The sequence below is a fragment of the Molossus molossus genome, unplaced genomic scaffold, assembly GCF_014108415.1.
Source record: "Molossus molossus isolate mMolMol1 unplaced genomic scaffold, mMolMol1.p scaffold_m16_p_5, whole genome shotgun sequence".
Lineage (NCBI taxonomy): Eukaryota > Metazoa > Chordata > Mammalia > Chiroptera > Molossidae > Molossus > Molossus molossus.
In genome coordinates, this window is record NW_023425388.1 from 7,567,103 (window position 1) to 7,710,276 (window position 143,174).

The following is a 143,174-nucleotide window of genomic DNA, read 5'->3' on the forward strand; positions in this document are numbered from 1 at the left end:
TGGAACATTATGTACCCGTGAAAAGGAATGAAGACAGTCTCTGTGGACTGATAGGGGGTGGTCTCTATTACACTGTTAAGTGAAAAAGTGCAAAACTGTGCACAGATTTTGCTACATACATAGGTATACTCACACATATACACATACATATACAAATTTAAGACACAAACATGGGGATATATTAATTATACATAGACAATTTGTTTACTTTTAACAGAAAGAGAAATCCGAAACTAAAGAAAATCATAATGGGGATGGGAGCAGTGGGAAATGAGAACGAAGAGGAAGGCACAGGGAAGAGTCTCTGAGCGTAATTTTTCAGCTGAGGTTTCTGCTTCAGGTAAGCTCTGATTTTATGACTCTGCCTGTCTTTCTAGTTTCAGGGTGGTGGTTTGCCCAGTGACCGCAATTCTTGTGTGTGTTCTTACTTGTAGCAGAATTTGGGGGTTACGTGCTGTAAGCCAATGTAAGAGTTGTTTACCTTTAATTGGCAGTTTTCAGACCACCAACTATTGTGTGAGATATACTTGTTTGTGAAACCATCATATTGGTTTTTGTTGTTGGTTTTTTGTTGCCTTTAAAATGTTTGCTTTCACTATATGGTTACAGTTTCTTTGCTTTGTTAAAGGTCATATATTAACTAAGGCATAAGCATATTGAAAAATACTATTTTAATAAATGAAACAACAAAATATGGAGAGAATTTTTACAGCATAAAAGGGCTAACTACCTTAATATATATAAAGAGCCTTATAAATCAATAAAGATGGCCAATGATAGAAATAAACATGGGCAAGGGATATGCAAAGACAGTTCATAGAAAAGAAACACAAAGACTCTCAGTTTAAAGGGATCCTCTAATCCACCCATTGCAAGAGCAATAGTGAAGTAAACACCTGCCCTGAAACCAAGGTTCATCTCGCACAACGGCAGCGATCCACACATCTGCCAGCATGTTGTGTTGGACGGAGGGTGGGGAATCAGTCCTTCTCACCACGCTAATCTGAGTCCTCTGAGAAGCAGAGAGCAGAGCAGGATTAAAGGCACAGGGAGTCCCTCCTCTTAGGGAAAGTGCCTCTGTGAGAGGTGGGGAGAGCTGCCAGACCCGCTGCGAGTCTGACCTAACGTGCAGGAAAGAGGGAAAAAGCTTGGGTGGACCAGGCCACCATGCAGTCTCACTAGGGTTCCGCAAGGTCACTGGGGCACCCTGGAGTCTGTCTGCAGGCCCAGACCTGTCTGGTACCCCTCTGTGCTGGCAGATTCCCTCCTTCACCACGTTCTACTCAGGCTCCCCGGAGCTCTTTCTCAATGAGGTCTAACTTTGGGCTACAGTGTTTCTCTCTGCATTGTCCAGTTTCAGCAAGAATTCTGCTAAGTCCGTTCAACTAGAGCCCCCCATGTTTGATATCCGATCACCTTCCATCTCTGATTGGGTTCTCATCCTCCATCCCCCACCCTCAGATGCTGTCCGATCACCCCAGCCTACCTTCAGCAAGGATCCCGGTAGGTCGGTTTAGCCAGGATCCCCCGACTCCTGATGTTTCCTTTCGGAAGTGTTCCATTCACTGGCCTCACCTTGGCTATAATTCCCACTTTCCCACGCTGTACTCAGAGTTAGTCCAATCCTCCCTCCACTGCAGAGGTCCCCACGGTGATCGCCATGGCCCACCTTGAGTAAAGTCTGCCCCACCATCATCAGCAAGTGTCATGAATACTTCGATCGTTAACAGTGCTCAGTCATGAGCTCAGAGCAGCCCATGGAAGCATGGCCGCAAGGGAACATACTATAACTTTCCGAACGAGCAGCGGTGCCTCTGGGCGATGAACTCCCTGCCGCTGGACGAGAAGCGCATTCTCACGGCTGGTTACCGCGCTTGGACATTGCTGGTGGGAGGGTGAGTAGGACCCGAGCAATGACCTTAAAATCTGAAGTAGAAATTCTTTCTAATGTAGAAATATATACTAAGCCAAACTATCAATTAATTGTGAGGGGGAAGGAACATATTTTATTTTATTTTAATTTTTTTTCCCTTGATATTACAGAGGGAGAAGCATCGATGAGACAGAACATCGATTGGCCGCCTCCTGCACGCTCCCGCTGGGGATCGGGCCCACAACCTGGGCATGTGTCCTGACTGGGAATCGAACTGGCGACCTCTTGGTGCAGGGGTCGATGCTCAACCACTGAGCCACACAGGCCAGACGGAATGAACATATTTTAAGCATGAACAATCTAAAAATTTTACTTCTCCTTCTACCCTTTTCTCGGGATGTTACTAGAGGATGTGCTCCAGCAAAACAAGGGAGGAAACTGAGAAAGTGGAAGATTTGTGTCCTCGAAATAGGGGCTGCAACTCCGGAGAGGGAGGCGAGGGTCATCCCCAGGATGATGGTGGAGTGGATGCCATGTGATAGCTGTGCCAGCCGTGAGGGCAACCTGGCTGCCTGCAGGGTAACAGAGATCACCCCACATCACTACACCAATATGAATCGTGTCCTTTTTAAAAGGGGAAATTTGGACACAGATAGACACAGAGAGGGAGATGATGCAAAGACACAGGGAAAAGATAAGCACCTCCCAGCCAAGGACAGAGGCTGGAGCAGATTCTCCCTCCGGCCTCAGAAGGAACCAACCCTTCCACACCTCGATCTTGGACACCCAGCTCCAGACAGGGAGAGAACAGCCCGGTCTGTGCACTGGGCTGTGGCGGCCCCAGCGCAGGAGGGCACGAGGCTGGGACAGTTCCGGTGCAGGACTGTCTGGGCCCTCATGGGGAAGGGTGCCACACAGACCTGCGATGAGGAGGCATGGGCTGGAAAGAAAAACCACACACCTGCTTTAATCCGTGAGGATTAAAATGGAAGAAAACCTGTGTGTCATGTTCCCCGGACCTGGAAGGACCATGACATGTATTCAAAGGGTGTGAAATAGAAACGAAGGCTTGTTTCACCTGCTGTTAAAAGAGAATTCAACATGGGGACACATCCTCCTTCCACATCCTCCCCAGGGAGCGCAGGTGGCACCCTCAGCTCCCGGACGCTGCAGCCTGTGCCTGAGGTCAGAGACGTGCCTTCTCTCCTGGGGGCAGACTGGCTGCCGGGCCAGCCTCGGCGAGGAAGGGACCCGGCGGGCTAGCTCTGCTTCCTTTGCACGCTGCTACTTACAGCTCATTCTCAAAGTAGATCTTGGCGTACTTGTTCTTGCTCCCGCCGCTGAGCAGCCAGTAGGCATAGGTGTTCGGGGGACAGTGGTCATACTTGTGCCTTTTGGGGGCTGGGGCTGTAATGAACAAGAACATAACAGGTCACGTGAGGGTTTACCAGATGAGCCCACTGCTTGACCATGAACGCAGCTGTCCTGCCCCAGGACTTCACACCCGCACGGTCCAAGGTCATGAGTGGGGAAGGGGTCAACCATTTTCATTAGGAGCTTCAGCAATTTCCCTAAAGACACGAAGCTACTTCAATCCGCTTTTGTCTTGAAATAACAAATGTATAAAAGGGGGGGGGGTGTTTTAAGAGTTGGGAATCACTGCCCATGGCTGGCCATCGAACTGACATCCTCGTCACGTGATGGGGAGATTCAGAAACCAAGTCAACGAGCCCTTCTGGAATGCCTGCTGTCCGACAGTACGTCCTCCTCGGCATCAGCATCATCCACGTAAAATGGCCAGAACCCACTGCCCGGCCCCGAGCCAAGCTGCATGTATCCGTCTGCTGGGGCCCATGGTACTGACCTCTGAGGACGGGCTTCTCGCCGATGCTCCGAATGTTGTAGACAGCGGTAGCCAGGGGGCCGTCCGGAATGAGCTCTGCCACCAGGTACCCGAAGTACCAGGCGCACGTGGAGGCAGAGATGAAGAGTGCTGCTCTCAGGATGCCTGGGGGCCGACAAGATGGGACCTGGAGGCCAGGGCAGGCACCCTCGGGCAGCCCAGCCCCGGCTCTGCCCCCCCGCCATTCCTGCAGGCTGCTCTGGAGAGAACCTACTCCCAGGAGGCGGGGCAGGTAATGAACCTCGATACCATGACCACTGAGTTGGCTTTGCTGGGACCAGCGTTTGAAGTAGACAGAAGCAGATAACACAAAGAAGACAGGAATGTTTTCAACGCCACACTTCTACGTGTGCTGCTGGCTTGGGTCTTAGAACTTCCTCGAATGCTAATGTCCATCATCAGTTTATCGAGCGGCCTTGTGAGCCGCCACGCCAGACCTGGGCCCATGTTCCCCGTCTCGGTGGATGGATGGGGTTAGGCGTCAGCTCTCCATTCACCGGTCCTGCCCCAGCCCAGCTGGACTCCGTCGGCCAGTTCCGCCAGCTGTTCTAGTGAATTATGGAGTCTAAAGGGGTAGAGGACACTTCCAAGTGCACTGCTGGTCGGCGGTGAGCGGGCAGCCCCAGGCTTGTGGCTGGCGGCTGAAGAGAGGGCAGCTGGTGGGGCCTCCCTCTTACGCTGCAGGGTCGACACTAACTGCGGGTGGTCAGGGTCAGAACTGACCTGAATTGTGGGACACTCGGTCGCCATCAGAGGGTTGGTGTCTCTCCCCGCAGCACCCTGAGCAGGGACAGGTGCGTGGTTCTCCCAGACCCTGTTTTCCCAGTTCACAGTCACTGACAAAGAGGCAGGACTCCAACCCTCCAGCGCACAACCCCAGGCTTCCTCCTCTCCGGGCTGTGAAACACACAGACCCGTGTCCGGCACTCTGGCCGAGCTCCGCCCTGGACCTCAGCCCCCGTCGTTCCCTGCACCTGCAGGTCTCCCTGTCCCGCAAGCGCCGCTGTCTGCGTCCCCTCCACCGCTGTGTGTGCCGCTGTCTGCGTCCCCTCCACCGCTGTGTGTGCAGCTGTCTGCGGTCCCCTCCACCGCTGTGTGTGCAGCTGTCTGCGTCCCCTCCACCGCTGTGTGTGCAGCTGTCTGCGTCCCCTCCACCGCTGTGAGTGCAGCTGTCTGCGTCCCCTCCACCGCTGTGAGTGCAGCTGTCTGCGTCCCCTCCACCGCTGTGTGTGCAGCTGTCTGCGGTCCCCTCCACCGCTGTGTGTGCAGCTGTCTGCGTCCCCTCCACCGCTGTGTGTGCAGCTGTCTGCGGTCCCCTCCACCGCTGTGAGTGCAGCTGTCTGCGTCCCCTCCACCGCTGTGAGTGCAGCTGTCTGCGTCCCCTCCACCGCTGTGAGTGCAGCTGTCTGCGTCCCCTCCACCGCTGTGTGTGCAGCTGTCTGCGTCCCCTCCACCGCTGTGTGTGCAGCTGTCTGCGGTCCCCTCCACCGCTGTGTGTGCAGCTGTCTGCGTCCCCTCCACCGCTGTGTGTGCAGCTGTCTGCGTCCCCTCCACCGCTGTGTGTGCAGCTGTCTGCGGTCCCCTCCACCGCTGTGTGTGCAGCTGTCTGCGGTCCCCTCCACCGCTGTGTGTGCAGCTGTCTGCGGTCCCCTCCACCGCTGTGTGTGCAGCTGTCTGCGGTCCCCTCCACCGCTGTGTGTGCAGCTGTCTGCGGTCCCCTCCACCGCTGTGTGTGCTGAGTCTGTGGTACTCGTGCGGCTCGTTAACTTGGGTAGCGACACTCATGGAACGGGGCGCTTCTATTTCCCCTTGACGATCTGGTCTTTTTCCGAGTGCACGATTCAGCATCGATCATTCTCTCTCTTCCAAACCACACAGTGCCCGGGGTTGTTAGGACGTCATGCAGGCAGGGCTTCCTGGTGCGAACTACCCGGGCAGCATGGCCACTGTCGCTTCTAGGATGCAAGGAGCATCTCAACGCTGGGGAAGCAGCCACAGAAGACCAAGGAGAGCCCCGGGTATGGAGGACCTTCTCCTGCCATACAGCTCTGCAGGAGCCGGTCCCTCTGCCTGAGGGCCCTCGCCCACACAGACCCCCAGTGCCCTCCTCCTCTTCAAGGCCCCCGCAGTGTGCCAGGCAGCCCCACCTCGGAGGCCTGCACAGGCACCTCATGGCAGCCTTCGCACGCCTCTGTGGCACGACACCCCCTCCAGGACCGTGTGCACACCCCTAGGACAGTGCGTGGGCCGCTAATGTTCCAGAAAGCGCTACGGGTGCACCCCGGGGGTCCGAGAGGGGCAGCCTCCGGACGCCGAGTCAGCATCAACCGCGCTAGGTTCAGCGAACACAACAGTCCACTGTGTCCCGTGAGAGTCAGGTCACAGCTGGGCTATTTCCTCCACGTGTCACATTTGAGGAATTGGCACACCAGAGCCTGTCATGGATCTTCTCGTCGCTGCGTCACACGGGATCTTTGAGCAGAGCTGCTGTTTGGCTTGGAGAAGACTGAAAAGGAACACGATGCTACCTTTCAAGAGCGTATAGGACAGCCACACGGAAGGAACACACGGCTCTGCCACCAGCTGAACGAGGACAAATACATGGAAGTGACAGGGGAGGAAAGAAATGCATAAGGAGCCCGCGGACCCTCACGGTGGAACCGCAGACCAGCTGGCCTGCCGGCCGGGTGATGAACCCCCGTCTCTGCGTACTTCTCAGGGCTCCTGGGGAGGCTGCAAGGTATCTGTGGGCTGGGCAAGGGGTGCCACTGAGGACCTTCCGGCTGGGGACAGCCTGGTATCCTGTGGTGGCCGGGAGAAGCTGAGACCTGGAGCCAGAGCCACCCGGGTGGGGGGCAGGCCCGGCATCAAGGATGGGGCGCTGGCTGGTGGTGAGCCATGCACGGCTCTGACACAAGCTACAGACGCCTCCAGGAGGCCGCAGGCCGAGGAGCCACGTGGCGAGGGACAAGGAGCAGGCAGGCAGTCCCGGAGAGCCTGTCTGAGGGCTGGCCAGCAGCCCCAGCTCAGCTCCTGCAGGCGATTGCAAAGCAGGCAGGACGCTGGGCGGCAGAGGAGAACCCAGCGCCCGGTGGGCACAGGTAAAGATTCATCTCGGGAAAGGCGGAAGTCCAGGACTCAGATAAGATGGCCCCAGATGGGCCTGCCCGGGGGGAGCAGCCTCAGAAGTGGGGCAGGGGGGATGAAGTACACAAAGTCCAGGAACCTTCTGTGATTCTCCAATCTTGATCCGATCTTTCCTCGTACTGTGATAAGGTCACCGTCGGTTCCCAGATGCGTCCCCCACGTGCGTCCACCTCAGAGCAAAGGCCACTTCTGAGCACCGGCAGGAAGTCAGTGCACTTCCTCCTTGAGACGCTCAATTAGTACGCAAGCGTGCATGTGCGCAGGCCCGTGTGGGCTTGCGTGTGTGTGCACCTGTGCGCCTGTGTCCCACCCTCATCCCACCTGCAGGTTCTCAGGGGTCTCAGGCTGGCCCTGGACACTAACACTGGAGAAGAAAGCAATCCTCAAACCAACTCCAGTAGGGGGCTGTCAGGATGCCTACAGCCATCTGTCCAGGGGCCGTGCCAAGAGCCCTTCTGAAGGTCCTGGCACTGGTGGGCAGGAATGGGACAGGTGGAACGAGGAAGCTGGCGCTGCAGCGTGGCCGACACACCCTGGATGCCCTCACCCCAGAGGTGGCCACACCTGTACCTCTTGTCTTGGAAGGGCTAGGAGGGCTGAGGGGTAATGAACCATATTTGGGACTCAGCTGCTTTGTGAACATTGTTGTCACAATCCCCTCATCACCGCTCCCCTCCTTTTTTTGTTACGCCTCACCTGAAGATATTTTTAAATTGATTTTTAGATAAAGAGTAAGGGAGGGAGAGAGAGACAGAGAGAGAAACATCAATGTGAGAGAGACACACTGACTGGTTGCCTCCTGCATGACCCCTACTGGGGCCGGGGATCAAACCTGCAGCCCAGTAGGTGCCCTTGACCGGAAATCAAACCCAAGACTCCTTGGGCCATCACTGTAACTGGCCAGGTTTGTCGTCACTGTCCTATTGATGGAGGCTTTGTGGCAGAAGGGCTGGGAAATGTCACACCCGAACACCACAGCAGGTCTACAAGGGAACCCACCTACAATGCTCACACAAACACCCTACTCTTAAGAAAGGAGGATGACTGTGTGTCAGGGGAAGGGCGCTGGCTGCTTGACTTCACCCATTGAAGCAGAACGTCTTCCCCGAGCGCTGTCTACCTGGGCTAGACCGGGTGCTTCACTGAAATGCTGCTCCCAGGAACTTTGCCAAACCTCAGCTCATAAAAACAAAGGCGACACGGCTCTGGATGTCTGCAGGTGATATCCTCCCAACCTCACACACCCAGACGATACAAACTGGGTGCTGCAGCCGCGCTCTCGTGGAGGAACGTCGCAGTTCATGAACACATCCTAAGGCTGGGGTAAGAGTTGTGGGTGGGAAAGCAATCTGACAACATTCAGCATTTCCTACTAAGCAACCAGCAACATGACATTATATGTATGTAATACAGAAATAATGAAAAATTCTTCCGATATAGTTATGAAATTTACATATCTATCTCTACCCGTGTAGCCTACAATCCAACAAGTTACCAAAAACGGTTCATAAATAAATGGCTTTGTAGCAAACATGGCTATTTCACACGATCAATTTAAAAAAATCCTAAAATTTGGCTTTCCTGCACTTTGGGAGTGCAGCAGAAAGGCGGTGTTGAGAACTTTCTGAACTGTGCCCACATGGCCAGACCACACGGCTGGAAGTCTAACAAACACCTCAAGGCTAATGACCCGATATCCAGTCAGGGAAATGACCTCTACAGAGGCCAAGAGAACTTTCCACTCTCGAACAGCATACGCTGCCTTGGTTCAGGAGGAATTGGACTCCTTGGAGTACAGAAAGAAAACAGCGAAATCAATCAGGAAGGGCAGGTGTGGCTGAGGACCGTCACACCTGACCTCCAGAACACCTGCAGCCACACGCAGGCGTGGGACAAAGGACAGAGGCCACAGTCTGAAAGATAGGCTTTGAGAGAGAAAATAACTGATGGAATAATTGCGTCTTTCCTTCCTCTTTCCCTTCCCCCCAACATCCCTCTGTCTCCAGGACTTTGATAAGTGAAAAGTGAAAGCAGCCCTACAAAAAGACGGGGGAACAGTCAGAGCAGGACAGTGGGCATTCCGCTTCTCTGTCCCCTCACTGGAGGGGGAGCTAATGACTCCCGACTCAGCCGAGGAGCCCTCAGGTGAGGTCTAACCCGCAGTTGGCAGCCCCCTGCTGGAGGTCCGGGCCCCCCTGCAGGCACCTCTCTCCTTGGAGGTACCCACCCCACCCCAGCTCCTGGAGCGCCCTGCCCGTGCTCACCCAAATCACACTCACGGATGCCCTGCCATGAATCCCAGCTGGGCGAGTGGGGCAGGCGCGGGGACCCCAGGAAACGCTGCAGGGCTACCTGCTCCGAACCCCCAGCCTAGTCGCCTCCGCTGGACTGGCTGCCGGCTTTCCTGTTCCCAGCTGGGAGAGGAGACCCGGCCACGCGCCAGCCCCATCCTCGGGCTCAGCTGGTTGGTCGCTGAAGTTGCGAGGGGGCCCCGGTTCCCCGTTTCCTCCTTTGGCTGTGGGGGTCGCACTCACCTGTACCCTTCACTTGCATCTTCCAGGTGCTGCTCCCGCCCTCCTGGCCTTAGGCAGCAGTGACGGGGACTTCCTACCAGCGCGGGGCGGAGGACTAGGCAACACGCCCTAGGGCAGGCGCCGGAGGTCGGGCCAAAGGCAGACTGCGGCCCGGCAGGTGCGGACGACCCGACCCGGGAAGGGCGCCGGCTGCGGGCGGGGGCGCTGGGGCGCCGGGCGAGCCCACTGGCTCCCGTCCGCAGCCCCTGAGGACCCCGCTCTTCGCCCAGGGACTGGGGCTTTGTCCTGAAGGGAGGACACACCCTTTCCTCACCGGTTAGTCGCCCCAGGCCCCAACTTAATGTCTCCCCAGGGGAAATGCCTGCAAAGATAAGCAAGACTTGAGCCTTCTGGCCCTGGGCTCTTTGCTTCGCCCTGATCAGCCTTCTGCCCCCTGCTTTGTCACAGGCGGGGCACTGCCTACTGCTTCCTTCTTCAGAGTGTGTGTGTGTGGGGGGGGGGGGAGCCGGGTGCTGGGGAGGTCGGTGGTGAGAGAGCCGCGGGCCCCAAGCTCAGTGCCCGCTCTGCAGGTCCTCTTGTTCACACGGAGGCCAGGGGGTGCCAGGGTGGGGGCAGGCAGGTGTTTGAAGAAGGCATTGCTGTTCTTCAATTTTGGGGACTACTTTGAGAAGGGTAGGTATTAATTCTTTGAATTTTGGGTAAAAATCACCCTCGAAGCCCTCTGGTCCGGGGCTTCTGTTTGTTGGTAGGTTTTTGATCACTGCCTCAGTTTCATTGCTTGTAATCAGTCTGATGAGATTTTCTTCCTGGCCAGTCTCAGAAGGTTGTACGTTTCCGGAAATTTTCCATTTCTTCTCTGTTGTCCAGTGTGTCGGCGTATCATCGTCCGCGGTGTTCTTTGATGATCCTCTGTATTTCTGCGGTGGCGGTTGACATCTCTCCGCTTTCATTTCCGATTTCCTTCATTTGGGCTCCCTTTTCCCTGACGTCTGGCTCGAGGTCTGTCAGTTGTGTTTATCCCGTCGAAGAACCAGCTCTTAGTTTCATCGATCTTTTCTGTTCCTCTTTTAGTCTCTATTTTATTTATTTTCCACTCTGACCTTTGTTATTTCCTTTCTTCTACTGACTTTGCTGATTGGTTCCTCTATTACTAGTTCCTTCAGGTGTAAAGTTAGATGTTTGAGATTTTCTTTTTTCTCAAGGTAGGCCTGTAAGGCTGTGACCGTCCCTCTTAGAAAGGTTTTTGCTGCATCCCATCCATTAATTTTGGAAAGTTGTGTTTTCATTTTCACTCGTCCCAAGGTATTTTGATTTCTCGTTTGATTTCCTCTTTGATCCATTGGTTGTTTAGTAGCATATTGTTTAGTCTCCACCTACTTGTGTTTTACCCCCAATAAATGAAGTTCAAGAACCAATAAAACTAATGTATGGTAACAGCGGATAGAACAGTAGTTTCCTCTGAGCGTAGTGGGCGGAAAGGTGTTCAGTGGGAAGGAGTATGGTAAAACCTACTGGTGTGATGAGAAGTTCTTTATCTTTACCTGGGCACAAACATTGTATGCAAGACATTATAGAGCTATATACATCTAGGATTTGTGTATTTTATTGCATATAAATTATACCTCAATAAAGTATGTTATCAACAAGAGAAAGCACTAAATACATAAAAGTGGTAGAGCAGAACAGGTGTGTGAGCCCTCGCAAGTCCCTGGGCCCCAGAAGCACACTCACAGCTCAGTCCAGCCAGTGCAGCTGCTCAGACCAGGTGCCATGCCAGCCCCGGAGTGGCCTCCAAAGCCTGCTCCCAGCTGGGCCTGGCTGCCCGTTCTAGGCTGTCAGCATTCCTCAGCAGACGTGGAGGGGACAGCTGTGGTCCCATCTCAACCTGGATGAACTTCCCCACTAACTCATACCCTTTGTTCAAGGTGCCCCCACCAAGCCTCTCCTCCTCTCTGCCACCCTCTCCCACTGTCTCCACGGGCCTCTGGTCATCCCAAACTCTCCAGCAACCTATCAGTGTCCAGAGCCATGGCAGGGGTGGGGTTGGGTCATACGTAGCTAGCTGCCTAGGTCAGTCAAAGGTAGACAACACACACACACACACACACACACACACACACACACACACACACACACACAGACCTAGAGTGGTTTTTACTGTTTTGTAATGCCTGTGCACTTATATCTTCATTTGTCTTTCCTTAGTTTCACATATTAAATTGAACATACTTATGTTTTCATTTTCATGTTAAGATTATCGGCCTTAATTTTTTTCTTTCTTTTATAACTTCCCACAGGACTTTGCATTCAGGGACCATTCAACTTATACCACAGACCAGTAGTCCTCAAAGTGTGGTCTGGGACCCGGGGAGTCCATGAGACCCTTTGGGGAGTTGGCGAGTTCAAAACTGATCACTATGATAGCAAAACAAATACGATGGCATCGGTTGCCTTTCCCCTCACCCTCTCAGGACTGTGCAAGGGACTCTTCCGCCGTGTACCGAGAAGTCTGCACGGCTCAGTGAAACACGTCTGCAGATGACAGATTTATAAAGGTACAAAGTCATGCCAGGGCCAAAGACCCAATCAACGTGCTGGATAGACCAATAAATTTTTACACAGCAGTTAGAAAAGTCCTTTTGTTTTGTTTTTTTCTATTCTACAGTGCAACTAATCTTAAAAGAAACTACTACTTGGTGCGTTTTAGTATAACATCAAAAAAGAAGATCCATAGCTAAGTGAAAGGGTGTTAAGATGCTTCTTACTGCCCCAGCTATGGACGCTGTGAGGCCAGGTTTTTGCCAACAGGCTGAATGCGAGAGGAACAGGAGCTACGAGAATCCAGCTGCCTTCTGTGAGGGATATTAGTGAGATCTGCAAGGACGTAACACAATGCCATTCTTTTCGTAAGGTGTTTTGTTCTGGAAAATAAAATTATTTTTCATAAACATATGGTAACGTGCAAAGGGATACTTTATTGTTTTGAATAAATAAATAAATCCTTTAAAAATGTCTTGCTTTTCATTCTGAGTGCATGACCTATGTAAACAGAAGCTCTTCTGGGTCCTCGGTCACTTTGTGTAGCGGGGTCCGGAGGTGGGAACGTTCGGGGACCACTGCTCCAGGTTGTCGGACTGAAACGCTGAGCAGATTCTCAGAGACAGAAGGGTCAGGTCACTTGAATTTAGTGTGAGGCAGAGCTGGGTTTCAATCACTGTTCCGTCGCATTAAGGAATTTCGAGCAACCGATTGAATGCCCTCGCACCTCGTGATTTTGCGTTTTAATCTGTGCAATGAGAAGAAGAATATAATTCCAGAATCGCTGAGGTTCCGTGAGCTCGTGTGTGGCATGCACGGACAGACAGCCGCAGCTGGGAGGCACTCAGACATGTCATCGTCACTGGGGCTGCACTTTGTCCTGTGGGCGTGGAGGCGCACCTGTGCAGAACCTGGCCCGCTGAACAGCTACCAGGAAAGCAGAGGCTCTCCACGCCCTTGGCCGCAACCTGGAACGGCCACAGTGCGGTGGAAGGGCTGGCCCTCTGGAGCCCGTCCAACCTTGGGGGAGAAAGTGTTCCTCTTTGGAGGGGCCAGAATGCCAGACAGAGCAACTCTGTGGAAGGTACAGGTCTTAGTTCAAGTCAGTTCAATGAGCCAAACACTTATTAGGCACCTGTTAGATGCCAGGTATGATTAGATGCCAGGCACCATTTAAACCAGCCTCAGGCTCCTCCCCTTTCCCTCCCTCTTGCTCCAGGGCAGCCTCCTGTGTTGCCCTGTTGAAGCCCCAGGACTTGGGCAGCTCACTTTCCGGTGCAAAGTTAGGGAAAGTGAAGCAGCAACACATTCCTGGGGAAGACCGACCTGCAGACGGGAGCATGACCCACGGAAAACCCTTGGCAATCGAGAGGGCTGTGCAGTGACCCCTGCAGGCTCATGTGCCTGGGGTCATGTGGAGATGCACTGGTGATGCTGGGGCCTGGCACCACGATGCCAGGGGTGATGACAAGCAGGACACGAGGCTGCCCTGGAGCAAGGTGAGGGCAGGAAAGGGGAGAAGCCTGAGGCCATGGAAGCCACTTTCTGGGTAAAAATTTTTTTTTTAATTTTTTTTCTTTATTGATTTTAGAGAGAGACAAAGGGAGAGGGAGAGAGACAGAAACATCAATGAGAGAGAACATCGATTGGCCACCTCCTGCATGCTCCCCACTGGGGATCGGGCCCACAGCCTGGGCATGTGCTCTGAACAGGAATTGAACCGGCGACCTCAGTGCATAGGTCGATGCTCGACCACTGAGCCACACCTGCCAGGCCTCTGGGTAAACACTTTCAACACTCTTCCTAAATCATGACTCGGTCAGCAGCTTCCTTGTCTGAAATAGGTTGGGGGGAGGAGGAGGAGGAGGAGGAGGAGGAGGAGGAGGAGGAGACCACCAGGGAACCTATGAACTTTTGGCAGAAGGCCCCGAGGAGTCTAGAAATTTCTGAATCTGAACAGAGCCAGAAGAAAGGTGAACTGAGAGTGTGGACTGGTTAGTGCTCGGCCCCTCTTTCAGCTGCCATTCTGGGCTGCTCCCTTTGTCTCCGGCTGCCACCAAGACGGGCCAGACGGTAACACCCACGTGGAGGTTCCATGTGACTGTCCACCTGTTCGAGCATGAGCAGCCCCTGCTCTTGGGAAGGGCCGGCGGGTGCGTGTCCAGAGCGGAGCGTCTACATTTCTGAAAACGGTCTTGCTTACTCTGTTCGTCAAGCTGCTCCTTGCAGACTTTTCTCCGACAGTCTCCCGAAGGTGCCGATGTGTGTGTGCAGATAATCCACGGTGACTTGGGATTTTCTCTAGAAAGGTGTTTCCTGCAAAAACCTAAAGCTGGGGCATCTCCTTAGCTGCAGAAATCCACCTTGAAACGAACACGAGGTTTTCAGGAGAGTCCACATTTTGGACTGTTTTGGGCCTTTGTGATCATGACGGGGAGGTTTGTACCTGTCCGATAGCCTGGGAACTGGCGCCAGACAAACTGCTCAGCCGTTACCTCGCTTACCCAACCTAGACTCCCACCCTCTTTCAGGAACTGTTTGCCCCGAACTCATAGATCAACTCCTGTCCCATTCTCCTGTCCTAGTCCAGGAACTGTTTGCTCCGGGACAATAGACTCACATTCCAGGGGCCCCCATGCGTAGCCCCTCAGGACCTAACCCCAACAACAAGCTCCCGCTGCCATAGGCGCAGATATAAAAATCACAAACCCCGGCATCGGGCGCGGCTTCTCGGACTCGACCCCCGGAGTCTGTGAACCCGCCCGGAGTGTACCCAGTAAAGCCTGATTTCTGCTTATTCGGCTGTTTGGCTCTTCGGTTTCTTCCCACCTCCCACCGGCGGCGCCTGGCTACCTTACAGTACCCCACTGTTCAAATGATTTCTTACAGGCTTTCTGCACCCTCAGTGCTCGGGGCCAGCACAGGGGGACAGGAGAAGCCGAAGCAGAATTCACGCTTCACACGCAATGGGCCCTTGTGTGGGGGGTGGCTCATTTGTGGAAAGGAAAGGCACCCCATTTTCCTAACCTGAGTAACACAGACATAAGAGAAGAGCTCCAAGGGAGGTTGGAGCAATTGCTGTCCAAGGGAGGGTCCATCTGAAGGCTGAAAGAGGTTTTGGCCACCACAGGTGTTGGCATTAGAATGTACGGGTCCTCTCGGCAGGTCCGGGGCGCAGGATGCTCAGCGCTCTCTCGAGCAGTGTGGGCTCCTGTGCTCAACGCCGGGTCCCTGGTCACCCCCTCTTATGTAGTGAGGCAGCTGAAGGGCGCACAGGGTTCATTAGTAGCCTGTGGCCACTCAGCTAGAACCGGGGTCCCCTAAGTCCCAGACCCTGTAACCGGTGTCCTAGATTCCTGGAGTGCCATGTCCCTTTTCACGAAGGTGTGTGCACACTGACCTCACCCAGGTGTTCAAGGGGCAAAGGGAGAGCTCACCCCACACCTCACTGCCCTTCTGTGATCTGATGCTTTGCATCAGGCTTGGAGTGCATGATGTATGAGACACAAAACTCGCCACTAAACCCAAGGCCCAGATTCATGACCTCTACTGCTGATTTTCGCTCTTTAGGAAACAATATTTGCTGGCCGCAGCGGCTGAAATGTTTAGAAGGAAGAGCATGGAAATTGGATCAGACTGACCAGATCTCCTAGTCCTGTGGTCTGGGGGCCGGTGGGGGCCACAGTGCCCACCTCAGAGGTGAGGCTAGAGGGAAGGTACAGAGAACAATGCAGGAGAGGCACCCACCCCACAGACGGTCGCTATTGCTACCTTAATGGGGTAGCAATAAACAATCAAGGGAGAAACTAGATGAATTTGTTTTGACTCAGAAAAAGTTATGAAGAGGATTACCAAAGGACACCATGTGACACCTGTCCTAGAATATTCCAAAGAGTAAAACATGTCCTAAAGGTAAGTCCTTCGGGGAAAAAAACAAAACCAAAAATCTCAACAGCATATGTCATAGTCCAAAAATGCTACATGGAAAATATTCCTGAAACTCGGTGACGCGTACGCTGGGCTGAGTGGCAGTGTCTGCAGCCCCGCTCTGTGTAGGACTGCCTCCTTTACTGTCACCCCGTCACGCATCAAGCCAAGGGCATCCTTCCCGGACCCCCACGTGGAGCCCACTCCCCGCGCCTTCCTTTCTGTGCTCCTGTAAAGTTCTGGAAAAGATGGCAGCCCTCTTCCCCGCCTCCAGACATGTCCCCTGCCTGCAGGGGTCCCAGGCCAGCTCCTCAGGACAGCAGGTTCAAGCTTGGAAACCATCGTTTGAACACATTTCCCTTGGAGGAGACACAAAGCACCAAGGAAGTCCCCCAATTTCATGCACCCAATCCCCTCACTAACACAGAAGTCACCTGGGGCCCCGCACCACCCTCCACACCACCCTCCACTCCTACCTGTCCCCCTGTGTCACACTTCTGAGGGTGGCAATCCACGGCCCCTGCGCTGACTGGTTGACCTTGGCAGCACCTCGCTGGCCCCCCACCTGCTGCCAGGACTCCTTTCCACCTGCTTGTGGGGAACCTTTCTAAAACCTCCAGGGGAAAGCATGAGGATCTGACCCCCGAGTGCTCACCCCTTCCTCGGGGCAGCTTCTGGAACCTTCTGCCAGGGGCGGTGCCCCTTGTCACCGTGGGGGGTGGGGTGGTGGTCAGGGGCACAGGTGGCGGTCAGCGGGGAGGTCCTGGATCAGGGCGTGCTGCTGGGCCCAGGCCCAGGCCCAGTCGGTCCCGAGGGGGTTCAGGCCTCCCACCGGCGAGGGGTCCAGGGGCGTCTGGCTGTCGGTCCTCACATACATCCTGTGGACACCCAGCCTCGCAACAACAGCCTCGCTGGTGAGCCCAGGGCTCCTCCCCTCGAACCCCAGGCCAGTCCCCTCCGACCGCTGGGGTCTGGGCCTCCTGCCTGCGGGACGGCGGCCCTGCGTCCAACTGACCCTGCCGGGCCCCAGGTACGACTCTGACCGCGACCCCAACCCGACCCGACCCCACTCACCCTGTCGCCGCAGCCTCTGGTCTCTGCGCGCCAGTAGCAGCCGGTGCCTCCGCGCCAGCGCCATCCCTCCGGCCGCGCACGCGTGGCGGGGTCTACACCGCCTCCTTGTGGTCCGGGCGGCACGTGGCGTCCACACGCCCTGCACCCCGGTGGATCCTGTGAAGCCAGGGCCTTGCATGGCCTGCCCCGCGTCGCAGACCCCCGATGTGGCTGTTGGGTCCATCACCGCCCTTCCAGCCAACGACCCCCCATGTGTCCAGTGCGCTCCATCCCGCCTTTACTGGTCCCCCATGTCTCCTTGGGCCCATCAGCCCTGCCTGCTGCCTAGATCCACGCGAGGCACAAGGAGCCCAGAGGCCTGCCCCGCGGCCTGCCCCAGATCCCTCAGGCTGCCTTAGGCCTTCCAGGGTTATGGTTGCTGCAGCCGCACAACCAAAGGGCAGTCCTGTGAATCCCCCGGGAGTTCCCGGGGCCCAGACGTAGGTGTGCAAAGGCCGGGCGTGTACCGACCCACTTCCGAGGTGGTGTGTGAGCGCTCCCCCAGGAGGCCCCAGGCAGTGCCGTGCAGGGGTCCCATCTCCCCATCCAGGGGGTTTCTTCAGCTCCGGGCTCAGCTTCCTCGCCAAGCCCAGTATTTCCATGCACTTGTCGGAGTGGGGTTAATGATTTCTCTGCTGACTGGCTTCGGCTTCTGCAAGTCAGGAGCTGTGTCCATTTTTCTCAGTGAGCACTCAGGAATTCATTGCGTCCAGTGAATGGCTACTACAGCGCAGAGCTGGTAAATGGTCCAGGATTTTCTTAGTTCAACTCCCTCAAGCACTGCCTCTTCTTCTTTTAAAAAAGTTATTGCTTTTTAAAATTACATTTATTGGAGTGACATTGGTCAACAAGATCCTATAGGCTTCAGGTGTACATTTCTATGATACATTATCTATATATTGCATTGTGTGCCCACCACCAAAGTCAAATCATCTTCTGTCACCGTATATTTGGCCCATTTTACTCTTTCTTACCCCCCACCCCCTTCCCTCCGGTAACCACCATACTGTTGTCTGTGTCTATGAGCTTCAGTTTTATGTCCTACATATGAGTGAAATCATGTGGTTCCTTGCTTTTCTGACTTATTTTGCTGAGTATAATATTCTTAAGGTCCATCCGTGATGTTGCAAATGGCAGTAGCTCATCTTTTCTATGGCTGAGTAGTATATGGACCACGTGTTCTTTATCCAGTCCTCTGCTGGAAAACACTGGTTGTCCCCAGGTCTTGGCCACCATGAAAGTGGCTGCAATGGGGCATTTTTTTCTGCGACTGCAGTTGTATTAGTCAGCTAGAGCTGCTGTAACACATGCCACAGACCAGTGGCTTAAACTATAGATGTTTATTTTCTCTGGTTCTGGAGGCTGAAAGTCCAAGATCAAGGTGCCTACAAGTCAGGTATTTGGTGACGTCTGTCTTCCTCACTGGCAGAGAGCTGCCATCTTACTGTGTGCTCACATGACCTCTCCGTGTGCCAGACAGAGCTCACTCTGGTGTCTCTTCCTCTTACAAGGGTGCTGATCTCATCTAGACCTTATCTGGGTCTAATGATCCCATCTCCAGATAGATTCGCACTGTGGAGGGTAGGGCTTGCACATATGAATCTGGGGCGGGGTGGGGGGACAAGCATTCAGTCTGTAACAGCAGTGCTCATCTTCCAAACCTAGGGTCGCAAGACCTTCAGGCGTTGGAAGGAGGCTTCTTGGGGGAAGTCTGCTCTCCAAATTCTTAATCTGCAGATGAGGAAACTGAGAATCCCGGGTTAAGTGACTTGTCCATGGCAACTTTCCACACCCATATGTTATGTATAAATCTCATCTCTTTGGAGGCCTGATCTTCAAGGGCCTCAAACTGGATTCAGCTGGGAGTAATAATAAACTGGTATTTTTGGAACAACATTTATTATATAAAACGATGCTTTTGGCTCCTACCAGTAACTGTAATTTGAGTTCAGGCAAAGAGGATCAGGAAAAGGGGGTTGATGCCTAAAAATGAGTAAAGGAAACCTCAATTAAAATAGAAGTTGGAGGGCCTGTACGGGAAGCTCTCATGCTCTGCCATTCGTCCTCAATTGCCCCAAATAGGAAAAGGCAAACCTTGCATCACCAACAGGAAGATGTTTTCTATTTTATTACCCTAGCAGGGGGAAGGCAGATTTTCTCCTAGTCTGGCAACAGCCCAGCCAATGAGAGACTGTCACAACTCAGCCAATGAAAAACGGAACACTCAGTTTCCTCCAATGGACTCTGTTTATAATAGCCCCTCCCAACTCCCTCTTTCCTCTATAAAAAGAACAGGCTTCTCCTTTGTTCCCCAGACTTGCTTATGATTTTGCCATTAGACTGAATGTCCAGAATTACAATTCTTTGCTGGTAAAATAACTTTTTTTTTAGGTCAACAATGCCATACCTTCCAATGATCCTGATCATCAATGTTGACAGCTAAGGTGTGTTTGATCACACAGGCTTTGGCTGGAAAAAGTGGTTTTCTGAGAGAGATAAAAACACTAAACTCATTCTTACAGTTTGTTCTTGGTCTCATGGTGCAGAACAGGAGTCAGGACACCTGACTAGGAATGCAAAGCAGAAACTCCTTAGTCACACTGCCTTCCCACACGCACGTCAACAGACTGGCTTATTTTGTTCTTTTAATGAAGACCTCTCTTTCAGATATGAGTCAAGAGCCGCTTTTCCTTTTTAAAGTGAAACAGTGCTGGCCTGGCCGGTTTTGCTCAGTGGTTAGAGTGTCGGCCTGCGGTCCAGAGAGACCCGGGTTCGGTTCCTGCTAAGGGCATGTACCTCGGTTGCAGTTTGTCCCCGGCCCTGGTTGGGTTGTGCGTGTGGCAGTCACTCAATGCGCCCCTTTCACGTCGATGTTTTTTTTTCTCTTTCTTCCTCCTGCTCTATTTGAACAAAAAATGTAAAAATGTCCTCAGGTGAGGATAAAAAAAAAAAAAAAGTGAAACAGTGCTGAATGGAGTGGAAAATAAATACACACACATCTTTTTAGAGATTATAAGAAAAATTTTTAAAAACTTGTTTAATAAAAACGTCTGCCCTTCTTTTGTTTGTTTGCCTTCTTTCCAAAGAGAGAAACAAGTTTTCACTGACTTGAGTCCGCCTGTTTGTCCAATATCTTAACAATACAGGTGCATGAACAAATATTTAGTTCAGACCTGTTCCTTCAATGTCTTCCTTGTATAGTCACAATCCAGGGAGGATAGAATTTATGCTCATTTTACAAACGAGGCAGTCGAGGATCTGAGAAGTGTGGTGAAGCACACGGCTGGCAGCAAGCAGGATGAGGACACCTCAATGGGACCTCTTCTTTGTGCTCTTCTAAGGGGCATGTATCACACTGTGTTACAATGACCTGCACCCGTTACGTCCCTCACCCCCGAGCACGTGCATTGCTGGTGGGCAAGAACTCTCTAAGACTTGTTTACCCAGCAACAAAAATGATACTTGGCATATAGCAAATTGTCAATGCATTTTGAATAAAGGAATGAATGAGAGAGTGAATGAATGAATGAATGAATGAATGAACGAACAAACTCTATGGAAAGCAATGGAAGAAAACGAAGACTTTATTTGATTTGAATGGACAAATTCTAGGTTCTAATCCTAGCTCTGCCATTTTTTTTTTGGCCAGGCCACTAATTCTCCTGGTCCTTCCCACCTGTACCATCACACGGTGGTGGTGGTTGTTATTAACCATCCACCTCCACAACTTCCATAAAGGCACAACGGAAGCTCCCCTGCAGTCCCTGTGGTGTTTGAGCCAATAATGACCAATGTCATGTGGAATGAGGCTACTGAAAGGGGAGAGGAGAGAACCCCGGCTAGCAATACCTTACACCAGGGTGGAGTCAGACCCCCCGCCCCCGACGGAGGCCCTCAGTCCCCCTCCCCGCAGTCCTGTAGGCTGCTCAACATCTCACTGACAGTGTTAGCAAAAGTGTGTTCTGTGCAATTATGAGCGATGTAAAAAGTCCCCAAATAAAAGCCCTCTTCCTCGGTACATGACTTTCATGGTGACATTGGAAGATTCCAATGTCATTGTCTAGGAGGGACCCTCGGAACCAATCTTTTTAGAACTCCAGGCAATTCTGACGTGTAGACAGAATTAGATCCTGCTGAGTTAGTCTGTGGGGTTTTCAGCCTGGGCACTGTGGATATTTTGGGCCTGGTACTTCTTTGCTGTGAGGGTGCTCCTGCACATGGGAGGGTGCTTAGCAGCATTCCTGCCCTCTGTCCACTAGAAGGCCAATGGCACCTCCCCAGTGGTGACACCAAAACTTATGTCTCTGGGAGGCACAGACGCCCCAGCTGAGAACCACTGAGTTTGACAGTGAAGGATGGGAGGAGAGGAGCTCTTGTGGTATTTGATACGCAGTGGGTAGTCCCGGGACCTGCACCACCTGGGAGCTGGCTAGAACTGCGACCCCCACCGCACCCCTAGCGGGGTCCTCGTTTTCACCAGATGCCTGGCGATTCGCAAGCACGTGGAAGTTCGAGAGCACGGCCAGGCCCCTGTGTTTCCTCCCCTGGCAACCGTTATTCACAGAGTTGGTTGATTAAAATAGCACTTTATCATCTGCATCCAGACTATACGAGATCAGACCGCAGCTGTCAAGGTGGGAAGCACCTGGAAGGTCAGCTGCCCCCCCCAGACAAGGGCCTGGTTCCTGCAGTGGAGCTCATCAGGGCGAGCAGGTGAGAGGCACCTGAGGTGGGGACCACCGAATGACTGCCATACCCAGGAGACTGGGTGAGAGAGTCTGCTGCTGTCACAGAGACGAGCTATCCCTCCCATCCCTCCCTGTGAACGTCTAGAAAATGACCGTGGTGCCGGCCAGAGCTTCCTGGTGTATGAGCAAGGGGCTGTCCTGTGGTGGGGCAAGGGCGAGCAGGAAGCATGGGCAGGACTCCACGGCCCGGCCCAAGCCAGCAGGCAGAGCATGGTGGGCACACCCATGGGCGGGCTGGCAGGGAATGCAGAGCACACCTGTCAATTGGCACGCCACTCTGTCTCCTGGGAGAACTAGTCCTGGAGTTCCCTGTGACCTCCCCTGACATCTGTGCAGGCTGGCTGGAGCACAGAGCTCCAGGTTAACTTTCAAGGGTAGGGGAGGCCACAAAAGGGCAGCCTGTGTAGGGGGCATAGAGGAAATGAGCCATGGTGATGGGAAGGGCCATGCGACATTTATCAAACTAGCACCTCCCCTCTTCATCACTCTCTCTCTACCCCCTGCCTTTTGCCCCTCCTCCCTGGCACTGAGCGCTCCCTGGCATTGTTTCAGACATTTTCTTGTTAACTTATTGTCTGGAGGGGAACCCCCTCTCTGAGAGACTACATGTTCCATGAGGACAGTGTCTTTGGTTCACAGCTGAGTCCCCAGGGCCTCAGGCAGGACCTGGGTCATGGCCAGCACTCTCAGTATTTGTTCAGTGACTGAATAAATGAATGAGCAAATAGGTAAGCACCAGAATTATTTTAGTGACAGCTGGAGGGACCACACCTCCCCGTTCCTGTCCTTTCTGATGACTGATTTACTGCGTATTTACCTGCTTTTTATAATGCTACTTGGAATTTCTTTCCCCAGCCAAGGATTTCACTCTTCCTGGGGATAGCTCTGTTGGTTGGATTCATCTTTTCTCTTTCGAAGACATTAAAAAAATGCTTTTATTAGTATCTCCTATTTCTTCTAAGTGTTTGTCTTTTCATATTCATTCATTCATGCATGCATGCATGCATGCATATTTTCAGTGAAAGAATATCCATTGAGTAACTATCTGTCAGGCCACACGCTAAATGCTGGGACAGAGTCCTGCCAGTGTGGCTCACTGGTTGAGCATTGACCCATGCCCCAAGAGGTCACCGGTTCAATTCCTGGTCAGGACACATGCCTGGGTTGTGGGCCCAGTGCGGGGCATGCAGGAGGCGGCCAATCGATGTTCTCTCTCATCGATGTTGCTCTCTCTCCCTCTCCCTTCCTCTCTCTAAAATCAATAAAGGAAAGAAAGAAAATAAGTGCCGGGACAGAAAGGTAAGCAAAGGCACAGCCTAGGTCACACAACCAGAGCTCTCACGGTAAGGTGGGTGTTAGCGCCCCCATCCTGTGGGAAAGGGAATGCCAGAGGCTCCCTCCTGTCCGACCACAGGGCTGCTCCGTGGAGGCACAGCAGGCCTGAGCCTCAGCACGCTGAGTTCGTTTGGAAGGGCTCGAGAAACACAGGCCTTTTTGATGATGGAGGCAAAGCTGACCCTGCAGAAACCACTCAGGCCACTGTATGTATAACCCAGGCCCTGGCCTTCTTCCTCCTGGAGGTTAGGTAAATTCAAAGCACCTCGCTGCCAGGCAGTGGAGGGGCGGGGCGGGGGAGTGGGCGGGGCGGGGGAGTGGGCGGGGCGGGGCGGGGAGGCATGCGCTGTTCCTCCGGAGGACCGCTGCAGCTCTCCCAGACTGAGACCACTGTGGTCCTACCAAGTGCACGGTGCAGAGCAGGTCAATACGCACACGTAGACGTTTTCAATGTCAGGCGTTTGGAAATGTTTTAGTGAGACTGACAGAAAGCTTAGGCAAATATAGACAAGCAACCATTCATTCACTGATCCAGAAAAAAGCTACCCTCAGCTCTGTATCTGCAGGTACCACATACTGCAATTCAACTACCTGCGGATCAAAAATAGTCCAAAAGAATTCCAGGAAGCTGGTCCCTAAACAGTTCAATGGGCAACTTTGTACGTAGCATTTACATTGTATTAGGTACTGTAAGTAACCTAGAGAAGATTTAAAGTATAAGGAGGGTGTGCTTGTATGCAAACACGAGTCCATCTCATGTAAGGGAGTTCCCTGGGTTTTGGTACCCAAGGCGGGTTCTGGAATCAATGCCCTGCGGATACCGGATACCAGGGGGAGGAGCGCAGTATCTTATCCCCAAACCAGACACAGCGTGGGATTCTGGTGGAACAATGGTGACAACGCCCACTGCCTGCTTCCTAGCAGGTGATGACAGCCAGGCGGGGATCCAGGCTGAGCTGATCAGCATCATCGGGGGATACTCAGTTTTCATCCCATCTCAGGAGGACTCGGAGGGCTTCCAGGGGGAGGTGAGGCCAGGCGGGGTTCCGAAGAATGAGTGGCATTAACCAGGTAGGGCTTTATGAAGGTGGGGATGGGGGACCGGGTGTAACATAGATTTTGCTACTTAACAGGGCCGACGGATCAGCAGCATCCCTGGGGGCTGGTCTGAAAGGCCCTGCCCCAGACCTATGGAATCAGAATGCCATTTTAACAAGATCTGGGGGTGATTTGTGTGTGTGTTAGACCAGAAGAAGCTGACCTGGGGAATTCTGAGAGAGAGAGAGAGAGAGAGAGAGAGAGAGAGTAAACCACTGCCCTAGGTCCACCTCCCTTTCTCCTGAGTGAAGCCAGCAAGACTGAGCTGCAGGCTCCTGCCACTCACCGTCAGTGTTCGGTCTTTTCCCCTCTGTGGCAGAGATCTCTGTATTCCAGGGGACTGAAGGCAATCAATAAACAAGATATTGACTCAGAGACACGCAGCAGAGGCATGCTCTCCTGTCGGCGTTTGGTGCTCTGGGCAGTGGGTACGAATTTGCACTTGAACCCTCCCTCCTCACGCACGCAGAATTCAGCTCTCCAATAAGAACGCTGATGCTTACGTCAGAGCGAACTTGAAACCCCAAGTGAGCAAGAGGCCAAGGAAACGAGGCACAGTTCACGAAACACGTGATGCACAGAAAAAAAAATACAAAAAGTTACCAACAAGCAGATGCCTCTAAAACGAGCAAGCATGAGACAGATCGTATCACTGTGAGGCGACCAATCTCATCCACTGCTGAGGGCAGTGTGAATTCGGACATCATCACAGGAGAAGAATCCAAGGTCATGGGCCCCACACACCCTCGTTTCCTGTAAGCCAGGATGCTGTCGGCCCCAGCCATCAGTGAAATTGTCAAAGATCAATGAAAAGTGGGAGTGCGGAGACAGCTTCTGAGCATTTCCTCCCCGGGACACGATCCAGTCCCTCAAAACACGGATGGCTGTGTAGTGGGGTTCTGGGATTCGGCTCTGCCTCACCTCTAAGCTGGGACAAATGGCCATCCTTTCTGCTCAGAACTGGCTCCATTTGGGACTGGGTGCTGGATGGAACCAGCTTTCTCCATGCGTCAGACTCAAGCCCTCTGCTGGGCAGGCAGGCTGGGCAGGCAGGCTGGGCAGGCAGGCTGGGCAGGCAGACTGGGCAGGCTGGGCAGGCAGGCTGGGCAGGCAGACTGGGCAGGCAGACTGGGCAGGCAGGCTGGGCAGGTAGACTGGGCAGGCAGGGGCAGGCAGGCTGGGCAGGCAGGCTGGGCAGGCAGACTGGGCAGGCTCAGCCAGCCCAGAGCAGCTGGCGCAGCTGGTGTGAGTTTGAGTGTTTGGAGTTTGTTGCATACCAGTTATTAGATAAATCTTTGGCCAGTCCTGACTCCAGGTGCGGTGCTGGGATGCAGGACCCAGAGACTGGAGGGCAGGTGCATCCGGCAGAGGTGCGTGTGGGTCAGGTCGGCGGGCCTTGAGTGCCTGAATTCGGATTTTCTCTGCAGTGAGCCCCCGTGCAGGGTGGGAGGGGTACAACCCGAAGAGAAGGTGGGTTCCGGGTGGCAGGGGCAGACAAATGAGAAAAGCAACTTAGAGTCTAGGAGACAGATCTTTAGACAGCCCTCGTGAGGGGAGAGATCTGCGCCCCTGGAGGTAGAATGGACAGGATTAAGGAGCAGGTCGGTGTGGGGAGATGGGGGGAGGGGATATGAGGGACTCAGGCTCCCTGCCCAGGCAGGGGGCGCTGCCATCCATCCCCACAGAGAGCGAAACCTGGCAGGATGACGAGGCTTCACATTGGATTTTTAACAGAATTCTTTATAAAAATGGAGATATATGGCAGGGTAGGTTTCCAGCTCGCTAGTATGTGCTATGGAAAATGAGACAATTATTAGTACGTGAGAACACAGGAATAAACCCTGTGCGCTGTGTACTTACAACAGTGAGCTACTTTGGCCTCACCTGTATTTAGGAAACACAGATTTTTAAAAAAAGATATTTAAAGTCACCTGTAATTCTGTTAGGGGTGACTGCTTCGATTTCTTGGAGTATTCCTTCCAGGCTTTGTTCTCCGGTCTGTGTGGTATGTAGGTGTGTAGGCGGGTGTGGGTGTGTATTTAAAACTGTTGACTTCACTGCACAGTTCACATTATTTTTTCCTCTTAATATAACATAATCATTTCCTGATCTGTAAATTATTAAACTATGTTTCACACGGTGATGTGGGTGCTAACCCATGGATGGATGGAGGATAATGACTCTGTGTTGCTCCTGTTGAACAGTTAGACCACGTGTTTATTTCACCTTGAATGAGTATGTTTAACACATTTTTAAGTTTCAGTAAAAGAGCTTTAAAACATTTAAATAAGCACACTGCGACATTCCTCCAGGAGGCAGCAGCACGAGGTCGCGAGAGCATGCAGGGGCAACCGAAGCCAGAGCCTAGCGTGACCCCGAAGGAATGTCGCGGTCACTGCGTCCCGTGGGGACCACAGCAGAGAGCACGCGCAATGGGAGCCTCTGGCCCAGGAGTCAGGGAGGCTCTGCAGGCTGAGAAGAACGTGCGGCAGCAGCTGAGGGAGGTCAAGGCGGGAGGGAGGCAAGGACGCAGCAGTCACAGGGTGGCAGCAGTGGCCCTCAGAAGGCAGCGGACATCACTCCGGGTCGCTAACGGGGGCTCCCGCAGTGAGAAAGCCTTGCTCCCCTGGCAGCGGGAAGGGCAGGGAAGGGCCTGGCTGCCGCAGCGCTCAGGGCCCAGCGGAGCAAGGGCTGAGAAAAGGGGCGTCGCGCGCTCCGAATTCCCAGCGCCCTCGTGTGGCAGCAGGGACGGGCGTGGGGTGCTGGGCAGCCCTGCCCACCGGAGCCTCCTGCAGCTGGTCCACGATGCCGGGGTGGTGAGAGACTGCAGAAAGGATCTCAAGCAGAACTGGTGAGCAAATGTTATCTTTTAAAAACTGTGGAAAAGATTAGTAAAACCTGCCATGGAATGAAGAACATCCACCAGAAAAAGGTCTTCAGAGAGCAAATGAAAAACATGCATTTAATCAGAAATTAAATTAAAACAGAACAAAACAACAACTTATTGGATCCATTTTTGTTTTGTTTTGTTTTTAAGAGGCCCATGATGAAGAAATGCAAAAATTGGGGAAAGATGGCAAAATAACAGGAGATGAAATCCAAGGTGACCGACCTCAAGAGAGATGGGAGAAAAAGACAAAGCCACCTGAAGACGCCCTAGAAAACATAGCCGGGGTGAGACCACCGCTGGGGACACAGTAGACAGAAATGAGGCAGGTGAAAAAAAATGTATGAAAATAAATAGGCTTAAAATACTATAAAGTGATTGACATAGAAGATAAGCAAAGTAGATCTAACGTATGTATAATTCAAGTCCACATAAAAAGGGGGAGGGGCTAAAGCAATGGATCGGAAGAAATATTGAACTTTCCTGTGCCAGGAAATTTGATCCCAAATGGTTTGCATGAGTCCTAGACTCCTGGGGCTTTAATGATAAGAAGAGTATCTTTGTGCAGCTAGGAAAAAAAAAGGTCAAGTCACTTAAAATAAGAGGGGTGACATAGCACTTATTTCGGTTCCCCCCAAAGCAATGATGCCATACCCACAGATGCCAAAGAAAGGAAATGGGGAACAAGGTTTTATACCCAGCCCAGTCTTCTTCATGTATAAAGGCTACACAGAGTTTTAACAAGCAGGGACTCCGAAACTTTTACTTCTGTCTGTCCTTTCTGAGGAAAGTCCTGGAAGAAAACTTTATCCAACTCAGAGACAGTTGGGGAAACTGGCAAAAATGTAATGCTGAACAGCCAAGGTTAAAGATATTTTTAGTAGCAATGTGTCCCTGATAGGGCTATTCCGAGGATAAAATGTCATAATATATCCAATATGCATGGCTAGAATTTTCTGTTCAGTAAATGTTAACTTCCGTCCTTATGTATTTGTTGCAAATATTTTCTCCAAAATTTCCCCTTGGAGCATTTTGACAGTAGCAGACACCATTCTTAATTTTAAAAAGTAATTTTCCTTTCAATTTCCAATGTTAAACCTTACAAAGACAGCAGCACAATGGTTGGGGTCATGGGTCTGGTAATCAGACAAGGTGGTTTTTGAATCTGGATTCTGCCACCCACAGGGGGACCTGGAGACTTAAAGGCATCTCTGTGACTCAGTTTTCTTCCCTGCGGGACAGCCAGGTAGACAGGCCAGGGCTGGAGATGCTTGTTGTGGATTACCTCCAAGATTTACTAGACATCTGGCCAGGAGACTGGACAGCTTTGGCTAGTTGCTGGGATGTAGCTTAATCACACACACACACACACACACACACACACACACACACACACACACACACACACACGCGATAAAAGCTCTCACACACGACAAAAGCTGCCTAAGAAAGCTACACAGAGTGAAAACAATAGAAGCGCAAACTTCGCGCCCCGAAGTTTTGCAACAGCACCACCTAGTGACAGACACGCAAAATCACACCTACAATGCCACCCACAGCTCGCAGAGGGCAAAAGATAACAAACCAACATAGAAAACCAGTGAAAACTCAAATCAGATGACCTCCTGTGTTATTAGAAAGCCCACATGCTATTCTGTTTCTCCTGTAACTGTTGCTTCACCTAATGCTTTGAAATGTCTTTTTCTTTTCTTGTCTGGGTATCGTCAAACAATGTCCAGTCATGGAAAGAAATGTATTTTTCGAGGATTAGTGTAGCAGTTAGATCACAGCCCATGGATGATGCCCTTCTCCATGAATCAAGTATTTCTGACTCACTCGACTTGGTGCGCACCCTTCTAGAGACGAGCCCACTCGGTGGGATCCTTCCGCTTCTGGAAGGTGAGTCAGCACCCCGTGAGAGTATTGGCGCACCCTGAGATTTGCTCCTGGTGGTGGAGGAAGCTGGGTGCACTAAGGAAAAACACTTTTCTGGCTGTTTCCCTGGGCATTCAACTAGGAACTGGTTTCTTGTCTGTAGAATTTGGAGAACACCATCTCCTTGCAGGGCGGTGGTGGGAAGGGCAGGCACAGGTGTCCCGTCCAGCCACATTCAGTCTCCGGGATGAATACCTTGCCCCATCCTCGGACCACTTACTGTGCTTACTGGATCTTTTCTTTCTTTAAAATAATTTTTTTTCTTTATTGATTTTAGAGAGAGGAAGGGAGAGAGGGAGAGAGATAAAAACATCGATGAGAGAGAACATCGATTGGCCGCCTCCTGCATGCCCCTCACTAGGGATCGGGCCCACAACCTGGGCATGTGCCCTGATTGGGAGTTGGACCGGCAACCCCTTGGTGCAGGAGTCGACGCTCAACCCCTGAACCACACCGGCCCGGCTGGGGGTCTTTCCTTCGAGTGCTTTCTCTCTAGTCCCAGGATGGTTTTCACACCCTAGCGAACTTATTCTTCTCCACTTGCAGTACTTTGCATCTCAGTGATAGAGCTTAGACCCTCCCTCCATTCAATTTCATCTTCGATCCTTTCCAGGAACCTACCTCAAGTAGTGATGGTAAGGGGACCGCGACGCATCACTGACTGTCACTTCAGAAGCGTGACTTGAACTAAGTATTAAAAAAAATCCAAACCCAGCAAGTTGGAAGCATTATTTATTCAAACAAACCAACTCTTTTCTTTTTTCTTTTCAATGGTTTACTCTTAAATGGGTAGAACATACAAGTACAAAAATACGGTCATTATAGAAAACCCCAGTTCTGACGAGCACAACCATAGGGACAGTGTCTTCCGAGATGGAGTGAGTACCTCTCTACTCCAGCCCCTGGCCCTGTGCAATTCTAAACCAACGCAGGGCAATAAAAAACAGGACAACGTTCCCAAAGGGAGATATAAACTAATCTTAAGCATTTTAAAAAATACAAGTTACACTTAAAAATTGTGTATGAAAAGCTGTTCGTCTGAGATAACACAATGCATTTCGTTTGCTAAGTGCGGCTTCTGGTGTCTGGGAACACGAGGTCTGCAGCTCTTCGGCCAGCACAGAGACTCCATTAATGTGGCAGAAACGTCCCCCTTCTTAAGAAAAAGCGAGCGGCTGCTTTAAATGGCTGAACACAGGGATTTTTAAACTTGAAGTATATTTAACTGTGCAATGAACAGAAATAGGAGGAAATACACCATTTTAGCTGACAAACATTCAGCTTTTATTACATGACCAAAATCTCATTTATTCTCTCAGCTCTCATAGGTACTAATTCCACCACTGATAAGAACATTGCGTCTACAACTGGAGAAGTGAGGGGGAAAATCCCAAGTTGGTAACACGAGCAACAGAGCACACAAAGCTGTGTAAGAAATTGGAGTTAAGGAAGTTTATTCTGGGCGACTTTCATTATAGAATAGTAGATCCTCAATTAACTTGGGCCATTTTTTCTTGATCTCAAAAAGATAATCCTTTAGCAGTGGTTCTCAACCTTCCTAATGCCGTGACCATTTAACACAGTTCCTCATGTTGTGGTGACCCCCAACCATAAAATTATTTTTGTTGCTACTTGATCATTGTAATTTTGCTACTGTTATGTCTTAGGCGACCCCCAGAGGGGTCGCGACCCACAGGTTGAGAACCGCTGCTTTAATGTTTTCTCAACGGTCACTCAGAAGTATTCACTTCAAAAACGCCAGGCCCGTGTGAAGTTTCCCTCCTACAGATACAGGGAAGCAGCTGAGACTGTCGCTCTATCAACAACGTTTCAACCACCCGACCACAGACAGCACCCAGGAAAGCAAGCTCCCGGGGGAGAAGCTCGCCTTCTCGTGCTATTCTGATCTGTGCCTCCATCCTGCATAAAAATACGCCTGTTCCAACTGACAGGAAGACAATTCCATGGGAAAACACCAGTGAGGAGGAGGTCAGGTGTCGAAGGTACTCGAGGGTTCAAGCCCCCTTTTAGTGATACCATTACGATGACAGTGGGGCTCAACGGGCTCCGAATCGAGTTGACAAATCTGGAGTTTGTGATTATATCCTCAAACATCTGTATTGGCAAAATATTCTACCAGATTGATCTGCGTGGCACACCCCTCTGTGGAACCTATGATTTAGACTTTGCCCAGCGGGTCCTCCATGAATAATTGTCCACCCGCAAAGAGAACCAACCGCCTGTTTGTCGTCAGCCAGCGCAGAGAGAGCGCATGGCCAGCCAGCCCGCGGACATCGGAGGTCGGGGGTCCTGGACTCACTCTCGCCCGGGGCTAGATCTGAGTTTATCAGGAACCTTGACGTGCCTCCTGGCCCAGTCCACACCTAACTGGCACTCTTTAAGGGCAAGGGTGCTGTGAAACCCCACAGTTCGATGTAGTTGAGAAATACTGGCCATCTGCATGTAATATCTAACTATACGAAACCCCTGGTGAGAAAAGAGTGTATTGACTGGTTGAAGTGGGCGTTTTCACAAGACCCATACAGAACTGGGCAAGAATAGGTTTACAGTTGTGAGTATGCAAAAGAGTTTATTCTGGTGTTATCATTTATTGATTATTGTATTATTTCCCATACAAACAACTGTACACCTGCTTTTGCCCCACCCTGGATTCAATTCCAGTAACTATGGGAAATGGAGGTTTTGGCAGACACACTGATGTCACCACCAGGCTGACGGCCATGCCAGGCTGTCTTCCCCTGCCCAGGACGGTGATCCCACAGGGCCCTGCCCAAGGCCAAAAGCATGGTCTGCACCCACAAGAGGTGCCTGAGAGCCTCCCGAAGCCCAGGACTCGGAGCAGCCCGGGCGAGCCGCAGGCCTGCGCGGACCCTCGGGGATGCTCTGCCTGGCGGGGCAGGGACAGGCAGCCCCCTTTTCTCACCTGCTCGTGCTGACACTGGGCACATGACCCCGCTGGAATACTTCCTACGTCTGGGGTTTGCGGCTGGGTAAAAGAATTCAGATCTCCAATTGATTCAGCAACTTCAAGGGGAAAAGAAATCTGTGGATTCCTGGAATTAAAGCTATTTCTTCAAAAGATCACGTTCTGCTTATTTTGTTACAGACTTTTATTTTTTTAATTTTCCTTCCCCGCTCTCAAAATGTGTTTTCCCATTTGCTGTTTAATTGGTCAACAGTCCTAAGTTCGAATATGAAATCCTTAAGACCCACCAGAAATGTACACGGTAACTTCTGTTGTGTGCGGTTTTTTGGTCACTAAATATCTGGTGTCTTTTTTGGCAAAACTGTAGTTTTACATTTTATGGTGTTGTTTTTCCTAAAAAAAGGAAAACAAACCTCTTAGTGGCAAGTTTTCATTCTCCACAGTTCTGTAATCAATTCTAATAACCTTGTACAAGAGAAAACATTGGGGTCCCACCCAATTACCTGGTTCCCGCTCATAAAGACCAGGTCTGGGAGATTAGATGACTGTTGCTGAAGACGCAGGCTGTGGGGCAGTGATCATTCCCCGTGACATCCAGGGGCCCGAGGCCAGAGCCCAGGACAGAACCACGCTCGGCAGCTCAACACGTGGGGACCCGGAAGGGGAAATGAACAAATGTTCTTTCTCCCTGGGAACCTATTAAATAATGAAATGCCCTTCCTCACCTCTTACATAAGCGGATATAATTCCCCAATCACAGCTGCTTTGCAAAATCTATGACCCAAAGCTCTGCTGCGTGAATGGTGCGTCGCCGGGAACTACTTCCAAAATTTTGAACCGCTCCACCCCACTTTTATCTCCGACCCAAACCCCTGCATTTCCCGACAAATCAGGTAAAACCCTTCCACGGTAGGGAGCGGGCTGGGCTCAGGAAACCTCAGCTACCACACACCAGGCTCGCTCGTTAGTGCTGCGTCCTTGTTTGAAGGTCAGAAGAAACGCAAACTAGTGCCCGGGAGATGCCAGACGACCCACCGGCTTCCAGATTCCCGAGGAAACCAAGGGGCTCAGTCCCCATCCCATTTCTTGCTATTTTTCATAGTTTCAGTTGCTGAAGACACAGGACTTCATTTCAGGCTTCCAAACATCTTATCGGGATTACAAAGCATTGCTCAATAAAAAATAAAAACAAAGTTTTGTTCATGCAGAAGCATCCATTGCCCATCAGAGGTACACCAAGGCTTTGGGGACAACCTAGTGCTGAGCTGTGGTTCTCAGGAAAGAACCATCTTCCAGCATTTTTCACAGTGTGTTACCCGGTAAGAATGACACCCTCAAATGGCTGCGGCTTCTTGTCCTGTTCAAAGCAAGCCCCCCTGAAGGTCCCCAAGCTAAGTCTCAATGCACGTAACCGGGGGAGGCGGGAGTCACGGGGTTTAACTCCAGTGGCCAGACATGCCAAGAAAATGCCCCGCATTCAACTGTCTCTTTCATCCTTGTTGCTAAAGTAGGCTTTTGTAATTTAAATGTTCCCATTGGAATAGGTAGAGAAATTTGATACGAAACACAGAGAATTATAGCAAACTCCATCCAAGCACCCTAGCTTGAAATCTAACGTGTTATTATCACGTGTGCTGGGAACAGTGCTAATGGGCTGCAGCGGAAATACTCCGGGCTCAGAAACTTAACCAGGGAAAAGGAACAGAGGAACACCTCCATGAAGAAATAAGCGAAACTAACCAGGTCACACCTGCCATTCTCCTTTATTTCAGGGGTTCCGATTTTTCGCAGCATGGGGAAGGCACCGTCTGGGGGTGCTGTCTTCGCTTCCATGCAAAGTGGCCCACAAAACAGCAGCCAGTGAGAAAGCCAATAAGAAGAGGACTAGACTTCCAGAGATTTTTAACTCAACTATATCTTAAATTATTACCTCTCAACTAGCAGACGCGATAACGAGCACCTGATAACAGAACTCCGTCCCACCACCCTGTCCCAAGAGGGGCTCATTCTTGTCATGCTTGAACTGTATCTAGAATAACAGCAAGCTCGTGTTCTGCACCAGTGCCTGAGAGCTGGAGAGTCTGCGAGGACACCGTGCCATGTGTAAGTGACCTCGCCTCTCTTTGGCATATATTTCTACGTGTGGAGGCGACCCTGGGAGCCAGGGAGCAGAGCAGATGGCCGGAACAGCCACAGGTCGCCTACCTGGAACACAGACAACACTCCGGCCGGAGGAGACCCTCCACGGTTAGCCCTTCCAGTGGAATTTTATTACACATCCAGCTCATCCCAATAGCAGAGTGAACAGTGAACTTGGCACACAAACAAGAGAGAAGGGACGCTGGCTCTGAACCCTTCTCCCAATTACATCAGATCACATAAGGCTGAGTATACGGAGTCACAGGTTTTTGCTTTTCTTTGGCAAAGGCCTCGAAGGATAGCGAGAGGGGATTTCCCCAAATAAAGATAACCCTGCACACCCGAAGGGGCACCAAAGGGAAGCAGCACATGGGTCACCTGCTCAGCCGACCTGTTGACGCTGATTCAGGTGGGTGTGCTTGAGTCGAGGGGGCTCTGCACATGGAAACACTTGGTTTCAAAGCACAGGAATAGCTGGAAGTTCCTTTCGAGCCTCCGCATGTCTTCGTCTTCCTTCCCGAGCGCTGGTCAGACGTGCGGGAACTTGGCCACTTTTCCCCACTTCTCAAAAGGGCAACAGTTAACCTACCTTCATAGAAGATGTGGAGAAAGGAAGAACTAAGCTAGTGACATGGAATTTGTTTTTCTCGTTGGAACGCTGCTGAGTGATTTTAAGTGAGACAAGCCTATGAGCTAAAGCCCAGCGCAATGAGTTGTTCCGGACGCGCCTGCGGTTCAGCCCCGGTCCATGCGGCCTGTTGGAAGGATTCTTTCAGGAGAGGACAACGGCTGGAACCAGCCTCCTGCACCCCCACCCGGGCTAGGACCCAGGGCAGAGTCTCAACAGAGGTAGTTTTTGTTTGTTTGTTTACCTTTATACCAACAATACTATGGAAGCGTCGAGTACAAAAGAGCAGGCTTCCTCCTCACTCGGCGTGATGGCAAAGGCCTTCCATCTTCAGAAGAGGCTGGTGAGGACCACTGGGTGATGACCTCCATTCAGCGCACAGAAAGACCCAAAGAGGGGGCTGCAGCTGTCTCTGACTCAGAAGGGGCGGAAGGTGCTACCGTCAGGCCCCAGGCTGCTTCTCCTGCCATCGCATCACGAGCCTTCACGGACCTCTCGGACCCTGGTCAGCGCCTGTGCAAAAGACCCTACGTGCAATGAGCACAGAAAGCTTGCCAGCGGCCGGGCAGGGTGATCACGCCACGCACCCACTTCTCCAGGGGCGCGAGTGGGGCACGCTGGCCCCGGCTCGCTTTTCCTTCCGAGGCCGCTCAGGACGGGTTGCAACACCAGCCACGTGGAGCCTGAAGCCCAATGCACTGTTTTGGTTTAGAATGAGGTGTTTTTTATTATCATTGCTCTTGGAAGGAGGAAGCTAAGAAATCAAGAATCAAAGTACAGTGAATGTGGAAGGCATCCGGAAGCAGAAGAGATTTAAGACTGACGGACAGAGGAGGAGCCCAGGCCTGGCAAGCCCTGCGTGGCCCGCAGCACCTCCTTCTCGAGAGCTGAGCCCAGCGGCGGGCCCGGCCCCGCGCTTCACTTCCAGCGGTGCCGCACGAGCGAGGACTCATCGTTGACAACCTCCGGGTCCGGGGGCGCGTGCCGACACCGGAACGGGAGCAGGAGCAGGATGATTAAGGTAAGGAGGATGATTCCACACACACTCATGAGCGTGTACGAGACGATCCACAAGATGGGCTCGTTCAAAGGCAGAGTGGGCACGCAGTTGCTGGCTATGTCGTCTGTGGAGAAAGGCCCAGAAATTTCAGACACCGGAGTCCCTGCAATTGCTGAGGAGACAGAAGGGGGAAAACCACAACTATGAAATGAGCAGTCCATCTCTAACAGATGACAAAGAGATAACCCCGCGCTGTGTCACACCAGTCACCCTGGCACTGGGTCTGGGGCTCAGGCGTCTGAGAGTGCACCGAGGAGGCCTCGGGCAGCGTGCCTTCGGGGCTCCTGTCCCCTGGCACTGGAATGGCAGAAGGCACATGCCAGGTGCTTCGTGGAGGGCCGGTGGGGCTGGGCAGCTCTGCGGGCGAGAGCATCGGGCAGGGCCTGGCAAACACAGCTGGGCTGGCTGGTCGTGAGGAAGGACGCGGCAGCCGTAGCCACAGCCAGAGCTCAGCTGAATCTGCCTGTGTCCGGGGGACGTCCGCAGCGGCTGCCTGGGCCCGCACTCTCTGGTGGACTCTAATTCTACAATACGATAGTTCTCCTTTTAGTTTTTGAGGCACCTCTATCCTGTTTTTTCATAACGGCTGCACCATACAACCCAGTAATCCCACTTCTGGATATTTATCCAAAGAAGACAAAAACACTAATTCGAAAAGATGTATACACCCCTGTGTTCATTGCAGCACTATTTACAGTAGTCGAGATACGGAATCAACTTGGATGTCCATTTATAGATGAATAAATAAAGATGTGGTCCATACAATGGAATATTACTCAGCCTTAAAAAAAAAACAAAAACCCAAATCTTGCCATTCACGACAACATGAGTGGACCCAAAGGCTATTATGCTAAGTGCAATAAGTCAGACAGAAAAAGACACAAATACCAAATGGTTTTACTTATAGGTGGAATCTAAGAAAACAACAACAACAAACAAACAGACTTATAAAATAGAGATCAAACCGATGGCTGCCAGAGCGGGGAGGGGGGAGGGACACATGAAAAAGGTGAAGGGGAATCTAATCAATACTCTCACCTCTGCATGGTGATCGATGATCACTAGACTGAGTGTGGCGATCCCACTGTAAGGTATGCAGATGTCAAATCACTGACCCGCACACCCGAAACTAATATAATATTGTGTGTCAACTATACTTGAATAAAAAATAGTCTTTAAAAGACTTAAACAACCACAAACAACTTCTACAGTTGGCAGTGTCCTTATGTCAGCCTGACCCTCTGTCCTAATGGAGCCCATGACCACCTGGGTCAGGCTGGCCCAGGAGCTCCTGCCCCGCCCCACGCTCGACCTGTGTCATGTGTACAGTGTATGGAGGACACAGAACCAAGAGAGGTGAACGCGGGCACCATGGCATTCACGACACGCCTGGTAAACAAGACAAACCCAGCTGAAACTGGTCAGTGACTTCCGGCCAATGCCTGGAGGGTGCCCTTTCTGGGGACGCAGTCCAGATGACTTCCGAGAGCAGGTATTCTATCATTCTGCACGAGACTCCTCTGCCCCTGTCAGGAGCACAGAATTTGTTCGGCACCCTAAGTTCTACTTGGAAAAAGAAAAGCCCTCGTCACCCATGGCGCCCACGTTTCACGGCAGAAGTGAATAGTTAGGCATGAGAAAGGCATGTGGCTAAGCACTTCATTTCTCTGTAACTGAAGCCTCAAGATCCTAACGCCTCTCAGATAAGATCCTCTTTTCACCAATGGAATAACGGCTTTAAGAGAGTGGTTTGACGTGAGGGGGGAGCCTTGATCAATCTTGATCAATACCTTGGCTGGCTGGTGTGGATTCCACGCGCAGATTCATGGCTTCGGCCAGTTGTGCGGGGGGAGGAGAATGAACGACAGCCCGCAAACACCCGGAACAGAGGGAGCGGCCTGTGCGCGGTCAGACCCCCACGCAGCCGTGAGCAGAAAGCACGCACAGGCCACAGCCGGCTGCCATCTCCGTTGGAAAGTCAAGTCCATTCATTCCCAAACTGCCTACGGCGACTCTCTCGCTCCAGCAGCAGAGTGCAGCAGGCCGGACACAGGCACCTGGCGTGTCACAAGCCTCAAGTTGTCCCTACTCGGCCCTTGGTGAAGAAAGTGTGCCAGTCCCTGACCTATTGCCTAAAAATGCAACTATTTCACAAACGTTAAAGATACCTAAAAATGAGCCTACTCTTATTTACAAAGGCAACATAATACATATTTATGATAAAAAAAACAACAACTTGAAAATGTAAGTAAACACAAGGAAATAAGAACAGATAAATTCACCACTCAGAAGTAATCAATATTTCTATTTTGGAGTGCAATCATTTCTCTTTCTTTCTTTCTTTCTTTCTTGGTGCAATCATTTCTCTTTCTTTCTTTCTTTCTTTCTTTCTTTCTTTCTTTCTTTCTTTCTCTCTCTCTCTCTCTCTCCTTTATTGATTTTAGAGAGAGAGAAAGTGAGAGGGAGAGATAGAAACATCGATGAGAGAGAACATCGATTGGCCGCCTCCTGCATGCCCCCCAGCCAGGGCCCACAACCTGGGCATGTGCCCTGACCAGGAATTGAACCAGCGACCTCTCGGTGCATGGGCAGATGCTCAACTACTGAGCCACCCCAGCCAGGCAAAAGTGCAATCTTTTCTAAGCATCCATTTGCTGAACAGTTGGGACCATGGAGGACATGCTGTTTTATGAGCTGTTTTTCACTTCACAGGTGAGGACAATCTCTCTGTGTCATTTAATTTTCAACCATACTACACAAAAAAAGCCATACTGTGGATGTATCAAATTTGCTTACAATCCCTACTTATGACCCTCTCAGTAGCTCTCAGTATTCTTTGTATTATAAACACGAAATATCTTGTACCTAAATCTTTGCTCATATTCTTACGTTTTCCAGACTGAGTTACTAAAAGTAAAATTATGGGTCAAGGTATGCTCCCGTTTAAATTCCTGGACATTTGCTGGCAAAATGCCCGTAAGAAAGACCGAGCCAGTGCCCACGCCCAGCCACGGGTACGGGAGTGCCCACACCCAGCCACTCGCTCACCAGCCCTGGAGACAAGGAAGAAGGACCGTCCTCAGCCCAGATCATAGCGCCCACGGCTAGTTGTTTACTCGTAGGGGGAACCATTTAAAAAATACACTCATTGGCTATTTACATTTTTAATTATAATTTCTATTATTTTCTCATTGATTTGTAAGAATCCTTTGTATGGCAAAAACTTTCTTACATTGCAAATGTCTTTTCACAGTAGGTTATCTGTCTTTTAACAAATGTATCCTCTTTATAAATAGAGATAGTCTAACAGATACAACTTTAGAGTGAAACCTTGGTGCAGGGACCCTAATCCAGGGAGGCATAAAGAAATTAACAATCGTCTGGGCCGGTTTGGCTCAGGTTAGAGCGTCGGCCCACAGACCAATGAGTCGCGGGTTTGATTCTGGTCAAGGGCACGGACCTCGGCTGCAATTTGTCCCAGGCCCCGGCTTGGGTCATGCAGGAGGCAGCCACTTGATGTGTTCCTTTCACATCAATGTTTCTCCCCCCCCTCCCCCCACCATTCTATCTGAACAAAAAGGGAAAAATGTCCTCGGGTGAGGATTAAAAAAAAGAAATTAAAAATCACTCGGAATCACTTCTGCTTCCAGACAAGATGGAGTGAGACGGACCAGACCTACGCTCCCACCTGAAATAACTCAAACGCGGGGCAGAGCACATGGAAAGAAAATACTGAAGATCTTGGAAACCGGGCAGGAGAGACTGCACGTCCCGAGAGGTGGGGCGCAGAGGAAGTGAGCCCCACGACGGCCCCGGGAACAGACACACGGGGCCCGCAGGGCTCCCCGAGCTGGGGACACAGGTGGACGAAGCTGCTGCAGTTGGCAGGGACAGGAATGGACCGAGGGCAGGCCCACCCTCCAGGGGCCTCCCTTGGGCCCTCAGCTGAGAGCTGACCAAGGAAGGAGTGGTGTCCAGTGTGAGAGCCACTTGAGAGGATCGAAGAAGCCGTGCTTGGGGCGCCCCCGCAAGGCTGAGGGTAGTGTCGACTCTGCTCCCCACAAAGCAAGAAAGCAAGCCCAACTCACAGGGCATCACCAGAGCACCGAGTCTTCCGTCTGCAACGGGAAAGATTAAGCATAGACTAAACACTGCTCTGATCCCATCTGATGACGCTCAACAGCAAGACGAGGCAGGATCAACTCTTCCTAAGTAACTTAACTGTGATTAAGAACAAATCTCAGGAATATGCGTTAGGATACAAAAGTATTCAGCACCCTTTTGGGTTCCTGAACCCAATTTCAGTGCGTGGAGGGGGTGGTTCCAAGAGCAGCCAGCAATTCCTGCTTACTAGCAGGGAAGGTGTCCAGGAATTCAACTCAGTGCTGACACTAACTATAAAATAAAGTAAAAAAGACCTACGTCAAACTTCTAGAGAGAAAAACGGTATTGTGTGAGATGAAAGATACATTGCATGGTATTAATAGCAGCGTATACCCTGCAGAAAACAAGGCAGTGAACTTGAAAACTTAACAGAGGCTAGCCCAAATGACACACAGAGGAGCAGACCACACAGAGACATCATGAGGGAACAGTGGGACTACTTAACGTGGCTGAACACCCATGCCATTAGACTACCCAGATGAGAGAAGAGGGTGAGGGGCAGAAAAAATATTTGAAGATCTAATAAAAATGTTTTAAATTTGACGGAAGCCATAAACCACAGATCCAAGAGGCTCAAAGAACCCCAAGCACAAAAAAAACATGAAGTAGACTACACCAGTGAATCACTGAAAACCAGTGATAAAGAGAAAATCTTAAAAGCAGAGAGAGGAAAAAAAGAAATGTTTTGTACAAAGAGACAAAAAGGATTAAAAAAGATTTCATGTCAGAAATAATGCAAGCTAAAAGACTTGGGGTGGGGGGGGGTGCGCCAACCTAAATTCTATACGAAGCAAAAATATCTTTCAAAAATAAGGATATTTTCCCACACACAGACACCAGCTGAGAACTCATCACAAGCAAAGGCATACACACACATACACTAGAATATTATCTCGCCTTAAAAAAGAAGGAAATCTTGCCATTTGTGACAACATGGACAAACCTGGAGGACATTATGCTACGTGAAATAAGCCAGTCACAGAAAGGCAAATACTGGAAGATCTCACTTCTATGTGGAATCTAAAATAGTCGAAGCAAGTAGCCAAGAGTAGACTGGCAGTTGTCAGGGGCTGGGGGAGGGGAGGGAGAGGTGTCAGCCAAAGGGTATAAACTTTCAGGTAAGCAAGATGAGTAAGTTCCAGAGATGTAATATACAACACGGTGACTGTAGTTAGCAATATTGTATGGTATACTTGAAATCTGCTATAAGGGTAGATCAGAAGTATTCTCATCATCACCACCAAAAAAAGAAAGAGAAAATGGTAACTATGTGAGGTGATGACTACATCCATTAGTTTGATTGTGGTGATCATTTTACAATGCATGTGTATATCAAAACACCAATTTGTACACCTTAAATATATATATATATATATATATGAATATATCTTATTTTCAATTACACATCAAAACAGATGGGGGAAAAAAAAAAAGGAAAAAGAAAACACCACCAGAGCCGACCTGTGCTAGAAAACATGCTAAAGGAAGCCCTTCAAGCAGAAGGTCCATGACATCAGGTGGAGACCTAGAGCCACACAAAGACATGATCAACACCAGGAATGATAATTATGGAGACCATGATAACCCCCGCCTGCTTACCTGTCAACACTTAAGAAGATACCTGATTTAAAGCAAGAAGAACAGCACACTGGGTGGTTTCAACTTGCGCAGAAGTGAGCTGTTGAGGGCGAGGAGGGCGGGGACAAGTGAGGCATACTGTCCTCGGTCTGCTGCTGAATGAGGGCAGATTGTGAGGCATTAGAGACGCACACTGTAAACCCTAAGGCAACCCCTAAGACAACACAGCAAAGAGTTACAGCTAGTCACCTATCCAAGGAGATAGAACGAAACCGAAATACTCAATCCAGAAGAAGTCAGAAAACGGGAGAGAAAAGAACAGATGAGACAAAGGGACAACCAACCGCAGGGTAGGACTTAAACACAGCCCAGTCAAGCATCGCTTTAAACAGAGTCTCACCGGGGCTGGCAAACTTTCTCTGTAAAGGACCAGAGAGGAAATACGTTAGGCTTTTTGGGCCACAGAGGATTTCTAGCATATATTCTTTTCAATTTTTTTTTTTTTACATAAACCTTTAAAAATGTAAAAACCATTTCTAGTTCGAAAACAAGTTACAAGCCAGATTTGGCTGGCATGCTGTTGTCTGCCAATCTGTGGTTAAACACCCCCACGAGAAAGCAGAGATTGTCCAATTAGAAAGCAAGCAGTATTTAATTTTATGACTATATGCTACCTACAATAAATCCATTTTGAATGTAAATACTCAGCCTGGCCAGTGTGGCTCAGTGGTGGAGTGTCAACCCATGCATCAAGAGATCACGGTTTGATTCCTGGTCAGGGCACATGCCCAGGTTGTGGGCCCGATCCCCAGTGGGGGGCATGCAGGAGGCGGCCAGTTGATGTTCTCTCTCATCAATGTTTCTATCTCTCTCTCCCTCTCCATTCCTCTCTCTCTCAAAATCAATAAAGAAAAAAATTTAAGCCCTGGCCAGTTTTTCTCAGTGGTTAGAGCATCGACCTGCGGTCCAGAGAGACCTGGGTTCAGTTCCCGCTAAGGGCATGTACCTCGGTTGCAGTTTGTCCCCGGCCCTGGTTGGGTTGTGTGGGTGGCAGTTACTCGATGTGTCCCTTTCACGTCGATGTTTTTCTCTCTCTCTCTCCCTCCTACTCTATCTGAACAAAAAATGGAAAAATGTCCTTGGGTGAGGACAAAAAAAAAAAAATTAAAATAAAAAAATGTAAATACTCAGATATATTAAAAGACAAAGAATGAAAAAGATGTATCATGCTAATGCTAATCAAAAGAAACTCAGAGTGGCTAGATTCACACTAGACAGAGTAGATTCAGAGCAAAGACGACTACCAGGGATAAAGATGGTAATTTCATAATGATAAAATGTTCAACTCATATATAGGATGTGACAATACTAAACGTTTATGTACCTAACAAGAGTTTCAAATTCCATGGATCAAGAACAATGAAACCACAAGGAGAAAACAACAAATCCACAAAAATAGTCCGAGATCTCAACATGCCTTTCTCAACAGCAGAGCAAGCGGACAGAAGAGCGTGAGGGTGTAGCCGACCTGGGCAGCCGAGCACCCAGCGTGACGGGACTGACAGTCTACAGAGCGCTCCCGCCCACACGGCTGCGCCACGCCGTTCTCAGGAGCACCGGAGATGCTGACCGAGGTGGGCTGCACTCTAGTCCACAAAACAAGTTTCAATGCATTTAAAAAGACTTGGTTTTATACTACGTCCTCTGATGACAGTGGAATTACATTAGAAGTCAGGAACAGGAAGATATCTGGAGAATTTGTGATCACCCGAAGCTAAAGAACAATTTTTACAACTCTACAAATATTCTATGAGAAAACACAGGAGAAAATGTCCCTGAGTTAGGCCAAACCTTTCTTAGTTACACCAAAAAGTACCAACCGTAAATGAAAAAAAAAACACAAAAAGATAAATTTTGTGTTGTCAGAATTAAGAACTTCTCTTTGACAGACATTATCAAGGGACAGGGAAGACTAGGAGAAAAACACCTGCAAGTTACATTTTCTCATAAAGGATTTGAATGCTGCACATGAACTCTGAAAACTTAATAATGAGAAGACTTCAATATAAAAATAGGCAAGACAATCTGAAAAGACACTTCACAGATGTGGGAATGGCAAACACCCATGAAATGATGCTCAAGATCATTAGTCACTGGGAAATGCGAATTAAAACACAATGAGCGACTACCAAGTACCTTTACAATGGAAAAGTCTGACCAGCCCTGGCCAGTGTGGCTCGGTTGGAGTGTCACCCTCTGCATGGAAAGGTTGTGGGTATGATTCCGGGTCAGGGCACATACCTAGGTTTCGGGTTTGATGCCAGGTGGGGGCACATATGGGAGGCAACCCACTGATGTTTCTTTCTTTCTCTTTCTCTGTCTGTCTCTCCCTCCATTCCCTTCTCTCTAAAATCAGTAAAACATATCCTTGGGTGAGGATTAAAAACTAAAATTCAGTTAAAAAGACCAACCATATCAAATGTTGACGAGGCTACAGAGGAACTGGGACTCACACACTGCTGGTGGGAACATAACTTTAAAAACTGTTTGGCAGTTTCACAAGAAGTGAAACATATCTCCATCATAGGACCTAGCCATTCCACTCCACGGATTCACCTAGGGAAAATGAACATATATGTCCAAGGACTTCTACACTAATGTTCATAGCTGCTTTATTTGGAATAGCCAAAACATATGGAAACAAGCTAAAAGTTCAACAGGCGAGTGGGGGTAAACCAATTGTGGTATATCTATACAGTTACACAATTAAACATTGCTCCGCAGTAAAAATGAATGAAGTAGTGCTATATGAAACAAGAGGTACATTTCAAGTAATTGTGCTGAGTAAAAGAAGTCAGACCAAAAGGAATATGATTCCACTTACATGACATTCCAAAACTTGAAAAGTAATCTGTAGTTTTGACAGAAGGCAGATCAGTGGTGACCTGGGGTGACGTGGGGTGATGTGGGGGTCAGCAAGGGCTTGGAGGCAGAGGCAGGCAGAACATAAAGGTACAATAAAACTTTTGGGCTTGATGGAAATATCATCATCTTACGTGTGGTGATGGTTTCAAGGGTGCACATATATGTACAACTTACTAAGTTGTACCCTGGAACATGAATTGTTCACTTAATACCACTTAACAAAATAGACTCAGAGACAGAAAGGAGCACGGTTCAGACTGACAAAACTCAGAGGAGGGGGGTGGGGGGGTGAGATAAATCAAAGAACTTATATGCATGTATGTGTAACCAATGGACACAGACAACAATGCTGGGGGACCAAGGGGGGTGAGCAGGATGGGGAGGAGGGTGTCTGAGGGGGAAAAGGGAGAAACATCTGTAACAAAAATAAATTAATAAAAATTGGATTAAAAATGGAAAGAACAAGATGGTCAAAAAAGTATATCAAAGAACAAGCAACATGTGATATGATCACACTTGGGTGAAAAAGAAAAAACAAAACAACTCCAGCTCTGCTGGGCATATGGGCACTGATTTGTGAATTGCCCAAGTTAGACGCTTTTTCATATGTACTATAGGTGTAGACTATAAAAATATCAACCCCCCCAAAACAAAATTTTCCTCTATGTACATGTGTTACTTTTATAATCAGAAAAGTTATATTTTTAAAAAAGTTTTCGTAAACTAACACCGATGGATGTGTCGTCGCACATACTGTGTGCTCTGGGGACACCTGTGCGCTCACGCTGGCCAACTCACTGCTCAATATTACAGCTGTAAGACACTCTCTAGGAAAGCCAGTTGCTGAACTTCGATTGCACACACTACTAATTCTCTGCTCAGAGCATAGGTTTCAGGTTTTCCTATTGCATTCATCTACGAGAGGCTGGGGGAAGCAGTGGTCAAGGGCATGGACCCTGGGGCCAGACTTCTGGTGTTCAGATCCTGGCTCCCCCTCTGAACTGTGTCTTCCTGGGCAAGTCACTTGACTTCTTCGCCCCTGTTTCCTCATCTGCTGTGGTGACAATCACGGCACCAACAAGATGGACAACCAAGTGCACAGAAGTTAAGCACTTAGCTCCTGGGGTGAGGTCATTGCTTCCTAAAATTCACCTGTTAACACACTGTTACTTGTAATTCTTTCATCCATGTCCTGGATTGGAATTTTTAGCATGTGTCTCTGTCTTGTTCCCCAGAAGGTCAGAACCCAGTGGATAATGAGTGTCTGAGGAAGAGATGCCAACTTCCCGACTACACAAATTATAATGGTCAGATCTTTCTCGCCATAGCACACAAAATAGAGTGCATTGTTTCCCAGCACCAAGAACCTGTTTCTGAGGAGTGTTCTGGAGACAGGACAGGCGTTGCGGATCCAGGACCACTCTGCTCCGCAAGCAGGCACGAGCCACTGCTGCGGGGCCTCAGCACCCTCTCCCGCGGGGCTGCCGGGCTCGGCCCCCCGGGCCCTGTGGCTTCGACGACTTTGATTGCATTCTAAATAACACATCTCTGCAACTCTGCCCTTGACAGCTAATGTGCCTATTTTTACACATGCACATGTACCAGATGATCCACTTTTCAACCTGAAGCAAAGGAAATTCACGGAGAAATGACTGCCAAACCCACGGCGCGGCTCCAGTTGAATAAGCTGAAATCTACACAGCTCTGGGTGCTAAATGTCTGCGTCTATAAAAAGAGGTGGTGGTATTTCAGAAGCTGAGGATACATTAAGAGAGTTGTCAGTTTTAACACTATTATTTCCCCAGCTCCAGGGCGCTTGGCCCAGGCAACACACAGGCAGTTGAAAGTGCCCCCGTTTCCAGCGTCTGTTGCAGGTGTGCGAGGCTCTGTGCTGAACACCCAGCTGGCCAGCATCATGTCACACTGGGTCTGCCGCCTTGTTTACCTGGCTCCGATCGGAGACGAGAACAGTGGCTCTCTGTCGGGGCGGGAGAGGGGGGCAACTGAAAAGAGGCGGAGCAGCATAACAGAAGCACCTGGGTGTCTTTTCCCCAAACACCCACCCCCTCCCACCCACCACCACTCTGGCATACCCTGGCTGAACAGGAGGTGAGGATGTGGACCACGTGCATTTTGAAAAGCTTCCCAGGAGATTCTTCAAAGAGCCCTCACTCACTGGGCTCCTGCCCACCCTGTCCCAACCCCCACGGAAGGCTAGTCCTATCAGCTAGTGTTGTCTATCAAACACGAATTATTATGAAAACCAAAATAAAAGACATCGGGAGGGAAGGGCCGCTCCCAATGATTTTCACTCCACCATGTGCTGGTTCGCACAAAGGTGGGACTTTCTCCAACTCTAGCACATAGAAATGAGGATAAAATACAATTCCTGATTTTTAAATGTGTAGCTGACCTCAGAAATAGGCCCCAGGCCTGGGGATCCCAAAGCTCAGGAGTGTGTGGGGTTGGAGGGGCGAAGGCTTGACCCCAGCACCCAGGAGATAGACCCTAGAGCCGAAATGCCAGGGAAACCCTGGTCCATTGGTGGAATAAGCCGAAAGACTCTACCAACAAGGAAGGTAAGCTGTCCAAGGTCTGAGGGGGGTGGGTGAGGAGGACAAGAAGACTCTCCCCTGGAAAGGGGGCCTCCAGAACACAACCTCCAGATTCCAGGGCTGGGATCTAAATCTGCACAGCTTGGTGCAGAAACCCTTATGTTTTCATTATCTGATGACACTCAGCAGAAGCCAGTGCAAAATTGCTTTTTAGCAGCATTTTTACAACCCAAGGTGCATTGGACTCTCCAGAGGGCAGGAGTGGGGGGGGGGGGGGGGACTCCAACGAAGTAAGCTCACAACAAATAATTGCAAACCAAGTGAGAATAAAATCACCATGAGAGGAGTCAGCAGACACCAAAACAAGATGAACTATCCATCGATGATAGAAAAATACAACAATCTGCTTGAGATTATACAATAGCTGTGTTTGCAGTGATTAAAAACTCACTAAAATACCAATATGAATTTTTCAAACTAAACAATCTGATTCAAAAGTTCATGAAGAGCAGAAAATTAAGAAAGACTAGCAGAAAAGTTTTGAAAAGAAAAATAATAAAAAGAAACTAATACTATAAGACATATCAATGGAACAGAATTTTAAAAATCCAGAAATAAATATATATGCCCTAAATATTTACTAGAATTTGATATAAAATCACGGTGCGCTTTCTAATCAGTAAAGAAAAAATGGATTATTCAGTAAATGTTATTGGAACATGGGGGTAGCCACCTTGGGAGAAAATAGTTTAATACGTACGTTCTGTGCCAAGGTAAATTAAACATACAAGTCCTTGAATAAATCATACAAAACTTTTAGTGAGAAAGACCATTTAACACGTGACAGTAAACCTCCGAGTGTCAAAGCAAACGACTGATATATTTAAATACATAAAAGTAAACATGTTATATTAAAATTTATGTTAAGTTAAAAAATAACTTATAATTGAGATACAAATTATAGCTTCTTTTCTCCAAACGGTTAATTTCTTAATTACATAAAGAACTCCTATAGATAAATGCAAAGAACTAAAAATCCAACAGAAATAAATGGGAAAAACATATGAGTGCATAGTTCATGGAAAAGGAAAAACGAACACTCTTGGAAATATGAATATAAACTCAACCTCGCCCAGACAAAGTAAAACAAGCGAAAAGGACACTGAGGTCGTCTTCTTGGCCTAACAGATTGCAAACTTCCCCAAGTGTGATCACCCCCTGCTGGCGAGGCTCCCTGAAGAATCGAGCCCATTGCCTGACAGAAACAAGCGGACAACATTCCTCAAGATCACACATGCTTATCCCCTTTAATGCAGCAATGCTACCTCTAATAATCTCACCGAGGGGCACACTTCCATATGTGTGAGCAGGCATATGTATACAAGTGGCATCTACTGAAGCTAAAGGAAATACAAACCGCAACGAATTATAGAACACTACAAAAAGTGAGCTAGTATGCTGGAAAAAGTGCAAAATAGCATTTCCAGAAATGAAAAATATAGTCTCTGCCATTTAACCCTCAGTGACTAGGTGAAACAGACTGAACACGGCCGAAGAGGGAACTGCCAATGCATATATTAACATTTTTCATAATAAAAGATTGAGAAGAATCAGAGGGGAAACTAAATATTCAGTAAATGGTGCTGAGGAAATGGAATATTCTTGGAAGGATTAGATACCTACTTCACATTTTAGAAAAAATAATTTTAGAAAGTATATACTATTTAAAAAAACACAATAACTCTATTTTCTTAGACTAAGGAAGAATTTCTTAAATAAGAGCAGAGTAAAAGCCATAAGAAAGATTAGTAATTTTTATTTCACTAAATTTAAGAAAAAATGTAAATAAAAGGCATCAAAAACAAGCAAAAAAAAAAAAAGTCCATAGAGATCAGAAGAGATTCGCCACGCACATAACCCAGAAAAATGAATCTCAAATACATAAAGAACTCATATATATCCATGAAAAAGTAGAAAAACATGCAAAAGCTGTCAATAGAAAAATTCACCATCAGAGAAACAGCTCAAACATCCCATAAACATAGCAAAAGGTAAGTCATCCCTGAAGTAATCAATTAAAATATGACACTATTTCACACACACAGACAGGCATAAAACAAAAGAAATATAATAATACTTTGACAGAATAGAAATTCTGATATAATTCTGGTGGTCCAGCTACTTTGAAGACAAATTAGACGGTAATAGTAATGCTGACAACCAGCACATGAAATTATCTGGAAATTCCATTTCTGAAGATCACATCCACTCTCACCAGATGTTCACCACAATACTGTTTATAATTGCAAATGTTAGAAACAAGTCAAATGTAAATCAAGGCGGGATTGGGTAAATCATCTGAGTATACTCACACAGTGGAATACTACATAGCAGTCAAAACAAATGACCTAGCACTCATAGCAACATGAGGAATCTAGAAAAGGTAACATTGAACAATAAAAGCAAGTTGACAAAGGGTATCCACCATACAACAGTGTTCGTATAAATTAAGAAATACAAAGACACCCAAATGACCAACCTGTGTTTTGTTATAAATACTTGTCCATAGGTAGATGATGGTCAGCTTCTAGAATGAGCCTCCATGACCCGCTTCCAGGCATTGACTCTTGTGTACTCCCCTCCCCCATCTACCAAGTGACACCATGTCACTTTGATTTGTTTACAAAATGACTGTGACTTCTGTCTTGGATTCTCTTTTGCACACTCTCTCTGGGATCACTTATTCTGGGGTGACCAGGTACCCATCTTGGGGACATTCAGACAGGTCTGTAGCAAGGTCCACATGGCAAGGAATGGAGGTGTCCTGGAAATAACCACATGACTGAGCTTGGAAGGGGACCCTCCAGCCTTCAGAAGCTGCAGCCTCAGGGGAGACGGGGGACCAGAACCACCCAGCTAAGCGCCCCGCCCCTCGATTCTTGACCCACAGCACAAGCTCCGTAAGTGCTGCTGAGCTGAGGGGCAACTATTCCATTCCGTAGCAAGAGGTAATAATCCAGGGTGCTGGGAACGATGGTGAGGTCATACATGTGCAGTGATTATGAGAAGAATACACAGCACCTTCAACACAAAGGGTAACTCTGGGCAGGGTGGTGAGGTAGGGCTTTAGCTATACTTATTTTTTCATTTCTACGACACATTTTTGAAGAAAATATGACAAAATGATAGAATTTGTTGTATCTGGGTGTTCCATAACTGTGTACGTAGACATGATTTCCTGTCATTTCAAACATTTTCTTTATAACTTAAAACATATGATAGCCCTGTCTGGTGTGGCTCAGTTGGTTGAGTGTCATCCCGTGCACCGGAAGGTCACCAGTTCGATTCCCAGTCAGGGCACATGCTCTGGTTGTGAGTTCAGTCTCCAGTTGGGGTGCCTATGAGAGGCAACAGATCTCTCTCACATCTATGTTTTTTCTCTCTCTCTCTCAAATCAATAAAAACATACTTTAAAAGATAAATAAACAAAAAGTGAGATTAAAAGAACTTATAAGCACGTATGCATAACCAATGGACATAGACAACAATGGGGGGGGCGGGGCAGTGGGATAGGGAGGGGGTGTCTAGGGGGGGAGGAGAAATATCTGTAACAAAACCAAATTAATTAAAAATTCCAAAAAAACCCCCCAAAAACTCAAAAAGCAAAACAATAAAAAGCACACGTTATAAATGAAAAATAAACACTTTGAAACAGAATAAAGGGCAGGGAATCGCTTCCATTTATTAAGATGCCACCGACCGCGGCTGGCTCCTAACTGCGGCCCGAGGGAAGCCAGCCCTTCAAAGGTGAACAGTGGGCACTGAAGAGACGCATCAGTGTATTTCCCACCGCTGGGAAAATCGATGGCTAAGTACCCACACCTTAAACAGGTTTCCAAAAAACAGCAACAACAAACCTAAATAAGAGCACCTATCCAAGAATTCATGATCAAATTCAGGACACTGTCTCTGCCCAGAGACACTGCATACCACCCTGTGCCCACAGCACTTCGCATGGAGCAGATGGAGATGCCGACCGGAGCGTCCACTGCGGTGGACGATGCTCGGCTGTTGCCATAGCAGCCTCTATCCACTTCGATGGCGTTTAATGAGGGAACAGGAATTGCGGGGAAAACGGCTTTGCTTCTTACGTTCTCTGGGTTAAAAGAAGTAAAGTCCCCCCACAGTCGGGGGACTCGCTGTTTAGTGGCAGGGCCCCCGGAAATGCAGAGAGAGGCCCCCGCAGGGCAAAGCGAACGGGCTGAGTCAATGTCCGTCTGAAAGGGTCACATTTACTCATGACCAAGATTTAAAAACTGACACGTCTCAAGCCCCCTGAGGCTGGTCACAAACACAAATCGCAGAACTCCGTAGTGACATTTAAGAAGATACATCACAAATATGTCCATGGATTGGGCGATATAAAACAGGGACTGGCCGAAGACTCCAGATGTTATTTTTCCTTTTCTTTAAAAAACATTTTTTTCTTTATTGATTTTAGAGAGAGAGGAAGGGAGAGGGAGAGAGAGATAGAAACATCGATGAGAGAGAACATCGACTGGCGGCCTGCTGCCCTCTGGGGATTGGGCCCAGAACCTGGGCATGTGCCCTGACCGGGAATCGAACCGGCGACCTCTTGGTGCAGGGGTCAGTGCTCAACCACTGAGCCACACCAGCCGGGCTCATTTTTCCTGTTCATATTTCTCTTCTTTGGTTCTCCAAATTACTTTATTGGGCAGGAATGACCATGTTCAAACAAGAATATGAAGCACCACTTAGCTAGTTTATGTCCCAGGACCCCCATTTCAGACCACCACATAGAAAGCACGAAATGAGAGCTGAGCTCTCTCCCTCCTGAATAAATCGGCTATGATTGGCATTTTGCCTGCACACCCCCCTCTCCGTGACGCTCCCCCAAACTCTGGTTGATTGGAGATCAGAGTAAAGGTCTGGTCGGTGCCTGCCCCAGACTAGATCTCAGGTTGAAGGCTTCCTGTCATCAAGTTCCTACTTCCTGTCCTTCACGATGCAGAGCTCTTGTATTTCACTGTAACCTCCACCCCCAGCTTTCTTCTGTTCTGCCTACTTGTCACTAGTTTCTTGTTCTTGCTCACATTTGCTTCGTTGTTCTACCCCTTAGCATTTCCTTCTGACCCTGACCGATGCCCCTGACGTTTTCAGTCTTCTGACACCCGACTGGAGACGGGCAGCGTCTGACACTCCCTGGCCACAGGCTTTCTCCACCCATCCCCCCGCCCTTGTCCGTGACCTGCCCTTCCCCTGTTCGCTCGGCTACTAGTCAGAAGGACCTGACCCTCCCACCAAACCGTGGGCAGTGGGGACTCTCCATTCCAAGCCAACTATCAAGGATGAGGACATTTTCAGGGGTCAGGAGTTCAACCATCCCATCAACTTGTGCTCTTCTGGTTTCTCCAAAGACGTGGCTAAGCCTCAACGCTGCTCTGTCTCCAGCCTGCCATCTTGCCCAAGGACTTCTATCGGAAAAATGGGCTCCTTGGTCACGTTCATGTAACAGCAATGACAGGCATTTGCTTCTTATTTCATAGGATTTCTTTGAGGGAAAGACTATGCACAGCTTCCCTATGAATTGTCTTCATTCCTTCACTTTCTCTGTCCAACACTTCGGCCCACCTCCCAGGCCCCTCGGAGCACCTTTATCTCCGGGCGAGGTGCCATCGCAAGTGTCCTATCAGAGGGAACAGCCATGCCGACACTCCCTGAGCGTGTGCCACGTACCAAACACTGAGAGCCTTCCGTGGACCATCTCTCTCTCCTCCCAGCAGTCCTGCAGCACCGTTTATTGATAAGCCTTGGATCACAGATAACAGGCATGAGGGAATCAATTCCATGGCAACCGACTTACCAAGAAGAGCTTCCAAGTGAGCGAGCTGACATGAGTCCTCTAGCGAGGTCCCTGTCCAACGCAAGCACGCTTACCTGCACAGGGGCTCGCGGCAAAGCCCACCCTCTTGCGGGCTCTGTCGAAGACCACGTAGAAGCCCTCCATCACGGTAGCACCAATCACCAGCGCATTCGTGGAAGGTGAAATGCCAAATCGGTAGCATTCGTAATTCGGGCCAGCCCCCATCATGGGCTGAATGTAGAGCTGTTTGTTTAAGAGGAAAGAGTAAACAGGTAAGAAAAAGCACAAATCAGGCAACATCACACAACTGTCCTGGTCACAGCGTGCTCAGAACCTTCCAAGGTGCTCTGGGAGCTATAGAGAAAGAATATACCAGCCCTGCTGTGCAGGACTTGACATCATAAACATGGTGGTGATAAACATTAGTGAAGTTATAGAAACCTGTACACAAACTGTAACTGTACACAGATACAACCATAAGATGTCCATCCACCTATCCATCCAGTCATCCATCTATCCATCTGTCCATCCGTCTGCCCACCCATTTGTTCATTAATCCATCCATCCATCCATCCATCCATCCATCCATCCATCCATCCATCCATCTGACCATCCATCCGTCCGTCCGTCTGTCCGTCCGTCCGTCCATCCATCCATCCATCTGCCTATCCGTGTATCCATTCAACCGTCTGCCCACTAGTTATTTAATGAGCACTTCAGATGGCCTAGGTACCATCCTGGATACTAGCAATACAAAGATGAATAACACACGGTTCCTGTCCTGATAAAATTTCCCATCTATGGGGGAGGCAGGTAAGTAAATATCAAGTCAGAAGTATTCTAACAGGTCCCTTCTATTGATAATGTCGACCTGCTAACTCTCTCCTTGTCCAAACTCTTTCTTCACTTGGTCTCTAAGCGACAGTCCTCCCTCCCTCCTAGCTCCCTGGCTGCTCCCTCTCAGGCACCTTGCTCCCCCTTCCTCACCGTCAGCCTATGAGCACTCCAGAGCCCGGCTTGCTCTGTCTTCCCTCCCAGGGGACGTACGCAGCCCCATGGCCTCAGTATATCCCCTGCTCTGTGCGGAGACTTCCAAATCTCCAGGTCCAGCCCATATCTGTGCTGCCATTGCCACACTCTTCTGTCCACTGGCTCACCCGCTCACCACTCAGTTGGCATCACAATTGTAACATTTAAAAAAATGGAACTTCGGATATTGCCCCCAATCGGCTCTTCTCTCAAGGTTCTCAGTCTCAGTAAATCCACGACACGCCCAGTACTCAGGCCCCAGAGCACTGGGTCAGTATCTCTGACCTTCCACGAAAAGCACAGCCAAAGCCTGTGGCCTCCTCTGAACAGACCCGAATCTGATCCTTCCCTCCCCATCGCGATCCCTGGTCCAGGCCCTTGTCGGCCTGTCTCTCATGCTCCCCTACAAAGGTTCCAGGATGCCATCTTTCCAAAGTGATGGTGTCGTCCTCTACCAAAGAGTCAGCATGACACGGGCAGGACGATTTCCTCAGTACGAGACCGAGAAGCCATCACAGTCAGAGAGAAGAGGCAGCATCACAGGGCCCTGGGGTGTTAAACAGACACAAGATAGGGCCCTGGAGGCAAGGGACTCTGGGGAGTGAGTCAGAACTTAAGACAATCAGTGAGCAAATCAAGATCATATCAGTAACAACAATCCCTCTGTTTTTAGTGGCAAAGTATTAAAATGCAAGCAATTCAGAGTGGCTGGGTAAAACATAAAGACAGACATTTGGGTAAAAAAGCTATCAAGTACAAAATAGGTGAGAAGGATTTTGCCCTAAGGCAACAAGATAGGCGGTCTTGGGTCTTGTGGCTGGTGGCAAGGTGAGAGGTGGGGCTTTGGGAGGGAGGAGCACAGACGGGAAGGAGGCCAGGGGGAGGGGCTGCTGCCTGAAGACAGAGAACAGGAGGCCAACTGGGAGGAGCGTGGGTCCTTAGGATTGGGAAGCACTCGGGCAGGACTTGAACTCGGAACAGACAAGGAAACCAGGAGTTTTCAGATGAAGGTCACTGTGCTTCACCTGCAGGGAAGACGGAGGGAGAGGATTTTCAAGGCACAGTGGTGGCAGTTCCTGGTGTCACCAAGGGCTAGACATCAAGCAGCTGCTGTGTCCAGGGAACGGTGGCAGCGGTTAGAACCCTGCACCGACCGGTGGGACTTCAAGGCAAGGACTCGTTCTAGTCCTCACTGCATGCTTGGCGCCCGTGGTATGTGCTGGGCACACAGGAAGACCTCAGTAAATGCCTGCGAAATGAATGAGCGGGGCTAAGCTTTGATCAGTGTTAAATTAAGAAACGTGTTTGGGGGGGGGTTACACTTAGCTGCCACAGAAACAGAAACACATACACATGCGTGTGCGTGCACGCACACACACACACACCCCTACCTGTGAATAAACTAATTCCATAATGAAACCCAAACAGTTATCCAATATGATGCAGCTGACGGTATTGATGCGAACAGAATTTATACCTTTCACTTGGTCCTCTCTGTCTCTCCCAGTTGGCTTCCAATAAAAGTTCCAGACTGTAAATGTGTCACATGTTGGGAGAGCTTCGGTATTTCTGGATCTCAGAGTAAAACTGTCTGTCTTAGACTAAAATAAGCACAAATGGACGAACCAGTGGTATTAAGACTAAAACCATTTACATTTATAGGGTTATGTGGGAAAAAAAAATCAGAATTTGTCTATGCGCTGGGGATTGATTTTTTTACCAGGCCAAATAGGATTCAGCTCACGTGTTTTTGGAAAATATTGTTGGTGACAGACCAGATTTAAGGCAATTGCCTTTGGTACGACTCTTTTCTGCCCCAGCAAGCATTTGCCCAGCTATTCCTGCAGGTGACTGAGAGGCCACAGGGAGCCCCCATTACCTGGATGACAAGGAGCCCAATGATTGCTCTAAATGTTAGGAAGGGGGTCAGGCAGGTGGAGCCAGGTGTTAGGAGACAAGCCGGTGCTGTCCTTGAGGGGTGCCACTAGCATATGGGGCATGTGAGGTTCTCATCAGGTGACTGTACCCCACTGCCCATCTATGGCCTTCCCAACAGGCAATGGCAAGCTAACATGGTGATGCTGAATTTTAAAAAAAGAAAAAAAACAGCGAGAAATGTTGATTTTTAAAAATCAAAAATGAGCCCTGGCCAGTGTGGCTCAGTTGATCGAGCATCATCTCGTGCACCAAAAGGTTGCTGGTTTGATTTCCAGTCAGGGCACATGCCCTGGTTGCAGGCTCCATCCCCGGTAGGAGGTGGATGGGGGGCAGCCAAAATCATTATCTCTGTCTCTGTCTCTCTTCCTTTCTCTCTCAAATCAATGAAAATACAATAAATAGATTAAATTAAAAATCGAAAATGTGAACACATCAGTCAATCAAAAACAATCTAGTCTCGTAAGTGAGAATAAGACTGAATTCTTAGCCCTGGCCAGTTTGGCTCAGCGGTTAGAGCATTGGCCCATGGACCAAAGAGTCCCGGGTTCGATTCCAGCCAAGGGTACGTACCTCGGTTGCGGTTCGACCCTGGCCCCAGTTGGGGTTGTGCAGGTGGCAACCAATTGATGTTTCTCTCTCTCTTCCTCCCACTCTGCCTGAAGATAAAGGTAAAATATTCTCAGTGAGGATTAAAAAAAAACCAGGCAAATGGAATGCCGTCCTCCAACCTGCCTCCCTACATTCCTACACTGCCCTGTGCTCTGTCCTGTAAGCACTGACAACCCCCAGTGAACCCTCACTTCAGATGGCTACGACCTGCCCTGGACATAGACGCTTGCCCCCGAATGCCTGCTTTTCCTCTGCCAACCACCCAGGTGCCGTTTGTGTGCCGGCACACGTCCACCTTTGTCCTCAAGCTGGGTTTCAACTTTAGCTACAAACCACACTGAGAGCCCTGGCCGGTTTGGCTCAGCGGTTGGAGCATCGGCCTGCGGACCAGAGAGTCCCGGGTTCGGTTCCCGCTAGGGGCATGTACCAAAAAAAAACCAAAAAAAACAACACACTGAAATAATGTCCACATTTGGCTGGTTGACAGAACAAAATGTAATCATAAAGAGCACATTCTTTTAAAGATGCTGAAAACCCTATCATTCTCACATTACTTTGCAGCACTGTTCATCCAAGGGTATGGCCGTCCTCTGAAGATGTCATTGGCCAGTATTACCCCTTCCCCTTTATGGTTAGAGAGGCAGACACAGAAAGGACTGGGTGATTTGCTTCAAGTTGCAGCGCGAGTCGAGGGCAGCCTGCGGTCATAGCTCAGGCCTCTGGCTCACAGCGCAGGCGTCCTCGGCGGGGCTGCATTTAGCCTTTTCCCAAGAAGTGCCCATTTCTGAAATGCACCCTCCCACCCATAGGAAGTTGAAATGGGGAAACGGCAGTATAATAATTTACTTGTTTCTTCTGAAATGATTCCTCTTTTCCTACCCCCAGCTGCACTTCTTTATCCCAAACTAACCAGATCACAGAACAAGGACACATGGGCTTGCCCACTGACCACCCAGCTCCCGGGCCCCGTCTTCACGGCCTGGGTGGGGAAGAAGGGTGGTCTCTACCACTCATGGTTCACATCTTCAAGGGCATTAATTTAATTGGGAAAGAAATATAAGGGTGTGTGTTTCTTTTCAGAAAACAGAAGTCAAAGGAAAAAGGCAACAGCATAAAATACACCCTAAAGACATGACCCTGTGCCAGATGGGTGGACTAGAAAACACGCATTCTGAGTTTGAAGGGCAAGCTGACAAATGGGTTATTCTGCTCAGCAGCGGTTCCACAAAGGACAGATTGTTTGAGTCGGGTCTTAGAGGATGGGAAGAATTTAGATACACAGACGGAGCAGGGACCAGAGGGCATTGCAGGCAGGGGTGGCAGGGCGCGGGCAGGGGTGGCGGGGCACGGGCAGGGGTGGCGGGGCGCGGGCAGGGGTGGCGGGGCACGGGCAGGGGTGGAGGCCAAGGTTAGGAGACAGGAGCAGGCAGCGAGCAATGAGCGGAGGATCAAGGATGTAGCAGGAAACCGGATGGAGAGCATGAAAGGGTCCATCAAGGAGGTCATCGAAAGCCACACCAGGAAGAGACCATCAGCATCCATCCATCTATCATCTATCTATCTATCTATCTATCTATCTATCTATCTATCTATCTATCTATCCATCTATCTATCATCTATCTATCATCTATCTATCTATCATCTATCTATCTATCATCTATCTATCTATCTATCTATCTATCTATCTATCTATCTATCTATCATTCTTATTATTTTTTTATCCTCACCTGAGGACATTTTTGCATTTATCTTCAGATAGAGCGGGAGGGAGAGAGGGGGAAAGAGAGAGAGAGAAACATCGATGTGAGAGAGACACATCGAGTGGTTGTCATTCACACAACCCCAACTGGGGAGGGGACAAACTGCAATGGAGGTACGTGCCCTTAGCGGGAACCGAACCCGGGTCTCTCTGGTCTACAGGCCAATGCTCTAACCGCTGAGCCAAACAGGCCAAGGCTATTTATTTATTTATTTTCAATTTATCTTTATTGTTGGAAGTATTACAGACTTTTTCCCCTTGATCCCCTCCTTTCTGACCCCCTCCCCCACACCCTTGTCTGTGTCCATTGGTTAGGCATATATGCATGTAAGTTCTTTGGTTTATCTCCTGCCCCCCTTCCCTCTGGGGTTCGTCATTCGAGACCTTCAGCTTTTAAATAGCGGGGTGGAAAGCTGTGGTTTAGGAACACCCATCTGGGCGTGGTTTTAGTGGAGACAGGAGACGGGGGTGCTGGGAGGGCACTCTGGAGGTTCTTGAGGCGCGGAGGGGACCGAGTGGGTGACAGAGAGAGCTATGGGAAGGACAGGTGAGGAAGAGGGAACACTGTGACTAAGGAAGACAGAAGTCGGTCTATTTCACTAGACGCTTAGAATGAAGAAGAAATCAGTGATGACTAGAATGTGGGAAAAAGGATGTCTTCCGCTCTGAGAATCCAGTTTTCTTCTTCATTTATAAATAAGTAGAAAACCCCCATATCTTGGCATTGTGATAGATGCTGCAAAAATGTCCTCGATTCTTGACCTTTCCTTGTAGCCACGCCCTTGTGATGTGCCTTTGCTGCTCCTCCCACCCAGAGGTGGCTGGACTCCTGCACCCTCCCCCACCCGGAATCTGGGCTGGCCTTGGCCTCCTGTGGGCGACACTGTTCCAGCCACGGTGGCCGGTTCTGGGCCTCGACTTCAGGAGGACCCGCTTCCTCCTCTCTTAGAACCATCACCACGTGTGAGCCAGCCGCTGGACACCGAGACGACAGCCCGTCACTCCACTGACCTAGCCCCCGTCGCAGACCGTCCTAGGCCGTCCTAGACCAAGACCAACCTAGGCCCAGGCAAGCACCCGCCGACCAGACCCCACGGGCAAGCCCAGGAGCCGCAGCCCGGCCAGGCTCCTGAGCAGGAATCAGCCTCACGGATGCAAGTCGCTGCTGGTCGTGGTCCTCGGGACCTGCCACGGGTGGTCTCACTCCTGCATTTACCTGTGACAGACAAGCACACATCTGCGCATACCTGCGGCAGGATGGTGATGCGGAAGGACCTGCTGGAGTTCTCCTCTCTCAGGTAGATGGAGATTTTAGGGAAGTATGACCACGGCGTTTCGGAATTCGTCCAGCACGCCAGCTGCGATCCAGTCCAGAAGCCGTCAGAGAATTCTGGAATCTAGACAAAACACCATCGGGAGAGAAACAATGACGAGTCTGGCGAGCCAGGAGGACCGACCGCTCCAGGCTCTTCCTGTCGCCTTGCCAGATCCGCGGGGACAGACGGCGTTCGATTTGGACAGCCAGCGGAGACAGCAGTCCTCGCAAGAGGAACAGTGATTAAGTCCCGAGGCTGTGGCGCAGGCACTAGCATGAGGCACCATTGATTATCAGCGCTTTGCTGTCGTCATTACTGTAACCCTCAAAACTGCCTCAGTGTGGTGGTATCATCCCCTCTACTTTACAGATGAGGAAACCAGGGCACAGAGAGGTGAAGCAATTTGCCCAGGTAACGCAGTAGTTGGCAACGACCCTTTAAAGAGAGACCAGGTCCTAAATGTGGCCCTCAGCACCTTTCAGACACCACCTGCCCTTTGAATTCCCTGCGCCCAGCACGCTTCCTTCTGGGGGAGATCCCTTTGTGGGCTCCCTGCTCCTCAGGAGCATCATTCTCCTCCTCCGGGTCTCAGCTCAGATGCTGCCTCGTCCAGGAAGCCCCCCCTGACTCCCCTACATAACTCAGGTTCCCCTGGTGCAGATCCCTTTGTGGGCTCCCTGCTCCTTAGGAGCATCATTCTCCTCCTCCGGGTCTCAGCTCAGATGCTGCCTCGTCCAGGAAGCCCCCCCTGACTCCCCTACATAACTCAGGTTCCCCGTTGGATACCTCTTCCGTGTAGCCATTAGTTTTACATTTCTTGTGAGTGGTTCACCTGTTTCCTGAACTAGAATCTGAGTCCTCTAAGGACAAAGGCCTGCTGTCTGCATCCCCTTTGGGTCCTAACACCCAGCCCATCGGAGAGACTCAGGACAGATTTGCAGGAAATACGAATGGGTGGGAACAGAATGTCCACTGTGCCTCTCCTCAGGGGACTAGAAGGGCAATGGGACCCACACGCGTCTGCTAGTTGCTGAATCTGTGAGTTAATTCCAAGTTCTGGCCATGCCATCTGGCCAGGACCAGGGAGGCACCCGCGCCGGTCTGCCCTGTGCCTGCCGCTCCCAGAGGGAGGGTGGTGTGGGAGGCTCCTGTTCTAACACGTGTCTTCCAGCACAGAGCCCTGCTCGGTGACCGCCGGAGGAGCACGGGGTGGGGACAGCTAGGGGAGGACTCACGGGGAGGCAGGGATGTTTGTCCAGGGAGTGCCCCTGCGGCAGAGACACCTGACCTGAGTTGAGGGACGAGTGGGTGGTACTTGGGTGTGGTGGGGGAAGGAGACCAAGCATGAGACCTGCCCACTGGGTGACACAGATGACAGCCATGGTGGCTGGTGCAGAGGTCAGGAAGGGGCACGAGACAGGCTGGGAGAGAACCGGGGGCACCACTGTGCATTGATCAAAGAGCTGAGCCCTGAGGCATGCCCGTATCATGAGGGGTCCACGTGATGCCACTTGTTCTCCGGGTCCTACCTCCAGGGACCGAGCTGGGGGTAGACGGCTGAACTCCAGAGTCACGAACGCGAGGGTGGGAAGCGGGGCTGTGGCTGTGGATGGGACCACTTAGGAGAGAGTGCAGGGAGGGGAGGGGCCTAAGACCCACCCAGAGAAATGGGCCAGCAAAAGAGACCCCCAGGAAGAAGGGCCCAGGGATGGGAAGGTGTGCAGGGAGGAGGGCGTGCTGGACGTCGAGGCAGGTGAGCAAGGATGCCTGGAGGTCAAGTGGGCAAGAACCGAGGACACCGAGGCACCACGGGACGAATGCAGGATGCGTGTCGCATGCTACTCAACCACACACACAGGCACCTGCCCTGCCCCCTCCCGGGGTAACAGAGGGAGAAACATCCTGTGGTCTCTTCATCCATCGAAGGCTGGCCTCCCGGACCGTTCATGAGTGGTCTGCCAACTTTCTGATGCTGGCATTAACATAATTTCTCCTTTCCTGAAAGTGCAGTCCGTTTGAAACGTGCCCCCTAGGGACAAACCTCTGCCAGAGGCGTCCATAAGAGGGGGGGCGGTCATTTTGCTGGAAAGAGCGGCTCGGTCTGCCCAGGGCTCTGAGCTCCATCAGCACTAAGAGCAGGTCCAACCACGGATGAGTATGAGGCTCAGAGGGACCCAGTAACTCGCCTGAGGGGCACAGCTCAGAACTGGATGGGGGACCATCTGCCACCAAAGGTGAGCCACGTCGGGGACAGTTCTGACCTCAGGTCACAGAGCTTTAGTGTCACAGGTCATCTTAAAGTGTGTGGGTCATCCAGTGTGTGCACTCGGCCTGAGCCCCGGGGGCGCCGCAGCTGGGCAGGAATGGAGCCTGGGTCTCGGCTACACACAAACCCCCAGCAGGCTCATTTCAAGACGCAGACCTATAAGCCATTCATTCCTAAAATCCCATCTCGAGAATCCATGCCGGGAGCCAGAGCCTGACCTTTCCCTGTTCACTCTCCGAAGCCGGCTCTTTCCTCGGCAGAAGGAAAAGCCAAGCAGCGTCGATGACCCCGCAGACAGAAGGACAAACCCGCTGGCGCACACGCAGAGACGGACAGACACCGCACACCCATGCGTGCTCCCCCTGCCCGAGACCAACAGCCTTCCCAGGCCGCCCCTTCCTGACGTGGGCACGGAAATCACAGGATCATTTCCCACAAGGCAAACACATTTCGTCATTTCCTTCCTTCCACCTCATGGTTTTCTTACAAAGTCAGTCACTGCTGAACCCGTTACGATGACCTCGGGGTGCCAGCTGTCAGCCCCAGCCCTGCGCTCTGACGGCCTCCGCGGGCTGGTTGGAATGGCACAGGGTGCGTCCTTGGCGCGTGGGAACGCGTCCATAGCTCAGACGTGAACGGCAGGTGCGCGCGTTGACTCTGCCGAGGGCATGTTCCCTGTCCAGGGAGAGCAGCAGACTGCCCCACATTCCCACCAGGGTCTGATTCCCGGCCAGCATCCTCAATGGAAGGCTCTAGGAATTTCATTGCCTTTTCTTTTCAGACGCAGCAGATGCCAGGCTGCTCTGGGCTCCGTGCGCATTCTGGGTCTCCCTCTGCGTTCCTCGGCTGCCTGCTGCTCTTCCCGCGGCGACTTGGGACTTTTGAAGTTTTGGTTCAGGACAACCACAAACTCTCTCTCTCTTTCCAAGTTTTCGCCATCACCTGCCATAAAATAACTGCCGTACGCTTTCCTATCACTGGTTCTTTGAACTTGGCCATCCCGTCGGAGGAGTGAGGTAATCGGCCGGAGTTAGGACCGGGGTAAAGACTGCAGGGAACACTCATGTTTGGTGACTCCGCAAGGGTGGCCCAAGGGATGTTTATCTCGCTTTCAAACAGTGGCGGCACCGAGGTTGGATACTAGACGGAAGCTTCTCTTTCCCAAGCACCTGTGTTGCCAGGACCTGACCCCAAACCTCAGAACCACCCCGCTGAGCACGTGGAGGCTCTCAGAGGGTACGGGACCCTTCCCCGGGACTCTGCTAACACGTGCCAGAAACTACGCAGAATTCAATTCCATCGACCCCAAAGCTGTGTTCTTTCCAGTCAAAGCCATCCGGTCCACTGAGGTACCCCCAACTGGAAAACTGGGGTCATACTGGGAATACCATCAGCCAGGTCCCGAAAAGGCATATTGTCCTTGACGGTCATTTCAATCGTATTACTGAGCATGACCATGCAATAATTGTTATATTCGCCAATGGGTCCTTGTCTTCTGTGAATCACATTCTTTTAGAGAAGAATTAAAACCCCAACACAGCTTGAATGAAGGCCTAAGAGAAGTAGGATTTTTGGTTTATCTCTTTGGTTTTAAAGGCTACAGACACATTCCTGGTTACTATGTAGCATGATTGCCCCATTTTTTTTTTCTCTACATTTAGAAACATGTATTGCACCAACCACACCGCTACTTGAAACACCAAACAAGGCTCTGCACTTTCAGATCCCAGTCCTCTCAGGGGAAAATGACAGGATCATTTGCCAGTTAATATCCAAAAAGAAGATTGTGAGTTTAATAAGTAACAGTTAAAAAAAAAAAGAGAACAATCCTTCAAAATCCTCAGCTGGCGGCCATTAGCATACATGTTACCCTGCCCATCACGTGGCCGTGACCCGCGTTCTCCGAGGTCTGTCGGCGTCCTGACAACTCACCAGAGACGTGTGGGCCACGGCGTCGACCACGGCGTCGAACACCTTCCTGGGCAGGCGCAGCAGAGTGGTGCCGCTGTCCACGATGGCCTTGTCCGCGTTGTACTGGAGGGGGACACGGGGAGACGGCACGTGAGTGAACGGTACCAGCCCTCCATCACCATGCGCCCGTTACATGCAAACTCGGGCAGCCGTGGTACCTCCGTGGCGACAATTCATCCTATATGCTCAGAACTTGGAAACCGAGGATCTATTAGCCCAATGTTCCCACTTCACAGGAAGAGAAAGTGAGGCCGGAAAAGGGAAATGGGACCAGAATCAGCAGGCTCCCCATGTAGAGCTTGTCCCTTCTGCAGAGGTGCCCCCTTGCCCCGGAGGGAATTCCACAGGCAAAGAGGGGAGACCCACTCCACTTGTCCTCAGAGTTGCATGACACATTAAATGCCACTTACACAAATCGTACACAGTCAACTCTATGCTGCCAATGGAAAAGGAGACTTAGAGCCGCATTCAGCAAGAGAATCACACACACACACACAGTCTGCATTGATTCTACCACTGAATTCCTTGATGACAAATAAGTGCCTTTTGACAACAGGCGCAGGCCTGTGGGCTCAGCACTCCCACAGTGAGTGGACCATCTTCCGCCAAGGTTCCGTGGTTTCTCAGAGGCGCCTGGGCACACAGGCACGCGCGGCAGACGGTGATGGTGCATATGAGAGGGCGTGATGAGACAGGTGGAGGGAGAAGGTAGGAATATCATGAAATGCTGGTGGTTTTCATAAACCATTCTGAAAATACTGTGGCGGACGGAGGCTCCCTCAAGTCATCATAATCATAAAGCCAGAGCCACAGACAAGCCAAGTGCAGCGAGAGGGGTGAGGGAGGCTGGCAGGAGACCGGGTCTCAGCCCCGCACACCGGCCCCTTCTTAGCATAGCAAGCCCTACACATCCGAGAGCACAGCTTTCCTTTGAGTGAGAAATCCGTCCGGGGCAGGGTAGGGGTAGGGGGCTGGCTCTGAAGGAAAGATAAAGCTGATGATTTACTTTTGGCTTCATTTGGCTTATTTTTAGCCCCGCTCTGTCCCCTCACACGGATAAAACCCTTTCTAATGCATCCTCTTCAACAGAGTTCAGGGACCATCAGGCCAAGACGAATGGCAAAGGCTGTAGCTCCAGGAATAGGTCCTCACTCACCATGTTATGCTGCTTTTTTCCTATTAAGCCAAGCGTGGTAAGAAAACAATTCATTTTTTTTTAAGAGAGGAGTCGTTGATTTAAACTTGTCAGGCAGAAAGTCCCTGTAACTTTTAATGTCAAGAATCTCTGATTTATCTTGTAATGTAATCTACCTTCTGATTTCACATTCAGGTCTAATATTTAGGTGACTCAGGCACACACAGACAGGTAGGCACAAAGAGTTCACAGTGTAGGTACCTCTCTGCAGTCCAGATTGAGGCTCTGGCCTCCGATTTCCAATTTCAGAATTTCTATCTGATAATACCACTCCTCCTTAATCGGGGTATACCAGATGTCTCCTTTGTACAAACTTGGTTCAATTCCACCCAGGACCTGGGAAGGGAAACAGTCACAGGGATAAGAGAAAAAAACACACCAGCCTATAACAAGTGACACCAAGCAGCAAGCACTTGTACGGTGAGCCTTCCCCGGGATCAGTACTCTCCCTACAGTCTGAGGTGACAAAACAAATACTTGTGCTTGAAGATTAAACAGGGAACATTTTGGGGCCAAATATCCAAAGGTCAGACAGTGTTCTGCCCCAGTCTAATCAGGATGCTTTGGAGTTTCCCTCACTTTCAGGGTGCACGTGTAATTCCAGCTTTACCATCCGGAGACTTCGCCCCAAAGAAATGCAGTGAAATAGTGAACCACCCAGACTGACAGCGACTTAGCTCCCCGGAACCCAGGATGACTTCTACCCTGTACATGTGCACAGAAAGCAGAACAACATGGAGCTTCCTTCAGCAAAACTGCATCTTGTAGAACTGCATGACCACGCTCCACAAATCCCAGGCCACCCTGTCCCCTGGAAGGGGAAACAGGAACCACGAGCAGGTACACTGTTAGCAAGTGAGGGTGGCCGAGCCCGCTTCTCATAGGTGTGGGCTGCACCCACCCTGAGGAGGTCCCTCTTGTGCATTTTCCTGTCACCTACTACTTTAAGTGTGTGGGTTCAAGTTCCATCAAGGGGACATTTGGGGCTGATGGCCTTGAATGACTCTGTCTCACTAACAAACACTTCCATCTCTGTGTGTGCATATTGCGAGAGAGAAGGATATACAAGTGTTCTTGTCTCCCTGAACTTACGAAACCACAAGCATCCCCCTTTGCTTCCCCTCCCCAGAGTAAGGCCCACCTGCTACCTCCCCCACTGCTTCTCACTCGCCCCTCCCCCACCCCTCAAAAGCAGTTACCTTCCGAAGGAAAATTTTCAAAAACTTGAATGGCATTTGGGGAAGCAATGAGAATCATCTTTTGGATGGCGGGATGATTATTAGGAAGGATAAAAATCATAGCTATTGTTATCCATTTTTAACTAATTATCAAAACTTTGCAGGACCTAGGTATGCCAACATGTCTAATATTTCTACCAGGGTCTTTAGTAAAACAGAAAGCAAGAGCCCCGCTGATGCGTGAGTTTCGCCTCTGAGACGGAAAGATACCCACAAGACTACCTCCGTTGGTACCAGATCCGGCCACCGGCAACCCCGCCCCACACATCTGCATGGAGAAAATGTTGGGGATCCCGGCTTGCGTCACCAGGGAATCGAAAAACGTCTCCAGAGAACTTGATGGCTGCAGGGGGAAGGAAAGGGACAGTATAGATGAGGAATGACCCATGTCGACACCACTTTGTATTTATATTTAAGTGTTTCATGGCCAAACACTAAACAAGCTTATCTTTAAGCACATTCAACAATAATTCAGAAACCTCCAACAGGACTTCCTACTCCTTGGTGTTTTTCTCTTTGGTATGACTGCTGTAAAAATAAGAGTCTTTCCAGAATCTATGAGGATGCTGCACATTTATCATCACAACTGCAGACGTGAGAGGATGTGGAGATGGGCTGCCGCGGCAGGTGCTGGATGCGAACAGCGACATTCGGAGTGAGGGGGGAGCAGGGTGTCCTGAAGCCAAAGTCTGCCTTCCCCTCCTTCAGCCGCAGTCCCTCGTACGAATAAGAGGTGCCCAACCCACGGGGACAGCTCATCGCAGACCCTAGACTGTGGGAGGCAGCTCGGCATGGCCAGCTGTCTGCTGTGCTCCTCAAGCTGCAAAGCCCATGACGCCCACGGCCGTGTTCCACGCTGTGCCTTCCCGCCACGTAGCCATTGAGCAGACCCCCACTTCTCCAGGACTCAAAAGCAAGAGGGGTGGTCTATCGACAGTTCTGAGTTGGGGGTGGGCCACAGGTGCTGGTGGTCGTAAAGGAAGGGCACAGACTTGCGTTTGGATTTTGGCTTTGACAAATGGATGTGGATTAGTCACTCTGAGTGTTCGTTTTTGGTGACAACCCACTTGTGTCACTTAGATGAGACAGGAATATTCCAACCATCTCTGGTGAACAGAAAGCACATCACCTTTTATCTGTAGGATAATAAAAATTGGGATCTATAATTCTGGAGGGAGGGAGAAGACAGCCCCATTAGCAAACAGACATGACCCTTCCCGTGGGTTGCGTTCATGGGAACTGTCTCCCACTCGACTCCTGTGGGAGCCAGCAGAAGTGTACGATGTCCCCACAATCCTTGTTCCAGCAGCCTGTGTTCGGGTCGGCGAGAGGGACGGAGGGTCTCTGGAGCTGGGTTGGCCGGGTGCTGACCCAGCCTGGTCTTCTGTTGTCCGCCGCCCTGAGAGGCAGCCAGGTGAACACTGCCGGGAGTGTCCCAGCTCCACCACCTGCTAAGCCTTGGCTTCATTATCTGTAAAACGGAGATGATGACAGGCTCCTGGAGCGGTTCTGGGCTCAACCGGCACAGTCAGGGATGTGTCACCAAGCTGTCAGGTCACAGCCAGTCAGACTGTGCCCCAGGACCCCGTAGAGGTTTCAAAGTGCACAGTTTCCACGGCCTGATTCAGGTGGGTGTCTGGACCCAGGCATCTGCAGTGGTTCTGATGCACGTCCTTGGTGGGAGCATCTGGGGTCCTCCAGGGGCCACCACACTGGCCACCACTCACTGCTGGTCAACTTCCTTCAGCAATGCCCTGGGCCACCAGCCAGATGGCCCTGCCTGTCCTGTTTGCAGCCCGGCCTCCTCCACGTCCTATCGCTGTCTCCTCAACTCCACGGTACGGAGCCAGTTGCTGCTAATCTTGGAATTTCACAGACGAAAAGATCAAAGGTCATATGGAAAGTCTGGACACTGCCCCAAACCCCCAGTTGTTTATTCCCAAGGGGGTGTCACGTGTTGTTAGTTCCACCGTCTTCAGAGCAATCCGCACAGACAGGCACACCCGCGGCGCCTGGAGACGGAATGTTTCGCCCCAGGTCACGCTGTCGGCGGAAACGTGTTCAGGAATGGACGTGCTCACCAGTCTGCAAATCTCACAGGACGCAAGGCCCACAGCACTGAGAAAAGGGGGGGCCCGAACTGCTCGGGGCCCCGCAGACAGAGTGAGACATGCCCTTGGGGCTCTGACTGCCCTGGGCCTGCGCACCTGAAAGTGGGGATAACGAGCTTACAGTCTGCCTCGTGGGGAGTCGTGGGAACTGACACCTTGCGATGTTCTCAGTCTCATTGGCTAGTCTTTCTCCTCGAGGACTCCCGTGTGCACTGACCCCACGCCGACCCTTCACCCTCCCCACCCCTACACCATTGGCTAGTAAACCTGAGCAGTTAATGTCCCGATGAGGAGAGAAAACAGGCTTTCTCTTTGGGATTCTCATGGACCAATGGGGGTCTGTTGTCACCAGCCCTGTGGCTCCTGTGACCGGGCTTTGTTCTGTTCCCTACTTCCCTCTGGCTCAGAGCCTGATCCGGAACATAGGTGTGGTGCTCAGTTACGGCAGGAGGGGTGACCGCCTTCTGCTTTGCTCAGGAGGACACAGACCTGCCCCGAGGCGCACCTGCTGTCCAACCCGCCTGCCTCTGGCAGCCCGTCCCGGGCAATCGCCGCTTGCCAGCCTGCGCCGCCCTCTGCACACCAGCCGCGCTCCCGCTGGTCTGCCCACTGCAAACACGGAGACCACGCAGTTCCGCCGTCCCCTGCTCTGTGAACCTGTGATGCTGACGAGGGCAGAGTCCCAAGCTTTCTCCCTGGCGCGTGACTGCTTCAAGTGGCCGGCGGTCCCCAGGCAGACTTTCTAGTTGTCCCTGCTCCAGCTGCAGGTGTCCCCTCAGAGGTGGCCTGGAGCCATGGGAGGCGGCCTGCGGCCTGCTGGGCCACCTCCCCCTGCCCAGTTCCCAGTGTCTCCCGTGGGCTCCATCTTCATACCAACATATGCATTTAATAAATGTGTCTTCTCTTAATCCCACACTAATAGAAACTCCTAAACAAAATCATAATCCAAGGGATTCAGATTCTCAATATTTTCAAACTATACAAGTAAAATAGATAACAACAAAAGACAAACAAAAAGCAATGCTACTAGTACATCTTGCCAGAAGGTTAAAATTGTGCCATGTACCTTTAATTTTAAAAATGTAGAAATTTCATTAACTGTGTGACGGGTGTTCTGTTTTAACCCTGTGATTCTAACTGACCATCGCCGACAGCCTGGACCCGTGCATCTAAGGAAGGGTTGTCAGGATCTCTCCCGTCACTCGGTTTACTCAGACCCCTGATACTCCTCACCTTGGCCAGGGCAGCGTAGGCTAGTCCAAGTATCCCGTTCCACTGAATCCCAGGCAGAAAGAAATTCTCTGATTCAAAGATAGTGGCGATGTTGACAAGGAAAGAACTGTTGAAGCCTTTTGGGATGGTGACCAAGTCCTCCCCCACCAAGCCGGTCCAGCTCCCTTGTGTGTACTTCACGGTGACATCGAAGCCCTTGGGACGGTACGTGCTGGACCTGGAGGAAGAAGAGAAAGGGAAGCATCGTATTCTGCCTGGATGTCCGAGTCTGACAGGATGGCCGCTCACTAGCAAAGACAGCTGTCCTCAACAGTCAACTATAAGCAATTCTTAACAGTGTTCACAGTGACAAAATTCCGTTTCCCACAAAACACAGTCACTCCTGTTTGGGTGACAGTGTTTTCCGTGCCAGGTGTTAAGGAAATACTGGGGTTAACATGTGGCCCCTACGGGTAACACTTTCTGTGCCCCCAGTGAAACCCAGAAGGTCAGGTGCATCACTTAACTGTGTTCGTCTGGGAAGGCACAACCGAACGCGGGCCCCTGCCTGGCCGTCTGGCTACGTGGGGACCCTGCACACTGCCTTGTGACACACGGAAGGGCTAGCAGCCTAGAATGAGGTGCCGCCAGCTTGTGCCAGCAGTGGGTTCCGATTCATGCCAACAGCCAGTGTCATGAAGAAAGGCAAAGCCATGCCTGCCACACGACCTGCTATCACAGGTTCTCTCAGGACTCTCCTCCAAAGCCTGACGCTGATCAGACTCACAGCAAAAGGTGGGCAATGACGCAAATGGCATGCTTTGACAGGAGTCACTGTGACACCCTCTACAACCCCATTTGCATATAGCCCCACGGGTAGGAGTTACTCAGACACAACAACAGCACAAGATAAGACAATGGACCGCAAGTGAACAGTAATCCCGCCAGTCAGAGAGCTATCCAGAGAGTAAAGCCAGGTGAGGGGAGGGCAGGTGACCTGGGCACCATCCAGGCCTCCTTGCTAGGACAGACCTGCATGAAGACCATGAGCCAGTGGGGAAAGATATCCTGGGGCGAGGACAGCAGGTGTCAAGGCCCTGGGGTGTCCAATCCTATAATGTAATTCTTACACCCACTTGAGTTTGGAAACTGCTGGACCATATATAATAAGGAGCCCAAGGCAGATCTCTTGGGCATTGAAAACATGTTCCCCCAAGAAAAGTGATCAAATTCCTGAGAGAAATGTCCAATCACCAAACAGGTAATTCTAGGGTGTTCTTGTCGGCTCGCACTTTTCACTTCCCTCCGTTCCAGTAGTAAGTCTCTAGACATTAATGTTGTATGTCTTTGTTCTAGTACATGAGTTAGTGCCATCCTCTTCGGAGTCAGGAAGGAAAGTGGGCCAGAGATGACGATACTCCTTTTGGGGGTACATAGGAGAAGCTTTAAAACAGCGGTCTTTAATTCAGTAACCGTACTTCTGAGAACCTGACTCTGAGCAAGCACCAGGACGCAGACAAGGGCACGTGCAGACAGTCGTGAAGTCCCATTGACACGAGCAAACAGCTGGAGACCACTTAGGTGCCCAGTACAAAGAAACTGTGTAGTCAATTATTATATATCCATATGATAGAATATTACGCAGCACTGGAAAAACAGTATTTACTAAGACATTTTCCACGAATCAAAAAATAAAGTAAAAAAAAAATTACATATGTGGTAGAATCTTTTCCAAGACAATGACACTTAGATGGCAATAGCAGTTCGCCTCAGCGTGGAGGTGTGGGGGACGCCCTGCATCTCTGTAGATAGCCTTTATAATGAGGGGAATATATAGCCTTTATAATGAGGGGAATATATAGCTTTTATAATGAGGGGAATATATAGCTTTTATAATGAGGGGAATATATAACGTTTTTGAAAACTCCTCACCCAAGGATAGGCTTATTGATTTTAGAGAGAAGGGAAGTGGGGAGAGGGGGGAGAGAGAGAGACATTGAACATTGATTGTCTGCCTCCTGTATGTGCCCTGGGCAGGGATCAAACCCATGACCTAGGTATGCGCCCTGACCGGAAATGGAACCCGGAACCTTTTGGTATATGGGATGACACTCCAACTAACTGAGCCACACCAGCTGGGGCTATAACTTTATTGGGGGGGGGGAGTATTTTAAAAATGTCAAGGCAGACACATTTAGGAGAAACTTCATTCTAAGTTTGTAATGGAATGTAACATGAGGTCTGCGTAGCTCTAATAGTTGCTACGGCGGCTCACACGCTTTGAAGTGCAAGCAGTCCGAAGTGGCCATCCCCTGACGAGGGCACGTACAGACGGAAAGGTGGCGGTGGTGGCCCTGGGACCCTCCAGAAATGACACAGGTAATGTGCAGGTCTGGTCAGGGCAAGGTGGGTGGCTGACAACGGGTGAAACGCCAAGCTTTCGTGCCGGTGGAAATCCAGGTGCGCTGGGCAGCCAGCTGGGGTGGCACTCATTTACACTACACAGTAATAAAAACAGAGAATTGTCCCGTCCCTTTTGACAATTTGGGGTCATTCCTCAAGTTCAACACTACACTATTGCTAACAGAAGATGCTAATTATTTTGAAATGCTTGGAGAATGTGATCTAGCACAAGCCGGCACCCTTTTTCTGTAAAGGGCCAGAAAATAAATGTTTAAGCTTTTGTGGGTCACGTGACCTCCATTACACCTACTCAGCTCTGCAAGCAGCCACTGATGACAGCACATAAGCAAATGTGCCTGGCTGAGTTCCAATAAAACTTTACTTACAAAACAGACAGCAGGCCTGAAGTAGCCTGTGGGCCCTAGTTTGCCAGCTCCTGATCTTGGAGATTAGTTATCTCCCCCAAACAGTTGCAAGTCCCATCACTCTCTTTTGAAAAGTTGTTTTATTTGACTGTGTCTGGACTGTACCAAAAGCATTAGAATGTGCTCATGTTAACCACAAGAGTCTTAACATCTATGGAGCATGTCTTGTACAGGTTTCTGACCATGTTGCACTCCCCTCTTGCAGGGAACATTCTGGATATTTTGTTGCCATTTGCAGAGAGATGAGAGGTAGTTGGAGCTACATTGCTCAGGTTCAAATACCAGTCCAACCACTTATTAGCTGTGTGACCGGGGCCAAGTCATTCAGCCTCTCTGTGCCTCAGTTTCCTCAACTACACGTCGGGGATAACATAGTACCATACCTTGTGGGGTTACTTTGAGGATTCAGAGTGACTACTGTAAAGCACTTAGAACAAAACCCTGGGACACAGCAGGTACACAACAAAAATACTGCTGTTATAATGAACTCGTCACCTGCTACCTTTATTCAATGTATAAACTATTAGGAAAGTAAGATTTCTTTTCCCTTAGAAAATGCTCCTCTAGAGCTACTCTTACTGACTATCCAGAACTGTCTCATCCTGGAGTCTCACCACCCCGTGGAAAGGGGGAAGGGCGTGGGGAAGGCGTGGTTAAGGCGCTAGGAGTGGGAGGAGCCGAGAAGGTTCCAGAATGTGGAGCTGTGTTCCAGACCCCGGCTGCCCGAGGCCTTGCTGTAAGGACTGGTCTCCATCAATGCTGTCCCATACGGCAGCCATACCGGGCACTTCAAATGTGACTATGGCCCTGGCTGGTTTGGCTCAGCGGTTAAAGCATCGGCCCTTGGACCAAAGAGTCATGGGTTCAATTCCGGCCAAGGGCACGTACCTCGGTTGCAGTTTGTCCCCGGCCCTGGTTGGGGTCGTGCAGGAGGCAACCAGGCAATGTGTCTCTCTCACATCGATGTTTATTTCTCTTTCTCTCTCCCTCTCACTCTGACTGAAGATAAATAGAAATGTATCGTTAGGTGAGGATTTTTAAAAAATGTGATCACGGTGTGACTAACTAAAGAACGAACACTTATTTAACATTCATTAAAGAGCCGCACACGGCTAGTGGTCAGCTTGTGGAAAGCACAGCCGCAGACTGGGGGAGAGGACTCCTGAGGCCAGGCTCCCTGGGTGCTCGAGCCAAGCCTCCAGGAGTGGAGCCCCAGGGACGCGCCGGAAGGAGCTGAGGGCTGTTAACACGGTTTCAGCACTGAATTAAAGACACCACGTGCGTTCCTCCCTCTTCGCGTTCCAAAGTCCTCTCTCTTGGCGCTGAGACGCCTTGGCAATCAATCGCTCTGCACATTAATTAACCAAGCCGAGAGGGGCCCAGATCGGCTTCTGCTCTGCGGCATCCGTTCTGCATGCTCAGAACCAGCGATCGATCCAGGATGTGGGGAGCCCGGAAAAAGTCCCGTCACAGCAATAAAATCACTTGGAGCCAAATTCAGGAGACGTTCTCCCTGACAGAGTTCAGGGAACATGGGGTTGAAAAGTGAAATAAACTGAGGCGAGGAGAAAGGAGCCAAACGCTTTTACATGTTATTAATGGAAGAGAAACCACGATTGTTTTCAGGGAACATGAAGGAGGGGGAGGAGGCCAGGACTCAGGAGCTGAACCCCTGGGCCCATCTTTCTCCTGTCATCCCACCCAGAGAGGGTCCTAGAGGACCCTGCCGAGACCTTCCTGGGTACGACTGCACATTTCAGAGTTACGGTGGGGGTTGCTGGCCTGAACCGGGGGACCAGTTGCCCCTCTGACTCCCACGGTTCTGGAAGTGACAAGAACAGTGGGTCTGACTGCCCGGGCTCTCGGCTAGCCTGCCCGAACATTCAACATGCTCAGTAATGGCACATGGGGTGGGCACGCGAACAGCGGGCAGGCTCTAGAATTATCTAAAGAATCAGGAAAAGTTGTTTGTCACCGGCACGTGGACAGGTCCCGTGCAGCCTCCTTAAGGAGGTCACCAGGTACTTCTCCCACATTCTCGTTCTGCCCACGAGCATCAAATGAGGAAAAGAAACTGCTCCCTTGCCAATGTCTGCTCTGCGGGCTTCACCCCAGGCGGGGTCTGGGAGGAGGAGAAATTTTAATAGAAATATACGTAATTTCCTGAATAGATTAATAGGTCAGAGGGATGCATCTATTGAATGTCTCATCGAGCCAACTGGCCGGAGGCGGTTTTATTGGCTAGAAAAGAAGAACACCTTCAAAAACACACCGTTGTCCTTTTGCTGCACAGCGAGTGGTTCGCTGTATCACTCACCGCCACGGAAAGCAGGCTTCTGATGGGAACAAGCCACGCGAATGACTAACGGTAGCCTGACATCTCATTCCCTGAATCAAAGAGCCCTTGGCAAAGAACCCAAGCCAAAGCTCCAATTACTAGGGAAATGTTTCAGGAGGCATTAAACCTGAACACCCCAAGTCTGGGGGCCTTAAATCGGAGACTGACAAGCCCAACCAGCACCCTCCCTGTCCCTGAGGGAGATCAGAGAGACAAGCAAACACAGAAACATCACAGGGCAGGCGCTAGGCTCGGAGCGGAAACCTGTGTGAACAACTGGGCAAAGCGGTGAGAACGTTCTCTTGGCTTCCATGGAGTGTGATGCTGGAAAGTGAGCCTTCAGCCAACTCCAAGGGTACCTAAAAGCTTCAGACAGACGGATCACACATCACCTACAGAGACTAAATCACGTCCCTAGTTCATAGCTTTACAATAATACAATCTGTGTTCATGTAAGTCTAGGGGGGCATGGGAAAACAGGCCAGGAGGGGACAAAAGTGGATCTCAGCGTGGTGGCAGCTGCTGGAACAGAGGTGCCCACATTCAGAGATGTGCTGCCTCGATCTGGTTCTGCTAAGAAGAAACCGGTAGCCCTGTTGAAGAATGGGTCTCTTTACAAGACAGGCAGGGTCAGGGACAGGGGCCAAACCGTGAATCATATTTTATAAGTATTAAGAAAATCTCAGCAATACCTGCAAATGAGGAAGTCCAGCTGAGGTCTGAATGACAGACGAGACAATGGGCTGAAACTCACAATGCAGTTTCTGGGAGGGGCTTGGCCGAGATTCTGCGCCGGTGTGGAAAACCACGTCATTTACCCAAGCTGCTCTGGGTGGCTGGGTCCAGCTGAGTCTGCCCTGGGTGCCCAGTGCCCGAGTGAGCTCACAGGCTCCCCATCACGTGTTCACATGTTGAGGTACTGATCCCCTCGCTATGAATTACCTCCTTTAGTCTCCCCTCTATTACATCGGGGCAATTAGAATTGCGTATATAGGTGAGTTACGTTACCTCTGCCTTGCATTTTGGGCATCACAAAGACAATCATCATAAAACACAAAGGTGACTTCCAAGCAACTCAGACCCCTGCACAGACAGTGTCATACTCACCTCCGATGCCCCTCTACCTGCTTGAGCCCACCTCCACTTCAGAACCAGAGGGGCCACTATACACATCGAAGGACCACGTGCTCCCCGCAACACGGGTGTAACAACAAAACTGCTGTCTGTCTTGAAATTTTCGAAAGCGAATCTCATGAGAATGTACAGAGACTATTAGGATTTCCTATGGATTCCCCTGGAATCAACACATACACACACACATACACAAACACGCGTGCGCGTGCACACACATACACATATACTGCACACACACACTCACGAATGTCTACACAGACATACACGTATCTTCCTTAAGATGACACAGAATTTTTGCTGTTTTGTTCCAGGGCACTTTGAATATTGGTGCTGTGCCCCCAAACTTGACCAGGCCCAGCCACAGACCCATCACTCACCTCTTCGTGTCAAAGTACGAGTCTATGTAGGAATGCGGGGCGCCAGCCACGGCGAAGTTGCTGCTTCCGGTGTCAACGAGAATCTGCAGCTTTTATTTTTTAAGGGGAAAAGATAGAAACCATCAGGTTACTTGAAGAAGACCATACTCTTGCATTATCCTTTTGAAAACTAAGTACTAATAATGTGTTACTTGGAAAAACTCCTATCGATTAGAAAATTTTTAAAAAGTTGTTGATATAAAGTTGGCATCTGAACGCAGTCCCGTGAGAAGCTTGCAGCAGGGAGGGGCAGCTGCTGCCCGGTCCCCAGCAAGCCTTACAGAAAACCAGGTCAGTGAAGTTGCTGGGCCCCCTCTTCCAGCCTTTGGTACTAACAAGGCAGAACGCCTCTCGGCCGGGCTGTGGTCCCGGTCTGTCTCCTGGCTGGAATCATCACTCGCTGCCTTTCCAACCTCACTCGGAAACCCTGGCCCCACGGGGCCTCCCTCACGTCCGCTGCTGTGCACCCGGGAACCCCTGTCACAGATGCCACTTTTAGTTTTAATGAGGAAGATTTCACCTGGAATAAAGAGGCACAATCTTAGATTTTCCACTGATGAGTTTAGACACGGTGTCCACCTAAACCAAGATACAGAGATTTCTATTTGTTCCCAAAGGTCCCTTTACGCCCCTTCCCAGCCAATCCCTCCTGTTCTGCATTTCTGATCACTTCCTGGGTCACGTTTTGCTTTCATCCTGTCCTTTAGAATGTTTACGGAGGCCTCAACACCGGGCATGATCGATGAAGTCTTTGGCCACTGGTGACTGAATCCACTTCCAAACCTCTCTTCCAGGGAGGAGAGGCTCCAGGTTCCAACCCGCTAATCCCAGGTAGTGCTCCTTGCTCAGGGGCTTCCCAGCAGCCAGCTCAGCAGGTACCTGGGGCGTGGTCGGACGGGCACGTGAATAACAAAGACACCTTTATCACTCTGATCACATAGGAACTTCCCGGGTTTCAGGATCTCCCCCAGGAACTGGGACAAAGACCGGATATACAGAATATATATTTCTTCTTATACATCCCAATATCACACGCCGGCCTGTGGAAAACAGCCAGTGCCCTGACCTAATTCGTCATCAGAATGAATTTCCAAATGCCCCTTGTCCGGCACTAAGGCCACTGTCCCAACAGCAGACATGGGGTCCAAGCTGACATAAGCTAATATATGCAGCCCACAGGCCCCTCAACACCGTCTCCGGCCCTGGATGTCAGTTTCTGGAGGCAGACGAGCCATTCCAGGCTCGGCGAGAGCAGGAGAGGTGGCGGAGGAAGGAGAGGTGGAGGAGGAAGGAGGATACACACCCGCATTCCTTCACCAGGCAAGTCAGGGAATTTCCAGCCTTAAACAACTGCAGCGAGAATTTCTCTTTCTGTCATTTAAACCACAGACAATAAAATACAGATTCCTGAACCAACACCTCTGCCTTCCAAGCTCACGGTGGGCGAGGACAGCATGCCGTTGCCACACGTGTCTCTGGGGTCTTGCTGGCCACACGCAGCCAACAACCCAGCGGGACGCCCATGGAAAGACCAGGTCTCCTGACAGCCTGGTTTCCCAGGCTGACATTCCACACCCCTGCCCCAAGCTGCTGTGCCACTGGGCGTGGTCAAAGTGGACACAAGACTGTTGTCCTGGGCACAATGGCCCCAGTGACGGGAGGCGGTCTTGGCAGACATTTCACTCCTCTTTCCTGGGTGTGGATTCCATCCACGGCCTCTGCACCATATCAGAACCAAGCCTTTGTACACACCCGTCCCCACAATTCTGCCACGCTGCACACCACACCCACGTCACAGAGGCAGGGGACACAAAAGCAGAAAAAGCGACTCAACCATGGACTGCATTGCCGTACACAGACGGCTTCTAACTGCCCGGCATTCTGTCCAACCCTCCCGGCTAGCTCAGGGGAGGCCAGCCCGCAAGGAAATTCGGTTTGGAATCACGGCTCGGCAAAGCTGGTCACCACCTCAGTGCTCCCAGAGCATGATTTGAGGAGACAAATCACCCCGATAAGTGAGGCAGCCACCACGCCAGGCGAGGGATGGATATCCAGGGAGCAGTAAGTGTTCCACGTGGTGCTTTAAGTAAAGTTTGTGAGCAGCAAACAAGCCAACACCCTGTTCTGCTTGATGACGCTGCAAATGAACATTTCTCAGGTCGATTTCTCCCCAGGGCTGTGACTCCCTTTTTGCAAGTAGTCGCAGCTCAAAAAGGAACAACAACAGCAGCAAGAATAATGCCACTGGCCCTCTAGTTCTCCCCGACCCACTGTAACAGGACTGAAACGCAGAGGCCTGGGGTGCAGGCTTTTCCAGATGCCTCACCCCAGCCCACAGGCCAGCCACGTCGTCTGCTGCTTCCTTTATCCTGGGAATTTCCAAAACCACTTCCTGCCTCCTTGGGTTCCATGCCACACACATGACAATCTCACTCCAGGACACACCATTCAGCCCCACAAGGGACATCGACATCACACACATAGTCTCAGATTCGTGGAACGTGTTGTGCTTTCGAAGCACAAGAAAAAAAGCCTCAGAAAGATATTCCCCACGCCCCGCCGGGAGGCGTGCAGAAGTGCATTGCATTGTTCGAGTGTGCTGAGTGACGGGGAAACAGCTGGGGATAGCACTTTCAAAGGGAGAAGCAGTAGAGGAGAGAACGGTGTGGTCCTGGCCCCCAGAGTTAAGACTCCAGCAGGGAAGAATGAAGTATCCCCGGGCCTAACCCCCAAACCGCCTGGGATCCCAGCGCTAAGACCTAGGAAGGTGCAGAACTAACTGCAGGAGCAGACAGGGCGAATGTTTGCTCTTCTCAAAACACAACAAAACACGCTGTCTCTCGCTCCTGCCTTTCTCCCCTTCCCAGCCGAGCATCAGCGGGGTCTCTCCTATCTGTTCTCTTTCTCTCCACAACCTGCTGAGACGAGGCTTCTGCCTTGCTGTCCAGTGCCAGCCAAGGTCACCAATGACCTGTGCACACTAACCGATCATCACCTCCTCCAGCCTCAAGCACCACTGACCAGTCCCTCCTCGAAGCTTCGGAAACACCTTCCTGGTTGTCCCCCACAGCCCTCCCTCGTCAGTCCCCATGGCAGATGTCTCCCTCCTTCAACTGTGCTCTTGGAAACACTCTGTACGTCATTCCGGAGAATTCTTTGTCCCCAGACCCCGCTGCATCATTTTCACACTACAGTCCCGTTGTCCTCTCCGGACTCCGTCCTGGCACGGGGCACCGGGGCACCCTCCGTGAGAGTGTGGCCCGAGCACGGTTCAGCCTTTCCTTTCCAGCACCCTGGACAGTGCCCAGGGCTTAGTGGGTGCTCAATAAACAGCTGCTGAATACATGAAGGAGAGTCGGAGGTAGATTTTCCCCGAGTGGAGACTAAGTACCGGAAATGCATGTTCTGGGGAAAAGGAACATGTGTGTACATTGATAGAACACGTCTGTATTGTGCACCTGCCAATTATACACAAAACAGAGGGGGCAAAAGATCTTAAACTGTCTGTTCCAGGAGACAAGAGAGAAAATGTGTGAACATTCTATTACCCCAAACAAAAGCCTGCACTTCTTTCCCAGCCCCGTGGGACTACCCACACTTGCATAATGAGATTTTACAAAACAATCACGCAATGAGAATGACCATGACGCTCACGTGACAGGTGGGGGTGGAACACACTTCGAACGGGATCGTTTTTCTCAGCGGAGCAGTGACGGGCACCCAGGGCGGGGCCAAGGGCCGCTCCGCCGCTCAGACCATGTGTCTGGGCAGGGCCTTCCTGCCTGTGTCTGCTCCCTCACGTAGGAAGGGGGTGATTGACCACTCTCAGGGGGCTTGTGAGGGGTACACGCAGTCACGTGTGTTAACTTCGGGCTCTCAGCCAGTGGGCGATAAGTACCAGTGTTGATTTCAAGTCCAATGTTGAGCAGGAGGTGGGAGACCAGGGCCATCACTGGTGGCCATGACATCCCAAGGAATCTCTGGCCAAGGGCTGGTTCCAGAGTGATTTGAATCCAATGGATTCTTCAGGAAGATTTCTTCTGGGACATTCTCGGGGACAGTCAGGACTTCATTGCCATGCCTTGCTGTGCCCACATAGAGCTCATGCATTTTTTTAAATTATTATTTTTTTTACAGTTGTCCCTCCTTTTTCTCCCACTGACACCCTCCTCACCTCTCCCCCCACCACCTCACTAGTGTCCGTGTTGATTGGTTGTGCATATATGCACATAAATTCTTTGGTTTCTCTCTCCCCTCCCCCTTTCCCTCTGAGGTTTGTCAGTCTGAACCCTACTTCCATGTCTCTGGATCTATTTTGTTCATCAGCTTATTTTGTTCATTACATTCCACAAATAAGTGAGATCATGTGATATTTGTCTTCCTCTGACTGGCATATTTCTCTTAGGATAATACTCTCCAGGTCCCTCCAGGTCACCTCAAAGGGTAAGAGATCTTTCTTCTTTACAGCTGCATAGTATTCCATTGTGTCTATATACCACAGCTTTTTTATCCACTCATCTACTGATGGGCACTTGGGCTATTTCCAGATCTTAGCTACCATAAATAGTGCTGCTATGAACGTAGGGGTGCACATTTTTAAAATGAAGCATTTTGTAGGGTTTTCTTTCCCTCATTTTGTTTTAATGCATTTTGACACCTTTGGTGACATCTTTTGTTGCCCTGAATCTTTCTAACTTGCCTATCTTTCCTCTTGTGGAGCTCCTATGTTGCTTGAGGACAAAGTCCTTTTCTTTGTCTCTCAGATGGTCCTCAGAGCGAAGACAATAGGACCCCCTGGTCCCTGTCCCCAAGATGGGCAGGAGACTGTGTGAGCCCCCAGTGGGAGTGGAAGGGACGCAGACGAAAAGGCCAAACCTGCAAAAGAGCTGGAGGAAGCTGGAGAGAATTCACCAGGCCAATTTCCCAACACACTGTGCAAACGTCTACTTAGTTTCTCTAGAACTGGCTACAATGGATGCCCCACTGCTCTTAAGTATCAAAGGACAACCACAGTTAGAAGCAAGGGGACAGCGGAGGTCGAAGGTGCCCACCACGTGCCCTGGCAGCTTTCTCCAGCTCCCTGGTATCCAGGGCAGGCCTGCAGCGAAGGTCACGAGGTGAAATGTTCCCGGGGGCAGCCCTGAACCCCAAACACACAGCAGCTGATTATTTCCTCGCTCCTCCGGTGGACAGCTCTGAGGGTGCCCAGACCGCCTCCCAGGAGGGCCCCAGCAGGCTGAGCCCAGGTGCCCCGGCTCCGCTGCGCTCCCCCTTCCTGCCTCACTTCTGTCCCCTCCGTGCGCGTCCCGGGGAGGGAGAATCAAGGAAAGTCTGAGTCACCCGGACCTTACCTTACACGCTCCAAAGACCAGATACCCTTTAACTCAGGCCCCTCACAACACAAAAACGGAGGGGTTAGGAAAGCTAAGCTCCTCCAGGGCTCAGCACTGACTGCACACCGCTGTCGCCCACCACGACACCCGCACCCCCGCGCAGCCTTCGGTGGGCGCGTGGGGCAACAACCGCACAAAGCCATTTGCTAATTGCTGCAAGAAGGTAAAACATTGCGTTAATGCAAAGAGCTGGGCTCTGCGTCTAGTTAGCAATAAGCAGCTTGAGATTTCTCAGATATCACTGTCTCTTTTTCAGCAGGTTAATAAGAAAATTAGCAGATAATTTAAATAATGGCTCATTTAACACAACAATTCCTAATTACATCAGCAGCCCATCTGCCGAATCTGCCAGGAGAGACCCACAGCCCGTCCTTTCCGGCCCAGCCAGGCGGGCTGTGTGCCCACAGTCGTTGCACGTGATTGTAGCGCCGATCTTGTTAATCAGGTTCTGCAGCGCTTCAGTTCTAGAAATGAGTCTCATTTGCTTAAACACATCTTGTTGAAGAAAGCAAAAATAATTGCCACGCGCCATTTCTCCACAATCTAAAATTACGGTTGTTTTTATAAAGAAGGGGGAAACCGTTTCCAAAGGGCTCCACTTAACACAACCAGATGTTGAAGAAATTCGCTAAGAGGAGCTGGATCGCACACTTTATTCAGGCTCTGCGTGTGCACGCATGCGTGTGTCTATGTGTCTGGGTGTGTATGTGTGTGTATGTGTCTCTGTGTGTGCACACACGTGCTTGTACTTCCACTACTGCACCGCGGGCCCTACTAGAAAAACACATGTCAAGAGTCATGCGGATTCCTTGGCTCCTTCTGGGAAAGCCACAACTGCCAAGTGCATGGTAGGGAGGGGGCCAGGCTCAGCTGGCCGGTTCCAGACCTGGGACAGCTTTCTGAATGCTTAGGGCTTGGCAGGTTAAGACGGGCTGCAGAGGTTCAGGTTGAGAGAGCAGGATCTGAGGTGTGGGTGGGCTGGTGTGAGGTCCCCGTTTAAAGAACCTAAAAGTCATTCCCAGATCTGAACCCTCGGCACACAGGGGCTGCCTCTGCCTTGCTGGCTGAAACCTGCCCTGGGGTGGCGGGCTGCTTACTGGGGGGAGGGGTGCCCTCAGAGCTTTAACGTTTCAAACCACCCACCCCTGTTAGGAAGAGCAGAAAGGGGAAGGTGGCGAGATTTTATCACGCACCCACAGCCTTACAGGTGCTGGTGAAGACTGTCCATCCCTAGGACGCTGGGTTTAAGTTCGTTTTCCACCTATGGTCCCAGGATGCACCCTGCGGAGTCCCTAAAGCAGAACAGCACAAACAATACCAGCCTGGGGTCCGTCCCACCTGGATCCAAGCCCGGCTTAGCCTGCTGTGGGCTGTGGAACCTCGGGTAAATTGCACACCCCCTCTGAGCCTCGGCGTCCTCATCTACCAAGAGGGATCACGAAGAGATCCGAGGAGCACATGGAATAAGTGTGATGCAGCCAGGACAGTGCCTGGCACTCTGGGGTGCTGGGGTGTCTTCATTTCTCAGAGAAGATGGGGGGGACACTGTCTTTCCTTTTGTTGCAGGGTTGACTTCTATTGCTGAGCCAACACGACTTGTGTCACAACCCCCACCAGCCGTCCCTGGAGGCTCTGCACCCCAGCTAGTCCAGACACAGGTCGGAAGGGGCGTGCACAAGCCCCAGACCTGGCGGGGCTGAGCCGTCCGTCCTGGGGCGCAGCAGCCGGTGCTACGGCGGGTGGTGCTGAGACGGGTGTGACCATGTCCTGAAACACGAAGTGACCCGTGGGTGGGCAGTGTCCCCACTCGGCTGGAACAACGCAGAGTTCCTTTCAGGGAGGCTCCACTCCTAGTCACTGATACTGTTTTCATCTGCCTGCCGTTCCCTCCCCGCCCTGGTCAGCGGCCACTCTGTCCCCTGGGTGCCCACCTCCTCCATTCCCTGCCTCTCTGCCTCCACCTCCGTGATCTGTGTGTCCTGTCTCTTCTACACCTGGACTCTGCCCACATTCCTCTCTCTCCCTTGCTACCCCAGTGGCTTCGGCTGTGAGCTCTGAGCACAGGCCTGGGGGCCGTCCTATCCCAAGAGACTTAAGTCCAGTTAGTTTGAACTCTCTGGCCTGGGTTTCTCAGGCCCTAGTGCCCTCCTAGGATTCTGGTGAGTCAGGTCTTCCAATGCCAGGCCTCCTGGGCTCTGGGGACAGGTTTTAACAATAGCATTAAGCATTCTTGGGAAAGAAGGGAAAACCATCACTGCCCCTTGTGAAGCCGTCTGTGGGTTTGCAGCGCCTGGTCTCATCCTGACACGTGAGAGCTGACTCCCGGCTTATTGCTTCATAGTCTAAGGCTCCAGCTGCCCTGTAGGCTGCTGAGACTTGAAGAAGACATGCGCATGCAAGTCCCGGGGGTGCGATCACACATCCAGGGCTGCCCCTGGGCCAGGGACTGGCAGATCCAGGGCCAGACCGGGCACCGAGTCACCCCTGGGCTCAGAGCTCACGGAGCAGCCAGTGTCGCACCTGAAGGAGGCATCTGGTTTGCCATGGTGGCTGCACACGGTGACAGTATCTTCAGGGATCACAACATTCGATGCTTGGTCCTCTTCCTCTTGGGCAGGGAAGCCAGCAGGGATGAAGAGAGGAGCTGCCCTGAGCAGCCTCACATCAGCCAAGCTTCTGGAAGTTGGAGATGGAAGCCAGGAAGTGCTTATTTGCTTGCCAGAGGGTACTCAGGGACAGGGGACTGGAGGCTTCCGTCTGCTCAACCAGCACCCCCTCTGGAGGGGAAGCACAGGGGCTCCGTTTCTCTGGAGCATGTCAGGTGCCTGGACGTCCCTGCCGGGGCTGCGGGCGTGTCCCTCTGCCTCCCAGGTCACACAATGTACCTGCTGGCAAGATGCCACCCTGCTGATTGAGAATGAAGGCGGATATTTAAATAGTCATGAGTGAGAGTCACAAGGCTGGACCACATTCACTGACGCCAGTGAAAACAATGATTCTTTTTTCCCACGTTCACACTAAACTGCTTCTCAGATAGCACCAGTAAAGAGGACGAAGGGAGGTTCACCCCCAAATGTTGGTGATTGAGAGGGGGCAAGGAGGAAAACCTCTCTTCACAGAGGGCAAGCTAGTCTTTGCTGCCCCAAAGAGACAACTAAAATGACTCCCTAAAGCCCTTCACACATTTTCAGGGATTTCAGAAGATGTCATTGTAGCTAAAAATCAGCTCTTCCTGCACTTGTCCCAAAGGACTATAAATCGATTCTCATCAAAGGTGCCATGTCTTAACTCAAGATATTTCTGCAGGTCCCTTTTGCTTAAGAGCTGGTCATGGCGATTGAAGAGCCATTTCAGATTAACTTCACCCTGGTTCCCAACATTCAGATATTGTCAGCTTTTAGTAAATGTTTAAAAGAGAAAAAAAGAAAGATAAAGTGTAAACATGTGCAGCAACAGGTATGATTTTCAAGTGACTGTTACAGTCAAACCTCGGTTCTGCAATATCTCCCGTCATGAGCAATTGGCTTCTCGACCTGACAACTTTTTATGCTGATACCTGTACAATCAGTCACCCGTCTCTCAGGCGACACACGAAGGAGATAATACGAGAGCATGAGTCAGTGTACAGCTAAACTGCGAGTTATTAACATCTCAGGAAATTATGCTGTGAACATCTTTGTGCTTTTTTCATTTTTGCTTTTGGGGGTCTGGAACATGTTAATTCAATTTACATGATTTCTAATGGGAAAAATATTCAGTTTTGAACACATTGCTTCTCAAGCAGCCTTCAAAAATGCAAAAAGTTTGAGAACGAGGTTCCCATTTTTACTGTTATGGTGACTCCTCACTATTACTCTAGGTAGTAAGAGTCATTTTCTTTCACTGTATAAAAGACATGTCACATAAACTGGACCATCTGAACTGTTTTTAAGTGTACAGGTAAGCGGTGTTAAGTCTGTCCACACTGTTGTGCAACCATCTCCAGAACTCTTTCCATCTTGTAAAACGGAACCTGCCCTCATGAGACACGTTCCCGTTTCCTCCTCCCCAGTGGCTGGCACTCATCATCTACTTTCTGGCTCCATGAACTTGACCCCTCTGCGTACCTAATGGGTGCTGATCTCACCGAGCACCATGTCCTCATGGCTATTCACGCTGCTGCGTGTATCAGAATGCCCTCCCTCCAAGGCTGAGAAATAATCCACTGTATACACAGGCTGCATTTTTACAACCCATTCATCCGTCAGCGGACACTTGGGTGTGTGCACATGTTGGCGGTTGTGAGTGATGCCGCTTGCACACAGGTGCACAGATATCTCTCCGAAATCCTGTTTCAAATCTTCTGGGAGGATTTTTTTTTTTTTTTTTTGCAATAAATATGTAGTGAGCAGCTTCTACATGCTTGGGCCATGGAGAAGAAGATACAGTGTCCCTTACGGAATTCATCACCTAATGTTCTGACAAAAGACCAGCCTCCTTCTTTGTAAGGTTTCCAGTCTGCTGACTTGACAGGATAGCGCAGGTAGCCAGAGCTGATTCACTGGAGGTTTAGCCACTGACTTACAAGTTAATTTCATGCCCAGCCGCTGTGGCTCAGTGGTTGAGCACCGACCCATGCACCAAGAGGTCGCCAGTTCAATTCCTGGTCAGGACACATGCCCAGGTTGTGGGCCAGATCCCCAGTGGGGGGCATGCAGGAGGCGGCCAATTGATGTTTTCTCTCATCGATGTTTCTATCTCTCTCTCCCTCTCACTCGAAAGTCAAAAAAGGAAAAACAAATTTTAAAAAGGTTAATTTCTCAGCCCTTTCCCCTGCCATCAACACACTTAAAAAGATACCTCGCTGTGTTTATTAGATTTGTCAAGATACCATCACCAATTTGAATACTATGTAAAACAAGAATTAGGAAAGATTTCCGAATAGGGAGATGGACGGCCAACCACACACTCCGTTATTCTGAGCATCCCAATGACGAAATAGTGACTGTGCTGTATTTAAAACCCACCCACCCAGGGGCCTTGTAGGTTAGCCTCTCAAGTTCACTCTCTGAAAATACATGTGCGATACTGACTACCGTTAAGTGTTTTGGAAGCAGAAAATGTGACTTACGCCCCAAGTATCACAAAGGGACAAATACCGTCTAGCGACATGGATGACTATACACGAGTATGTGAATAGCAGCGATGGGTAATCCATGATTCCTCATATCCAGCTCCACACGGAATGCTGTGACCCCGCTTTTCCACTGACACCTTAAAATCGAAAACGTTACCCCATCGTGTACTCTCTGTGCCCTCTGGTCTCACCAGCCCACACACTTGGACTTGTAACCAGTCTGCCGCCACTTAAGGAACAGGCTATTTCTATGTGGTTTGTAAAAGGCCTTGAGAGTTTCTCCTTGTTTAACTCAGGAGAAAAAGTATTTTAATAGGCATATAGCAATCACAGATCTCATTCTCTGCTAAAAAGATTTTTTAAAGCCAGTCCAGGTAAATTCCCTTCAGGAGAGACCTGAAATCTCCATTGATCACCACGTTTCCATGGTGCCCAGATATTTTGAAAGAATTCTAACCCAGAGGAGAAATGACAGGTGCATCTTTGTTTTGCTTCTATGCCAGTGAAGCACAGACGTTTTCTTTTTTTTTTTTTTTATCCTCACCCGAGGACATTTTCCCACTTTTTTGTTCAGGTAGAGTGGGAGGGAGAGAGAGGAACAGAGAGAGAGAGAGAAACATCGACGTGAAGGGACACATCGAGTGGCTGCCACCCGCACGACCGACCAGGGCCGGGGACAAACTGCAACCGAGGTACATGCCCTTAGCGGGAACCGAACCCGGGTCTCTCCGGACCGCAGGTCGACGCTCTAACCGCTGAGCCAAACCGGCCAGGGCAGTACAGACATTTTCTTAATTGGGGTATAGAACAGTCACATGGAAATCTCCCAGAACATTCTAGAGATGAGATAAACTAAAACTAGGCAAAAAAAAAGAAAGAAAAGAAAAAGAAAAAGCAACATATTAACCTTGGCAAAGTCTTCCTGTCCCTTCCCCATCATGGTGACTTCTCAGGGTCCATTTAACATCCATCTTCCTATCAGCTTCCAACAACCCACTGATTAAACACATGATCAAGTCTCATACATGTCAACTAGACATTACCCAGACCATGACATGCACAGAAAACACTGGATCGCAAAAGAACTTAGTGCAGAAGAATTCTTAGCAAAAACTGTATAATATGCTTTCACAATTCCCTAAAGCATTAAAAACAATATAAAAACCAGCATGTACAAAGATGGGTTTTGCACTTGGTAGAGACTTTCTAGCCCTTCCCTACACCCGCCCCATCCAATCAGAGCCTCTCACAGGGAGCATCCAAGTGAAGTTTTAAAACAGTCAAGTTTTAGCCGCTGACAGCGACTCTGAGCCCTGCTGGCCTCGCTAGTTTGGGAAATGACTCTTCCAAGCTGCCCCGTGAACGCCTGTGATCTCCGTGGCCAACGGAGATTTCACCCAGACGCGAGTGTCAGCGCAGACCTTGGAAAAACAATTCGGCACTCGATGTCCTGGACCGGATCGGCAGGAGGGGTCTCTCAGCCTCACAGGGCGTGAACTCGGCCCCTGCCTCGCACACCCGCGCCGGGCTCGGGCTCCGGGACAAAGTGGAGATGCGAGCGGGCTGCTCATCTGAAGCGCCCTCTCCCGGAGGGGCTCCGGCGGAGCTCAGGGAAGTGCCGAGGCCGAGACGACACCAAAGTCACAGCTGAAAGCCGCCTGCTCTTAAGTGGCGGGTTTCGCAGGAAACATTTCAATCCTTTTCGTTTCAAGAGCTCAGAAGGGCAGGCAGCTAGATGGTCTTGGCCCCTGGAGAACTGGCCATAAAATAAGGCGTAATTTTCTGGGTCACCTGAATGTCACGATTTTGCCCCAAGTGGATGTGTCTTGATCTGTGAAAAACAAACTTAACTCTATTAAATGTGCTTCTCTCCCGTCTGTCTTCAGCGCGATAAGAGCAGGTGCACAGTGGGCGCTGAGCAGCTTTGTTACATTAACATCCATTTATTGAAGAACAAAAGATTTAATAAGACAAATCATTTTTATGATCCAGAAAATAAGCCAGGGGGGATAGCACAGCGCAGGCACAGTTCCAGCCCCCAGCGCCTCCCCATTTCTGCCAACATCACACAGACAATGGAACAGGAGGGTGGGGGACCTGGGCCACCCGCACCCTGGAAGCCAAGTGGGGGTGAAGGCAGAGTTGGAAGAGCCACCAATCGGGGTGGGGACATCTGGGGTGACAGGACAAAAGCCCAGCGACCTGGGCAGCTTCAACAACAGAAATTCCTTTTCGCAGTCTGAGACTAAAGTCCAAGATGCCAGCAAGGTTGCTTTCTCCCAAGGCCTCGCCCCCTGGCTGGCTGCCTCTCCATGTGGCCACCCCTCGGTGCCTGCGCACACGTGGTGTCTCTCTCTGTGTCACCTGTCAGAGAGGGTTAAGGTCCACCTGACTGCCTCATTTTCACTGAAGTACCGCATAAAGGCCCTCCCTCCAAATGAAGTCACATTAAGGCACTGGGAGCTAGGAGATCCCCCTATGATTTTGGGGGGACACAGTGCAGTCCACAGCAGGGGGTGGGCCAGCACATGCAGGGATAAGGCCCTGAGACCCTGCAGGTCACACGGTTTCAGTCCAACCCAAGCCTGCGAACACAGAGACAGCAGTGAACGCGACTCGACGTGACCTTGGCGTCTGTTTCCATGACCTCCTGCAGCTCAGTGGATTCACTACGAACAGGGAAGGTAAACGGCTTGAATGAACAGATGTGGACGGTCTCATAAACTAGTCAAAATTTTGCTCCATCATTTTCACCCGCATGTGAAGCAGAGCCCAGCAGGAGAGAAATTCTACCCCAGGGTTCGTGGGAGCAGGTTTGATGGAGGGCCGGCGTGGGCAGGGGCAGGGGCAGGGATGGGCATTGGCTAAGGCGCCCAGAGCCACCACGGCAGCCACCGAAGGGGCAGGCCGGGGGCAGAGCTGGGAAGGGAGCTGCTGCCGCGGAGGGAAAGCAGCCACGTTCGCCCGAAGGAAGGGTGCCTAGGCCTTGCGTGCAGGCTGCTCTCTTGTCCTGATGGGCCGACCCACAGCCAGGAGCAAAGGGAGCTGAGCAATAGTTCCTGGGAGCTGGCCACCCTGCCGCGGGACAGAGGGCCCCTACTCACTGAGCCCCCTGGGTGTGCCCTTTCATCTGGCACCCAGACCTGATGCCTCCTGCTAGGCCCTGGGCTGGGTCCTGCTGCCACCCTCAGAGGTGTCCTAGCACCTGCTCCTCACTGACCCCCCGCTCTGGTGTTCACTGGGAGCAGGTGGGAGGCGGCAGGACCGGCAACAGGAAGGTGGGGCAGGCGGGCACAGGGGGAGAAAGACGGGCAGACCCCAAGCTGCACCTTGACCTCTGAGGTTGTTCCTATAAAAACGTGGGCAGGGCTGAAACTCAAGGCGGTGTGATTCCTACCCGCTAGCTGGGAAGAGGGGTCAGGTGGGCCCACATGGGCAGTGACAGCGACCCCTGTTGGGAGTTGACAAGTGTGGACTGGATCAAGCTTTACTTCTATTCTGGGAAGCTCCCGAGGAAGGGCTTATTGAAGAAGGCAGCCAGCGCGTTCTCCAGAAGGCCAAGCGTCAGGGACAGCCAGGTGCTGGGCGAACGGAGGGCGTTCGCGGAGCGTCTGTGCCTACCCAGGGACCGGCTGCAGGGCAGGGGCTGCGGGGTCTGTTCCCGCAGCGGGGGTTCTCTGGAACCAAACCAGCCCACCCTTCCTTTCAAGCTTCTGAACTCTCACGGACTAGTGACTGAAAATGTTTGGATAAACTACACCATCAAGAAAAATATTTCTCAGTACTCAACCCTCCATGTGTGTACATCTGTAACATGTGCCCAGGCAACTTAGCACGGCGGTTCAGAGCACAGTCGGGGACCAGCCCACCTGTTCCGAATTCCGGCTCTGCCTTCATGAGTGGTGTTGCCTCAGCAAGGTAACCGCCTGTGCCTCAGTTTCCTCACCTGTAAAATGGGGACAGTGAATGGCAAACCCTCGGCTTCCCTAACATCCATCAGGAGCTCTGGCAAACTAACCTGAAGGGACTACCTCTCTCTAGTTTGTTTTTGCTTAAAGAACAGAAATTGTCTGGAAGATTTTTACACAAGTCATAAATCCCATTTCCAGGTTGAAGGTTCAAAGTGTTTGAGTAGGCAGCAAATTTCTATCATCTCTGGTAATGGAAAATCAAATGATGATGGAAACATTTTAACATGTCTTCAAAAGCCTCTCTCCATAGCTGGGTTTTCCTTTGAAAAGCAGTTTCTAACTCGGTGTTAAAATATCACCTCAAAGGGACACATTTTAATTGTGCTTATTATTTTTTCAATATCTAATACCTCAGCCGGCCAACTGTGACCACTGTAACAGCCAGCCGCTCCGGGACCGCGGCTTTCTGGGCACACGACTTGCCTTTAGAGGCCTCGCTGTTTAAAACCAGCCAGACCGATAAAGTGCTGAAGTCTGCGGACGGATGCAACAGCCTGCAAGCAAAGGAACACGTGAGAAGACAGAGGGCATGCTCGCGGAGCTGCAGTCACCCCGACTTCGGAGACCTTTGTCCTGCACAGCCTCCCGAGCGAGGCGCCTACACGACAGGTCCACTTTCTTAGAGGAGCAGACACGTGGATCCTCCCCCTTCTCCACCAGCTCTCCTCCTTCATTCCCGCGCCTCGTACTCCACGTCCAGTGCCCATCGGTCCCTTTGTGATGGTCGCTCCGGTTGTTACAACCATTTGCTACGGCAGTGCAAGTGCGGTGACAACGAATGGACTTGTGAATTGCTTTCCACAGTTTTTCCCAGCCTAACTTTGGTACAAACTCCTAGAAGTGGATTTCTGAGCCAATGGAAATTGGCTAGACATTTCCAAACCTCCCTCTGCAGGGTTTGCAGGATGAGACAGCATTTTAATAGAACTGTCCCTTGTCATACAACCAACGGCCTTCTCACACGCTTTATAAATTGTTCTTCTCCATCCTTGAAGGAAACCTTAGGCAAAGCTTGTATCTTTCCAATAGCTTTGTGGGAATACAGTTATTTTTAGGTATGATAAGTCCTGCCCTATGCAACATGGACGCTGCTATCTGGCATCTCATATCACTGGTTTGTCCTGGATTCAGAGACCCACTTGCTGCAGGGAAGGGGAGACATGGGGTGACTCGTTTCTATGCTCAGGACGACGTCTCTGATTTCAGGACCAAAGGGGGAGTGGGGAGGATCGTTCTTATTGGACTGCATGACTGGTTTATTCTGGGCATGGCTGATGCCTGCACACTCAACCCTCCTTTTGTGGGGTATGCAGTGGACTCCCCTATACCCACCAGGGGTGGCCCCTACCTGCAGCTCCCTGATGTGGGCAAACCCCTGCTGGCCAGTGGCCACTTACATTCCCTCCCTAGTCCCTAGCCCTTGACAGTGAACCCAGGGGTCAGCAAAGGTTTTCTGTAGAGAGCCAGGCAGTGAATACGGCAGGCTCAGCAACATGACCTCTGTCTCGACTACTCAGTTCTGACCTTGTCGTGGGGAAGCAGTCACCGAAAACGTGGAGACACATCAGTGTGCCCGTGTGCCAGTAAAACTTCACAACAACAGGCGGGTTTGGCCCATGGGCCTTAGTTTGCGGATGTCCAGTCTGGAGCCCTTTTGGTGCCCAAAGTTTAGACCCCAGTATCAGGGTCCGTATCTTGCCCAGTGGAAGTGAGGGCCTTGCCAATAACAGCAACAACGACAATAACAAAAGACATTTAGACATGTCCTCTTCTCCGGAGACTTCCAAGAGAGGAAAAGAAGGGCAAATTACCATAAACCATCTTTTTTCTTTACTGATTTTAGAAAGAGAGAAAGGGAGGGGGAGAGAGAGATAGAGACATCAATGAGAGAACATCGACTGGCCGCCTCCTGCATGCCCCCCACTGGGGATCGGGCCCACAACCTGGGCACGTGTCCTGACCGGGAATCAAACCAGCGACCTCTTGGTGCAGGGTCAATGCTCAACCACTGAGCCACACCGGCCGGGCTATTTTTTTTTTCCTTAAAAAGTTATGATGGTGCATCATTTGGAATGTTTTTGGCTAGAAGGAAACTATAGTTTGAGAGTGGGTCACATCAGTAGAGGTTTGTTTTCCTCCAGATCAAGACGGCTCTGGAGACAGCAGGGATTAGATCAACATCGCAAGGAAAATCCGTGTATGATCACTGCGGTCAGAGGTTGGCTGTCCCTGTTGAAGGCCTTGAATTTTTATCAAAGGCAGGAAGGGGGAGAAATGATCATCTCAACCATACCTGCCACTTTCATGAGAAAATCATAAGCTTTCCCTGAAGTCCCCCTGGAGACCCCCACCTACATCCGCGTCCACAGCTGTGTCCTCAGCCACACAGGAAGCTACAGTGCTGGGCCAGGGAGAACCGAGTGGGGGAAGGTGCTTTGGTTCCATCACCCAACTCAAAATATCTGCCACAGGTCCGGTAACAGAACCATTCTCATTGCCACGTTTCAAAAACCAGACTCGGATAGAAATAATGAAAATCAGCCCAAGTGAGTTGTCATCTTGCCGTGGAGAAGCGAGGGCCGTCCTTGGGCACACAGGGGCTCCGCCATCTGGAGACCGCCCACACATGGCAGTGTGGTCTCTTCTGTGTGGGCGGAGCGAGCAAGAAGGTGGACAATGAGAAGTCGGCTGCCCGTGTCCCACAGGGCAAACAAGCCAGCATGTACTCACACTGACCGAAGGACAATGAAAAATATTTCTATGGTTTTGAAATGTGTGCATACTTAAGCCTCGATGTTATATCACCCATACGCGAGCTACTAGGCAGTAAATCCTAATGCATACAAAACGCACAGAAGCCACACTTCAGTGAACTCGGCTATGATGTCATCAGAGTGCAGGAGGACCGGGAACTCGGTGGTTTAGTAGCACCCGGCGCCAGCCACTCAAACGTCCTTGTGTTCAGAGCTCGGGGTTCTAAGGCGGCTCTGTGCTGTTTCTCACCTCCAGCTCCTCCCTGCCCCGGCCACTGTGCCTTGCTCGGTGCTCGAACGGCATCTCCCTCTTAGAACACGGTTCAAAGTGCACCCAGCGATGAGGCGCAATGCAGGCCGGCTCACAGAGCCGCGTGAGCTGGGTTCTCGATGCTGCAGGAAGGGTCCCCAGCAGAGCTGTGCACTGTTCTGGGGTCCCTGGGCTGAACGGATGTTCTCAAACACATTCAGCGGTAGGCAGGATTCCGGTTTTTATTCCTCAAATGTTAGCCTCTCTTCTGCCTTCACAGTCCCAGGTGCACCTGCTCAGAAAGGTGTTCTTCCGTGGCCCCTTCTAAAGCCGTCTCCTGTCCTGTAAATCCACACTCGCTACCAGCTTGCATGGTCTTCTTAGCCCATATCTGCAATTCTGTTTACCTTACAGTCCACCTTCCAGCAAGCAGAGGTTCTATACCAGCAAGGAACGTCTTTGTCTAGCCCACTGTTGCCTCCCAGGGCTTAGAACCGGGCCTGGTATACAGTCGGTGCTTAAGAAATATGAAGGAAGGAAAGTGTACTCATTCTTTGAGTCATATTCGAAATTCTTCCTTCTCTTTAATCCCCAGTCACTCCAGTTAGAAGTGACTTTGACTCTCCCACTGAGCCTTGTATCCGGTAAGAACAACAGGATGTTAGGACAACACAGGACTGTAACGACGGAAGGGCGACAGGTGTCAGCATGCGGCCACTCCCCCCATGCCCACGGCAGATGCTTCTGACAGATAGCTTCGCCTCACCGCTCTGGGCGGCTGCCCTCAGGCCAGCTGAGCGGGTGTGTTGAGTCACCAGGACTCCTCACCCTTGGCACTGTTGACATTTGGGGTGTGTGTGTGTGTGTGTGTGTGTGTGTGATGGGGAGACTGTCCTGTGCACTGCAGGACGCTGAGCAGCATCCCTGGCTTCCACCCACTAGGTGACAGAGGCACCACCAGAGAGCCAAACCCCACGGAGGGCCCAATTTCCTGGTTTGAGAACCACTGAGTTGGGCCATTTGCCACCCCGGGGTGAAGCTCTGGTCCCAGCCCCCCACACTACCATCTCCTGCTGGCGTTAGTGAGAGTAACCACTGTCCCCCAGACATTCTGTTACGGAACCATTTGTAACAACTGATGTGTCCTGCACGTATCCAGCAAGTACACTGTTACTAGTCCACGGGCAGTCTCACCTCAGCAACAAGGTAACCGCACCTGTGACAAGGTATCCGGCAGCACAAGGCAAGGGAGCCGCACAAACTTTGGGATCGGTGCGACAGAGAAAGGAGACGTCTGCTGGATCTAAGGATTCAAGAAGCGGTGCTTGTGTGTCCATGTCTTTCTTCCGCTTTGTTCTCCTAGTAGCTCATTGTTCCTGAATTGCGAATTGCTCCGCGGGGCTAGGAGGCTGGAAGCGGGCGGTCGGCACAGAGGCTGAGCAGCGCTCCAGAGCGCTTTCCCGGGTCAGGCCACATGATCCCGTGCCCTCTGCCACCGGGAAAAGGTTCTGACTCAACTTTCCACCTTTTCTCCCCAGGGCTCCAGGTTCCACCTGCCAACACAATCTGGGTGAGATTTTCCAGATGGGCAGAGGAAACGTTTAACCAAAACAACTGCGTTCAGGAGGAGAGAAAACATACACATTCTGCACAGAGAACCAGGAAGAGGGGAGAATCTGGCCTCTGCCGGAGCCTCCAAACAGTGTCCCGGGGCTGGGGCGGGGCTGGCTGCGGAAGGACCCAATAACATACAGCTTCTCAGGCCCGGGTGCAGCAGGTCTCGCCCAGGGAGTTGGATGGGGTCCCAGGAATCTGTCCTTCTAACCAGCTCTGTATGGCTGCGCCACTGTGGTCAGCCAGTTCTGTGGTGCAGGGACCCCAGCTGTGGCCAGACAGCCCGCACCCCCCTCTCCCCTCCCCCCTCCCCACCGAACCAGGTTCTGCACGTGAACAGGTCCCTGGGGGCTTACCCGCCTGCAGGTGGACCTCAAGCTACTAAAACTCTCACATTTGATCACGGTGGGTGTCAGAGCGTGCGGAAAGAATCGCAGTCCCCGGGTCAAATCGCCTAATTTACAGGAGAGCAAACTGAGGCTCTGAGAGGGGGTGCATGTGCTCTACGCCCAGCATCTGAGCAGCAGGCCTGGGATCAGCCCCCGAAACGCCCAGTCCCCATATGACTGCACAAACCACGCAGTCCCGCCTGCTCCCCGCCTGTCTGGCTGAAAAGCGCTGCGGGATTTCCCGGGAGCAGTGATGCGGGGGCGGCTCTGGGGGCCCCACTGAGGCCTCTGGAATCCTCGCCACCATCACCAAGCAGCAGCTTCTGTTCTAGCTGCAAGTCCTCACCTTGCCAAAGCGGCAGGCCCTTTTCCACCTTTTCTCCCCAGGTCCCCTCCCGAGGGGCTGCCCTGTGGGCTTCCTTTGGCTTCGGGCAGGGGGTTTGCATGGCTGGGAAATGGAGTGGCTCCCTGGCCGCCAGCAGGGTCAGTTTGGCAGGGGCTGGAGACGTGTGGTGGGAGCACGAGGCTGTCCTTAGGTATAAATGTGCCCTCTGCCACTTCTAGTCTAGTGTGAGACGAACGCGGACCGATGGAGCTGGCCCTGGGCACCATGCCTCCCTCCCGACAGTCCCCTCATCTCCCTGGAACGGAGGTGGTGAGACGTGTTTGCAGGTGCAGGCCTACGATGTGCCCTGGGACCTGTGTTGGACAGTAGCACCAACTCAAAATCTACTAGTTTTGTTTCCTTAATGTGGTTATTTCAGAGAATTTTCCCTCTTTGAGAATTCCAAGACCAAAACAGCAACCATTTTTTATTGAGTAGCAATGGGCAAAACAACATCAACAACAACAACAAAACAACCATCAAATACCCCCTCTGGGCCAGGAGAGGACAGAGGGGAGGTGAGTGACAGGCTGCCCATCCACGTACCACGTGTGAACTCTCCACGGCCAAGGGAAGCAGCCCCGAACACGGGACACACACCCTGGCTCACACTCCGCCCCCAATATGTATGCATGAGGGCACAGAAGCCCGGTGGGCCGTCCACCCGCCGCACGGGTGTGCTCTGCTTCCCAGGTGGCACCTGTTGTCACTATCTTCCAATGAGCTCCAGTATCAACATTAAGTCCAGCTGGACAAGCAGAACAGAGGGAGTGTGAGGAGGACTCGGTGACAGATGGTTGTGGAGCCCAGTGTGAGCAGAAGGCCATTGTCAGCAGTAAAAGGAGCTCTTTGGTGGAAGAGACAAGCGCCTTGCTCACTGTCACACAGGACCCAGTGCCCACTCCTGCTACTCTGTGCGGGGCCAGGGCGAGAGTCAGCAGCCATCAACCCCACCCTCAGCCTAGGCAGACGCTGAACACCAGGGCCAAGGGCTTGCCCTGCTCTGTGCAGCATCTGAGCTATGAGACAAATCCAAGGCAGACACCAGAAGGGGAAACACCACCTGTAGGTCCCCCTCCTGAGGTCCAGCTGGGCATGACCACGAGGAAAAGGGCACTGGCAGCAGCTAACCCCAACCTTCCCCTGTAGGCTGTTAGTTAGAAGCGTCAGCAATCATTCCAGGAGGAAACAGGAAACTCAGAGGAGGTGGAGCCCAGCTTCCTACAACAGAGGAAATCAGACAGATGTCAAGAAAGTGCTGGGCAGGGTGGGAAGATGAAATTGGCGGAAAAGGTACATATCACATGTATCTGATTCGAACAGGGTGACAGACGCCTTACAAAGTCTTACAAACATGACCTAAACTTTGAAGCGTTTCTTCATGTGTGGTTGACATGCGACTGTGGTGGTCACAGGTGTGTAAGCACCAGGGATCTGAGCTGGTGCGAGCCGAGGAGGGTTTCCCTATGGCCCACAACGCTTCCAGCAATTCTAGAATCGGTACGACATGGTGAGGGGCTCTTTAAAAGTGTAAGCTCCCTGGCTGGTTTGGCTCAGCAGTTAGAGCGTCGGCCTGCGGACCAGAGAAAAGTGTAAGCAATTACTCTCTAGTGAGAAAGCCGACACAGAAATGCAGACAAGGATCCTGCCTCCTTCTGCCGCTGTCCCCTGGGGCACAGTCTTGTCACAGGCTCCATGTGAATGCAATGCCAAAATAGCGCTTTGCGACCACCGTCGATGGAAGTTATGGATGAATTCCAAGTCAGTTATCGTCAATGAAAAGATGGGTTAGAATGAAAGAAAAAAAAAATCCAGGGAGTACACTTAGAACAAACTTGTGCATTCAATTATGTCCTCCTCCCCCAAAGACAGGTTGCAGTTCTAAACGCCAGTCCATGACTTTATAGATGTCATCCAGCTGGTGAGGTCAGACTGGACCAGGGTGGGTCCCAACGCTGAGACACACACGCGGCAGGGAGAAGGTCATGTGAGGCCGGAGGCAGAGGCCGGAGTGAGGCAGCTAAGAGCCCAGGAAGCCAGGCAGAGCAGGCGGCCACAGCAGCTGGAGAGGCTGGAGGGACCCTCTGCCAGGGCCCTCGGAGGGGGCAGGACCCTCCCTGTTCACTCCCTGATTTTGAACTTCTGGCCTCCAGAACCGTGAGAAGACATTTCTATTGTCTTAAGTCCCTTAGTTTGTGATAGTTTATTGCAGCAGCCGCATTGGTGAAGAAAGGGGAACTCAGGCCGGGCCCCTGCCCATCACCCCATGTGATGTTACTGGCAGCCAGGCCCCTGCCATCAGTCCAGTGCTTCCCACTACACCACGGCGTCCACAGCTAATGAAGGTGGTTAGTTAAGAAGTCCACGTGCAACCCGACCGGTGTGGCTCAGTGGCTGAGCGTCGACCCAGGCACCAAGAGGTCGCCGGTTCGATTCTCAGTCAGGGCACATGCCCAGGTTGTGGGCCCGATCCCCAGCGGGGGGCACGCAGGAGGTGGCCAATCAGTGTACTCTCTCATCGATATTTCCATCTCGTCCTCCCTCTCCCTTCCTCTCTCTCTAAAATAAAGAAAAAGAAAGAGAGGACAGCCCACATGCAGAACGCCTAGCATGGTGCCCACCACGCCATGTGCCTGAAATGAAGGCTGGCTATTAATGTTATGGTTGTGAACGGTCCTCAGACTCTGCCTCCAAGCTGACTTCAGGGGTGTCCTGGGCTGGCCTTTTGCAGTCCTTCCTAACAGTGCTGTTGGCGCTGAAGTCGTCCTCTCCAGCTCCGAAGCAGCCGCCTTTCACTCAAAGAAGCTGGTGAGAACCTAGCTTTGACCTTCTTATTCTTTTAACCCCAACAATCTTTTCCTTTTTCCTTAATTGTTTACCTTCTCGGTTTATCCCGTCAAATCTCGTCTTGCTGGGCATCGCCTTCCTTTTTTCAGCCTCGTGGGCAATGAGCTGAATGTAATTTTGGGACACTGGACAGCTTACTCTGTAAGAGGACAAACTCCCAAACTGCATAGGCTTGGTTCATATTTTCAGTCCAAATTCTTCCCTAAAATTGTGTACTAAGTAAGAATCAAGTCAATGCACCAGGATTAAAATGCAAGTCCCTAAATCAATGTTTGTTTTTTTTAAAGTTATGTTTCGATTGATTTTTTAGAGAGAGATAGAAACATTGATGTGAGAGAGAAACATCGACAAGCTGCCTCCTGCACGCCCCCTACTGGGGATCGAGCCTGCAACCCCAGCATGTGCCTTGACTGGGAATCAAACCAGGACCTCTCAGTCCATGGGATGACGCTCAATCCACTGAGCCACACCAGCCAGGATAATTTCTGGGTTTTTTTACATTCAAATGTTTAACTGTGAAAATCATTTGCTGTCTATTTTATCCATATTAGTGGAGATGACAGGACATCTTTCAACAGAAACCCCTAAATCTTTCTAAAGCCATTACAAGGTGTATAGCTGCAGACCTTTAGGATCTTCAGTTGGATTTACTGTGTTAGCTGAAAGTCCTTTTTTTTAAATCATGGAAAGTGCTGTAATTATAATCACTTTAGAACACCCTTATTATTACTAATAAGACCAAGCTGCACAGTGCAAGCAGATGCCGATTCTCTGCTGGTAGAAGTCACATAATGGCATCAAACATCCACACTCATCTCCATGCCAACGTGGTCCTGCTCTCACCTGGGCTTCTGGGCAGAGGCCTGTGATGCCTCGAAGAATGTCAGGCAGAACGAGGGACCGCCAGTTCTTGATGAGAGCATTCAGGGAACCGGCGCAGCATTCAGGTTGGCTTTGCCATGGCGGTGGGACAGGGGGGTGGTCGGTAGAGCCCTGGTTCCCGTTGAATCTCTCTCACTTTCTCTCCCATGCAAACCTGCGTCCAACTAGTCATCATGCCCAGAAGGAAGGGGAAGAGATGAGGGCACGGCAGGACTGGGAAAGTCCGGGTCTGGTGACACGTGAGGTCCCTGGCACCTTGGGGTTTAAGAGGTTCAGGGACCTCTGGCTGGAAAGGGTAGTTTGAAGCCCAAATACAAAGAAAAGAAGCCAGGAGATAGGAAGGCAAAGGAGCCTAGTGGTTCAGGATTTGCATTCTGGAATCTAGTTTTTGGGTCCTGTTTCTGGTTCCTCTGCTTTCTTGTCCTGTTGCTCTGGACACGTCATTCAGCCCTCCAAGCCCCAGTCTCCCCATCCCCTAAATGGGGATGAGAGCCATGAGGTGGTGTGAGGTTCCCCAGGGACAGCGAACATACGAGCACAGGACTTCCCGGAGGGGAGCCCTTCCCTCTATCTATGACTATGACTTAGTTCTTGGAAAAGGCTTGGCTATTTACCACTTGGATTTACAATTCCATTTTTTTCCCCCCTCCACCTAAGCAAGTTTTGGGCTTCAGAGAAATCTGCAGAGAAAAAAAACACATGACACCGGGCCACGAAGAGAGCAGAAAAACTCACTCTGGGTTCAGAAGTCACTCCCGGCTGGCTGCCAGCCCGTCTAACCTGCTGCAGACACCCTGCTGGGGATCAGACATTTCAGGGGAGACAGGGAAAGAAGTGAATCCTAATGCACTTGTCACTACCACCTAAGAGTCCACAGCAGGCATTTGGAAAGATTACACACATAGATTTTGCTATAAAGAAGCTTATTACTAAATCAGGCCAAGAAGGAGGCACAGAATATTTCACTTCCTGTCAAATGTAAAAGTTAAATCTAGATTGTAAAAAACAGCCTTCCTTGGAAACATGCTAACGTTTAACTGAGAAATAACCTTCCCAGCCAAGGTAAAGACGAGCATTGGGTACTCAATAACTTAAACTTTCCCATTTTAAAGTAAAGGTCATGGGATTAATGAAGAAAGACAAGCTATTATTGATGAAAGATTTTTTTATTTGTTTTTGAGAGCCCGAGATACATATTTTTTAGTTCTTCTTGAGGCTTTTCCCCCTTCCCGAGACAGTCATCGGGACCCGTTTGTCACAGCCACCAAAATCTGCTCGACTTTAGTAAGAATTCCCATCCACTCGAAAATAAACATGAGTTTTTCATCTAGGCACACCTGATCCAATTGGAGAGACATTTAGGGCTTCCCAGGTTATCCTTAGGCCACAAAAGGGGCCCATCCTCAATATCTTGTGAGATCTTGTGAGATTTCAGGAAAATGTACAAGGTTTTACCACCAGCACATGGTTTCACGCGCTGGCCAGCACCAACATCTTGTGGTCAAATTAAGCCTCCTCAGCTGACTCCCTCCAGCCACCAGCCACCCTGTAGGTGGCAGAGGGCACTCAAATGAAAGGCAGCCGGAATCAAAGTTTTGAGCAAAATACATTTTTGAAGGTTTTTTTTTTTTTAAACTAATTAAACGAGCATAGAAGTTAGTCAGTAGAATTTCTTTTTAAAAAAGAATTAGCATGGCATGTCTTTCTCTTAAGAACGTCTTGCATAATTTAATTAGAATTACACCAAAGTCATGAGTCTGTTCTATTTATGGAGGAATCATTGCTGAATTAAAACCCCAATGACAATGTTAGGAGTAAAAATAAAGTATCTTCAGACAGTGTATTCTACTGATAAGAAAATTTTGACTTCAAATCACACTTTGATTAGGAAGGCGGAGGGGGGCCACATCGATGCCTGGGATTTTGTTTTTCTTAAGATTGCCCACCCAGCCTGGGGACATTTATTTCTTGCTACAAAAAGTGCTAAGCAATCATTCTGAGAAAGAGAAAAAGAAAGCTGATTTTATTTTGTCACTGGGAGACCACTTCGTCCCGGAAAGCCTAGCTCAGCCGGTCTGTTTTTCTAGCAGCTTTACTGCATTTAACACTTTTCACGCACGTGTGCAGACACTTTCGTTCCGTGCAGAGGGGCTGGGCAGCGGAATGAGCCAGGGGGGAGCAGAGAGGCCGCCCCCGGGGAGGAAAGCGGTACCGAGGGGACGCAGCCCCTGGGCAGGCAGCCGCCCACCCCTCGGACCAGGCAGCTTTGGGCGGAGCGCATGCCTAAATCCCTCTCCAAGGGTACTGCGCCGCCGGAGGCGGCCACTAGCCTCCTTAGCAAGGGGACAGCGCGGGAAGTGGGGAGCGGACGTAAACAGTAACACAAAGTGATTCCCGGGGAATAACAGCATCACGCCCCAGGCCCACGGCACCTCTCCGGGCTGGAAGGAGGTGAAGCCCTCCAGAAGGAAATCCCCTTAGAAGGAATGTACAAGTCTCCTCTCCCGGCCCAGCCACACGGAACCGGGAGTGATCAAGTTCTGAAACACGTGCACACATCCCTGGGCTACGCCCGCGGTTGGGCTGCCACCGCTCCAGGTCCCGAGTGCGTGCGCCCCGCTCTGGCCCAGGGGAGCCCTCTGAGCTCCCCACCCCCCACCCTAGTCTGCTTTGGGACCACACTAAGCTGCGCGGAGGCACGGCTGGGCGCGCCCTCGAGCCCCCCCGCGCCCCCCAAAGCCCGAGGCGGCAGCCGCGGGACTGCAGGGACGGCAGGGCGCCGGTCCCGGGGGGCGGGGGAGCGCCCACCGACCTACCTTCTGCGGGGGGGTCCCGATCAGCACCTCCAGGTAGTAGCCGCGGCCAGAGTCGCCCTGCAGGTTGTCTACCATGGCCAAGAAGTTGGCCGCGGCCCTGGAGGGCTCCAGGGCGAACGCCAGACCGTCAGCGTGGGGCTCCGCGGGGGGCCCGGGCCCGGGGGTGGGCGCAGCCCCGCGGCTAGAGGCTGAGGCCACCCGGAGGGGCAGTGTGAAGGGCGCCGCAGCCAGCGCCGGGGCGGCGCGCAGGAGCCACTGGGCCAGCAACGGCAGCAGCAGCGCCCGGGCCAGCGCGCCCATGCCGGCGGCGGGGCCCGGGGGACGCGCCCAGCCCGACCCGTCCTGTCCCGTCCGGCGACTCTGCCACTCAGCGTTGTGCGGGGCTGCGGGGAGGGCTGGGCGCGTACCGGGCAGGCGGCGGCGGCGGCGGATGGGAGGAGGGCCGAGGGAGGAGGCTCGGGGAAGAGGAGGAGGCTCGGGAAAGAGGAGGAGGCTCGAAGCCGCCTCAGCCCGCGCCGCCAAGTTGAGCAAGTTGGTCGCCGCTGCCCCCTCTGGCGGGCGGCGGCTGCCCCGCAAGGGCCGGGCCCCTCCCCCGCGGCCAGGGTCTGAGCGCCGCGCGGGGTGCACGGGGGTCCACACTCGCCCGCCTCGCCACCCTCGCCGGTCTCCGGCCGCGCCTCTTCCCTGGGGAAACTCGTGTCCTGAACTTCCTCGGAACGCGCCCCGGCGGCCACGGCCAACGGATGTGACGAGGCTCATCTGATACCAGGGGGGAAAGTTTCGGGAACCCTTAAAGGGGAAGCGAGGGCCTGAACCGGACCCCCTGCCCCGCGCGCGAGGGCACCCCGCCGGTGTCCTCTGGCCCTGCAGGGGCGGGGGCTGTCAGGGGTTACTCAGGGGTCAGAGAGGAGAGGAGAAAATCGTTAAAAGAGCCTTGAGCATCACAAAGCGAGTCTGCGCCTCCCCTCGCCAAGTACGTACTGCTGCCCCGGCCCACCGGTCTGGCCACTTCCCGGGCATTTCCCGGGCGCTGCTGCCCACCCCTGGCCCCATTCCTGCCCACTCCCCTTCCTCATCCCCACGTCGGCTTCGGAGAGCTTTTGAAGTGGTCTGGGGGAGGCAGGCGGGGACGCGAGAGCTTGGAGACTTCTCCATGGAAATCCCGGGGAGGAGAGAGGTGGGAGGCTTGGCTGCTCTCGCTGCTACCGGAGCCTCGGTTCTCCCCTTGCGCCCACCGTTTCCGCTGGGGGACCGGGGTGGTGTCCGCAGCTGGCCTTGACCCTGGCCTCCGCCCCGTGCTCCTCGGTAATGCAGATATGATGCTGCCGGGAGCCGCTCGCTCGCCGTCCCAGGGCGCCCTCGGTCCACCTAGCAAGTTGCTGTCACCATCCAAATTCAGGGCCGCGGAGTCCCGCTGCATCTTCCCCGCTGCCCCCGCAGCTCTAGGCGGCGGGTTATCTAATTAATACTCGCTTAACCACAGACACCGGGACCGCAGAGATGCGTTCAGTAATCGACGCAATGAAGGTTATTTTATTTCAGGAACTAAAGGCAGGGAGGACAATTACACAAGCTAAGTCCATCGATTTCTGCTGAAGCAAGGAGCGGAAAAATCTTTCTGCCTCCAACAGCTGAATTATGTTAGGTGTTTAGAAAACAAACAACCCATTTTCACACGGGGGGGAGGGGGGAGCAAAGCTTCCCTCCGCTGCTATTTCCAGTGACTTCTCATCAAGATTTGATTTTTAGTCCTGTCTTCTCAATTTTAGAATCAGGTCTAGCTCTTCAAGGGACCCTTAGGCCAGAGAGCTTCAGCTGCATTGATTTTTAGATGACTCTAACTATAAAGCACGTTCCCCCCAAACTACATCCCAACTTGAACAAATCCCCAGCCACACGAAGAAAGGGCTGGTTGGGTCCCCTGATATAAGCTAAATTGCTATTCCCCATAAATCTGCATAGTTATTCCAGAGCTATTACATTCATGTATTCACATTTCAAAATTAAGGTTGTGGAGGAAGTGTAATTAAAAAAAAAAAAAAAGATTCCTTATCCTCCTCAGTCCAGTCTTGAGGGGTTTGAAAGGCCATTCAAGCGTTCTCCGAAGAATGTAACCTTCTAAAAAGCACATAGAACGCCTTAAGGACATTGACATAGGACTAGTGATGGGTAAGTTCAACATCAGAGACATTTGCTCTCTCTAATAATTAAAAACCACAAGGGAAATTTTTTAAAAAAATCAAGTCTAATTAAGGTTTGTCCTTCATGAAACTCCTGCCCCAGCAGCGTGTGCGTGAGCTGGTCATCTGCAGAAGGCTGGTTCGGGTTGTGGATGAACTGCCTTCGAAGTCCAAGGACTGCAGTTCTAGTGGGGGCAGGGCTGTCTCATCAGGAAACAGTGCAGGCAGAAGTGAAGGCACCTGATGACCGGCCCCTTGGTGGAGTCTATGTGTACCGCTGTCTTAGAGTTCTTGGTCCCGGATTTGAGCAACAATGATTTTCTCCCCAGGTGTTTTAATGGAAATCACGAGGCAGTCCTCCTGTGGGGTAGCACTGGGTTTCCTTCCCACCGTTCCAGAAGCCCTTCTCCAAGAAGGGGGCCAGTTCCCAGAGTGCCCATGAGCCATGCAGGGGGAGGGAGGAGAGGTGAACCCCACTCCATGACAGAACCCTACATCCTCTTCGGACGGGCCCCTTCTCCCTCTCCGCACCTCTAGGTTTCCCCTCCTTCCTCTGCCCCCTCCCCTTCTCTCATTCCTCCCTCCCCTTCTCTTTCCCTTCCTTTCCCTCCCCCGCCCACGTCCTCTCCATCCTCTGACCCCTCCACACACCTCCTTGGTCCACTCAGGGAAACTGAAGCCCTGGAGTGAGATGGGCCCTCCCTCCTTGCAGAGGGCGAGCAGGGTCACTAAGCACATCCCCGAAGATGAGGAAGGGTCTCCTCCAGCCCATGGAGCTAACTAGGGGTTCCTTCCAGAAATCTGTGCTGCTTGGCCAGAGAGACTGGCATCGCCGTTGCTGGTGCTCACTGCTGTGACCGCCAGCTTTGGCTGCCTGTTTGCGTCAGCGGCTGTGTCTCAGGGCCCTCATACTCCCCCACACTGAGCGCCCCAAAGAGCTTTTGTTTATGGGGATCATCATCTGTCAACAGTTATCAAATTAGAAAATAAAATGGAGAAATGTTGACAATATGTAACAACTCATTTAATAATAAACCCATTACACAGCAACATAGGTAACATTTTAATGAAAACTATACTAAAAACTAGTGAGAAGAATGGTATTATTTTACACTTTTTGCAAGTCTCTCTCTGCTTACTAGAAGGTATGTGGACTCTCCTATCTCCTGTATTTGGTCTGTTTGGAAGCTTCTGGAAAATTCTATGCAACACGCAGGAGAGAATGAACATAGAAAAGGGAAATAACGTTTTAGTATTATCATAAAACTAGTTTTGAGCTAAAAAACAACAAAACCCTCTGGAAAACCGCTGATTTGTACGATCTTTCTCCGGTTTCTACATTTGTGTCTTGTGTGGTTAAGTCATTGTCAACATGTGACTATTCCGGGGTCTCAGACACTGTGTTAATATTGAAGAGAAAAAGGCAAAACAAGGGCTGAGCCTTCAGTTTGCAGATGATGGGGACCAACATTTTGCCATCCCCTCCCCGCCCAAAATACCTGTACTTTTTGGGATATTGATTTTTAAGCTTGTTATTAAGAAACAAAAGACTCAGGAAGAACCTGTGACCTTTTCCCTTTCCTGCCCAAGAGATTCAGGTAGAAAAACCTGTTTCAGGAAGGGAACCCTAGTCTTAGACAGGAAGACTCCAAGCAGAGCCTGTTGACCCCCCCCCCCCCCCCCCGTGTCCCTTGCTTCTGGGTTGCCACCCTCAACTACCTGTAAATCTCCCATTTTCACTCCTGAAACCTAAGGACCGCCCCCCGACATTTCTCCTTTGTCCAAAACGTCATGTACACTCGGTGCCGCCTCCCCATCGCTGGAATTTTCATGCGCATGTGAATTCCCCATGTGCACATATTAAAACTGGATTCTCCCGTTAATGTGATTACTAGCCCAGCGAAAACTTGGAAGGTGGGAGAAAAAGTTGTTTTTTAGCCCCTACCTCCACACAGACTAGATCAAGGGCCACCTTTCCTATCTGTCCATCCAGTGCCTCCCACACTTAGCTTGTCAACTCTCTCCCGCAGCTTGGTTTTCTACCCCCTCCTGGCTCCTTCTCAGCAACTTTTAGCTCCCACTTGTCTTTGTTTTAACCTGTCTTGGTCCTACCTCTGTAGGTTACTACCCCCCACATCGCCCTCCCCTTAGAGTCACACGTATTGGAAGTGCTGTCTGGTTCTTAGCGGCCTCCTTCTCCACTGGGCCCTGGCCCTGCAGACTCGCACAGACGCATGGGCAGTGCAGACTTCTCCTCACACTCTGGGCAGCACTCCAAGCCGCCTCTTCATTAGAATCAAGGGCAGGGGGCGGGGCCTGCACCTCTTCCCTAGAGGTCTCCCTTCAGTTGGTTTGGGGCTTCTCTAAGATTGCTAGTTCTAAAAGCTCCCCAGGTGGGTTTGGATTGGGAGCCTGGGAGAAATGAGACGCAGCTGTCAGACTGATGAGTTGAGTAGCCTTGTGGGCCTATACAAACTATACCTCACTATAACCAAATAATTGATGACGGGAACTTTCTCTTTATAGAAATAGTGCAGCTAATAAAGCAGCAGGGGTGATGGCATTAGAATATGGCCGCTTTGCAGCCCCTAATGAGTCCTGGGATCCAGGCATTGAACCACAGGGCTGAGAACATCGCGCACAAGGAGAGCGGCTACCCAGCATCTCCTGCCTCCCGTCAGAGGTCCACAGGCTGCCTGGGAACTATTCTTGCCAACAACTCAAACCTGAATCTGACTGAGCCTCTATGCCACACAGGTTGGCAACCACATCCTGGGGGCCAAATCTGATCTACCGCCTGTTTTTGTAAACAAATAAAGTTTTATTGTAACACAGCTGTACCCATTTGTATAAGCAGTTGCAACAGAAGCCTTATGGCCCATGAAACATAATTTACCATATACCCCTTTATTGACCAAGATTGCCAACCCTTGCTCTAGATCTATAGAGTTCTAAGACCCTTATCAATCAATTACAGTTAGAGACCTTATTTGGATTCTGGATTTGGAGAAAATGAAAACGTTACTTATGGGACAACTACAGAAATTTGAGCACTGGTTGGATGATATTATGCAATTATTTTTAATAGTTTTCGATGTAATGATGCTATCGTGCATGTATTTACAAGTTCTTTTCTAGCAGAGTCATGCTGCAATGTTTATGAATAAAATGAGGTTTCAAAGTAATATGGGTTGGAGGGGAACATGTCAGGCGGTGTTCTCAATGGAATTCCTAAGTCTATATAGCCTTATCAACAGGCACCATTATTATGTCCATTTTACAGATGAGAAACTGAGGCACAGAGTTAGTTGATATTTGACTGCTGGTGGTGGGAATGGGATGCAGAGTCTGGGGTCTGATTTCAGAGTCTGTGCTCTTCACCGTGGGCCTTTGAAGACCACAGCATGGTCAAGCTGGAGAGGACCCTCAGAGACACAAAGAAGGCACAAGGGGCCAGGGAGGTCCTACAGACAGCACTCCCAGATCCATATTGCTCCCTTAACAGACCTGGCTCCTCGGCTGTGTATATCTGGGATTTGGGGGTGCCGATCTGCATGTCATCCTTCCTTTTTACTCTGTTCTGGAGCTTGGTTCTGTTACAGGCGGTTAGAGAGACAAGCAGAACAAGGATGGTGGGCCAGGCACAGAACGTCACCAGGGCAGAAAGCCCTGGACGTCTAGCAAGGAGCAAAACTGGGAACACAAGGACCTAGCCCACAGGGTGACCTTTCCTCCCCTAGACTGTCACAGGTCATGCCCTTTAGACCCTGCCCTCTCCTCCCCAGAGATGACATCGAGGCCTCGATTGTATTTCAGCTCCAGGCCCAGAAAAGCAGCAAAACCAGACAAATGACGAGCGGCTGCCTCAGGACCAGCTGCACTGGCTAATGACCCCCTGCCCTGGCACTGCAGACCAATCAATAAAGATCTGACCCTGAAAGAGCACACCTGGAAAGCTTATGAATATTCTATCGAATCCTCCCCGAGACCTCCCCTTTTCTCTGACTTCGCAGGAGCAAAGCAGCCCCACCTACGCCCTCTGTGGCTTCTTCTCTGCCCCTCCTCCCTTCGCTGTCCTAAGTGTGTTTTTGATGCGGCCAATACATTCTTGCTGCTTTGCTGCACTTTGTCCCTTGATTGAAATCTTCCCTTCAAGAAGACAAGAGCCACGGTCTCATCACGGGTAACAGTGGCAAGGTCCTCTCCTCCCCCTGTGACCTGACTCTTCTGCCTTCCCCATCACTCCCCTTTCTCATCCCAGAGGCTGGGAGACGAGTGAGGATCCCTCGGGGAGAAAGCGGATGCCTCCTCCGTGGCTAGTGTTCTTGTGGAGTTCACAGTTCTCCTTTACATCATCATGATTAATTCATATTAACGTCAATGCAGGCAGTGGCGGCATCAGAAGTGGGTTGCTGGCCGCAGATCCGTTCGTTTGGCTGCACCGGCACCTTCTGCAAAGTGCTGACTTTATTTTGGTCACTGGCTGCAAGTCCTCATTGCTTCCTCTTCCTGCTAGAAGTCGGGGGAGGACACTGAAGCCGGTGCCCACAGAAGCATCTGTTCTGACAGGGGCCACTGGGCAATGGAAATGTCCTTTGCATGGATTTGCAGGTTTGTTGGATGGGGAAAAAAGCAGAAGAATGGAGGAAGGAGGGAATGAAGGAGAAAAATTAAGAAAGGAAAATGCAAGCCAGACTGCGGGGGTGGGGCCTTTGGAAGCTGTAGTCCCGGCCCTCCCAGGAGGGTCCTGTGCTCAGTGGGGTTTCAGAACTCCTTACTGGTCCAGTTGCAGTCAGTCCAGTTTTATCCCCCACTGGAGAGAGAAGCAAGGTGGGCCCCAGAGACCACCTTCCCATCAGGCTCAGGGCACAGAATCCCACCCAAGCTCAGTGTGCAGCAGCCCATCCTGGGTTTTCTCAGTGGAGGTCAGAGTAGGAGACAGCAAGAGACCTCCAGAGACAAACAATCAGGCAGGGCCCTCCCTGTATGTAGAGCAGCCAGCCATGGCACTTGATCTCCGAGTGTCCCCAGGGCTGCCTGCTGTCTGGCCTGGCAGGGCCCTCAGCAGCCAGCAGGGACCCAGGAGGAGTGGGCAGCCCTGCGGTGCCCAGGGTGCCATAATAAGGAAGGTGGCACGCAGCAATGGAGTGTCCAAGCATGCCCACCTCTGCTGTGGGCTTCTCCCCTTTGACCCTCAGAGACACCCTAAAACTCCGCCAGCAGAGGAAGGCTGGAGTGCGATGGACAGCCTGGAGCAGTAATAGGAGAACTCGTTAAAAACCCCAGGAATTCCATGCAGTGACCCTCAGCCTTTGCCTGCAGACTGAAGGGCCCACGGCCACCCAGCTGGCTCAGAAGCACAGCCAACCCCTGGGAGCTGGTTGTGGCCAGGTCCCCCGCCCCCATCCTCTGCACCGTCCCTGGACAAGCATGTCCGCTGCCCCTGCCCCCAGTTCATGCTCCACCCTCTCGAAGCTCCCACTCACCTGGCTGCCCGCGAGCTGCCCAACCCACCGGGCTCGGCGCTTCCGATACACGTGCGCAGCGGGAGGTCCCCGCGCACGCCACGGAGCAGCGAGAACCTGACCCATCCTTCTGATGTTTTCCCCGAGGAAACATGTAGAAGCTATTAAATGAAGGAAATAAGAGCCTTTGTTGTCGAAATGTGAGCAGTTGGAGCTCAAAAAAGAATTCTTGGTGATAAAAACATAATTTTTGAGAATAAAAGAAAAGCCCCGTAGAGGCAGTAGCCGGAGGAGGGACAGAGCCGAGGTCTTTGGCGATGAGCTCAGCCCAGTGCAGCACCAGCAGGAGGGACCCCGCAGCAGCCGGCACGCAGAGGGGCGGGTACGAAGAAGGGGTCCGGCACCTCTTCTTTCCACGGCGCAGGCTCCAGGCGGGAGGATGGACATGGAGGAGGGGAGGCAAGGATCGAAGAAACAAGATGTTTTCCTTGAGCTGAAGACATGGATCAGAAATGCTCCCCAAATGCTGGGTGGAATCACTTTAAAAGGCAGTTAGGAATTCTCAGGATGAAGGGGAAAAAACACGCGTGTCTGGCTGGCCTGGGCATGTCTCTGGAAGGCGACGTGGCAGGAGTCCGTGGACCCCCGGAGCCCAGGCTGAACCCCGCCTTTCCTGTGGAACAGACAGAGGGAAGGATGGTGTGCAGAAGTGACCATCTACGAAAAGACCCGGCTCATGACATACCTCAACCAACGCAGAAGAACCAATCAGAAGGAGGAGTTTAAGGACGAGGGGTGTCTTTTATAAGAGACCAACGATGTGAATAAAACCTAGAACTGAATCCGAACAGCTGTTGATAATATGACTGAGGACTTGATGCGATTGTTAAGACAAGATTCTTGAAACACGAGGCGCCGGTGTAGCTCGGCGGTTGGGCGTCGGCCCTACACCAAGAGGTCGCCGGTTCGATTCCCAGTCAGGGCACATGCCCAGGTTGTGGGCCAGATCCCCAATGGGGGGCATGCAGGAGGCGACCGATTGATGTTCTCTCTCATCCATGTTTCCATCTCTCTCTCCCTCTCCTTTCCTTTCTCTCTAGAATCAATAAAGAAAAATTAAAAAAGCAAAACAAGACCACATTAGCATCAAGAACCAAAATTCCAGATTATTTCACCAAGTCCTTTCAGTCAGGTGGGAGGGTGGGAATGAGGGGAAGGTCTGCCCAGGGGAGGGTGGGCCATGTCAGCATGATGGGGTGGTGGAGTTCTGGGGAGGAGCCTTTAGGGAGGGGGGGAGACACCTCGACCCCGCCACACACAAGCACTGACTCCTGACATGGGATTCGCCTGCTTCACACACTGCCTGAGCGCCCCTGTAAAATGGGAGATGAAGCACTCTTCGCTGGGTACCCCGAAAGTAACACATAAGATATGCTAGTCACCTCACAGGGAGATGGGGCATTTTAAGTGCTTAGTAGTCACTAGCTATTCTTACTAAATAATTATAAGTAAATTAATTATTTTAATTAATAACAATTATTACTATTTGATTGTGATAGGAAAATAGACGTTCAACTATACCTAATGTATTTTTTTAAATTTAACCAGCCTAGGACTTCAGTTAGGCCAATAGAGAAACTTACCAGAAACCCTCATCGTGTACCACGTGGGGTTTGACATAGTGACCTTCCTGCCTCATGACAAACCTGTGTCCTTGTGGAGTTCTGCACAGTGAGACAGGCCCTGGGGGAGCAGACGGTGCCCTGTTCCTGAGCGAGCTGTGCTGACCATGTTGGGTTGGGTTAGGTTTGGAGGATGGAGTTTGTTGGCTTTTTCTATGGGGTTGGGACATCTCCCCTCGGGGGTGGAGGCCAAGTCCAGAGCCAAGCACCTAGCAAGGAGCATCGTCCCATGAAAATCCCCTGTGGGGAAGGAGCAGGGTGCAGACAGTGGACGGAGGGTTGGCAAGGACTGCAGAGTCCCTCCTGTGTGGGGAGAACAAGCCCCGAGCGGCCCCTTCTGCAGACTCAGGTACCGGTGCTCTCAAATGGGGAATCCTCTCTTTTTCTAAAAAAAAATAAAAATATTTTTATTGAATTTTTAGAGAGATAGAAACATCAATGTGAGAGAGATACATCGATTGGCTGCCTCCTGCATGCCCCCTACTGGGGATCGAACCCACAACAAGGGCATGTGCCCTGACTGGGAATCAATCCTCTGAGCCATACTGCTGGGCTGGGTGTTCTTCTCTTAAAGGGTCACTAGGACAGGGTGGGGTTTGGTTGGGGGCAGGGGCAGACCCAGTGATGTCAGGTTTGAACTTTGGGGCTTCCTGGGGGTTGGGGTTGGGGAAGAAGGACCTCTGGTAGAAATTCATCTTCTTGGCAACTATGCTTAAAGCCAGATGATCACCATTATACTAGTGACTATTAATCAGCCGCCATATGCCAGGCTCTTCGATACTTCAACTCATTGCGTCCTTAAGCAACGGCGGGCCGTGGGCACTGTCATCCCCGATTCACACGTGAGGCACCGGAGACCCAGTGATATTAAGGAACTTGCCCCGTGGTTGAGGGAGGAGATGCTGGGCCCAGCGCGGGAGTAACTGACCGCCGCGTAACTTCAGGATGAATTTGCACAGATTTATTCAGGCTTTCCCTTCATCGATATTTTTAGATGATTTTATCTTATTTTGAAAGAAAATGCTCCAGGGCATCCATAGTCCATAAGGGTTCAGACTGTGATGCTCCCGCCTTGAAATGAAAACCAGCTCATCTTATCAGTCTAGGAATGTGGCGACTGCTGGCGAAGGTGCCTTTCTTCTGCCTGGGGATGCGGTGTCTGCAATGTTCCCTCTCCAACGCCTTGTGGTAGACCTGGGCTGGCTCACTCTGTGCTCGCAGCCAAGGCTAAATCCTCAGGCTCTTATCCTTGACTCCCTGTTGTCGCCATATCGGACATTGAACTTGATGGAGTCCCTTGGAGGAAAGCAAGTGTGAGCCCCAGGGATGAACTTCCACACCCCGGGAAGGACAGGCAAGGGTATGAGAATAGTCCTAGGCTCTGAGCCCCAGAGCGGAGCTGATGAGTTCTCAGTGCCTTCTGAACATCAGCATTTGCTGCAGGGCTGATCCTGCCCCTTCATTCTCCCCCTCCCCTCCCCCCCCCCCACTTCTCCACCCCCTCTCTGCCCTGGTTTTCCTCTACCCTCTGGGCGCTCTCTTCTGGTCTGGGTCCCCTCTCCGCAAGCCCTCAGGTTGAGGATTCCAGTGCATCCCTCGGTCCTCTCTGTGCCTGCGTGTGGTCTCACTCACGGTCACCGCTTGAAATGCTGTGTCAGCTCAGAGTTCCAGCCCAGCCCCCTCCTCGACTCCCAGCCCTAAGACTCTGTAGCCGCTGCCTCCTTGACAACTCAGTGGGGTTGCTAAGAGACATCTCAAGCTCAGCAAGGTCATTACCTGCCCCCCCCCCCCCCCCCCGTCCTCTACCTGCCAGGCTTCTCCACCTCAGTGATTAGTCCACTCATCCTTCCCGTCCGTCAGACCAGATCAGGAGGCACGTGGACTCCTGTGGCCCCACATCCCACATCCCATCGTCAGGAGTCACATGGGCTCCATCTGCCAAGTTTACCAGAAACTGACCCCCCCCCCCATTTCTTATCTGACTGCTGCCAGCTGATCCAACCTGCCATCTCCCACCTGCCCTGGCCGCCTGCCTGGTCCTCACCTCCTGCCGGAGTCGCTCAGAGGTCACCCCTGTCTATTGCAGTCGCCCTAGCCCCTCTCCCCACCTTACCCAGGTGCTCCCTGACCCTCGCCCTCCTCTATTTGGTCTTCCAACAACCTTCTTCCCTCCTTCCCTCTTTCCCTCCCTTCTTTATTTCTCTCTTTCATTCCCTCGACAGCGCTTATCACTTCATAACAAACCGTGCAAACCAACCCTCCTTCTGTTCACTGTTCTGTCTCCCTGCACACCTCCCTGCACACTCATCCCCCCGGGTGGGCAGCAGCCTTCACTGGTTTCCTTTGTTGACCCAAATGCCCAGAACAGAGGTTCACGTGCTCTAGGTGCTCAGTGCTTACGTGTTGTTTTTCAATTTTTTAAATGTAATCTCCTTTGTTGGCTTTTTAATAGTTTATTGATTTTTAGAGAGAGGAAGAAAGAAACATGGATGTGAGAGAAACATCAACTGGCTGCCTCCTGCACGACCCCTCCTGGGGACCGAGCCTGCAACCTGGGCATGAGCCCTGACTGGGAATGGAACCAGCAGCCCTTGGTGCACAAATGATGCCCAACCACTGAGCCACACCAGCCGGGGCTCGGTGCGTATTTGTTGAAGAAAAGAAGGAAGGAAGGAATAAGGAAGGAAGGAAGGAAGGAAGGAAGGAAGGAAGGAAGGAAGGAAGGAAGGAGAAATGAAGGGAGAAGGAAGGAAGGGAGAAGAAAGGAAGGAAGAAGGAAGGAAGGGAGAAGGAAGGAAGGAAGAAGGAAGGAAGGAGGAAGGAAGGAAGGAAGGAAGGAAGGAAGGAAGGAAGGAAGGAGGAAGGAAGGAGGAAGGAGGAAGAAATGAAGGAAGAAGGAAGGAAGGAAGGAAGGAAGGAAGGAAGGAAGGAAGGAAGAAGAAATGAAGGGAGAAGGAAGGAAGGGAGAAGAAAGGAAGGAAGAAGGAAGGAAGGGAGAAGGAAGGAAGGAAGAAGGAAGGAAGGAAGGAGGAAGGAAGGGAGGAAGGAAGGAAGGAAGGAAGGAAGGAAGGAAGGAAGGAGGAAGGAAGGAAGGGAGGAAGGAAGGAAGGAAGGGAGGAAGAAGGAAGGAAGGAAGGAAGGAAGGAAGGAAGGAAGAAGGAAGCAAGGAAGGAAGAAGGAAGAAGGAAGGAAGGAGGGAAGGAATCGCAGGCGCCCCAAGATTGCCCCAGGGCCCCTCTTCTCTCCCAGAGCCCAGCGTGCCCAGCAGGTGGGGAGCCCTTACAAGGCCCCTTGACCGCTGTGGTTCCTGCCACCGCTGCTGCCCTTGAAGCCTGCTGGGCCTGCTGGCCGCTCTGGAACCCAGCGAGGCTGCTCTCGTGAGTGGGGGCTGCGGTGCTTCCTAGCTGGGTTTGGGCCCAACCCGCGTGGTGGGAACTGGGAACTGCTCTTCCGCTTCGTGGCAGGGACACTCCTGGGGCAGCGGAGGAACTGTGCGGAGGGAAGGCTGGAGGAGCAAGCTGAGGACGCGCCTCTTGTTTGGTTTCTGCAGGCGCCCACAGGAATACCCTGATAAGTAAAACTTTCATGAGCAATGTGGTATAGGGTTTGAGGTCATTTTCAAGTGACCGGGCACTAGGACTCCTAATTTTTGGCAAACGGATGATGATACACGTTTTCATCATTTTGCCAGAAAATATTTAGGATATTATGCAAGTCTCCTTTGGCATGTTCATGTGAGTCCAGGACACATGGGCGTCGAATCCTTCTCTGAGCCATGATTCTTTGAAGTCCATCTGTTCCCCATATTCTATGCCTATTCCCTGTATTATATACTTTTGTGCGGAAACGTCTTCGGAAACAGTCATGTTTTTCTAGAGTTAAGATATGTCAACTGAAAAGACCGTTCGTGTGAGCAGTTCGGGGTGTGGACATTCTGGGTGAGTGGTTGTCAACGGCACCTCTGGCCGGAGACCACGGGGAGCCCTGCGCGTGGCTCCACCTCTGTGTGCGGGGAGCTCCCGCCTTCTCGCCCCTCTGCTCCCTGAGGTTCAGGACTGTCTCCCATCGACCGGGCCGACTGGCCCTGGGACCTCAGCATCTGGGCTCAAGCAGGGAACTTGCCTGGTGGAGACCAGCCGGGAGGCTGGCTAACACGCGTGAGGCGCCCCCTGCGTGTGCAGGTGTAGACGCTTTACCTGTATTAGGTCACTCATAAACCATCACCCCGGTTTCTCAGAAGAGAACACTAGGGTGCAGAGGGTTCGGAAGTAGCTGGAGTGAGTGGGAGATGATTTTGTATTTGAGAGTATTTTGCAAAATGTAAAATCCTGCACAAAGTAACAGAAAACGCCAGAGCTTTCCTATTTGTGCATCTCTAGAGGACAGGAAGAATCGGTTACTCCGATGCCTGAATAAAACATTTCACTGCGGGAGTATTTACAACACTGAAATGGTCCTATTACAGGGCACGATTAACAGTGTCTTTAAGGGCTTCACTAGCAACACTTTGGAGCTGTTACTATGTAACAGAAGCTGTATATTGAAGTCCTGGGGCACCCATCCTCCTGGGGCCTCCCAGGTGAGGAGAGCCGGGCTTGCCTGCACTCCTCCTGGCCCCTGGCCCGGGCTCACCGCTCTGCAGTGCCTGCTCGCTGGAAGGGGGCTGGGCTGCTTTCCCCAGAGCAGCTCCACAGCTCATCCTTCCTGGTTGACGAGCAGGAAAGTCCTAGTGCACTCCGAGGCTACATGCACGCACAAACCGCAGACACACACCACACACACACGGCACCACGGACACACAGGAACAGACACTCTGTGGATGGATTGGAAGCCATAAGCCACTTGGCGTCTGCTCTCAGAGTGTCGGTGCAGGTCCACCCGGCCCTGCCCAGCACTGGTCCTGGGGCCAGCGCCTCTGGGATGAATGAGAGGCAATTCTCCCAGGAGCGGCAGCAGAGATCGTGGGACCTTCTCTGGGCACTTGGAGTCAGGGTTTGGAACACAGGAGCGGGGAGGGCTGCTGTTCTCAGGGGGCCCTGCGGGGACAGTGACCTTCAAGTTGTGCCATTTGCTCTGCAGAGGGGGTTCAGTCACTCCCCCACGGATCCGTGGCACTCCCAGACACCCCCATTTCTACAACAGCAGCTCTGCCCTGAACTCGAACGAAATGCCTTGTGTTGGGGAAAATGAACCAGGTTTGCTCATCCGCGATGAATCTACCCACCAGCAGAGTTTATAAACCTTGGACCACATTTTGCTGCAAACATTTCTCTCCCATCCCAGCCACTCAATGGACAAAGTTGCGGAAGAGCCGGCTGGTCTGGCTGTGGTCACCCAGCGATGACACGTTCTCTGTGCCTGTTGGTTGGGTCTCCAGGGCTGAAGGGGTCAGCAACCTCGTTAGTGTTTTTCTTCCAGGTTTATTTGGCATCGGTCTCAGGAGTGCGGCTTCGTGGTTAGACAGTCATACCCTTTACAGAGTGCTCCCCGGATTTTCAGTCTTGTCTGCAGTCCCCTTTGGGAGACGCAGAGGGGGCTGGAGTGGCTCACGTGACACCGCGGTTCGTGAGCAGGTGCATCTTGGGAAATCCTCTGTGGCCCAGGTTCACTTGCCCCCGGGCCCCTGCTTCCCGGGCAGGGTCATTAAGCCCGGGCTCCTTTGAACAGGCGGCTGTGGATATCAGATCTTTTGATGTCCAGTCTCCCACGGGGTCTCCCTCCCCCTGAAGCAAACTTGTTTTCCTGGCTAGAATATTTTGAAAAAAAAAAGAAAGAAAGAAAGAAAAAGGCGTGGGGGTCTGCTGGTTTCCCTGCTCTGTGTCCGCCACTGCCGGCGGCTTTCATGTCCCGGCCGGCCGCGGGGTCTGTGTGGACCCGTACCAGGTAGTGGAAGCGATTTCTGACGCTTCCCGTCTTTGTTTTCAAGGAGCCACAGAGAGGTGGGTATTTCCAGGCAAGTGAGTAAATTCCCCGAAACCAGTGCCCAAGGCACGTGAGTCCGGAACAACACAGCGGGGTTGAAGGGACCTGTCCCGCCTCTGTGACTAAGCTGTTTGTCTTCTCCCCGCCCCACACGGTGACTCACCCAATTCCCCACTGACACGTGTGCCCAGGGCCACCCTGAGCGCCCTGAGCCTGCAGGCGCCCAGAGTCCAGACCCTGCTCAGGAAGGAGCCCTCCGGCCCTGGACCCCGGGCCTGTTCTGTTCACACGCAACTCCCGGGGCCTCAGTGGCTCCGATCCATGTGGAAATACAGTTCTATCCCGGTCATCAGATGAATAATCCATGGATCTCTGCAGTAGGAAGCTTTAACCTCACCGCTCGGCATGACCACCCTTGAGAATAAAGTAGCTTTCAGTAGAGACAGCCCCTCGGGGAGCACATCCTGCCCTGTCCCCAGAAACATGTCCAGAAGTCATCATGTCCTGGGGGCACATGTCAGCTGGACCAGCCACCCTCTCAGGTGTCACCGGCTCACTCTCCTCTCCCGCTGGGTGCTCTAGGGTGTCAAGGTGACACTGTAATTGCATGTGTGCAGCGGAGTTGGATCCCTTGAAAACAACAGCGAGAAGGATGATGGGCAGCCGTGGTCTCAAAGATCAGGAAGTAGGCTGGGCAAGTAGCTGCCGTTAGGACTTTGACCTAATGACTTGACAGTGCGCCTGAGGCAGGACAGGTGTCTCAGGACTGGTTCTGTTTCCTGACCTTCTCTGGGCCAGGGGCTCCCATGCTTCTGTCGTCTGCCCAGGGAGATCCCCCGCTTAGGTGTGACCCGGGGCCTAGTCTTTTGAGAAAGAATAAGGATATTCCTCAGGGGCCAGAAGGGTCCCCCTTCCCCCCAGGGATCCTCTGTGCACTCTGTCCCCTTCTTTCTTGTCACCTTCCCCCCTCTCATGGTTATCATCCTGTCACCCCCACTTGCTTTTTCCTTAGCCCCAGGGTGTTGGTTACCTCCCTGGGCTGGCCCGGCCCTCAGCACTGGCCCAGGAGCTGCCTCCGGGCTGACACCACTCATGACAACAGCAGCGACCACGGGAATGGCTTTTCGGAGCCGCAGGAAGGTTCCAGATGCACGGTGCCCTCTGCTCCTCTCACAGCCTCGTGAAAACGGGAAGACCCTGCGTTATCTTTCTAAAGATGCATTTGTTAGGGTTTAATAAACATTTTGCTTTTTTTTTTTCAGACATCACATATTTACAAAACGTTTTTGTTGTTGTTGTTGTTGATCAATATATGATAAAACTTTTTGGGGTTTATACGATCTACTCTACATCTATTGTCACAAAGCCTAGGAGGAGAATGGAAATATAAGAACACCAATTACTCTTATTTTTCTCTTTACCGCAGGGCAAGAGTAAATACATTGCATTTTAAACTGTTTTATATTTTTAAAAAAACATATTCAATTCACAATATAATTGGGTCGTCTCAGCAATCTTGAGAGGCAGGGGGAGCAAGGGTTATCATCTCTCCTTTGCATACTGAGGAAACAGAGGCTTCTAGAAGCTGAATGATTTGTTTGGAGTCTCAAATACTCATGGGTAGAATTCGATTTTAGATTTTCTGACCTTTTCTAGTATAGACCTCAGTTTGTTTCTAAAATCACGGTTTCTGGATGTAGATCTGGATGTAGATGCAAAACTAGAAGACCATGTCCCCTCCCGGCCAGCACCCGCAGCCGGTCAGGGGCTGTCCAGAGGGTGAGCGCAGCTCAGAACCCCAGAAAACACGAGCCCTGTGTGGGCCGGAGGCAGCCTGGGCTCAGGACGTGGTGAGGGGAAGATGAGGAGGCTTCAGCCAGAGTCCTGGGGAGGGCCTGGGGACCTTAGGGTCACCTTGTATGCTGGTCCTTGCTGGATGAGGAGCCCTGCTTTATTCCCAGGGCCACTGAGATTTTAGGGGAAACCAGAAAAACCAGTTTGGTGACTGGACATACTTTCTTCTTGTGTGTACTTTTCCAAGTGAAGTCTGAACTATTCAGGTCAACCCCGCCCCCCTCGACCCCGCCCCCCTCGACCCCCCGCCGGCCGTGCAGGCAGACAGGCAGGAGCCGACTTGTTCTCACGGCAGCCTCGTCCCCTGGGTCCTGATCACTGTCTCGTCACAGCTGCCTTCATGTCTTCAGTCCCCAGACGGCGCTCACCAGGGTTGCAAACCCCTCCGCTGTCCGCTCGGGTGTCTCCCACAGTGGTCACACAATCACCACTGTGCAGGGAGAGCTCAGCCCCCACCTGGCTGCCTCGTTAGCTGGGACTCGCTGATTCACATGCTGACTTAGTTTGTACAAAGGTCTGGGGACAGTTTGGCGTCATACAAAGGGCACAGCCCTGGAAGTCAAACACCTTGGTGCCAACACTTCCTACCTGAGAAACTTTAGGTACAGTCTCGCACCCTCTCAGGACCTCAGTTTCCTCCTCTGAATCCAGGCAAATAGTAAGTAGGGTGCCCGGGGCCTGGCACGTGGGCTCCTCCAAGGCCATCTGGCTTCCGTGGCCCCTCTTCCCACCATGTCAGCCCAAGGACTAAGGACACCCAAAATCTCACAATTTATTCTGTGACTCATTCAAAAATGTCGACACCAACACGACTACAGTCAGAACACAGGTCCACGCTGTTGCATTGTGTACAGAGGGAAGAGTCAGAACACCTTCTGCTTTCAGTCGGTCGGCAGGTCCAGGTGGATCAGACACCAGGTCCTGCCCGTAGCTAAATGGAGGGAGAAATCCGGACATTTAATAGGCATCTGAGTGGATTCTTCTCCAATGTGCCGAGCCGTCCACGCCGGGAGAGCTCGTGGGCAGTGCTGGGAGGTGAAGATCACGAGACCCGGAGACTGGAGGCTCCAGACCCGACTTCCACACCGACGGCCGGAAGCCCTTTGGACAATCATGTCACATTGGCCGTTTATGCTGACACGGGAAAGACGCATGGCCCTCCGTTCTGGAGAGGAAGGAGACAGCGCGGTCCCCAGGACTGTGATCTGCTGAACAGCTGTGCCCCACAGCCCCGGCAGTGAACCCACCTCTCAGCTCCCTCATGGACACACGGAACAGTGTCCTCCACCTGGAAGGGCTTCCTGACCCGTCAGACTGCACTGTCTGTGGAAGGCACGACTTGCTTCTAAGTCATGCAGTCAGAGCCATTTGTCAAAAACTAGGCAGATTCCTCAGGCCAATTACATCTGTGAAATCACCAGAGGGCTGCTCACTCCAGGACAGGGTGGGGGCATTTGTGGCACTTCCACAGGGTGGCCGTCCCTCCCAGTCCTAAACCCCCTCCCCCGAGACCTGTGAATAGGCCTTTATTTTGAAATAGGGTCTTTGCAGATGTGACTAGTTAACAAGAGGTCATTCTAGAGTAGGGAGGATCGAACGCAATTACAACTGTGTCCTTATGAAAAGGGGACATTTGGACAGAGACGAGCATACAGAAAAGGGCTGATGCATCTACCAGCCAAGGAAGCCAAAAATGACCATCAGTCACCAGCAGCGGGGGAGAGGATGGGACAGGTGGTCCCTCATGGGCCCCTGTTGACACCTTGATCTCAAACTTCCAGTCTCCAGAGTTGTGAGATGGTAACTTCCTGCTTGTTTTTTAAAGATTTTTAAACAGATTTTTAGAGAGAGAGAACCATCAGTGTGAGAGCGAAACATCGATCGGCCACCTCCTGCGAGCCCCGCACTGGGGACCGATCCCGAAACCCCGGCGCGTGCCCTGACCGGGAATTGAACCGGCGACCTTTCGGGGCACAGGATGACGCCCAACCAACTGAGCCACTCTGGTCGCTCAGTTTGTTACGGCAACCGGAGGACATTCAAATAAGAATCGTGACTGGGGATTGATTCCAGGCCTTCACCTCTGTCCCGGGGAAGACACAGGCTGTGAGGACCTGTTTCGCCTTGAAGCAGGAGCACTTCGGACCTTGTCTTGACCACGAACACTAGTGGCAAGAGTGTGTGACAGGCTCCTGCCCCTTTGACCGAATGACCCAGCCTCTCGGTGGGGCAGGGCTCCTGGGCGGCTGGGACAGAAAAGACCGACCTTGCTGTGGCAGAGGCTGGTGCCATGAGGTGGCTTCTGGTCCTGAGACTCCTGGGTCAGTGAGGGGATCCCTCACGCTTGTGTGGGCGGCATAGGTTTCCAAGAAAGATTTTTCTTCTTCCTTTTTTTTTTTTTACCCTCACCGGAGGACATTTTTATATTTATCTTCAGATAGAGCTGAAGGGAGAGAGGGGGCAAGAGAGAGAGAGAGACATTGACGTGAAAGAGACACATTGAGTGGCTGCCACCCACACGACCCCAACTGGGGCCGGGGACAAACTGCAAACGAGGTACGTGCCCTTAGTGGGAACCAAACCCAGGACTCTGGTTCATGAGCTGACGCTCTAACCGCTGAGCAAAACTAGCCAGGGCAAGAAAAATTTCTTTGGAAGAAAAAATTCTGTGGTGGAAAACCTATGCACACAATTGATTTAAGCCCCAAACTATCTTCCTTTTTTTTTTTTTAAATACATTTTTATTAATTTTTTTAGACAGAGAAGAAGGGAGAGAGAGAGAGAGAAACATCGATGTGAGAGAGAAACATCAATCGCCTGCCTCCTGCACGCCCCCTACTGGGGATCGAGCCTACAACCCGGGCATGTGCCCTGACCGGGAGTTGAACCAGGACGTCTCAGCCCATGGGAGGATGCCTAATCCACTGAGCCACACTGGTCAGGCAGCCTCGGCCTTTCTTACCCAGGTGACAGGACTTGCCTGGGTCATGTTGCCACCTGTCTCTAGGCTTGTCATCCTTGGCTCTCCTTCGTTCCAGTGGCCGCCGGTTGTGCCGGACAGCCCTGCCGTTCACGGCGTGTTCATCTCCCAGGCTCACTGCTCTCTCTTTCCCGTCCCTCTCTCTTCCCAGAAACGCCTGGGATACCAATTCCTCTTCCTTTTCTCCAAACACATGTTCGAGAAATGAGAACAGAAAGCCAGCAGCTGGAGGTGCACACTGCTCAGGGTACCGCGTGACGAGTGGGTGGTGTCTGGGGGGGAGCACCCCGCAAAGCAGACCGCCTCCTCGCAGTACTGCCTTCCCGCCGGCTCTCCCCCCCGGCCCCCCGACCCACCAGGACTGGAGCATCGCGGTGGACTCGCACCGATTCCTTTTCCTGCCAGAAGGCCTCTTGCAGGCAGTGAGCAAGAGTCGTGTGGGCAGTGGTGAAGCCAGAAGCCCAAATGGCAAGAAGGCGGCTTTGGAACGTGATCGTGGCGTGGGCTGGGATGGGGCTTTCCGTGCGTTTCCCTGACCTCAGCCCCACGGACGCCTGACTGTGCGGTGTTCCACAGTGCCGGCCGGCAGCTGAGGGACAGAGCAGCATCCCAGACTTCTTTCTGAACCAATTTCAAAATGCAGAGAGGAGAAAACCTTGTCTCTTCTCAGCTGCGAGGTTTCAGATGCAGACACAGTTTTGAATTTCTCTTCCCCACCCAGTGAGATGTTTGCAGATGGAGGGAATGAGGACACACAGGTGTTTCTTGAGGAATTTCTCACCCGACATCTATACCTTTCCTTATACTTTTCACTGCCCATAATTCAAGAAGCAGGTGAGTAGGTTTTTACTAAAGAGAGAGAGGAAGAAACTATGTAGGATGTTCAAAATGATCAGAGTAAAAGCAAAATTGGATTAATCCTGTGAGAGTCCATAGGCAGAGCTGGAGTTTTTGGTCTCCTCACTTAGCTCATTTACGTCAGCCATCCCGTTGATTGAGTGATCAGCTCGTTCCAACACTCACTGAGCACCCACCGTAGCCAGGCAGGGGCCTGGGCACTGGGATCCAGCCAAAAACGAAGCAGGAGAAAAGCGTGCCTTGTGGTCCCGACCTTGGGCAAGGACATCTGTCCGTGGAGCTGGCATGAGAACAAGAGGCTAGAGACGAAATTCCTGGAGGAACTGCCGTGTACTTGACCTCCCGTAGGTGCCGGCCAGCTTGCCAGCCTCCTAGCCTTCGGGGTGTCTCAGACCCGAGGGCCCCAGGGGATCTGGGTTCCAGCAAGGCCTTTGGAGCACAGGGTCTGTCACTGCCTAGAGCCCGGGAGCAGACGCGGGAGCTGTGGCCACTGGTCTCCTCTGGAGACTGCGCCAGAACAGAGGTGAAGGGGCTGCACCCACACCCCACGGGCAGCCCCACACCTTCTCTGGGGCCTGGAGAGGGGAGAGGAGGGAGTAAGGGAAATGCCGGCTTTCTCAGCCGGCTGGACCATGGAGACTCTTCTTTTGAGGGACGCCTGGCTCTCATGTGCCTGGTGTCTGTGTCCACTAACCGGGTAGGTTTGAACCAGGGGCAGATCCGTAGTCCAGCTGCCCCTACCTAATGGAGAGGACCTAAGACTGTGGTGCTGCCTGGCCTGAGATTCAACTTCTCTGCCCAGGGCGGAGCCAGTGCCCAGGGTCAGGGGCGGAGCCAGTGCCCAGGGGACAGGAAGGAGCCAGTGCCCAGGGTCAGGGGTGGAGCCAGTGCCCAGGGGGCAGGAAGGAGCCAGTGCTCAGGGAGCAGGAAGGAGCCAGTGCTCAGAGGGCAGGGCGGAGCCAGTGCTCAGGGGGCAGGAAGGAGCCAGTGCCCAGGGTAAGGGGCGGAGCCAGTGCCCGGGGGGCGGGGAGGAGCCAGTGCCCAGGGTAAGGGGCGGAGCCAGTGCCCGGGGGCGGGGAGGAGCCAGTGCCCAGGGTCAGGGGCGGAGCCAGTGCCCGGGGTGCGGGGAGGAGCCAGTGCCCAGGGTCAGGGGCGGAGCCGTGCCCGGGGGCGGGGAGGAGCTAGTGCTCAGGGAGCAGGAAGGAGCCAGTGCTCAGAGGGCAGGGCGGAGCCAGTGCTCAGGGGGCAGGAAGGAGCCAGTGCTCAGGGGGCGGGGCGGAGCCAGTGCCCGGGGACGGGGAGGAGCCAGTGCTCAGGGAGCAGGAAGGAGCCAGTGCTCAGAGGGCAGGGCGGAGCCAGTGCTCAGGGGGCAGGAAGGAGCCAGTGCCCAGGGTAAGGGGCGGAGCCAGTGCCCGGGGGCGGGGAGGAGCCAGTGCTCAGGGAGCAGGAAGGAGCCAGTGCTCAGAGGGCAGGGCGGAGCCAGTGCCCAGGGGGCAGGGCGGAGCCAGTGCCCAGGGGGCAGGAAGGAGCCAGTGCCCAGGGGGCGGGGCGGAGCCAGTGCCCAGGGGGCGGGGCGGAGCCAGTGCTCAGGGAGCATGGACTTCCACTTGCTAGCACTCAGGTTTAGTTTCTACTAGGCCTTGGGGGTGCTTACTTCGCCCATATTTCTTAATTGATTGACTTACTAGGAGTTTAAAATTAGCTACCACCTTATTGTGACTTTTGCCCGGAAAAAGGGGGTGCAAGGACCACTTGTCACTTCCTGCTCAGGTGCCCAGCGAGTCAGGCCATAGCCTTTTACAGAAGGCACCCCGCTGGGCAGCAGGTGAAGGACCAATGGTCTCCTCCCCGATCCTGCACCCCGGTTAGTAGAGCTCCAGCCTGGCCTTGGGGATCCCCTTGTTCCCACGACAGGAGGAGTGCGCCAGGGAGAATGGGACAGAGGAGGTTGCCGGCCGATGGTGCTTCCTGGGCGGAACCTCCTGGCCTGGAGGAGTGACACTGAAGGTCCGCCCTCGGCCCAGGAGTCCTCGCACACGCCTCCCTCCCCCTCCCCTGCTTCAGATCCACCTACCGCCTCGGGCACCCTCTCCACAAGAAGGCAGTGCCGGCCTGCTGGGCTGTTCCTTTGCTTTTAGCTTAATAACATTTCCTCCCCAGGGACAGCGCACCATCGTCCTTGTTTACAGTGTGACAGGCACATGCCTGGGACTGTGGGAAGGAAGGGGCACAGCACGCTGAATGTTTGGAGTTCTGGAAGATTCCAGATCTGAATAGTTCTGGGTTTTCCATGACCCTAGGACTGAAACAACAACAACGAAGAAACAGCACTTCACCACCACCACCATCGCAACACAGCTCCCCCACTGTGCACGACCTGGCCAGGAGGCTGGTGGCGCTGCAGGTGAGTCCAGGCTCCCTGGCCCGTCCCCTGCAGGAGGAAAGGCTGCTGGTTCGACTGACAGCGCCTCCGAAGCCCAAGCTTTCCCCAGAGGCTAAGAAGTGCAGAGGTGACAGGAGTCAAGGTGAGAAGGAAAACAAAGCAGAGAAAACCAGGAGACTCTTCAGAGACGGTTCGGTTCGATTTGGAAACAAAGTGTATCAGGAGCCAACTGTGCACTTCAGATGCTGTGACCTCACTGGAACCCGTGTTCTTTGTGAGTGGGTCTGACCAGCCTCCCAGGCCTGCACCCTGCTCCCGCCGGGGCCTCCTCTCCCGCTCGGCTTCCCTGCCCACACCACTTGCGGTGCCTCCTTGGCACCTGCTTGGAGGACTGGGGCTGGGTCCCCTCATTGGCACAGGCTTCCCAGGGCACTGTCCTGGGGACCCTGCAGTCTGTGGTCCAGGCCAGCTGGATAACCTGTCCCCACCAACCTCCCCCTTCCCGACCTCCCTCCCCTGTCGCTCAGTCTGCTCTTGGGTCACTGCTTTCCAGGGAGCCTGAGTTCCCAGCAAAGGTGTCCCCGCCCCCCCTCCCGCCACTGAGACCTGCGCTGCCAGGTGGGATCACACACATAGTTTATTTGAGGATGTGGTCTCAGGGATTGGGAAGGTATGAAACCAAGGAGCAGGAAGACTTCGTGGCTTAGTCTCCAGCTCCCACTGTGGGCCTTTGGCTCAGTCCTGCCAGAGCATGAGGAGGGGTGTGCTCAGCCACCAGCTCCTATCCCCCACTCCTAGGGGTCACCTCAAGGCATGTCCACCCCCCTGATGTCCCAGGTGTACTATTGTTCCCACTCGGCCAGCCGGCGGGCCCCCTCGGAGTCCCGGCCTTCCAGCCGCAGAGAAGTCCTGCGCAGGAAAGCAAGGCTGTGCGGGCCTCCAGGGCCAGGTGCGCTCAGCTCCCCCCGTGGGCAGCTGGTGGCACAGCAATGGGCAGAGCACAAGGCGGCGGAGAGGACACGAGGTGACACATGAAAGATGTCCAGCGCAGCATCCAAAGGCGAGGCCCTGTGAACAGCTGGACACACGAGCCTGAGCTCAGAGCGGTGAGGCTGAGCTCTGAATGCAGGAACCGAGGACAAGCGAGGTACGCGGGTGTCATGGAATCCTGAGACGTGAACTCAGGACAGAAACGTCGTCTGCGAGTCGCTGTGAGCCTGTCAGGAGTGTTTCCAGGGCAGTAGCCAGGAACACCCGGGTTGGCGGAGGAGCAGACGGTGAGGCGGGAAGGGGCGCCCCGCTGTGTGCCAGGACGCCCATCTTGCCCACGTCTGTGCGTATTTCCGCGTCAGCCGCCACCCTCTGCGGCACATTATTATTCCTGTTTACAGAAATGCTTGTGGAGAGTGAAACTTCAAAGGATTGTATTCCTTGCCCAGGTTCCGATGGGTTAGGGCAGGGAGGGGTTTGAGCCCAGTGTCATGGACTTTGACCGCTAGTTTCTCTTTGGGACCACACTCTCCTAGAAGGGGCAATAGGCTGGGGTGACCCTGGCACAGAAGGATAAGGGGCGGGAGTTTGTTCTTGGGGTGGCATTGCTCTTTGTAGGAACGTGAGCTCTGGAAGTTCACCTTCCCATCCTAAGCTATTTTCCAGAATGACAAATAGCAATATCGTTTCCTGCACCGACATTTCTGCGTCGGGCTGGTTACGGCAAGGCCACCGACGCTGCTGGGTCAGGGCACCAGGGGAAGCCGAGAGCAGGCGTTCGACACAGATAGTCTCGAAGTCATCTCTCCGTGACCCCCACCTCCCGCTCACTCCTCTTACCTCTGCTCCGAAGGCCCAAGAGCTCAGGCTGAGGATCCTTTGTGAAAATAAGGTAAATGGGTAACAGTCTAAAAGTTTTCCACCTGTCTACTTTTTCTGTCACAGATGCTCCGAGGGTCAGGCGGTGTGATTATGACTCGCCGGCCAACTGCAGGCAGCAGCAATGGAGACACCGAGATGGACGTCCGCAGTGGCCCAGGTAGACAGGGCTGCCCAGGGAAACCGGTACCTGTCATGATTAGAGCCCTGGAACGGAATACAAGTGAGGTGCAGCGCCCGGAAAACAGCTCTGCCAGTCTCTCTCCATTTGGAGTCCCTGTTACCAAGAGCACCTCTAGCTGACCAGCAGGTGGCAGTGTAACGTCGGGCTGGCGGGACCTGCCTCCTTTGCCTGAGATGTGCTCTGGGGAGACCCAGGTCTAAAGGACCCTCTAAACCTGCAAAATCGCCATGTCTCATATCCTTGCCCGGGCTGTAGCATGAGCAACTGTTTGAGGAAAATCGCTCCCTCTTTCAAAGAAAATGCAAAAAGTATTCGAAGGACCGGAGAAAGAGAAAGCAAATACATTAACCTTATTCAAAGTCCCTGAGGTATATGCAGACTAAAAAAAGGCAGGGACACCTGATATGATATGATATTCTAGAATATTCTAGAAATATGTTGGTCGCTATTAATGTTATCTGTGGTATATTGCTGGTGTTTTTAAAAAGAGACTAAAGTAGCATGTATTATGTAATCCTTTTATATATGTACATTCTATACATTTTAATTTTAAAAAATGAAATAAAAATATTTTTGTGCAAAAATAATCAAGTTCTTAAAGAAACAAACTGAGTGGCTTCTGTCATGCAAAGTTACATGCCTGGAAACATTTTTAAATTTTCTTTGTGATGACAGGAATTTTAGGGTGTCTATTTTTTTTCTTGGTGGTCATTTCTCTCTGAAGCTAGAAAGGGGTAGACCAGATGCTCGCTTTATACCATGTTTTATATTTCGTGACCTTAGATCTTTCTAGCCCAGCACAATGCTTGAGGAAGGTCAGTTAAATAAAAAGATGAATAAGCTTTAACAATACCCCGTAGGAATTTACAGCTGGTGGGAAATAAATCACACACACAAATAATTCTGGTAAATACGGGGCATGCTCTTTCCCTGAGATGTTCTGTTTCCTCTTCTTCCTTATCTGACCAACTTATGCTTCTGTGCCAGCACCTCCAGGAAGCCTTTCTGAGCCCCTCACATGGACTAAGGGTGGCCTTCACTCTTGTACCTCTTCTCTACCCCAGGGCTTTGCACGGTCAGGAGGCAGAGACAGGGATTTTTAATCTGTGCACCCCCAGCCCTTACAGAGACACGGGCTCATGGTAGATGCCTGTGGCAGGGTGAATAATGACCCCACATCTTAGTCTCTAGAACCTGTGAACAGGTTAACTGATATGGCAAAAGAGGCTTTGCAGGTGAGATTTTATTAGGTGTCTTGAGTTCGGGAGATTACGCTGGATTATTTGGACGTGCCAGGGTAATCCCATGGTCCCTTTAAGAAGGAGTCAGAAGTGACAAAGCAGAAACAGGTCATGTGATGATGGGACAAGAGTTAGAATGATCAACTTTGAAGGTAGAAGAAGAGGTCATGAGCCAAAGAATGAGACAGCCACTAGGTCCTGGATAAAGCGAGGAAGCAGATTCTCCCTGAAGATTCCAGAAGGAATGCAGCCCTGCCAACCCCTTAGTTTTAGGCTTCTGGCTTCCAGACTGGAAGAGAATAAATCTGTGCTGTTTAAAACCACAGTTGGGGTCATTTGTTACAGCAGACACAGGAAACTAGTCAAGTGCCTTATAAAACTTTGTTTAACAGACTAAGGAGCAAAGTCTTGAGGACATTGAGGTTGCTCGATACGAATATCTTGGTGATAATTATCTAACAATTCTTTAGTTTCTTAAGCCTCCGACATGCTCCCCACTAGGGACCGAACACACACTCCCGGGCATGTGTCCTGACCAGGAATCGAACTGGCGACCTCTCGGTGGATGGGACAATGCTCAACCAACTGAGCACACTGGCCAGGGCCAGTTCTTTACAATCTTTGACAAGTTAGATGTGGAACGAAAGGAGAACTCTTCATAAGGTGAAGAGCTGAAAGCAGGCAGGAAAAGGGGAATGTGAAGGGGAAGTGGGGTCCAGGAGAAGACGTTTCACCCTCTCATCCTGTTGACACATGACAAAGGGGAGGGGATACTTATGAGCTCCTTCTGTTGGTATGCGAGTCAGGATGCTCCTGTATTTGCTAAAACAATTCTTCTCCGACATCTGTCTCCCAAATCGTAGCTCAGCTCCGTGGACTCAGAAAGTTGGGGACCTTAAATGCAAAAGTCCTAGAGTAATTGATGATATTAGTAGGGATGGAAACTATTGTCCAGATATACAGTATTTCATGGATAAATGGAAGTGACTTGAATAAGCTCACATTGACATGGGATTCAAACCTAGGTCTTTCTGACCCTAATGCTTGGGACCTGAATCACCACGCACTGTGGCCATAGTGAAGAACCAAGCCACATGAGCATCTTAGGGACATTGCTTTTGCTTTACCTGATTGGCTACTGAACAAACAGCTGAGTCCTTACATTAATTCTCTTCAGGAATAACCTCCTTGCCTATTGTACTTCTCAGTTTTCCTTCCTTGGAAATAAAACTCAGCTCTGTCACTATGAAAAGAACTATTTTATTCATATCACTGAGCCTGGGCCCCTCCAAAATTCCTCTTTTGGTATCCACTCCCCTGTAATGTGCTAAAATACTCAGTTCAGCAAGTGATAAAAAAACAAACAAACAAACAAAAACAGTCCGTAGGGCTCTCTTCAGCCTCCCTTCTCTCTGTCAAGAATGGCTGATGGTTTATTGCTACTGGCCACACGCTGCCAAAGACCGTCCCTTTCTGCAGGACCACTGCTCGGAGCCCTCACCTATGGGCTGTGGGCGGTGGGGGCTGTTCTACCCGTAACTGGCAGCTGGCCCTTCACGATGCTTCATCAGTATCAGTCCGTGAGCGAGAAATGAGTCCGCCTTGACTCCATTCCCCCCACTCGGTGTGATTATAAACAGCTCTGCGCGTGCCAGGACAAGTAATTCAAGACTCACATTCCGGTTGCCATTTGATTGTAATTATATAATCACATCTGTGCACCCTGCATGCGTTTCAGCAGGAAGTGGTAAATACCGGCTTGCGGCTGCTCGAGTCGGGTGCCATGGCTGAGAGGGCTGTGTTTCTTCTCGTCCCCAGGAAGTGGGTGTCAGGCCAGAGGTTCAGTAACTGTGGAATATTATACAAAAGATTCAAACTGCCACTGGGAGACACTGGGGAAGACCGGGGGTGTTGGAAGTTGATCTTTTCTGGCATAACTGGAAATAGGAGAGCAGAGTGGGGAGCGTTTGTTGATTAAGACACACAGACCAAATCAGTGCTCAAGACGGCACTGCCTTTATCAACCTTGTCATGTGCTTGGGTGTGGATGGCGATCTTAATACTCCTGTGTGCGTGACTTTTAAATGTCTCCCTGGGGATTTTATTAAGGGCTTCTTATGGGCACGCATGTTCATTAAATGCTTGCTCTGGCAACCGGATGCTGGTCAGGTGCTAGGGAGTATTTCTGGCGAGAGTGAAGGCAAACAGCGATTTCTAAGACAATTGTCTTCGCTCGATGTTTGCTAATGTCCTGTTAGCATTTGAAATCAATTCCTGATTTTGATTTGGCATTAAATATTGGCTCCCCTCCCTCTCCTCCAAAGGACAGAAAAACTAAAGGGAAAGGGCTTATTGGGACACCTGATGGACTCATCCCCAGACGGAGGTAAAATCGTGGTTGGTGGCACATGTGCTCTTGGAAAGATTTATACCGGCAATGTGCAAAGCAGAAGGCCTGCCTTAAATAGTAATCCGTGTATCTTTCTTTCACCCATTGGTGCGGACACCTTCGCACTCCTGGAGGATGCTCCTGACCGCAGACCCTCAACCTCCTCATCTCCGGTGAACGCCCAGGAAAACACTGGTCCCAGGTCCATTAGTTCATTCATTCAGTAAATATGAAGCATCTACTGTGCACCAGGCTGTGTTCTAGATGCTGAACAGAAGTCCCGCCTCACGGAGCCCACAGGCCAGGGGCTGTCTTCATGACAGTGAGAGGGGAAGGGCAGAGCTCCGTCCAGGCAGCTTCCTCCTGCCTCGTCCGCTCTGGGCTGTGGTTCCCTCTGGTCCTTCTGTGCAGAGAACACCTTCACTGTCAGCATCGTCCTGAACACCATGGCTGCCACCGTCATCTTGGACACCGTCACTGTCACCATCATTGTGAACACCATCGCTGCCACCATCATCGTGAACACCATCACCCCCACCGTCATCTTGGACACCATCACCGTCACCATCATCGTGAACACCATCGCTGCCACCTGTCGATGTTGACGCCATCATTGCCACCTGTCATCTTGAACCTCATGCATTTGTTGTGCATTAACACACACACACACACACACAGCACTGAGTCAGTCCCACTCATTTCCATAACGGTGGACACATTTGTGCATAGCCCCTCTCTTGTTCTGTTGTTTATTCATTTCTTTTTGTTTGCATCCCCCCATTTCCATTCATCCCTTGTCCACAGGCAATCATATTATATAATGTGTTTAGTGTGTGTCTTTTAATTCGAAGGTTATCCTTTATAAAAAGTACTCTTGTTTATGGGTACCTATTTTAATTCTATGTAAATGATGAAGAACGTGGTCTCTGGCGCCAGACAGCTTGGATTCAAATCTGCGCTCTGCCATGAGCCATCTGGTGACCTTGACCCAGTCGCATTACCTCTCTGGGTCTCTGCTCATCATCTGTGAAGTGGAGCCGACAGTAGGACCCCGCACCACTGGACTGTTCTGAGCATCGAAGCAGCTAACCCTAGCAAGCAGCCTAGAGAACAGGTCGGGTAGTTATCCCTTCATAAAGTTTAGCTACTGGCATCACTAGTCTATCTTTAAAGACAGCTCGATCTTTGTATTCCCCATGAAAACTAGAGAAAAAACACTGCTTAGTTTAGATGATTAATAATTGTTAACCTGGCCCCTCATTGCCTCTCACCAGTTGTGTGGGCCACCCCGGGGTCACTTGCTCAGACCCCAATGGCTGAATGAGTAATCCCTCTAGGCAAAGAACAACTTAATGACATTCCCTGAGCATTAGAGTCTGAATCGAATGAGGAGATAGAGGCTCACAGAGGACAAAATGGGGAGGTTTAAAATAAAGAACTCCCAGCCATGTAAGAGAATAACTCGAAGACATAAGGGAACGCCACGGAGGACAGACTCGGGGTTCAGAACTCAGGGCGAGGGCGAGGTTGGCCACTGGATGGCGGAAGTCCGCTGGCTCGGCCCGGCCAGAGCTGGTGCGGGGCAGCCGGGCAGGCCCCAGGACACTCCCCCAGGGCAGGGGTGTGGGTGTGGGCGGCAGGGGCCCTGAGCGGGCTCGCGGGAGGCGGCTGCGGAAAGCTTGTCACCGGGCTGAGGCTGCAAGACCTCAGAGGACTGAGTTCTGAGCCAGGATCTGGCACCGTCCCCCAGGTGTCCTCACACCTACACCTGGACCCCTCTGCTGGAACTAACAGGAAGCCTTTCCTTTCCGTGTCCCACCAGCGCCCTCTACTGAGAAAGCTTAGTACTGCGCTGACCAGAGGAGAAGGGCTTGGAGGAATTCTGTGGGTGGGCACAGAGCACGGCCCTTAGCAGGGTGTGTTAACTTAAACGGGACCTTTCAAAGTTAGAGGCAAAAATTCATTTATTTGAGATCCATGAGGATAGCTATTTGGGAATCATGAATTCAGGCAGAAGTCCAAACACAGTTCCAGTTTGAAGACAACGGCCAGGGCTATCGATGAGAAAGGGAAGGGGAACAGTCCCGCCCACAGGAGGGAGCCGGTCCTGTCGGTGCAGATACGCTAACACAGCGACGCTGATTCCCAATGACTGAACATTTCAGTCACCATATCTGCTTTCTTGTTATCCTTGCAAATAATTCTCTGGGGCACAAGGCTGCTTAGACCCAGTCAAAGGTTCTCCTGCCCTGCTCTGACATTCCAAGGCCTGAGGCGTAGGGTGTGCAGGGCAGGGCCTCTGGGACCGCAGCTCCGGCTCCATTTTCGGGGGCTCGTTCACGGTCCTGTTCACGGGTGTGTTCATTGCTGAGCGGCAATGCATCGACCTGCCTCCTCCACCCTCCTCTCACTGCGGAAAAGGTGGCCAGGCTGTCACGGGGAAGCCACCTGTCTGCACCCGGCCCTCAGCCCTTCTGGAAAATGGCTCGACTCCATTCAGTATTTACTGAGCAGCTAGTATGTGCTCGACACTGTTCCGGATGCTGCAGGAACACAGGGGTAAAGATGGGCAAGGGCCTTCGCTCCTGGGGCTCACATTCTAGAGAGTGAATTTGATAAATGAACTAATATACAAGACAATGCAGGCAAGGATCAGAGCCTCATTGAATAAAATAGGGTGGTGGCTGGTCAGGGAAGTACTCGGAGGGGTGAGGGCGAGCCTGAGGTCTGAGTCAGAAAAGGACCTGCCAGGGACGACCTGGAGGGACGCTGCCCCGGGAGCAGGAGCTCAGCCTGAAATGCTAAAATGCACCTGTGACCTCCTAAACTTTCTTGTTCCGCCGGCACTCCCATAATACAGCTACACGGAAGTCAGTCAGCTGTGGGTTGACAGCAGAACATGTTCCTTTCAGTGGTTCTCGGCCCTTCCACAGGGGTCGCCTGTTTCCGATGGTCTGAGGAACGAGACACCGCTCCTCCGTCCGTCTCCAGATGGGCCCGCCCACATGCAGACACCCCCACACACCATGAGGAGCTGTATTCAAGGGTCGCGGCATGAGGAAGGTTGAGAACCACTGCTACATGTATTTGTGTTTTACTTTGCTGTGCATTTATAGACAACTCTTAAACCACATTGCTGTATTTCCTTGGGGATTCTCAGCTTTTCTGGGTGAAATTTATCTGTGGGCTCAGTGGCGGGTCTGCTCACAGAGGGTCTGGGGTGAGATTCCAGGGAGCTCTATGGGGCTCGCCCCTCCCGCTCCAGCACTCTGGGAGACACATTCATTTCTTTCCTTCTCCATCGCCTGCGTCCTCTGCCTTCCTGTGGGAAGCTCCCTCTCGGCGGAGTCCGTGCCCTTTGGCTCCTTCACAGGGTCTCCATTAAGTACTTTTCTCCTAAGAAGGGTACAGCGATTCAGAACTCGGCTCATCTTCCCTTCCATCTCTCTGTCACATCTAGGCCAGTCGATTACCAGCTCTCAGACACCATCAGGGTCACAGGGCGTTGCCGCGGTTTTGTGCCGGCTATTAGGGGACAGCGGGCTGCAGTGTGCTGCTCCGTCCCGGGTGCATCAAGGACAGAAAGACCATTTTCTCCAGGGGCGCCTTGGCCGAGCCGCAGGCAGCCGGAGGACAGCCGTGGGTCAGGCCGAGCATTCGTGTCTCCGTGTATGCTCCGGGCGGGCCCCAAATAAAGCAAATGAGCTCATTTTTCTCGTGTGTGTATGCGATCCAGAGGACGAGCAACACTGACGGATAAACGAAATGTCATGCACATACAGTGGAACATTATTCAGCCTGAGAAAGGAAGGACATTCGGAAACACACTACCACAGGGAGGAACCTTAAAGGCACAGTGCTGAGCAAAATAAGCCAGCCACAAAATGACCAATACTGTGTGTCCCACTGAGGGGAGGTCGCTGAAGGAGTCAGATTCGCAGAGACAGAAAGAAGGGAAGGGTGGTGCTGGGGGAGAGAGTGTGGAGTTTCTGTTCCCTGGGCATAGAGTTCAGTTTGGGAAGGTGGGAAGTTCGGAGATGGATACACTACCAAGTGAATGTGCTTGGCACCCATGAGCTGTAGGCTTCAAAACCATTAAGATGATACATTTTATGTTATATGTGTTTTATCACAGTCAGAATATAATAGACAGAACACGTGTCCTGAGGCTGCAGACTCTGCTGGTTTCAGCAGAAGGGAGAGGGAAGGAGCAACATGTATTTATCCCCAAAGCGGACACTTCATGGGGCAGCTCCTTACCCAGGGAGCAAGTACCGTTTCTTCCTCGGTGACCACAGCCCCTGCTCCTCTCGCTCATGCCTCTCTCGCCGTCCTGACGTGGGCTGAGCACAGAGCTCCTGCTGGGCACCGGCCATGGCCTGGAGGTCCGCCCAGCCCAGACTTCGGGTTTGCGCGGGCGGGAGCCGGCGGGAGAGCCGCTGCAGGACCCTTGCGCCTTTTGCACGGTTGACTGTTGCCGAAAAGCAAACCCCACCCCCATGAGCGAAGCAGGCACGGGGTGCTTCCCTCATCATTCCAGCATCCGAAGGACATTTTGCCAACCTAAATGGCAGTCTGTGACAGATTGTCGCTCTTATTGGATGTCTCTCGGCGCTCGGATTTGGCTGAGTCCTGAGCGCATTGCAATATGCCTCCCCTCAAAAGACTTCGCTGGGTTTCTGCCATTTCCCAGAATGTGCATAAAGAGATGGCGATTTCCTACAATCGCATCCCTCTCTGGCTTACATAAAACACATTTCCCAATTAGCAAGCTATAGACGGGTGGCCAAACCGTAAGTGTCTGATTGATTGACACCATTTCAAAGAGCAGTTTTCATGAGACCACTGATCCCCATTATATGGCAGATTATTTCATATTCAATCTATGGAGATTTGATTAGTCAGCATGTCTATCATTGCAATACTAACGCAACCTGACAACTCCCCAGACCGCATTGATATTCTCGCTCTTTCTCCCGAGATTCTGCTCAAGTGAGTCACCCTTGCCCACGAGACAACCCCACTCGGTTGTTCCGTGGATTTCTCAGACTCAACAGTGTTCCAGATGAAAATGAATTCCTTGCCCCCGAAACCTGTTTTACCTCCTAGAATTTCTCTCTCAGGAACTACTGTAACATCTTCCATCACGTTGGCCAAGCCAGAAACCCGAGTGTTTTCCTGACTCTCTCGCGCGCTTCCCTCATTCAACCCTTTCCCTCCTTGTGTTCGTTCTTCCTAGAAGTACCATTGCACCCATCCCGGTCTCTCCCTTCCGCAGTAACTGCGCTCTTCCACCGTCTGAGATCTGGACTATTCAACAGCTCCTGACCGGCTCCAGGCGAGAACCTCCCCAATGCATTCCCCTCTGCAGCCGGAACGGTCCTCCGAAGCGCAAATACGGTCATGCCTCAATTTGCGTAGACCCTTCCAAGGTGCCCCGTGCCTCGTCCATGATGTGGGACACCTTTCTCTCCAGCGCCATCTCCTACCTCTGTAACTCCCAGCCCTCGCGCGGTGGACGGCTCTCCACCCAAGGCACGGTGCCCATGGTTGTTCTCGTTCTTGTTTTCTCTCTCCCCTTGTCTCTCCAACTCTGAGCTGAGCCTTTGTCCTGCCCCTGCCTGGGCCACCTGCTCCTCCCTCTGCGCCCATCCTCTGTTGACCAGGCGAACGCTCATCATCCACCCGTCAGGACCGACTTCGCCCTCTCTGGGAAATGGTCCCCAGCCCCACACTTCATGCCCCCAGTGACCTTTTTGTAACACTTACATGCACTTTGCCAATGGCTCCTTGCCTGTTGCATCCTTCTCTAAGCTCTGATCTGTTGTCCTGTTTGGTTCACTGCTCTGTTCTCCATGATTAGCCCCTCAAAGGTGTTTAATCAGTATTTGTTCAATTAATGAATAAATAAGGTGGGGGGTGCGAGAGTTAAATGGGATACTGTACATGGTCCACACCCGGACCATCCCAAAACGGGGAGATAGTCTGACTACTTTGAAACTCCTGATAGAAATAGGATCATACCGTATTTGTCCTTCTGTCTGGCTTATTCACTCAGCATAATGTCCTCCGGGCTACTAATTCTGTATTGTACACTTAAAAATTGGCTAAGAGGGCAGAACTTACGTTGTGTTCTTATCACACACCCAAATAAAGAGGGCAGGCGGAACTTCTGGAGGTGACGGATGTGTTTATGGTATTGATTATGAAGGGGGGGTTTGCGGCTGTATACTTACCTCCAAACTCATCAAGTAGCATTCATCAAATAGGTACAGCTTTCTGCAAGTCAACTTTACCTCAAGCAAGCAGTTTACAAGCACAGTGGATGGTGGTGTTCCTATAAGCAGTGACGCTGAGCCCGAGTGTGCGGAGGGCACGGCCGCGGTGCGGGGCTCCGCGGGCACAGGAAGGTCACAGCAAGGTCACAGCAGGGCTGTGCCTGTGAGGCTGCTGTCCTGGAGCAGTGGGGGGACGCGGTCGCTCCGCTGCCCTGGAGAAATGGTTCAGTCGCAGCCAGATGCGGTTTCCTTCCCGCCTGGGAAATGTCACCTTGCTTTACATCAAGTGCGCGAGCCACTGCCCAGGGAGACACTCGGGGCCTGGCAGCGTGAGGGCTGGAGGAGGCCTCGCCTTGGAGAGGACACTGTCTCCGCCCCAGTGAGGGGCCAACCTTTCCGCCTTCAGACGGCGCTGTGGCCTGTGGGAGCTGGGGGCCGGGGAAGAAGGAGGGACACTGAAATTCACGTTTAGGGAACTGACAGACACGTTTACCTCCTTTTAGGACTCCGTTTAAAGTCGCCTCACACTTCTGTTCGGTTCATCGCAGAAATAATCCTCTCTGACCTCGGACCGGTTTCTTCCACCTCCTCACCCTGCGTTTCCTCTTCTGCAAAGTGGGGCTATTTCTTCTCATCTCACAAGGGCGCTGAAGGCTCGGCGGGAAGGAAGGAGACCTTGTTCCTTCTCCTGACTTGGGCTGGGCCCCCAGCGGTTCCTGTCACGCCGACCCCACGCACGGTTGCAGGCAGCATTTCTCGGCGTTTCTGTGCCTGGCCTGGGGAGCTTCACCTCGGTCCCCACGCCGCCAGACCTCGTCCCCCTTCCTCACCCCCAGTGTTGTGTATATAAGTCAGACATGCTAAAGGTCAGTCTATTTGACTGGTCTTTGAAAAGAACTAGCTCTTGATTTTATTTATCAGCCAACTTTTTCTGGGAGAGTGGGGATTTATTTATTTTTCTAAATGATCTTCATTATCTTTTTCATTGAGGTTTCACTCTGGTGTTGGATGAACGCTTGGCTCATTTATCACTGGTCTCTACAGCTTTCCGATTTAGCCGTAATGTTCCTTGAGTTACTAATACGCTACATCCTACAGGTGTGGTATGTATGTTCGCAGGACAATTTCCTCTTCGAACAGGAGCTATTTAACAAACAGCTTTGAAGACTTCCGGCTGACTGGGTGCTCATTGACACGATTTTAACACCGTGATCAGAAATCACGCCGACGCTATTTTTACTGTCTAGGAAATGCCCAGCTTTTCCCCGTGGACAGCTTTTCTTTTTGACTTCAGGAGGGGAAGCTGGAGAAAGAAAGAAAGGTAGAACCAGAAAGGGAGGGCACAGAAGGAAGCAGGAAGCCCGAGGGGAGACAACCACCCCGGGTTTCTCCTGGCGGTATGGCGATTGGAGACGGAGAACACCCATGAGGACGCGTACCCCAGCCTGGGACGTCAGGTCGTGGCAGGAAGCGAGGGTCAGCCAGCTGCTCAGCTCTTTCCTTCCTACCTGTTTCCTTCTGAGCCAGTGTTCTCTGCTCAGCCCGGGTTTCCTGGTGCCCATGCTGTGGGAGGCCATAGACGGCAGCCAAGTGAGGGCGGCACCTGCCTTGTCCAGGCACGTGTCGCTATTTCTCTCGTGTTCGCTGCAGGAAGGCTAACAAGGCGAGAGCTAAGCGTTCATTCAGCACAAACCCATGCCCAGGCACTGTCTGCTGGACTCAGCACCTCTGCCCCTGCGGAGATGCTACGCCTGCCACCCACGGGGGTGCTGCCCTTCCCCAGGGCCCCGAGGCTCTGCGGCCCCCGGGAGGCAAGGGCAGGCGCACGCGGACTCAGAGAAGCCGCGCGGCACAGTGGCCTTCCGAGGCCTGATCGGCGTGGGCCCCCGCACAGAGCCATGTGCCTGCCTGTGACCTGGCGAGGATCCTGGCGTGGGTTTTCCCACCTGTAGGATCTGTCTGTCAAAGCCTCGGGGGCAGAAGTCCACAGAATGAGGCGTGTGCGTGGGCTTAGACCTGGCTTAGGACTCAGCACAACCCTCCCTGATTCCCTGACCAGATGCCTGCTCCTGGCCGTCCTGGTAGCACCGTGATGGCGGGCAGTCCCATCCTCAGGAATTCTCGGCATCTGGGGTGCACCCTCTGCCCCCCACCTTCTCCGTGTCCTCCGCTGGTGTCACCAGCTCCCCAGTCCTCCAAAGGCAGCGTTGCCGGAGATTTGCCGTCCCCCTTCCCTCTCCAGGTCTCCACGCCGTCAGCTTGGACGTTTGGTGGAGGACTCCTAAGCTGGTCTGATGGTTCTGATGGCCCGCTCCCTCCTGGCACCCCCACCTTGCAGCCAGACCGAGCTCCCCTGCCTTCCCCAGCTGGGAGCCCGAGGCAGACAGACTTAGCTTCTCTCTGCTCACATTTTCCACTTTCCGGCAGCTGTCGCTTCCTGTCACGCTTGATTCTCAGTCTCTCACACCAGCGATGGCATCTGGCCTCTCGTTTCTGTTCCCACTACCGTCCCTGCAAGGCAGACCCTCCTTACCCAGCACGTGGCCCCGGGCAACCCCCTCGCCGTGGTCCCAGCCCCCGGTCTGGCGCCCCTCCTCCTGCGTGGTTAGGCGAGTCCTCGCGAAGCAGAGCTCTGGTCCGTCAGTTCCTTCCTCATGCATTTCCAGGGGGTTCCCTCTGCCCGCGAAACATGGCCACGGTCCCCAGCCTCCTATTCAGGTCTTCCGGAGGGGACCCCAATCGCTGAGCCCTCGCTTCTGCTTCGTTACTTTCTTCTGGTGTTTCTCTCCCCCGAACAGCCCTCGACTTGTTCTCCCAGGCACGTCGCACGCTCTCTGTGCCTCGCCTTACCCTCCTGCCAGCCGGGCATGACTGTCCTTCCTCCAGCTCTCCACCTCCCTGTGCTGTCCCTCTCTTCTGCGACGCTCCCTCGAGTTTCCCCGGGCAGTGACATCTCCCGCCCGCTTCCTGCAGAGAATCCACCTTGCACTTGTAGCAGACACCAGGGGGCACAGGAAAGACAGTGCGCTGGACACCAGCCATATGTACCCAGCTTCGCCACCATCCAGCTGTGGGACTTAGGGACGATGCTTTCCGTCACCGTCTCCATTTAGTCATCAAACAAAACAATACTATGTCATAGAATTAAATAAGACAACACGGGCACAGGGCACCCCGTGGGTTTGTTTCTTTCCTTTCCGGAATTTTTTGTTTCTTCCTTGATATTATTGTTGAGACATCTGGGTCTCCTCTAAGTGAAAGTACGTATACAAAAGCTTAGCCCAAAGCCAGCCGCATGCGCAACAAATGTTCATGATTTTGTTGTTGGGTGGACGTTGTTATCACTCGTGTGTGGGCTTTGTTTTCTGTGGTTAAATAAGAGAGACGTTAGATCTTATTAGAAAAACAGAAAACTTTGGTAATGATTATGAGTATACTGATATTTTCCATTTTGAATATTCACATTTGAATTTCTAACTTTAACTCTGCCTGAATTCCTTGAACTTCATTTTTCTTTAAAATCATCAGGGTTGATGATGAGCCCAAGCTCACCTGCATTGCCGTAGCTGGGTCACTGTCAGAGAATAACGGTTAGACTTATAATCACAAGATGGTCATGCATTATTTAAACAGAATTATCAATGTATGTGGGTTCAAAGACACTCTCCACCCATAAACCAAATAGTTCTTATTTTTCTAAATGATCTTATTCCCAAGAGCTAAATGAGGGAATTCTAAACAAGTAATTGCTGTGAACATATGTATTATCTCAATTTTATTTTACCAAGAATTTGAGGTGCTAACTGTTGCCTTTTTGGGTGCGATGCGTAACTCAGGGCAGCAGCCTCAAAATCAACCATCTTTGAGAGTAGGGTTGGCAGAATAATTGCCTCCCTCCAAGAGGTCCATGTTTTAATCCCCAGCAACCATGAATATGTTTACCTTACATAGCAAAGGGAAATTGAAGTTGCAGATGGAATTAAGGTTGCTGATCAGTTGACCTGAAAATAGGAAGATTGACCTGGATTACCCACGTACATCCAATGTAATCACAAAGATATTTTAAAACCAGAAAGGAGAGTCATAGTTGGAGTCAGTGAGGAAGACTTGACAGTGGGCGCTGGGTCGGTGTGATGTTGGTGCTGCCTGTGAAGACGGAGGCATTGGGTCCGAGCCAAGGAAGGCACGTGTCCTCTTGAAGCTGGAAAAGACAGCCAGATCCTCCCTGGGAGCTTCCAGAAGGAATTCAGCCCTGCTGACCCCCCAGTTTTAATCCATGAGGACCATTTCAGACTTCTGGCCTCTAGACCTGTAAGCTAATAGTTTCGTTGTTTTCAGTGACTAGACTTGCAGTAATTTCTTACAGCATTAATAAAGAACTAACACAGATTTGATACCAGGAAATGGTGCTGATGTAAAAAAGATGTACATTTAAAAAAAAACACGAAATGGCCTTGGAATTGGGCACTGGGAAGAGGCTGGAAGAATTTTGAGGCGTGTGATACAGTGTTCATAAAAATATAGGTGTGCCCTGGCCGGAACGGCTCAGTCGGTTGGGTGTTGTCCCAGGCACCAAAAGGTTGCTGGTTTGATAACTGTCAGGGCACATGCCTGGTTGCAGGCTCGGTCCCCAGTAGGGGGCGTGCAGGAGGCAGCCGATCGATGTTTCACTCTCTCCCTCTCCCTTCCTCTCACTCTAAAAGTCAATAAATAAATCTTAAAGAAAAAATATGAGCATTAAAGACTCTGCCAGTGAGGGTTTTCAGAAGAGAAATGTGAAGAAATCACAAATGATCGTAGGCAGAAAGTTGGTAGAATACAAATGTTAAAGGTGCGGCTGGCGAGGCGCAGCAGGTAATGAGGGGCGTGTTCTTGGGGTCGGGAGGAAAGGAGGTGCTCGTTACACAGCGGCCAACAGCTTGGGGGGCTTGTGCGCACCCTACCGCGTGTGCAGAACCTGCAGGGAATGAACTTGGAGACCCAGCTGGCAGATTTACAAGCAAGGTGCTGAAGGCGCTGCCCAGTTTCTCCTTGCCGCTTCTAGAGAAGTCGGATGAAGGAGGCAGACTGAGAAGAAGTCTTAAGCGTGAAGGAATTAGGGCTTGTTGAGAAACGGGTGAAGGTGGTCAAAAGATACAAACTTCCAGCTATAAGATAAATCCATTCTGGGGATATAATGTACAGCCTGGTGACCA

At 51.5% G+C, this 143,174-nt stretch overlaps 2 protein-coding genes across 2 annotated transcripts in view; both read right to left on the reverse strand.

The window, feature by feature from the left end:
* The window catches only part of FAM3B (FAM3 metabolism regulating signaling molecule B), a 22,928-nt gene extending 13,285 nt beyond the window's left edge, over window positions 1-9,643 (reverse strand). The window contains exons 1-3 of the mRNA XM_036243154.1: window positions 9,458-9,643; window positions 3,738-3,881; window positions 3,166-3,280 (exon numbers count right to left, since the gene is read on the reverse strand). Coding sequence (XP_036099047.1) covers window positions 3,166-3,280; window positions 3,738-3,881; window positions 9,458-9,476 — 278 coding nt within the window. The 5' untranslated portion in view covers window positions 9,477-9,643. The remainder of the gene's footprint in view (window positions 1-3,165; window positions 3,281-3,737; window positions 3,882-9,457) is intronic.
* A 25,336-nt stretch (window positions 9,644-34,979) lies between these two features.
* BACE2 (beta-secretase 2) lies at window positions 34,980-103,112 on the reverse strand. Its single transcript, XM_036243485.1, has 9 exons — window positions 102,695-103,112; window positions 76,240-76,328; window positions 69,584-69,800; window positions 66,454-66,582; window positions 65,203-65,337; window positions 63,768-63,869; window positions 59,501-59,650; window positions 52,993-53,161; window positions 34,980-35,924 (listed from the first exon to the last, which is right to left on the reverse strand). The coding sequence occupies exons 1-9, from the start codon at window positions 102,992-102,994 to the stop codon at window positions 35,671-35,673; spliced, it is 1,545 nt and encodes a 514-aa protein (XP_036099378.1). The 5' UTR covers window positions 102,995-103,112; the 3' UTR covers window positions 34,980-35,670.
* Window positions 103,113-143,174: the final 40,062 nt, after the last annotated feature.

Bases quoted from the DNA above. Each gene is read 5' to 3' on its own strand.
- BACE2 (XM_036243485.1), bottom strand. From the start codon at position 102,994: ATGGGCGCGCTGGCCCGGGCGCTGCTGCTGCCGTTGCTGGCCCAGTGG. The intron at 76,329-102,694 runs GTAGGTCGGTGG...AAAAAATAAAAG, and splicing joins TCGGGACCCCCCCGCAGAAG to CTGCAGATTCTCGTTGACAC. The intron at 65,338-66,453 runs GTGGGTATCTTT...TTCCCTTCCCAG, and splicing joins GTACCAACGGAGGTAGTCTT to GTCCTGGGTGGAATTGAACC.